The 144,179-nt window shown below is 40.6% G+C and overlaps 1 protein-coding gene across 1 annotated transcript; it reads left to right on the forward strand.

Annotated features, from left to right (window-relative positions):
* Positions 1-19,673: 19,673 nt before the first annotated feature.
* ADGRE2 (adhesion G protein-coupled receptor E2) lies at positions 19,674-112,982 on the forward strand (the record flags this gene model as incomplete). The annotated part of the gene is made up of 25 exons (XM_084249987.1): positions 19,674-19,689; positions 20,218-20,367; positions 20,562-20,717; positions 26,710-26,841; positions 28,358-28,501; positions 29,063-29,112; positions 29,233-29,304; positions 29,663-29,840; positions 40,707-40,814; positions 41,000-41,220; positions 41,421-41,603; positions 53,174-53,371; positions 53,647-53,882; positions 59,336-59,402; positions 59,658-59,749; positions 61,591-61,759; positions 61,845-61,955; positions 89,294-89,447; positions 95,943-96,110; positions 106,735-106,869; positions 107,063-107,203; positions 109,549-109,680; positions 111,403-111,543; positions 112,099-112,175; positions 112,698-112,982. 25 exons carry the CDS (start codon positions 19,674-19,676, stop codon positions 112,980-112,982), a joined length of 3,516 nt encoding a protein of 1,171 aa, XP_084106113.1.
* Positions 112,983-144,179: the final 31,197 nt, after the last annotated feature.

Consider the following 144,179-nt stretch of genomic DNA (forward strand, 5'->3'; position numbering starts at 1 on the left):
ATGAAGGGCCTCTTGAAGTAATGCCTCTGTGGGGGTGGCCAACAAAATGTCGTCCATATAGTGGACAAGAAAAAGTTGTGGAAAATTTTGTTGCAGTGGTGTCAAGACCATAGCAACAAAGACCTGGCACATGACTGGGCTGTTAGTCATTCCTTGAGGAAGATGCACCCACTGGTAACGGTCGGCTGGACTGATATTATTGACAGATGGAAGGGTGAAAGCAAATCGAGGGGAATCCTCGGAATGAAGAGGAATGGAGAAAAAACAATTCTTAATGTCAATGACAGCCATGGGGAAGTCCTTGGGGATTCCTGAGGGGTTGGGAAGGCCTCGCTGAACCGGGCCAAAAGGGACCATGATTTTGTTAACTTCCTGGAGATCATGTAACACTCGTCAGCTGCCAGAGGATTTTTTGATGACAAAAATAGGGAAGTTCCATGGGGAGGTGGAGGGAACAAGGTGTCCGGCCGTTAGTTGATTCTTAACAAGAGAATGAGCCGCCTGTAGTTTTTCTTTAGATAGGGGCCACTGAGGGATCCACACCGGGTCATGTTTTTTCCAGGTGATTTTAAGAGGAGCCGGAGTAGAAGGCGGAAGTTCAGTGGCCCCTCCTAAAAAGGGGGAGTAAATCCCAGCCCAGACTTGTCTTTTCACTGATGGATTTGGGAGGATGGTATGGAAACAGGCAAGGGATCACCCTGAAGGTTTTTTCCCAGCCCTTTGCCAGGTGAATAACCACTTTTGACCATGGAACGAGTCGCTGGGGAGTTTGTGGTAATGATTATATCCATAGCAGACATAACATCCCTTCCCCACAGATTCATGGGAATATGAGGGAGGACATAGGGCTTAAAATACCCATTGTGACCTTCCTCTGAAGTCCAGTGTAAATGACGAGAACTGCGGGATGGATGGGAGGCTGATCCCACCCTCTGAATGGAAGTATTAGTTTGAATGAGTTTCCATGCGGATGGCCAATGATTTTGAGCAACGATGGAAACATCAGCCCCAGTATCCAAAAGACCCATGAAGTGTTTGCCCTCTACAAGAAGGGAGATCATTGGTCGACTGTCTAATTAGAGAGAAAGGTTGACACAAACCGGAGGAGAGATTTTAGCTAGGCTTTTCAAAGGTTGAGACTGACAGGTCTTGATGTGAGAATGAAAAGGAAAAGGGATTAATTGAGCCACGGATTTTCCGGAGGAGATAGAGACCACTCCCTGTGTGTCCATGGCTAAAATTTGAATTTCTCCTGAGAAAGAAAGTTCAATGATGCCTGGAATGAAGGACAATCCCCTAATAGCGGAGTGCTTGCATCCTAAAACGAGGGCAAAATGGTCAGGAGGCATGGAGCCATGAATTCCCATGGAAATAGGTTGGATTCCCATAGCAGGTGTTAAAAGGGAAGGGGATTTTACTGGGAGGTCGAATCCTGGGCTGGAGGGCCCAGCTCATTGGAGCTGGCTGAAGAGGGAAAGAGGCTGTGAGGAAGGTGGGTTTGGCTCCCCATGTAATTCTGAGGAAGGTGATAAGAAGCTGGAGGTGGAACTTGATTGTATGGCCCCTGAGAGAGGGGGGCCTGGGGCCTTGGAGTCCCCCTTGAGTTTGACTGACGAAAAGGAGTTATGGGTGAGCCAGTTACATCAAATTTTGAACGGCATTCATTAGCCCAATGGAGGCCCTTTTTACAACGAGGACAAGGACCTGGAGGTCGCGGACGTGTAAGGGCACCCCCCTGTGGCCAGGAAGTGGAACTATTAGGACGGGAGGGGCATTCATTGCGGAAATGGCCGTTTGACCACACCCAAAACAGGTACCGCCTCGTGTGGGGTGCTGGGCTGACGGCTGCAGAGCCGCCGCCATGATGGTGCCTGTAACGGTAGCCCCGTCAATATCCTTACACAAGCGTATGTACCCAGAAATATCGTGTTTATCCTTCCATGGGCGAATGGCCTCCTGGCACCATTTGTTAGCATTTTCAAACGCCAATTGTTTGACTAGTATAGAGGTAGGCTCCCCCTCACCCATAATTTGAGAGGCTGCTGTTAGAAGGTGAGCTACAAAGTCATCAAATGGCTCTGAGGGGCCCTGGAGGATTTTTGTAAGGGATTGGTGAGGCTGTCCCCTGGATCCCAGTGCCTTCCAAGCTGATTTTGCTGCCAAGGCCACTTGAGCAAAAACAGCAGGATTATATAAACATTGTTGCTGATTAGTACTATAATTGGGACCCTCCCCGGTTAACATTTCTTTAGTTTGTTGGGGAAAACCTCTTTGAAGATTGGTTTGAGCATACTGGTCACAGAGTTCTGTAAACTGACCCTTTCACAAAAGATAATCCCCCGGGCTCAAAACCGCATGGAAAGTGTCCTTCCAGTCATTGGGTGTCATAATAAAGGTTTCAAAGGTGTTTAACATTTGGTGAACAAAAGGGCTCTGAAGTCCATAGTCTCTGATAGATTCTTTTAAGAGCTTGAGGTCTTGGAAAGGCAGTGCCGAATGTTGCCGGACCTGCTGTCCCTGATCATTTTGAACAACTGAGACCGGGCAGGCCAGAAGGGATTCCCAAGAATTTTCAGAGTTGGAGGGTACAAATCTCGAAAGAACAGAAGTTAGGGACTGTATAAGCCCAGGAAAGTCTGGGTCAGAGCCATGGGAGTTGAGTGGAGGGGCAGAGGGGAGAGTGGGCGGGGAGGGATGCCGCCGATTTTTGGTTGATGGGGGTGGTCTATCATAGGGAGGTGGATAGTCTGTATTGTTCTCCACATGCCCCCCATCTGAAGAGGAATCTCCCCCCGGATTTGAGGATTGTGAAGGGGGGGTTTCCATGGCTGAGCTTGCCGTGGCCGAGTATGTGGCGGGCGTTTCGCTTTCGTACTGAGCTGCGGAGTGCAATACCTCAGCCACTAGTTCATAAGCAGCTGCTTCCCTGTCACTAAGGGCATCATGGACTAGCTGCCACACAGAAATAATATGGGGGGGAATAGTTTGGGGTCCGTAAAGGTCCCTGTAAAGAAGGAAGTCCGCTTTGACCTTTTCCCAGTTTCTTACTGAGACGGTGTCCTGCTGAAAGAACCATTTGCTGGTATTTGCGAGGACTGAGACTAGATTATGAAGGGTCTGAACCTTAATGGGAGTTCCATAATGTTTAAGCAGAAGTTGTAGGGCTCTAACGAGTTGGCCCTTGGACATGGTATTGCCCATGATGCCGATCACTTACCTAATCCTTACCTTACTGATTGATCGGTCCCTCAGAGGATCCCTCGTACTCGTGTCCCACGTTCGGGCGCAACTTGCCGGTCCTGCCTGCAGGCCGATGTGGTTCAGGAACATGGTGGAGGGGCTGGGGATGAAAAGACGCGTGCACTCTCTTGGCTGGAAGCAGGAACTCTCTTTATTCCAGGGGAGGGGCTATATATATCTCGGAAAGCCTGTGCATGTGCTTTACGTGGCTTTGCAACATCCGGTTACTGTTGCATCAGCCTCCGCTGACTCATCCTTGGGCGGAAGCGACCACCACCCCAGGTCCCCCTGCTGGTGTAAGCCTGGTACTGACAACTCAGCAATCAGTACCAAGTGCAGTTTGCAGCAACATAGATGGAGCTAGAAGGTATCATGCTCAGTGAAATAAATCAGAAAGAAAAAGAAAAATGCTGGATGGTCTCACTCATAGCAGGAATTTAGAAAACCTAAATAAGGGACCAGGAAAAAGACTAATACAAAGTAAAAATCAAAATCAACAAGCAACTATAAACCAAAGGCACACTATGGGGGGTTTGGGAGGGAAGGGGAGAGGAAGGACTAGGGTCAAAATAAGGGGGGGGTGCAATTGCATGGGGAATATAACCAAAATGAAAATGCATACATTGTGCAAAAATGAAAAATGATGTAAGAATTATACAATTAACATTAAGATAATTCCCAAAGGTTTTGCATAGTTCAATGGATTTAAATTGGTTAACTCTCCTATCATTGAGTTTATAATATCTTCCCCTCCCACTGCAGACAAGGGTTTAACAAATGTAGTTTGTATTACTTGTTGTAGGTGTTGTATTAGTTCAGCATTTCCATTTCCCTGTAAATGTAGCTTGATATGCTCCCAAGTAACATTAGTACGATTATACACAAGTGGAGTCACACAAATTGAAGTATAATTCCAATCACAAGGCAAAGACAACCACGTTTGCACAATTTCCAGTTGATCTCCGAGCCATTTTACTGCCTGTTGCAAATTTGCAATCTCACTTAAAAATTCCTTATTCAGCTGCATTTGAATGTTCCAGAGTTTACTGGAATTTTCATGTCAATTTTGCATAAAATGAGTAGTCTGTATAGCCTGATATAAAGCAAGATCAGTTGCAGCAGCAGTGGTTAAAATCCTAACAAATCCAACTATCAGAGTAACAATTGTGCCCAGGAACCACTTGGTTCTATGTAATAATTTTTGCAAGTCTTGATGTACTGCATATATTGCAGATTTTTGTTGCCATTCTCTACGCATCTTAGTTGGTAACCAGATAGCATTTCTGGTGTGTAAAATATAAATACTTTGGCTTATTTGATCAACATGTATACTGGAATTTAAACACATAAATAATTTCTCTTTTAGCTGTAACACATTATTGACATCTGTCCCCCTACCAAGGAAGAAAACCTAAGGAGGTTTGGCACAGGTTTGAACATATCTAGTCCTCTCTTTAGTGAAGGTAAAGCTATATATTTGATTGTGAGTATGTTTGCCTGCACACCCTTGTACTGTCCTTCCATGCACAGGTTTTAATGCCAATGGTATTTTCCAGATTAAAGGCTGGCCTATGGTACCTTCCAGCAGAGGATGGGGTGCAACTATTGTGATCCCTTGCAGTGTATTGGCAGGTCGGTGCTGGTACTAATGACCTTCCACTCCAGCTCCGAGGTCATCCCATGCCTCCCCTTTGGGGCTCCCATCAAAGACTCTACCATAGGAAGTATTAAATAACAGAGATGCCTCAGAACCTAGGCAGTGAATCCAGGACTTTCCTACATTATTGACCGACTGCTTGCACCTGGGTAGGCCAGAAAAGGAATAATTTAGCTTTTGAGAATAATTAAAGGTATATCCTGACAATAAATATAATTTTATATGACTTTTGTTAATAGTAGTGCTATTTGGATTTGCTGCCAACGGTATCCCTGGTAATTCAATTTAACACATTTTTTACCATGTCCCATACAAATTGGCAGTTCCCCGGATCCAATTGTTAAGTTTATTTTTCTGCCTTCTTCTTCTGGGTGTGCTGGGATCTTGGGCTCCCAAGGTCCAGGGAGCGACTCAGTATCATTAATAAAAAGAAGTGGGGATTTATCCTTCCAGCTCACCATCTGCAACAGCGGAGGATTAGGAACATAGGTCCCATAAAAAGATTCTGTACCAATTACCTCCATAATGGCCATCATGGCTTGAGGTTTCCCTGAACTGCCACCAGACTCTCAGCTTGCTGTGCCAGCTTCTTCAGCTGTCCCCATGTCAGAGGATCTGCTTTCTTGGTGTTTGAAGTGGGGTTGGTCACTGCTTTCAGGTTCAGGTTGCCATTCTCACTGGTGTAAGATGATATCTCATGGTAGTTTGATTTGCATTTCCCTGATTACAAGTGATGTTGAACATTTTTTCATATGCCTGTTGGCCATTTGCATTTCTTCTTCAGAGAAGTTTCTTTTTAGCTCTTCTGCCCATTTTTTGACTGGATTATTTTCTTTGTTGTTGTTGAGTCTCATCAGCTCTTTGCAGATTTTTGTGATCAGTCCTTTATCATTAGTGTTGTGTGCAAAAATGTTCTCCCAGTTGGTGGGGTTTCTCTTTGTTTTTGTTATTGTCTCTTTTGCTGTGCAGAAGCTCTTTAATTTGATGTAGTCCCAGCTGTTTATCTTTGCCTTCACTATCACTGCTTTGGGTGATGTGTCTGTAAAGATGTCTTTGATGTGCAAATCACGTAGTGTTTCGCCTATATTTCCTTCTATATATTTTATGGTTTCAGGTCTTATGTCTAGTTCTTTAATCCATTTTGAGTTGATTTTTGTGAGAATGGCACATATTAAAAAAACTAGCAACAACAAATGTTGGCGAGGGTGTGGAGAAAAAGGAACTCTTCTGCACTGTTGGTGGGAGTGCAAACTGGTCCAACCACTGTGGAGAGCTGTGTGGAGATTTCTGGACCTACTAAACATAGAGCTTCCATAGGATCCAGCAATTCCACTCCTAGGTATTTACCCAAAGGACACAGAAACATCAATTCCAAAGAACAACTGCACCCCTATGTTTATAGCAGCACTGTTTACAATAGCTAAGCTTTGGAAACAGCCCAAATGCCCAAAAATAGATGATTGGATCAAGAAGATGTGGTACATTTATACACAAATCTGTGGGTTTATTTCTGGATTTTCTATTTGATTCCATTGGTCTGTATGTCTGTTCTTGTTCCAATACCATGCATTGTGTATGGTGTGAGGTAGTGGTCAAGCTTCATTCTTTTGCATGTAGCAACCCAGTTTTCCCAGCACCATTTATTGAACAAACTTTCTTTGCTCCAATGCATAGTCTTTGCTCCTTTGTCAAAGTTTAGTTGACCATAAATCTCTGCAGCACCAGTTCCATCCCCAGCCGCCTGGCTAGGGTCCCACATGGTGCGCAGACCTCTCCTGCCACCTGCTGCTCCCCTCAGCAGTGTGTTTCGTCAGTCTGCCTGTTCTGTTCCCTGCTCTGGCTCTGGTGAATTCTCTCACCCTCCCGCACTTCTGACTGTACCCAGTGCTTGTATAAATAAATAAATAAATCTAAAAAAAAAGTAAAAAAAAAAAAGAAATCTACTTTCAGACAAATTTACCTATTTTTGCATAAAATCAGAAGGCAGAATAACCAAACAAAATTTTAGCTGAATTCGTTTGAATACTCCATATAGGATCAGAGTGAACGCTTGACATCTGGTCCATGTAGTCTTCAGGAAGAAAGTAGTTCTCACCATACTCCATCTGGGCTTCCTCTTCTCGAGGGTACCAGGGCATTTTCTTTTTCTGGGTCATCCAGTCCTGTCAATGGAGGCAGTTTCCTCACCTTCCTTGGTGGTCTCTGGAACCCTACAAACAAAGCAGCAGGTTCTCCTCTTCTTGGTTCAGTTTTATGTCAACTTCTAGAAGAATTCCACTCAAAAACACACAGTGAAACTCATTTCCAATTTACTAATTTAAGCAGATACAATCCCTATGGACGTTATACAAAAATAGACTCTGCCATGAGTGGTAAAAATTGCTATTACTCCTTTTCATACCGTGTGGTATCAAGGGGAGAGAAAATGTAAATACAAGTTAGCTCTGCTAGAAAAAAAAGGGCATCATTACTGCAGATCCTGGTCAGTCAAAAACAAGAAAACTTTTGAATCAGAACAAAATGTAAAAAAAAAAATTACCAGTATTATGTCAAACAAAACAGTAAAAAACAGGTGTATCTCCATCAGTCTATGCAGTCCTTTGTAGGAAATTTTTACTGTCAAAAGTTTCATCAATTGGAATCTGTTGAGGCCTTTTCTCCTTATTTTCTGCAAAAACAATTTCTGCAGACGTCAAACCATTGAAACACACAACATTGCAAGGCAACAATCACCATTGACAATTTACATACATATCAGGTGCTGAAAGATTTTATTTTAGAAAATCAATGTTAACATTTTTGTATATGCCAAAGTTTTATCATTTTTCACAAGTGACAGTGTTTCCATTGTAGTGTAACTTCACCAGATAAACCAAATAGGACAAATTTATCTAACGCCTCTTCCAGGAGGAAAGGGAGAAAGATGGTGAAGTGTCTCAGGGGCTTAACTGAGGTTCTACAGAAATTTCTTCTCCCCCTTTTCTTTTGATTTACTAACTGACAGACTATCAAATTTTTACTTCTATTTAGAGTTTTGTAAAGCTTTGCCATAAAAATCAGAAGATAGCAGCAACAACCATATTTAATCTCTATGAAAGCTCCGACCCTAAGTATAATGTTGACAGTCAAACCATAACCTTGAATTTTTTTCTTTTTATTTTTTTCCCCCAAAACTGTAATTTTTTGACACTTAAAAGACATTATGTACCTAACATCATTAACCTAGACAAGAGATAAGATTATACACAATATGACTTGTAGCGGCAGGATGAGCACAGTGCAGGATATCTACAATTGGAGCAGAGCAGGTAAAGGAGGAGTCCTTGAGCCCTCGGTGGCTTTCTCAGGCTTTTATTGAGCTTTTACAGGTAGTGCAGCAACGGGGTACATGGCAGGCAGGGGTGGGGGTGGGGGCAGAAGGCCGGCAGGCCTCCAACCCACCTCCCACCCCGCAAGTCTTCACTCTTCCTTCTCTCTCTCTTTTCTGGCTTTCTTTCTCCCTTTCTCTCTCCTGCCTCTTTCCTGCTTCTGCTTCGCTCGGTGACTATCTCAATACTCCTCCCATGGCCCACAGAAATAAATAAGTCAGCTTACAACAATGTAACAACTGCAGGTGCCCCATGAGGCAGGGCAAATCTAATCGTGGGAGGGCAGAAAGCCTGAAAACCATTTACCCTACATGACCTTATAAGTACATGTTTTAAAACAACCTATTAGAATACAAGTTAATTACTATTAACCAAAAATTATTTCAGATCATGTTCTCAAAACACTAAGGTAACTAAAAATTTTGTTTAAAAAATCATTTGAGTACACAAAATTTTTTTCTAAAATTTCTTTCTCATAGTTTCAACACCTTCCTTTGCTTTCTTACTTTTAACACTTTCTTTTGCTTTCTTAAAATTCCTCTTTCAGACTTTCAACATTTGCTTTAACACTTTTTACTTTACTTTAAGGACTATTAAAATACCTATTTTTAATACCTGTTTTTCTTTGCAAACACACATCTCACTTTACATCTATTTAGGATTATCATATCTTTTGTTTTTAGTAATACATCGTTTCTTTTTAGACACACCTCATTTTACTTTTAGTTAGAATCATTACATTTTTTGTTTGCAGTAAGATTATAATACTGTTATACTATCATTTCTTTGGACTAGATGACTTAAACGTAAACACACTAGGTAATATGACATTAAAATTTTAGCTTTCTTACAAAAAAGTAAGCCTGAAAATTTAGTTGTAGCTTTAGTTTCTGTTGGGACTGGAATTCTATTTTGCAGGATTGTTAATGAAACAATGGTGCATACCAAGGTTATTCGAGGCTGGCTAATAAACAAGCATTAGGTAGATTAATAAAAACAAGAAAAATCAGAAAGACATATTAATACTGTGTATATTTTCCATATACATGTGACTCAGTAGGAAAGACCAAAGTACCTTTTATACCAGATTACTTTTGAAATAAACACATTGAAACAGAGCAAAGTGTTAATACTCAACATTATAACTTTAAGTCATGCATGCTTTGAATTATATCATTAGATTTGAACTCGTTCTTGTTTATTAAAAATCTTGGATCGCAATATCAAAATTTTTCCATTAGAATTTATACAGGCACTGCTTATAATTAGTGCTCTGGAAATGAAAAAAACAAAAACAAAGGCAGATACAGAGATCTCTTGATATTCATTTAAAATTTTGTCCATGTGTACTAATTTTAAGAGATAGTTATTTTATCAATATTTGTGAAGACACTGAGAAACCTAGTATTGATTTAATTTTAGTTCTTTAACAACTCCTTTAGATCAGCCATATCCTAAATTGGTATTTTAAAGAGTGACTCATTGGCTTTAAAGAAGTTGTGCACAGAGAATTTATATTACTTTTTTAAGACCAGAAAAATTTTCTTTTAAATTGTAAAAGAGGCTTCATAAAACATCTCAAACAACTTAGTTTTTGAGATGCCTTAGATTTTAGTTTAAGTTTGATACTCTCATTTACCAAGTTTTTTCAATACACTTTTATATTAAGAAGGTTTTTGATGAGATAGAAGCTAAAATCTTTATATAGACTAAGTGTCTAATATGAATCATTATTAAAGAACTAGGGCTCGAGACCACAATGGTTGAAGTAGTTTTTACTAACTTTTTTAGATAAGAAAATATTTTTGAGTTTATATTAAGAAATGATCCTTTGGCTTTAAGTTGTTACTGTTTTATCTCACTGAGAACAAGCATATTCTTTTTATTTATTTATTTATATATTTTTTGCATCGTTCATTTTTATTTATTTATTTATTTATTTATTTATTTATTTATTTATTTATTTAAAGATTTATTTCTTTTTATACAAGGCAGGGGAGGGTGAGAGTATTCACCAGAGACAGAGCAGGGGGCAGAACAGGCAGACCACAGAAATACACTGCTGAGGGGAGTAGCTTAGCGGGTGAGACAGGAGGGTTCTGCTGCGCCATGTGGAATTCTCGCCGGCCAGCCGGGATTGAACCCACACTGCAGAGGATGCGGACAGCGTCACAGTGCGTTGCTCAACCTGCTGCACCATCGGGGAGGCCCTCGTTGTTCATTTTTAAACAATATTTGCTTCTCCTCACCCCCTCAGTTGTAGTCCCCATGGAATTTCCTTCCCCAACGCACCCGTGCACCATCACCTCAGTCCCCTGTGCTCCTCCCTCAGTCCCTCTCATCCTTTTCCCTCTTCTTTCTCTGCAGTATGTCTCTGATTTATAATTATCTGTTTTTGCTTTGTTGCATTTTGTACTGTTATTTTTTTACACTGATGTCTTATTTGGTTTCCCTATATTCCTGCTATAAGTGAAACCATACTATATTTTTCTTTTTCTTTCTGGCTTATTTCACTGAGCATAATTCCTTCTAGACCCATTCATGTTGCTGCAAATGGCATGAGATGATCTTTTTTGATTGCTGAATAATATTCCATTGTGTATATATGTACCACATCTTCTTGATCCAGTCATCTATTTTTTGGGCATTTGGGTTGTTTCAGGTTTTACCTATTATAAATACTGCTGCAATAAATGTAGGTGTACAGGTGTTGTTTTGAATCAATGTTTTTGTGCCCTTTGGGTAGATCCCTAGGATTAGAATTGCTGGGTCATATGGTAACTCCATTTTTAGTAGACTGAGAAACCTACAGACAGCTTTCCATAGTTGTTGGACCAGTTTGCACTCCCACCAGCAATGTAGGAGATTTCCTTTTTCACCACATCCTCGCCAATATTTGTTGTTGCTGTTTTTTTTTTTTTTTACATGCCATTCTTACTGGTGTAAGATGGTATCTTAGTGTGGTTTTGATTTGCATTTCCCTGATGATAAGGGATGCTGATCATTTTTTCATATGCCTGTTGGCCATTTGCTTTTCCTCTTCGTAGAAATGTCTTTTAAGTTCTTCTGCCCATTTCTTTTCTTTTGTTTTGTTTTCTTTTCTTTTCTTTTATATAATTGTCACATCATTTTTCATTTTTGCACAATGTATGCATTTTCATTTTGGTTATATTCCCTGTACAATACCCACCCCCCTTATTTTGGCCCTAATCCCTCCTCTACTCCCCCCACCCCGTTAGTGTGTCTCTGGATGGAAGGGATCATGCTCAGTGAAATAAGCCAGAAAGAAAAAGAAAAATATCGGATGATTTCACTTATAGCAGGAATTTAGAAAACCTAAATAAGGGACCAGGAAAAAGACTAATTATAATAAAGAAAAAATAAAAATCAACAAGCAACCATAAAACAGAGACACTCTTCTGCCCATTTCTTGACTGGATTGTTTACTTTACTTTTGTTGAGTCGTGTGAGTTCTTTGTATATCTTTGTGATCAGTCCCTTATCAGTTGAATGGGGTGCAAATTTTTTCCCCCAATCATTGGGGTGTCTCTCTGTTTTGGTTAATGTCTCTTTTCTGTGCAGAAGCTTTTCAGTTTGATGTAATCCCAGGTGTTTACCTTTTCCTTGACTTTCTTTGCTTTGGGCAATGAGTCTTTAAAGATGATACTGAGATGTTTGCTATGTAGTGTTTTACCTGTATTTTCTTCTATATATTTCATGGTTTCAGGTCTGATGTTCAGGTCTTTTATCCATTTTGAGTTGATTTTTGTGCATGGTGAGAGGTAGTGGTCTCGTTCCATTTTTTTGCATGTGGTGGTCCAGTTTTTCCAGAACCAATTATTGAAGAAGCTGTCCATGTTCCATTGCATATTCTTTTTTTTTTTAAAAAAGATTTATTTATACAAGAACTGGGGTACAGGCCAGAGGCACAGGAGGGTGAGAGAATTCACCAGAAACACAGTGGGGAGCAGAACAGGCAGATAGACCGAAGAGAGTGCTGAGGGTAGCAGTGGGCGAGACAGGAGGGGTCTGCCGCTCCATGTGGGTTTTTCCCTGGTGGGCCAGGAACCAAACCTGCACTGCAGAGGCTATGGACAGCGTGGTGCTCAACCCACTGCATCACTGGGGAAGCCCCCATTGCATATTCTTTACTCCTTTATAAAAGTTTAGTTGTCCATATAAGTGTGGTTTTATTTCTGGGCTCTCTATTTGGTACATTGGTCTATGTGTCTGTTTTTGTTCCAATACCAGTTTTAATTATAATGGCTTTATAGTATAGCTTGACGTTTGGAAGTGTGACACCTCCTTTCTCCTTTGTTTTCATCAGTAGGGCTTTGGCTATTCCCGTTTTTTTGTGGTTCCCTATGAATTTCATCAATATTTGTTCTATTTCTTTGAAGAATGACATTGACATTTTTATTGGGATAGTGTCGAATCTGTATATTGCTTTTGGTAGGATGGCCATTTTGATAATGTTAATTCTTCCAATCCATGAACAGGGGATGTCTTTCCATTTCTTTGTGTCTTCTTCTATTTCTTTTAACAGTGTTTTATAATTTTCTTTGTATATATCCTTCACCTCTTTTGTTAGGTTTATTCCCAAGTATTTTATTTTTTTGTTTCAATTATAAAAAAGATGGTTTTCTTGATTTCTTCTTCTTCAGATTGATTGTTTGTGTATATGAAGTCTACTGACTTTTGTGTGCTGATTTTGTATCCTGCTACTTTACTAAACTGGTTGATTATTTTGAGTAGTTTTTCTGGGAGCTTTTAGGGTTTTCATTGTATATTATCATATTGTCTGCAAATAGTGATACTTTTACTTTTTCTTTCCCTATTTCGATTCCTTGTTTGTCTTCCTCTTGTCTTATTGCTCTGGCTAGGACCTCCAGTATTATATTGAAGAGCAGTGGTGAGAGAGGACACCCTTGTGTTGTTCCAGATCTTAAAGGAAAGACCTTCAGCTTTTCACCATTGAGAATAAAATTGGCTGTGGCTTTGTTGTATATGGCTTTTATTGTGTTAAGGTATGTTCCTTTTATCCTGAGAATATCAAGGGCCTTCATCATAAATGGATGTTGGACTTTGTTGAACGCTTTCTCAGCATTTATTGATATGATCATAAGGTGTTTATTTTTCTTTTTGTTGGTGTGTTGGATTACACTTATCGATTTTCATATGTTGAACCATCCTTGTGCCCCTGCAATGAATCCCACTTGATCGTGGGGTACTATTCCTTTGATGCATTGTTGGATTCTGTTGGCAAAGATTTTGTTGAGGATTTTTGCATCGTGTTCATTAGTGAGATTGGCCTGTAATTTTCTTTTTTTGTGCTATTTTTGTTTGTTTTGGTATTAATGTAATGTTGGCTTTGTATAATGTATTTGGCAGTATTCCTTCTTTTTCAATTTTTTGAAAGAGTTTGTGTAGGATAGGCACTAATTCACTGCTGAACGTTTGGTAGAATTCATTTGTGAATCTGTCTGGGCCTGGGCTTTTGTTTTTGGGGAGTGCTTTGATTGCTGCTTCAATTTCGCTGCTTGTAATTTGTCTGTTTATGTGCTCTATTTCTTCTTTATCCAGCTTTGGATGATAATTTCATTCTAGGTATTTGTCCATCTCTTCTAGACTGTTGAATTTATTTGCATATAAGTGTTCATAGTACTCTCTGATTATTCTTTTGATTTCTACTGAGTCTGTTGTGATTTCTCCTCTTTCATTTATATGTGTTTTATAATGTGTTATATGTGTTTTTATATGTGTTTTCTCCCATTTCATCTTTGTGAGTCTGGCTAGAGGTTTGTTTATTTTGTTTATTTTTTTGAAGAACCAACTTTTGGTTTCATTGATCTTTTGGATTTTTTTTTTATTTCCATTTCATTTATTTCTGCTTTGATTTTTATTATTTCCTTTCTTCTACTGGCTTTAGGGTTTTTTTGTTGTTCTTTTTCTAGCTCTTTGAGATATGAGATTAGGTTGTTTCTTTGAGTTCTTTCTTGTTTCTTTTTTTTTAGATTAAAAAGAATTTTTATTTTTATACAAGAACCAGGGTACAGGCCAGATATGCAAGAGGGTAATAGGATTTACCAGAGACAGGGTGGGGAACAGAACAGGCAGACGGACGAAATACACTGCTGAGGGGAGCAGTGGGTGTGACTGGAGAGGTCTGCTGCACCATGTGGGACCATTGCCAGCCAGCTGGGATCAAACCTGCACTGCAGAGGCTGCGGACAGTTTCACAGTGCGGCGCTCAACAGCCCGCGCCACTGGGGAAGCCATCTTTCTTGTTTCTTGATGTGAGTCTGTATTGCTATATATTTTCCTCTCATTACTGCTTTTGCTGCTTCCCATACATTCTCAAAAGTGTTGTCCTCCTTGTCGTTCAACTCAAAGTATTTTTTTTTGAAGATTTATTTTATTTATACAAAAGCTGGGGTATAGACTAGATGCGCGGGAGGGTGAGAGGATTCTCCAGAGACAGAACGGGGAACAGAACAGGCAGACTGATGAAATATATTGCTGAGGGTAGCAGCGGGCGAGACAGGAGAAGTCTGCTCACCATGTGGATTTGCTCCAAGGTTGTGGGGATTGAACCGGTGCTGCAGAGTCTGCAGACAGCTTTACAGCACTGTGCCCAACGGCCTGCACCACCAGGGAGGCCTTCAAAGTATTTTTTAATTTCTTTGATCTCCTCATTAGTCCAGTGGTCTTCCAGTAGTGTGGATTTCAATCTCCATGAGGTGGGAGTGTTCCTTGTTTTCTTTTGATGATTTATTTCTAGTTTGATGCCTTTATGATCAGACAAGATAGTTGGAATGATTTTTGATCTTCATGTATCTGTTGATGTTTGTCTTGTGGCCCAGTATATGATCAATTCTGGCAAATGATCCGTGTGTGATTGAGAAAAAATATGTCCTTGGATTTTTTTGGGTGCAGTGACCTGTAGATGTCTGTTAAGTCCATGAGTTCTATATCTTTATTTAGGGCTCTAATGTCTTTATTTATTTTTTGTCTCATTGATCTGTCCATTGAGAGAATGAAGTGTTGAAGTGTCCCACTATATATGTATTTTCTTTATGTCCATTTTCAGAGCTGATAATAACTGTCTAATATATTTTGGTGCCCCTTCATTTGGTGAGTATATGTTATATCTTCCTGATTATTGTCCCCTTGATCATAATGTCTGTCTATGTCTCTTTTTACTTTTTTTTAATTTGAAGTCTATCATCTGATATAAGTATAGCTGTTTCTGCCTTCTTTTTGGACCATTTGCTTGTAGGATTGCTTTCCAAACTTTTACTTTCAGTCTGTGTTTATCTTTTGTGGTTAAATGTGTTTCCTGGAGACAGCAGAAGGTTGGACTTATTTTTTTTTTAATCCAACATGTTTCTCTGTGTCTTTTTATTGATGAGTTTAATTCATTTACATTTAGAGTTAATATTGATATCTTGGCATCTGCATTTTCCTTTTTGTTTGTCTTTTTGTGATTTTATTCCTTGCTTTATTCTCTTCTTCTTCTTGATCATTCCTCTGTTGGTTTTGGCTTTAGGACTTTTTGTAGAATTTTTTGGAGTGGGTGTTTAGTTGTAATGAATTTCTGGAGTTTCTGTTTGTCTGAGAAGGTCCATATTTTTTCTTCATAGAGGAAGGGGAGCTTTGCAGGTTAAAATATTCTTGGTTGGCATTTGCTGTGTTGAAGTTTGATGAATATGTTACTCCATTCTCTTCTTGCCCGTAATATTTCTTTGGAGAAGTCTGAAGTTAACGAGATTGATTTTCCCCTGTAAGTTATCTGTTTCTTCCTCCTTTACAGTTTTGTTATTTTTTCTTTTTCCTGGACTCTTGCAAGCTTTACTATTATGTGTCTTGTTGTAGTTTTCTTTTCATTGTGGTAATTGGGTGTTCTTCTCGCATCTATGTCTATATTTGTTTCCTTTTTCATGCTAGAACAAGCATATTCTTAAGACAAAAAAGAGCATTGTTATCTGAGGACAGGAGAAGAGGTAGATTTTTATAGTCTGCCTGTTTTCAGACTTTTTTTTTAAATTTATGTATTTATTTATTTATTTTATTTATTTATACAAGCACTGGCTACAGTCAGAAGCACGGGAGGGTGAGAGATTCACCAGAGCCAGAGCAGGGAGCAGAGCAGGCAGAAGGACCGAAGCACACTGCTGAGGGGATCAGCGGGCGGCAGAGAAGTCTGCGTGCCATGTGGGACCCTCTTCTGGTTACCGGGGAGCAGCCAGGGATCAAACCGGCGCTGCAGAGGCTGTGGGCAGCTTCGCAACCCAGCACTCAACTGCTGTGCCACCGGGGAGGCCCTGTTTTCAGACTTTTATTAAAATCTGAGGTTTAGAATTTAGCTCAAAAAAGTTGTATTTTTTACTCTATATTTTTACCAGGTTTATTAGTTTTAACAAGAAATGCAACCTTTTACAGGCCCAATAAGCCAAGTTGAAAGTTTTTACTCTACCCATAAACATTTTGTAGGACACACAGGGAAACAGATTTTATTTTAACCTGTAGAACAGGCCAGAATAGTATTTTGAGGGGGACACAAGAAGAGTCCAGTCTCCTACATCAGGAAGGCAGTAAATACGTGCCAATGATCTCAACACTGGAGAAAAAGTTCAGGCAGCTACTTGCTGAGACCAGAGGAAGCTGCCACCTCAGCCCACCGCAGAGGGTTGATGGTGTTTTAATAAAAACCTTTTAGTCTCATATAGTCATATAACCATTTCCTATAACTTATACAATTGTGAATGAACTTTAAATACCATATTTTAGAATTACCTATTTTATTTTGCTTTAAAGAACAAATGGCAAAACTCTAATGTCAGAGATCCTGGCCTCCTCCCCAAATAATTAACAGGAAAAGCCTGAAGCATTTCTCCTCCCAATTGATTTTCATGAAACATTTTTCTATGAATGGCTCAAAAATCTACTGGAGGCAGTAATCTCACTTTTGGGTCTCAGCCACACCCAAACTGTGGTAGCACCTCAAGAGGGGGATTGAGATTATTAATCATGTTTTTAAGAGAAAATAGACAGGGCCTCCCCGGTGGCGCAGCGGTTGAGCACTGGGTTGCGAAGCTGCCCACAGCCTCTGCAGCGCCAGTTCGATCCCCAGCTGCTCCCCGGCCACCGGAGGAGGGTCCTGCATGGCGCTCAGACCTCTCCTGCTGCACCCGCTGCTCCCCTCAGCAGTGTACTTCGGTCTTTCTGACTGCTCTGCTCCCCACTCTGACTCTGGTGAATTCTCTCACCCTCCCGCGCTTCTGACTGTACCCAGTGCTTGTATAAATAAATAAATAAATAAATAAATAAATAAATATAAAATCTTTAAAAAAAAAAGAGAGAAAATAGACAGACTCAACTGAAAATTTCACAGACTCTGGGTCTGTGGACTTTTCACCAAGCTGATAAAGAAGGAAGAAAGAAGATAGAAAAGTTTGAAGTGAAAACATCACAGACTATGGGTCTGCAGGCCTTTATCCAGGTTGTTTTTTAACGTTTTCATTTTGTCCCATTGTTAACCGGAAAGTTCTGAAGACTTCCACTACTCCCGGGAATGCTTACCTTTGGCTGTTCAATTGGTGGTGTTTCTTTTTCTTTCTTTTTTCTTTCTTTTCTTTTTGGCGTTTCTTTTTTTCTCTTTTCCCCATGTGTTTCCTCCACTTAGGTGGGCGGATCCTATCTTCTTCCCTCAGGTATCTGTTCCGGCCCCACTTTCCAGAGTCCAGCTCCAGTGACCAGGGTTCAGAGAGGAATCCAATTGAACTGAGGGAATAATAAAGAAAAGACAGACACAAAATAGAGATAAAGAGAAGCGGGACCTAGTGGATGCAAGGCCTCTCATTCGTGCTCAAGCTTCCCAGGTGTCTGGTGCAACTTGTTTTTACTGATACAAGCAGCCCCCTTCCCTTGGGTTAGTTACTAGGCAATGAAGTATTCTCTTAGCATTTGGTCTGGTCCAGGCACACATTCACCACCAAGGTTTCACACTATCACGTTGTTCTGTTTCTATTTCTAAACTAGTCTGTCCCCCAGACATAGTTTCCCAGACACAAGAAAGAACATCCCCATCTGTACAGTCACGACCTTGATGTCTTCCTTGTCTCAGCGCTGCATCCTTAGGGGTCCCCAACACACATGGGACAGTAGGACTCCTTTTTCCCCCTTTGGGTACCACACTTTAGAACACAGGGGCATATGAGACATGGGGTGCTTAAAAAACCTTCCCAAGAGGTCCCACTCTGGGGTTTGGACTCAAGCATCTGACCCAGCTCTCTTTATCACTGGAGAGAGCTGTAAGAGAAAGGAGAAGGAGGGGGAGTAGAAGTCTAGAACTCTGACTACTGAGTCTAGGGCTCTAAGCAATGTGAGTGTGGTTAGTATGACCCAGACATAGGTGTGTCTCAGGGAAAAGCAAGGTAATAGAGGACAAGCATGAACTCTGCTCTTCATTTCTTCTTATATTCTTTATTTCCCTTTAGCTGACATATTGTCTGTTTTTTTTTTGTGGTGCCAGACACTGTACTAACCTATCTTAGTCCCTAAATCTACAACCACAATAAAGCTCACTCTATTATGATTATCATTGTACCCATTTTCACTGGAGGAAATTGTGATTGAAAGAATGGGTATTCCCAAATCCAGGCAGCCATTGAGTGGGGATTGGAATGCAGACTTGGACATGTCTGACTCCAATCCATCCTCCAGCAGGGGTCTCTGTCCTTGCATAGTATTGGAATGGAAATGCAACCTGGAAGGGGGATTCATTTTTACATTTGCTGAGTAGAAAGACCCTGTAAAGTCATATAAATGTGAAAAGATTTTCACAGGGTTCAAGACTCATAGGATTTCATGACATACCCTAATAGCTAGACTGGTGTGCCTGTGAGTTAGATGCCCTTCCTTCTCACCATAGAGGTTTTCATACCACAAAGCCTACTGCTGTGAGTGACTGTGCCTTTAGTGCACTGTAGGTTAGGCAAGGAGCTCATTTTGAAGGAGCTGTTTCATGGGTGTAGCACTTGGACAAGCCACTTATCCAGGAGACAGTGACTCTACCTGTGGGTTTGTTAATTTTCATTCCTCATGTGTCATCACATTCTTGGTCAATGGCCCTGAGTGCTGTGGGGCTCAAACTTTGAGCTGTCTGACTCCAAAACCCATCCCCTTCAAGTATGTCCTGAAACATGTACCTGAAATAGGAGTGATCCTGGAAGAGAAATGCTCAAAGCAGCTTTCTCCTGTTGCCAGAGAACAAAGAAACTGACAGGGGCAAAATCATGGCATATGAAGAATTTCACCACCCCTATTGGGAGAGTCTAGAGATTCTAAGATGTGTCCCTGTCATCAACTGCCTGTATAAGTTCTGTCCCCACACTTCATGTTCCACCATGGCTATGTCTATTGGTAACTGATTCCTTGGAGTCCCAGGAGATGGAGGGGAAGATTAAGTCCTCAATTTTGCCTTCAGTGCAGGAGCCTTTGGGATGCAGTGGGGAGCCATGGGTTGCAGGGCCAGAGGCCCCTTATCATGAGGAGGTGATAAGAAGAACAAGGGTTGAAATTGGAGCTGTATGCTCATCTCTTGGCCATTTCTCTGTCTTCCTGCCCTAGGGCTGTCGGTGCTCCTGATGTTGTCTTCAGTTCTGAACTCTAGCGGTGAGTCTGCCCAGACAGTCCCATTAGTGACGTAAGCTGAGGAGTGCATCCAGGAATCTGGGTCTTCTCACAACAAAGTAGGGAAAGCAGGCTTATCTGCATGTCTCCAAGATAGACCTCTGGAGATAAGAGAAGCAGTTTGTTCATCTTTAAATGTCCAATTTTCTGAGCTCTTTCTTTTTGGGTGACAGTTAACCTTTTCTTCTCTCCCCTCTTCTACACTTGGATCCCAAGCGGGGATCTAGTTCCTACAGTCTTTGGACCTTCTGATCACAGAGTCTGTCCCCACAGCCTCTGCAGCTGCAGCCTGTGCTCCGTGGTGCCCTCCAAACTCCACATGTGTCAGTGCCACTGCCTGTCGTTGCCTTCCGGGATTCAGTTCTTTGTCTGGAGAGATCATCACCAACCCATCGGAGAGCTGTGATGGTACGGACACTTGAGGAGTGCTGGAGGGATACACAGGGATTGTGATGCCTGATCCAGTGCCTGTGGGGCGGAATCTAACTGTCTTCTGATTAAGCATCAGGCTTAATGCTGGTGCATCAGATAGGGGATGGAGCTCTCTGCCCTGTGGAAACCCACATCTCTAGGAGGTGACACTTTGGCCTGCTGTGTTCCAGACATCAACGAGTGTGGGCCACCCCTGACAGAGTCCTGTGGGAGATTTGCAGACTGCCAGAATACTGATGGGGGCTACCACTGCACGTGCATCCCAGGATATGAGCTTGTGTCTGGGGGAACAACATTCAGGAATGAGAGTGAGAACACGTGCCACGGTAAGAGTGACCCTGACTCTTCCACCTCTGCAACGTTTAGGGTGCAGCCTGTGATTACAGTGTGATGATTTTATGTTTTTTCTTTTTTCTTTTTAAAGAATCCCTTTTACAAATGAAAACAAAAGTAGCTTTTGCCTTTTGTTAACTTATGACTTTCACACTACTTTGTCAATCTGCGCCTTGTTTTACCCATTTGCAAAAGAGAGGTGACAATGGTCCTTATTTCAGAATTGCTGGAGAGTATGTAAAATTACAAAGCACAAAACAATGATGGTTGTTGGTATTTTAGATTAAATTATCATTACACCCTCTCCAAGATGGGCATCGTTGGGGGCCATGCTGCTCCAGTGTGACCCCTCACCCTCACCCCCCAGCTTCACCCCTTGCCATGGCTGTGTCTGATGACTTTGGGCCCAGGAGGAGCTGGGCTTCCAGACACCAACAGGCGTGGCCCCCTTTCCAGGAGAGCAGGCAGGCAGGGGTGGGGGCTTTAGGCATCCACAGGGACACACAGGACTAGCAGTGGCGTGTAGGAGCCATGACTTCCCCGAGAGAGGTTAATGCAGAACACAGAGAGCAAGAGGGTGAAGCACCTGCATGAGGTACAGTGGGAGGGCTCCCCACCTGGGTGCTGCTGGTCCTCAGAGGCCTGTGGGCGAGTGTTGTGTGCATCCATGTGGCCTGGTCACAGGACACAGTCTTCATTGGAACTGCTAAAAGGCTTGTCATCACCTCCAGGTGAACACTGTGTTTGGGGAATGGAGAGAGGGCTGGTTTTCAGCCTTTACTTACCTCTTGCCAGATGCCTTTGTGCAGTGAGCAAGTGGCACAACCAAACATGGCGGTTGTGGGTCCCCCTCAGTGTGCCTGGGCTGGGGGAGCTCACTACCTGTTGCAGGTAGTGCTGGTGGTTACTGAATATGTGTTGTGTGAGAACAAATGGGGGCTGAGAGAAGAGGGTCCTGGCTGCTGCTCAGAGACATGGAGCAAGAGTGAGGTGGGAAAAGGACCCCCATGCTCTTCAGGGTGGGTGACAAGGGAGAGCAGCCTGCTGGTGGGGACCAGAGCCTGACACCTGGAGCCCTAGCTCTGTGACGGGCACAGCTGGGCTGTCTGTGTCTCGCCCCTCCCTCAGCATTCCATCCCACTGTCCCGGGAACACCTCTACCTGTCATGGCAGCGGGGCCTGCTATGGGTGGGAGACCTTGGCCACACCCTGAGCTCCTCACCCCTCTTGCTCAGATGTCAGAGGACACCTTTGATCTCCCTATCCTCTCTGAACCCCTAAGAGCTGTGTGATGGTAAGGAGATTTGGGGAAACTGGAAGGGCACATGGTGATTGTGGGGATTATTTTGTAGTCTCCTGAGCCTCAGCCCTGATAGCCAGATAGAAGCATGTTGTCAAGGATAGAAGACAGGGGACAGGTCAGCGATATTAGAGGAAAATGGGGAGTAGGTTCATGACCAGTGGTCAGAGTGATCAGAGCTTACCCATTGGTGCTATGTAGGTTCCCAGTCTAATCTGTCACTGACAGGCTCTCTGATATTTAGGTAATTATTTCTCTTCTCTCTTTCTAATTTTGATGTCTGTACATTGTGTGTGTGGATCCTCATGGATGGAATGAGATTTAAAATTCACCTGTGTAACCCAAATGTCCAAAAATAGATGACTGGATCAAGAAGATGTGGCATATATACATACACTGGAATATTACTCAACAATCAGAAAAGATAAATTCATGCCATTCGCAGCAACATGGATGGAGCTGGAAGAGATCATGTTAGTGCAATAAACCAGAAGGAAAAAGAAAAATATCAGATGATTTAATTATAGGAGGAATGTAGGGGAACAAAATAAAGGATCAGGAAAAAAAATCACCAAAGTTAACAAACAACTAAAATCAGAGACATTCTGCAGAGGAGGGGGAGAGAGAGGAATCAAAACAAGGAAGGGAAGAGCACAAGGGGAGAGCACAATGGTGATTGTTTACAAGTGAATTGGTGGTGGAATTTTATAGGAACTACACCTGAGGGGAGAGAGCATACATTGTACAAAAATGAACAACGTTGTAAAAATACATATATTAATTAATTAATTAATTAATTAAAAAATAAAATTCACCTGTATAAAGAACAGGCAAAGACTAGTATAGTGAACTATACTATTATCTTTGTTACTGCTATTGTTCTCATTATTTTCATAGTACAAAGAAAGGGAGAAATAATTGAGGCAACAGGGGGAAAGAAACACACTAGCCTGGAAGCTTAGACTCTCATCTAGCCCAAGTTCACAGAGAAGTCCTGCCTACTCTCAATCATGGTTTCCCATCTCACTCCTCGCAGCATCCCCACGAGGCAAGGGGGTGAACATCGTTTCTGAGGTGATCTAATTGGGATCAAGGAGTTCGAGTGACTTTTTCAGTCACATAGATATTTAGGTGGTAGAACCTAGATCTGAGTCTAAGACAAAGGAGATTTATTTTTCAACAACACATGATCACAAAAGAAAATTATACTATTTAAAAATCAGTAGAATGGTAAGCTCTGTAACATGCATTTAACCACAATTAAAAAAAACAGGGAAAGGACAATTACATTGTTTTTACACAAAGAAATACTCTTCACAACTCAAAATAGTCTAGCTGCATATTTATTGGTAAAGAAAAATGTTCCTAATATAATGGGAAAGATAAAAAAATATTTATTGTAGAGCTGCATATTGGAAATGACTTCATAAGGAAATATGTGTTTTGCTTTACTCACAGAGCTGTATGTTAGACCTATGGGAAAGAACTGCAAGACAGCTGATTAAAAAAAATTGGAAAGATCTAAAGTCAACTTTTTTCCCTTAAGGAAAAGAAGAACCCTGACAAAATTTCCAGCAGCTTTTATATGATATCTGCATGTGATTTTCTAGTTTTATTTTTTATATTGTCTTTATCTTCTAACCACCCATGTGTTATTTCATATTTGGGGGGAATGTAGAATTTTCAGGGAAAAAATTAGATATTGTGACTACATCCCAATTCACCTATGTCCAGGGGGTTTTCCAGAGGTTCCTTTGTGGGTGCGTGTATGTGTGTGTGGCTCACTTGTGTTGGCGAATGTGGACAAGAGGTCTCTCAGCTAATTAATGTAAGCACATCCCAGCTTCTTCCTGGGAAACACCTGCTGGTTGAGGAATTCCCCATTCTCATGTCTTCCCCACATGCCTCATTTTCCATCCTAACCCCACTAAACTCCACCTCATCCTGACAACCTCAAAGACAGGTCTCCAGCCTTTTCCATCAAGTGAGAAGGGAGGAGGGAAGTCCATTGCCCAGGTGATCCCTTAGGTGTGGATCCCTCCCACATTCTGTCCTGCCCTGGTGCTGACACCTGTAGCCTGGACTTAGATAGGATATCTGCAGGTCAGAGAAGAGAACTCTGATTTGGGGGAGACCATTTGCCTCTGAGTCCTTTCGGGTTCTAAGATCTTTGGCCCCCTGACTGAAATGTATGGGACCAAAGTTTCTGTCCCTGTGTTTTGATCCAGGTGTCTATGGTCCTCATTAAGTTGTTGTTTTTAGTCAACGGGTCCAGTCCCTGTTCTGTAGGTCCCAAAGCTACTCAAAGTGGGCCTGTTCAGTGGCAGGCTCTGTTGTCAAATTCATCCCAGTACGCAATTGGAGAAGGTTCAATGAGCTATTTTCTCATTTCACATCTGTGATGGATTCTGATAAGGGGTGACTTCTGCCGGGAGTTAAGATAACAAGACTTTCCCAGAGACATCTCATGTACCTTGAAAAGCCTGACACTGTGGGGTGGGAGAGTTGCTGATAAGTGTAGGTGTGCTGGGATCACTGCTAGTAGGGGGAGGTAGAAGATAGCAGTGTGGAGGGTCCTGACTACCTGGTTCCGTCCTCAGCATCAGTGGTGTGAATGACCCTGGCAGCCCCGCTTGTGACTCCCTCCACTGACTGAGCTTTAAGGGTGGCCTTCAGTGTCCTTGTTCCCTTGATGGAACTAGCCCCCAGATTCCTGATGAGCAAACTGCTCCCCAGGGGAGGAGTCTGGAGCCTGAGTCAGGGCCTCTGTTTACCCCACAGGCCTGGAGGGGGGTGCAGGTCTCCTTTCAGCCCCCAGCAGAGTGTCTGAGGCCCCTCCCAAAGCCCCTCCAGAGAGCAGAGATGAGTAGAGCCATCAGCAGATTTTCTAGACCAGCTGCTCCAGCCAAGCCCAACTGGGAGGCTACCTGGAAGCTGAGTCAGTCCAGTCCTCATGGGAGGTCAGACTGGATTTGGGATCTATGCTGTAGAAACTCATGGGTAGTGACCCTTTGGTCTGTTGTGTTCTAGACATCAACGAGTGTGGGCCACCCCTGACAGTGTCCTGTGGGAGATTTGCAGACTGCCAGAACACTAATGGGAGCTACCACTGCACGTGCATCCCAGGATATGAGCTTGTGTCTGGGGGAACAACATTCAGGAATGAGAGTGAGAACACATGTCAAGGTAGGAGTGACCCTGAGTCTTCTATCTCCTCCATGAGATTTGAAGATGCGCACCCCACTTTCCTCACACACCAGAAGGCACCTGATCCAGAGGCTATTCTGGGCAACAACTTGGTCCCCACACCACTCTGAACCCCCAGTTTCAGAACCCTCATCAGAGTGCTACTTCACAAGTTTGGAGCATGCCCCTTGCCAACCTGGCATCTTATTTTATAAATAGAAAACAGTGGGGTGGCATTAAAGAGACTTAACAAGGTTATGACATTTTCCCAGTGCAATGTCTTCTTTGTCATTGTCTGTGACTGCTGAGATGAGACCTGATCCTACCTTCACCTTTATGGGCTCGGCCACACCAGGAGCCCCTGGATGATGAGACAAGGAACTCTTCCCAGAAATGTGAAAGGGGGAGATTACACAGCAGCAGGCCACATCTGGAGACAATATCTCCTGGCACACTGACCTGACTCCTTGGCTGCTCAACTGTCTAATTTCTCCACGGAAGTTTCTGCCATGATCCTTCCCTCCACCTCCCAATAATTTCAATTAACGAGTCTGTGGGAAACTTGGATGACCAGGAGGATGTTGTGTTGATTGCAGGCAGGGTGCTGAGGCCCTCTCCCACACTCTGTGAGAGTTGGAGGGAAGAGGCCCCATCTTTCCACTGGCAAGAGAGGGCATCATCAGGATCACTTTTACATGCCCAACTCTCTCATGGAGGCCAGCCAGGCTCACATTAAACCAGACCACTTGGGAATATAGAGGGAGAATGAACCCCCAGAATGCCTGTCACCTAGTATCCATCAGTACCTGCTGCCCTCTAGCCCTTAAAAAAGCACCTTTGTCACCCAAGGCTGCTGGGCTGGATGTCACCCCCACTGTCCATCCCAGCCTGGCACCCACTGTCTGGGTGGCTCTGCTCTCTCTGGAATCTTCTTTATTCTCCCTACCCTTTCCTGCAGGCCCATTGAGGGTCCTGGCCCAAGTGTCTATTACTGTCCATCTCCATGGAGCAGAGTCTCAGAGAATATGGAGCAGCACTGTCTTGAAATAGTCACCTGAATTCCAAGGAGAACTCAGTGAGCATCATCCTGGGAAAGGAAGACAAAGTCCATCACTGACTTCTAAGATGATCCTGATTGGAAGGCAGCATTTCCCCTCTACTCACTTCCCAGGAAGGGCCACCTGGTCCCTGTCCAAAACCCCAGGCTGGGACACAGGTGGCTGCGATGTCCCTGCTCCAGCTGGGAGCCACCCTGGGAGGCAGAGGGGCTGGCAGGCAGGGAGGCCTCAGGCTGCTTCTGGACACACCCGGACAACAAAGCATCTAGGTCACCACCTTCACCTACAGAATGGCTCCACTTGAGTAAGAAAAGGCACCCACCACGGAGGAGAAGACAGAGAGCCTACTGCATGCTTCTTTTCCAAGAAACGTGACTGACCCCCAGCCCTGAAATCTGCCCACAGCTGTAGGCACCTATTTCCTTTTCCTTCCCCTTACAGATGTGGAAGAATGTAAGCAGAAGCCCCAAATATGTAAAAGTCGCAGCATCTGCGTCAACACTCAGGGCAGCTACACCTGCAAGTGCCAGCCTGGCTTTGAGCTCAACCCGAGGGACCCAAAGCTGTGCACAGGTAGAGGCCCTGGAGGATGCCGCGAGGCTGCCCTGGAGCTGGGGAAGAGCTGAGAGTTCCTGCCACAGAGGAGGAGGGAGAAGATGCTCAGGTTCCCGCAGTGTCAAGGGCTTGCCGGAGTGCTGCCCAAGGACACGCCTTCCTGGATTGCTCCCCCCCACAGCAGGGAGGGGCAGAGCCTGATGGACCTGAGTTCCCTTTATGGAACTGTCTGTCCCTGTGAGCACCCCCTGGTCTGTGCCCCTTTCTCATCTGTCACATCTGAGCACATTTGGAGGAGGGATCACTTCTGGCTCAGAAATGGGGAACCTCTGTCTAGGGCTAAGGAGGAAGCATTTAAAAGCCTTGAGCAGGAAGTCCAGCTCCCATGAGGCCAAGTTTCCCTCTTGGCCTCAGTTTTCTGGCTCAACCGGGACACTGTCCCTGCTGAGCCCATCTTGAGGGAAGCTGCATAACCAGCTTTGGCAGAGGGGACATGGCAGCACTCTCAGGGCAGATGTGTCCTCGGTGCAAGCAGGGTTGGGGCCCAGGCTGGGCAGGGCTGACTCTGGTCTTGTCCTAATAAGGGGGAGGCAGCTCTGGTTGGCAGTGGTGCCTCAGCCCCACCCACCACGTTCACGTGGAGCAGCCTCAGTGCCACAACCTCCCTGGTTGGAAGATCCTCACAGGTTCAGCCAACCACACCCCCAGCCCCGCCCTGCACCACAGGGGAAGCTCAGATTCTCTGGACCACACAGTGCCCACTGTACTGCTCTGACCCCTTCAGGGACGCGCTGAGCTCATGGAGTTTTACGGTGAAGATGCCATCACAAGGCTGTACCCTGACAGCCAAGTGGCTGGGAGAGAGCGTGAGGGTGGGGAAGCTCCTGAGTGGGAATGCTGAGGAATCTGAGGGGCAGAAAGGATGATGGCCTGATTGGAGGGAGGCTGACCTTCTGACTTTGTCCCCAGATGTGAATGAATGTTCCAGGGGTCTGAACACCTGCCACCAGACCACCCACTGCCTGAACTTCGTGGGAGGCTATGAGTGCCGCTGCCGCCCTGGCTGGAAGCCGGTCCCTGGGTCCCCCAATGGCCCAAACAACACTGTCTGTGAAGGTGCAGAGCCAAGATCCCCCTTCCCGGGACCACAGCCCACACCTGATCTCAGTCTGTGCCTGACCATGGTCCATACCTGATCACACATCAAGCAGTGTGAAAGGCTTTAGAAAATAAATGTGGAAACATCTGGGGGCTCTGGGGAAGAAACCAAGGGGAAGGATCCCCCAGGGCCCAGGCAGCTGATTTTTAACTGAGAGGAAGATATGTCAGTATTCTCACAACCAGCACATCTGCACGGGGCTCAGGTCCGGCATGCGGGCCTTGGCCCCATTCCCATGAGCCCCAGGCCTCCATTCAGGGATGTGTGGGAACCAGGTGGCATCACCTACAGTCAGTGGGAGTGGGGGACATTTAGCCTGGAAGAAGTGAGAGGGGCACAGACAGGGGAGGGGCCTGACTCCCTTCTTGTCTCCAGATGTGGATGAGTGCAGCTCAGGGCAGCACCCGTGTCACACCACCCACTGCGTCAATACTCTGGGGTCATACAAGTGCCGCTGCCCCCAGGGCTGGGTGCCCAAACCAGGATTCCCCAATAACCAGAACACCACTGTCTGTGAAGGTACCTGGTCCCACCTGACCCAGACCTCCCTCTCCCTCCAGGGAGTCTTACACCTAAAGATCTACTGTCTGTCCCTAGCGGAGATCTTCCCCACCTGACTCCCAAACACCTGGAGTCAACATTTTCACCATCCACAAGGGGCTCCTGTGCTGACTGTCCCCTCTGCACAAGCCCTTGGTTCTGAGTCTACGGCTCAGGGATGTGTGGTCACCAAGTGGCTCATTTCCAGCCAAATAGGGTGGGTGGGAGGGTTGGGGGTTCAGGCGGCACTTCCACTCTGAAGGGAGTGATGCACAGACAGGAGAAGGGCCTGACCCCCTTCTTGTCTCCAGATGTGGAGGAGTGAGCGCCAGGCGGCACCCGTGTCACATCTCCACCCACAGCATCAATACTCTGGGCTCATACAAGTGCCACTGCCCCCAGGGCTGGGTGTCCAAACTGAGATTCTAGAATAACCAAAAAAACCACTGTCTATGAAGGGATCTATTTCGATTTGACCCCGGACCCCACCCCAAATCCCCAACTCACATACCTAAAGAAGCACTGTTCTGTCCCCTGCAGAGATGGCCTTCCCCACCTGGACACCCCCGCCCCCTGCAATCAAGAGTCAGGTGCGTGTCCCCAGCAGAGTTCAGGAGGCGGGAATGCTTGGGCACAGCATACTGTGACTACCTGTTTTGCCCCATGCTTCTGCACCCACGGGTGATGCTCTCTGATCTTCCCCTCCTCAGAGTCTCTCCCACTTCTTTGAAAGACTCCAGGATCTGGGAAGAAATGTCATGTCAGCCCAGAAAACCATCCGGGTAAGTGCAGTACCCAGATGGAGGCAAGGTGGAGTATCCCAGACACCTGGAGAAACTGGTGTGGGAAAAGGCTGAGCCCAACACAATGGTACCCTCCCTAAAGGCCCAGGGTGGAGGGTATTGTAGGTAGTAATTTGTTCTCACCGTCAGACTCCCACATATATTGACTAATGGCAGCTCCTCTGGCTGTTTCTGGACTTGGAGTTATATGATCCTTGCATTCAGAGTAGCGTTGACTTCTGAGTGGATCCAGGGCCAAAGACCCAACCTCTGCCATCTTCACCCCCACTTAGATGGTCTCTAGAGTCTGTTCTTTCCTGCCTCATGACCTACTGGCTCTGTGTCTGCATCCCCCTAGGACATCACACAATTGGTGGATAATCTGCTGGACAACCCAGGGGACTTGGAGACCCTGCCCTACTCAGAGCAGCACTGTGTGGCCACTAACCTGCTTGCTGGCCTGGAACATGCGCTGACAGGCCTGGGCAAGGCCCTGCCCAATGGATCACTGACGTTCAGTTCACCTGCAGGCACAGGTAAGCACCCAAGGCCTGCTCTGCCCACTCCTGGCCTCATTCCTCTTCTAGTCCCTGTGAAGCTGAGTGAGCACATTTGCATCTCAGTGTTTAATCTCATAAACTAAAATAAAAGGTGAAGGAGAAATGACCAATACTGTAAAGTGTGTGTGTGTATATATATATATATATATATATATTTTAATATGTTATCAGCACAAGAAGTAATTTTAAAGAGAAATTTAAGATAAAGTAGAAGAAGCTTCAAAGACAACACTGTTAAATTATAAAAATGTAAATTTATATTATTTTACATTAAGTATGATTTGTTTTATTGAGGCAAGTTATAGCATAAACTTCACCATTTTAAGCAAAGTATATAATTCAAGGGCATTGAGTACAGTCACAGAGTTGTACAACCATCACCTCTATTCCTAAAATTATTCCATCAGCTCAGAAGTGGATATTGCACTAACTAAGCAGTCTCTCACTGCTCCTTCCATCCCCCAAGCCGTGGCAACTCTATTTTGTTTGTCTCTATGGATTTGTCTATTCTGAACTACTCATGTAAATAAGATCTTATATGAATTAATAATGCAACTATTTCATCTGGCATGACTTGAGTCTTCTCCATGTTGTAACATGTATCATTATTTAGTTCCTCTTTATGGTTGAGTAATATTTCATTGTATATGGATACACTTCATTTTGTTTATATTCTCATGGACTGGTGGACATTTGGGTGTTGCTACCTTTTGACTATTTTGAATAGTGTTACTGTAAATGTTGGCCTATAAATTTTTGTTTGATTAACTGTTTTCATTATTTTACATACACATTTAGAAGTGGAATTGCTGAGTGATATGGTAATTCCATGTTCAACTTTTTGAGGAAACATGAAAGAATTTTTCCGAATGTCTGTAGCATTTTACATTTCCACCTGCAATGTACAAAACCTCCAATCTGCATACCTTCAGCAACACTTTTTATTTCCACCTTATTTTATTTTTTGTAAAGCAGTATCTCACTGGGGTCTTGATTTGCATTTCCCGAATGCTAGTGATGCTCAATCTCTTTCCATGTGATTGTAGGATATTTGTGTATCTTGTTTGGAGAAATGTCTATTTAAATCTCTTGCCTGTTTAAGAAAAGATTGGTTGTTTGACTTTGGATCACAGCGTTGTAAGTGTCCTTTGTATGTTCTGATAACGAACCTTATGAGATGAATCATTTTCAGTTATCTTTCCCCATTCCATTGAACAGATGTTTTAAATTTGTATGAAGTCAATTTTATCTATTTTTCAACTAGGCGCTTGTTCATTTGGTATCATATCTAAGAATCTACTGTCAAATCCAAGGTCATAAAGATTTAATGTGTGTTTTCCCTAGTATCCTAATTTTAGCTTTTAAATTTAGATCTGTGTCTCAATAGAGTTAATTTTGTGTATTGTACAAGACAGAGGTCCAGTTTTCTTCTCATATATGGATATCCAGAGCCACAATACCACATGTTGAAGAGAACAAACTTTCCCCTATTGAAAGTTCTTGACATCCCTTGTTGAAAATCAATTGATCATAAATGTAAGGGTTTATATTTTGACTTTAGATTTAATTTGTTTATCTGTATAATCTGTTCTTATGCTACTATCACACTATTTTACTTACTGTAATATGGTAGTAAGTTTGAAATCAGAAACCGAGTTCTCCAATAAAGTTTTTTATTTAAGAGTAGGCTCCTTGAAATGTATGTGACTATTAAGATGAAAATTTCCAATTCTGAAAAAAAATTGAGAATTCTGTTGGGATATTGATAGTATTACAATGAGTGGTTTCTTTCACTGTACAAAGTTTTTTTAGTAAGTCCCTTTTATTGTTTTTATTTCCTTTGCCATTCCTTTATTTCCTTTCCCTAAATACATCTAAATACATCCTTTCCCTAAATACATTCCTTTATTTCCTTTCCCTAAATACATACAGAATTTCCAATTCTGAAAAAAATTGAGAATTCTGTTTGGATATTGATAGTATTACAATGAGTGGTTTCTTTCACTGTACAAAGATTTTTTTAATAAGTCCCTTTTATTGTTTTTATTTCCTTTGCCATTCCTTTATTCCTTTCCCTAAATACATCTCTGAGGTTGATGTCCAGGAGTGTATTGTCTATGTTTTTTCTGTGTATTTTGTGGTTTCAGATGTTATATACAAGTCTTTAATTAAGTTTGAGTTAATTTTTGTGAGGGAGTTAAGTAAGGATCTAATTTCTTTCTTTTTTTTGCACATGGCTGTCCAAGTTTCCCATTACCATTTGTGGAAGAGGCTTTCCTTTCTCCATTGTATGGTCTTTACTCCTTTGTCACTGACCATATTTTTGTGGGTTTATTTCTGGGCCTTTGATTCTATTCTATTGGTTCTATGTTTCTGTTTTGTTTCAATACATTACTGCTTATATTACTGTCACTTTATAGAATGGTTTGAATCCAGGGAGTGTGATACCTCCATTCTGTTCCCTCAAAATTAATTTGGTTACTTGAGCTCTTTTGTGGTTCCATACAAATGTTATAATTGTTCTATTTCCTTGAAAAACGTCATTGGGGTACACATAGATATTGCATTGAATCTGTGAATTGCTTTAGGTAATAGAGACATTTTTACAATTTAATCTACCAACCCATGAACACTTGATATCTTTCCATTCCATTGGCCTTTTAAAATTTCTATTAATGTTTTATAGTTTTCATTGTATAGATCCTTTACCTCCTTTGTTAACTTTTTTCCCAGGTATTTCATTCTTTTTGGTATTTTGCTTTCTTAATTTCCCTTTCCTTTAATTTATTGTTTGCATATGCAACAGATTTTTGTGTATTGATTTTGCATCCTGACACTTCATTAATTTATTTTTTTTGGCAAATTTTTTGGGGTAGTCTTGGGTAGTCTATGTATAATATCATGTATTCTGAGAATAGTGATAGTTTTATATCTTCTTTTCTAGTTTGTATTCCTTTTCTTCTTTTCTTACAAATTGCTCGGGACTCCTAATATTAGGTTAAGCAGTAGTGGTGATAGTGTATATCCTTGCCTTGCTCTGATCTTAGGGGAAATGCTTTCATGTTTTCACCATTTATTATGATGTTTGCTGTGGATTTGTCATATATGGCCTTTATTATTTTGAGACGTGTTTCTTTTGTTACCAATATTGAGAGTTTTTATTACAAATGGATGTTGAATATTGTCAAATGCTTTATCAGCAAGTATTGATATGATAATATTATTTTATCTTGCTTTTTGTTGCTGTGGTGAATGACATTGGCTTGAATATGCTTGCATCTGTGGTCATGATATGTGCTTCTCTTAATATATTATAGGAATAAATTTCCCAAGATTTGTTTCGGATTTTTGCATCGATGTTTATCAGATATATTGGTCTACAGTTTCTCTCTTTTTTTTTTTTGTGTGTGTGTGTGTGTGTGTGTGTAGTGACTTTCTCATTTTTGCGTCAGGGCAATGTTGGTGTCCTGAAATGCTTTTGAGAACTTTACCCCCTCTTCAATTTTTGAAGAGTTTGAGAAGGATAGGCATTAGATTGTCTTTGATAGTTTGGTAGAATTCACCTTGAAGCTAATGGCCAACAGGCATATGAAAAAATGTTCAACATCACTTGTCATCAGGGAAATGCAAATCAAAACTACCATGAGATACCATCTTACACCAGTGAGAATGGCACATATTAAATAAACTAGCAACAACAAATGTTGGCGAGGGTGTGGAGAAAAAGGAACTCTTCTGCACTGTTGGTGGGAGTGCAAACTGGTCCAACCACTGTGGAGAGCTGTGTGGAGATTTCTGGACCTACTAAACATAGAGCTTCCATATGATCCAGCAATTCCACTCCTAGGTATTTACCCAAAGGACACAGAAACATCAATTCCAAAGAACACCTGCACCCCTATGTTTATAGCAGCACTGTTTACAATAGCTAAGCTTTGGAAACAACCCAAATGCCCAAAAATAGATGACTGGATCAAGAAGATGTGGTACATATATACCATGGAATATTACTCAGCATTCAAAAAAGATAAACACATGCAATTTGCAGCAACATGGATGGCGCTGGAAGGGATCATGCTCAGCGAAATAAGCCAGAAAGAAAAAGAAAAATACCGGATGGTCTCACTCATAGCAGGAATCTAGAAAACTTAAATAAGGGACCAGGAAAATGAATAACTATAAGAAAGTGAAAATCAAAATCAACAAAAAACTATGAACCAGAGACACTTTTGGGGGGCGGGGGCGGAAGGGGAGGGATTGGGGTCAGAATGGGGGGGGTGCAATTGTATGGGGAATATAAAAATAAAATTTATTATTTAAAAAAATAAAAAGTATTCTAAAACCTCCATAAAAATAAATTTATACATTTTAATAATAAAAAAAAAAGAATTCACCTTGAAGCTGTCTGGTCCTGGCTTTTTTTTTTTAGGGAGACCTTTGCTTCCTTTTTTTATTTCTATATTTGTTTGTTTTTTTTTCTTAAAGAGTTATTTATTTATTTATAGAAGCACTGGGTACAGTCAGAAGCGCAGGAGGGTGAGAGAATTCACCAGAGCCAGAGCCAGGGGCAGAACAGGCAGACTGATGAAATACACTGCTGAGGGGAGCAGTGGGCGGCAGGAGAGGTCTGCGAGCCATGTGGGACCCTCGCCAGCGGCCAGGGATCAAACTGGCACTGCAGAGGTGCAGGCAGCTGTGCAGCCCAGCGCTCAACAGCTGCGCCACCAGAGGAGGCCCTAGTTCTATATTTGTGATTGGTCTGTTCAAGTGTTACAAGAATTATCAGATGCTGCTGGAAGAGGAGTCTGTCTCATCCTGGTTCAGTCTTGGAAATTTGTATGATTCTAAGGTTTTGTCAATTTCTTCTAGATTGTCCTATTTTTGTGTATGCTTGTTCATAGTAGCTTATGATTCTTTGTATTTTTGTGGTATCAATTATCACTTTGCCTCTTTTATTTCTGATTTCTTTCATTAGGGCTTCTTTCCCTCCTTTTTCTTAGTGACTCTAGGTTATCAATTTTATTTGTTATTGGTTTCATTAGTTTTTAATCATCTTTTTGGTTTCTGTTTTATTTTATGTCGCTTTGATTTTTATTCTTTCCTCCTACTCATTTTTTGGTTTGTGTGCTTTTCTTTTTTGATATTCTTTATTTGAGTTTAGTTTGTTTGAGTATGTTCTTGTTTCTCCTTTACTAGGTCATTACTGTGATTTTAACCTTCAAATTTAGTAATTATCCCCTCTTCAATATTTAGCCTGTTGTTTTAATTTCCATGGAAGTTTTAATTTCATCTATTAAGTTTTCACTTACAACATTTCTGTTTGGAATTTTTTTTTATTTTTTAAAGATTTATTTATTTATATGTACAAAACCTGTGGTACAGGCCAGAGGTGTGGAGGTGTTGGCGAGATGATTCACCAGAGACAGAGCGGGGAACAGAATAGGCAGACTGACTGAAAGACACTGCTGAGGGGAGCAGTGGGCGAGACAGTAGAGGTCTGCTGTGCCATGTGGGTAGCTCCCTGGCCAGCCGGGGATTGAACTCATGGTGCAGAGGCTGCATATAGCTTCACAGTGCTATGCTTAACCCCTTGTGCCACCAGGGAGGCCCTGAAATTTTTTTATAGCCTAAATTTGTTTGGTGAATAATTCCTTCTGCTCCGATATTTCCTTTTTTATTTAATTAATGTTTCATTATGTTAGAGTGAATATCATTTTTTTATAATAGTTATTTAAAAATCACTGTATATTAGACCTCTAATTTCTGTCACTAAGAATGTATTCTGAGCATTTATCTTGTTCACTCATTCAGCCACAAGGTTTTACTTTTCTTGGCATTTGATGTTTTTCTTAGATGGTGCTGTGGTTCTAGTCTTCAAGTTTTTTTTTTGTTTTTCATGACTTGAGTGTGAGCAGATGGGCCTTTTAGGGGGTTTCATTTGAGTGACAGTCTTGGGGCAGAAAATAAGCATGGACCTAAAATCCCCTGTTCCTGGATCTGTTCTCAATCTGAGCACAACATCTGCATGGCTAGAATTTTCTTCCAGGTACAGTCATAGGTATTTACAACTGGTGAAAATTTTCACTGAGTATAGACTCTGGAACTCTGCGGAGTGAGGGGGGGGGCAGTAATTAACATATTGTGAGCAAATAGGTCTTTTTCTTGCCCCATAGAAAGCCAACTATAACCACAAGAATGTCTTTTCACAAAATAGTTTATAATATATGAGGTGGCCACCAAGAGAGTCAACAGGGCTGGAAGCTAGCTTTTCAAATGACAGAGGTTCTGTTGATTATTTATGGGAGAAAGGAATGTGAGGAGGTTGGAATGTGAAGAGCACGAGGGCCTTTACCTGCCCTGATCCAAGGAGTTGCCAAGCACTATAGACTCATGAGTTACATTGTTTATCTTCATTGGCAGAGAGTATTCCTTTAGGTTACCAATCCCTAAAGACTAGCAGATCCTTGTCCTGGTGTTGTCAGCAGTGGAGGGGCATAGAGAATTTTGTTAGTGGTATAACCCCATAAATTCTCAAGTTTCCCAGGAATGCCCATGGAGAATAAATCACATGAGGGGAGGGTTTGAAGGAGAAGGGAGAACAAAGAATGCTTAGTGTTTAATTCTACTTACTTCTACTTTTCTAACAAAAAATTTAAACCTTAAACAAAAAGTTTAAGCCTGGGAGTGTGTGTGAAGATCTGGCCTACACTATTATGCTTGGTTCTTCAGAAATCACTGAGTTTCAGTGTCACCCAAATTTGGAAGCCTGTGTGGCTCTTTAAATCCTCTGAATAGGTGCTTACAGGATCCCAGTGATGTGTTTCCCCCAAATTTGGTATTATTTGATAGTGGCAAGATTGTGGCAGATGAAGATGTTGGGATCTTCTCCATATACCAACAGCTTGATTGCAGAAAGACAAAGCCAATAACTAATAAAGGAAAAACAGATGATTACAGCACACATTAGTAACAATGATTGGAGAAGGGTGTCTCATTGGGCAGTGGAGCAGACCAAGTGGTTAGCCTGGGTGGGTAGCTGACCAAGGAGGGGGCAGACCAAGTGGGGAGCCAATAGATGCAGTGACCCCAGAAATGAGACCTTGAAGCATCTCCAGTAGCAGTAGGCATCCAAAGATTCCAGGGAGCCCAGAAATGAGATCTGTCAGTAGTACTACTGGTGGCAGGCCCCTGAAGACACCAGCAATCCTGGGAATGGGACTTAGAAGCAACCTCACAGTGGCTGGCCTTACACAGATGCCAGCAAGTCTAGAAGAAGCCTCATTGGCAGCAAGCCCTTGGGTGGGTCCTGGGAGCAGCCATGCTATGGTAGGTCCTTGTAGACCACAGGGAACCCTGATATTGAACCTGGGAAAGGTCCCATTATGGTAGGTCCCCACAGATCCCAGGGAATCTGTGGCAGGACCTGGAAACTAGCCAGCTGCAGTAGGCTGTGGAAAACCCCCGTGAGTCCTGGGGTGGGACCTGAACTCAGTTCAAATATGGCCACAACACAATACTGAAAGGGGACTACATTGATGTCATTGGAAAGATCTATCACACAGAAGATCAACAAGGAAACAATAGCCTTAAATGAAGACTTAACTAGATGGGCCTACAGGACATTTGCAGGGCACCACACCACAAAAGTGCAGCACAAACATTCTTCTCAAGGGTACAAGGTGTATCTCTAGGATGGACCACATGTTGGGTCACAAAACAAGAGTAAATAAATTCATGAAGATTGAAATCATTATCAAGTATCTTCTCTGATCAAAATGGTATCAAACTATAATCAAACCAGAAAGTCCTCTTCTGTGGAGAAGGTACAACATACTCCTGAATGACTATTGAGTTAATGAGGAAATCAAAGCAATGAAAATACATTGTGAGAAAATGAAAATTACAGGTTGTTTGGGCATTTTGGTTGTGTTTGGCATTGGTCCAGTTTTGGTGTGTGGCTGCATGGAGTTCTATGGGATGTGCACAGATGTGTCTAGGCTGCTTGCTGCATTGGTTCTTGCTGGGCCTGCAACAATACACAGTGCTGGCAGTAAGTAGTCTGTGGTGTCAAAAAGGTGAAAAGCTGCTGGTGGTTTGGCCTTCTGCTAACTAGCTGAGGGCTATGAGGTATGTTGGGGTAGCACTTATGCTATCAGTGGTAACTGCACTAAATGCTCATGGGGCCCACTGACTGGCTGCAATGTCCAAGACTGTAGATCAAGTACAGCTTGGGGCTGCTGCAGGATTGGTGTGGCTTGGGGCTGGAGTGCTACAGGAAGCTGATGGGTTGGGCAGTGGGAGGCTGTGGGTGGGTATGGTGTGAGGTGGCTTAGGGGTATGGCTTGAGATAGTTTGAGAACATGGCCCTCCGTGAGAGTATGGGCTAAGTGAGACTGTACTAAGACTTGCATTCATGGTTTTGTGTGCTGTGTGACTTTGGGCGTTGCTCAAGGCTGTGGAGGCTGAGGGGTGTGAGGCTGCTGGGGTCAGAGTGGTTTGGGACTTTGGCTTGGAATGCTGGCACAGCACAAGTCTGTGGGTACTGAGTGAGGCTAGGAATGGGACTGAGGCCCTACGGAGGGCCTGGCATAGGGCAGACTCATGTATGGGCTGGCAGTAGTCAAGGTCTGGTAGGCCTTAGACCTGTCTTGTTGGGTGGAGGCATTAGGGTTTGCTTGCTAGATGGGTATTTTTTGAAAGGTCTGCAGTGTGCTTGATAGCTCTGGCCGCCTGGCTCATTTGTGACAAACAGGTGGAAGCTAGCAGAGGACCTTGCCTGCTTGTCTACCAGGATGGACCCTCTTGATTGTTATCTCTGGACCCCCAGATAGCTTGGCTATTGCCTGTGTGTGGGTGGAGCTTTTATCAGGGATTTGCCCTCAGGGTCTAGTAGTATGGAGGGTGGGTTGCAAGATTTTTTGATACCCGTTTGGCTGACAGCTGAGTGGTGAGAGGTTGCCAAGATGGTGTGTGCTAGGAACTGTGGCCCCAGATTTTTCACAGATGTTCTTGCCTTCTAGGTACACGCTTTAACAATGCTATCTGGAACACCTTCTCCTATGGGACAGGGGTCATTTTGAGTGATTTTTATTGTTTTAGGTCTTAGGGCTTCCTGGCCTATTAAGAGCTGGTTCTTGGTCTCCTATTTTTCCTCTACTTTCCTGTTCTAACTTCCTTCTGGCTCTCCATCAGGGGTTCTAGGGACTCATCTCTCTGCTATTCTGGATCATAGGGCAGGGTGTTAGGCTCTACACGCCTCCTGGCTTTCTAGGGAAGATTTCTGCCCCTCAGAGATCTATTCCTCATTATGTCATTGTCCCCACAATGCAGTTTCTTCCTTGGCAAGGGCACCTCTGGCTCATCTATCCTCTGTATGCTGCCTTTCCATCTTGTATTGGTGAAGCTATATTAGTCCAGGTTTCAGGTCTGTTAGATGTGGTTTAGTCCATATTTGGGTGTAGATTTGTTGTGATAGTGGGACGAGATAAGCGTTAATTCTCCCTATTCTCCCATTTTGGCACAGCTCACCTTCCTCTTTCCACTTTTTTTATTTGGTGTACAAGTCTGGTACCTTCTTATCCCTAATATTTCACTGAATATTTTTGCATTTATGCTCATAGGAGATATTACTCTACAGTTTCCTTTTCTTTTTCTGTTTTTTTTTTCTGTTCAGCATATAGGTAGGAATATATGCATATACTGAGACAAATCAATAAATATACATTTATACAGAGATATCACAAACTATGAAATCGTTGCAGAATGTAGCAGAAGCAAAAGTTTGTTTTCATCTTTCCTTATGCTAGTCTCCTCTTGTGATGTCTTTATCTGGTTTTGTTATCAGGAAATGGTGGTCTCACAGAATTATTTAGGAAGTGTTCTTTCCTCTTTTTTTTTGAAGAGTTTATAAAGAATTAGTGTTAATTCTTTTTATAATGGTTTTTAACAGTCACCAGTGAAACCACCTGTCCTGGGGTTTTCCTTTTATTAAGTTTTTGATAACTGATTCAATGTCTTTACTGCTCAGACTTACTGATTTCTTTTAAATCCATTTTTTTTAATTTCTGTATCTTTAAGAATTTATCCATTTCATCTAGTTATTAACTTGCTGAACAGTTGCTCATAGTTTCTCTTATACTCCTTTATAAATTAAAATGTCAAATATGTTAGTGTGCCATTTAATATGTACCTTATTATATGCCATTATTATGTATACCAAATATTATGTGTAATGTATTATAATGGTATTCTTTTGCACATATAATATTTGGTATAGGGCCTCCCCTGGTGGTGCAGGCGGTTGAACGCCGTGCTGTGAAACTGCCTGCAGCCTCTGCAGCACCGGTTCGATACTGGCTGGCTGGCGAGGGTCCCATATGGCGTGGCAGACCTCTCCTGTTGCTCCTGCTGCTCCCCTCAACAGTGAATTTTGTCAGTCTGCCTTTTCTGTACCCTGCTCTGGCTCTGGTGAATCCTCTCACCCTCCCGCGCATCTGGCCTATACCCTGGTTCTTGTGTAAATGAATAAATTAATCTTTAAAAAATTAAAAAAATAATATTTGGTATAAAAAACATAGTAAATGCTAAACACATAAAATAATATAATGGCATAATATATTATATATATGCATATATGTAAACACACGTATACATATATAAATATAAACAACTACACATTTTTATATAGTTTCTGTATATATATAAACCACTACAGGCACAGTTTATATATACACACACACACACACACACACACACACACACACACGTATATATACATATACACACACACCACTGCAGGCACAGTGACTAATCTAACCCCTTATATAATTCCCACACTCTTAGAACTGTCCATTGAGGTGCAGGAGAATGGAGACTGGAATGCCACCTTGAATCAGAATCAGGCGCAGATGATGCTGAACTGGGGCGTGGCATCAGAATCTGGTTCCTCAGGTAATGGCTGAGGTGGGGAGAAGGTCACTGAGGCATCACAGTGCACAAATACCCACTATTACAAATATGTGGCAAATACAGACTAAGATTTAAAGTAAGTTGTGGGCGATGGTGGGGAAAGAATCCATGTGAGTAATGAGGTCCTGTTGAGGACCCCAAACATCAGTCTTATCTTTGTCCTGCAGGTCCTTCTGTGGTGGGCCTTGTCACCATCCCAGGGATGGGCAAATTGCTGACAGAGGCCCCTCTGGCCCTGGGGACTGAGAAGGAGGCAGTTCTGCATGAGACACACGAGCATTTTCTACAAAACATCTCTTTCATACTGCGCTCAGATGTCATCTCTGCCTTTATGAGCAGCAGTGCTACCCAAAACCTCAACTCCTCTGTCACCTTTGTCTTCAAGCATGTGAGTCCTGATGGGGTGGGACTGTGGCTGTGGAAGATCCTTTACTGGCCATGGCTTGGCTGCCCAGTTCAAACTTAAGGGTTGGGTGGGGCTTTTCCATGCATGCATCATCTCCCCAGGAAAACCCTTTGCAAACCAGCTTTGAGTTGGCATTTCTGAGCACCAGAAAACCAACTCCTATCTATACCCTACTACTGCAGTCAGAGACCCTTGAATCAAGGCAGAAGATACTTTGTGTCTACTGGCAGCGTGATCAGGATGGATGTGGTGGTCACTGGGCTACGAAAGGCTGCTGGATGGTGAGCACCAAAGACACCACTACCACCTGCCAATGTACCCACCTCAGCAGCTTTGCTGTCCTCATGGCCTCCTACAGTGTGCAGGTGAGAGCCCTGAGTGGGAATGGATTCAATGTCTGTTGCTATGTGGTAAGTTAATATACATGTAAGCTTTAAAAAAACCCCACATTTATTATTTCCCTGTTTCTGCTAGTCAGCAATCTGGCATGGTCTTACAAAGCTGAAATTGCTTTCTCAGCCAGGAATGCAATCTCATCTGTGGCTTAAGGCCCACTTCTTATCTCCCTGGCTGCTGGTAGAATTTAGCTCCTTACAGTCATAGATCTGAAGTCCCGCTTTCCTGCCAACTACCAGCAGTGGCACACACTGTTCCTGGGGTTACCCTCATTCCTTTTCATGTGGTCTGGTTGGCCCTCTCACAGTATTGCAGTGTTCCTATGTAGAGGCCAGAAGAGGACCTCTCACACATCAAATCTCTCCAAAATTGGAATATTTTTTATGAGGGAAAAACCCAAATCTTTTAAGGTTCACCTGATTATTTCAAGCACACCCAGCATAAACTCCCTCTTTCTCTTTTTCTTTTTTCTGTTTTTTATTTTTTATTTATTTATTTATTTATTTATTTTTTATAAATTTTATTGTTATATTCCCCATACAATTGCAGCCCCCCATTCTGACCCCAATCCCTCCCCTCCCGCCCCCGCCCCCCTAAAAGTGTCTCTGGTTCATAGTTTTTTGTTGATTTTGATTTTCACTTTCTTATAGTTATTCATTTTCCTGGTCCCTTATTTAAGTTTTCTAGATTCCTGCTATGAGTGAGACCATCCGGTATTTTTCTTTTTCTTTTTGGCTTATTTCGCTGCGCATGATCCCTTCCAGCGCCATCCATGTTGCAGCAAATTGCATGTGTTTATCTTTTTTGAATGCTGAGTAATATTCCATGGTATATATGTACCACATCTTCTTGATCCAGTCATCTATTTTTGGGCATTTGGGTTGTTTCCAAAGCTTATCTATTGTAAACAGTGCTGCTATAAACATAGGGGTGCAGGTGTTCTTTGGAATTGATGTTTCTGTGTCCTTTGGGTAAATACCTAGGAGTGGAATTGCTGGATCATATGGAAGCTCTATGTTTAGTAGGTCCAGAAATCTCCACACAACTTTCCACAGTGGTTGGACCAGTTTGCACTCCCACCAACAGTGCAGAAGAGTTCCTTTTTCTCCACACCCTCGCCAACATTTGTTGTTGCTAGTTTTTTTAATATGTGCCATTCTCACTGGTGTAAGATGGTATCTCATGGTAGTTTTGATTTGCATTTCCCTGATGACAAGTGATGTTGAACATTTTTTCATATGCCTGTTGGCCATTTGCATTTCCTCTTCAGAGAAGTTTCTTTTAAGCTCTTCTGCCCATTTTTTGACTGGATTATTTTCTTTGTTGTTGTTGAGTCTCATCAGCTCTTTGCAGATTTTTGTGATCAGTCCTTTATCATTAGTGTTGGGTGCAAAAATGTTCTCCCAGTTGGTGGGGTTTCTCTTTGTTTTTGTTATTGTCTCTTTTGCTGTGCAAAAGCTCTTTAATTTGATGTAGTCCCAGCTGTTTATCTTTGCCTTCACTATCACTGCTTTGGGTGATGTGTCTGTAAAGATGTCTTTGATGTGCAAATCACGTAGTGTTTCGCCTATATTTCCTTCTATATATTTTATGGTTTCAGGTCTTATGTCTAGTTCTTTAATCCATTTTGAGTTGATTTTTGTGTATGGTGTGAGGTGGTGGTCAAGCTTCATTCTTTTGCATGTAGCGACCCAGTTTTCCCAGCACCATTTATTGAACAAACTTTCTTTGCTCCAATGCATATTCTTTGCTCCTTTGTCAAAGATTAGTTGACCATAAATCTGTGGGTTTATTTCTGGATTTTCTATTCGATTCCATTGGTCTGTATGTCTGTTCTTGTTCCAATACCATGCAGTTTTGATGATTATGGCTTTGTAGTATAGTTTGAAGTCTGGGAGTCTGATGCCTCCATTCCCTTCTTTTTTTTTCAGGAGAGCTTTGGCTATTCGGAGTTTTTTGTGATTCCATATGAATTTCATCAATAATTGTTCTATTTCTTTGAAGAATGACATTGAAATTTTGATTGGAATAGCATTGAATCTGTATATTGCTTTTGGAAGGATGGCCATTTTAATAATGTTTATTCTTCCAATCCATGAGCAGGGGATGTCTCTCCATTTCTTTGTGTCTTCTTCTATTCTTTTAACAGTGTTTTATAGTTTTCTTTGTATAGGTCCTTTACCTCTTTTGTTAGATTTATTCCCAAATATTTGATTTTTTTTGTTTCAATAACAAAAGGGATGGTCTTTTTGATTTCTTCTTCTTCAGATTTATTGTTTGTGTATAGGAAGGCTACTGACTTTTGCGTGTTGATTTTGTATCCTGCCACTTTACTGAACTGATTGATGAGTTGAATTAGCTTTTCTGTGGAGTTTTTGGGGTTCTCTATGTATAATATCATATCGTCTGCAAATAGTGATAGTTTGACTTCTTCTTTTCCTATTTGGATTCCTTGGATGTCTTTCTCTTGTCTTATTGCCCTGGCTAGGACTTCCAGTATTATATTGAAAAGCAATGGTGAGAGTGGACATCCTTGTCTTGTTCCAGATCTTAATGGAATTGCTTTCAGCTTTTCACCATTGAGAATGATACTGGCTGTTGGCTTGTCATAGATGGCCTTTATGATGTTGAGGTATGTTCCTTGTATCCCAAGAATTTCAAGGGCTTTTATCATGAATGGGTGTTGCACTTTGTCGAAAGCTTTCTCAGCATCTATTGATATTATCATATGGTTTTTATATTTCTTTTTGTTGATGTGTTGGATAACGTTGATTGATTTTCTGATGTTAAACCATCCTTGTGCCCCTGGAATGAATCCAACTTGGTCGTGGTGAATTATCTTATGGATACATTGTTGGATTCTGATAGCTAAAATTTTATTGAGGATTTTTGCATCAGTGTTCATTAGGGAGATTGGCCTGTAGTTTTCCTTTTTTGTGTTGTCCTTGTTCGGTTTTGGTATTAGTGTAATGTTGGCTTCATAAAACGTGTTTGGTATTGTCCCTTCCTTCTCAATTTTTTGGAAGAGTTTGTGAAGGATAGGCACTAATTCGTCTCTGAATGTTTGGTAGAATTCATTTGTAAATCCATCAGGTCCTGGGCTTTTGTTTTTGGGGAGGTTTTTGATTACCATTTCAATTTCGCTAATTGTAATTGGTCTGTTTAGGTGTTCTATTTCTTCTTTATCTAGCTTTGGGTGATTGTAGAGTTGTAGGAATTTGTCCATCTCCTCTAGATTGTTAAACTTGTTTCCATATAACTGTTCATAGTATTTACTGATTATTCTTTTGATTTCTGCTGTGTCCGTTGTGATTTCTCCTCTTTCATTGATGATCCTGTTTATTTGTGCTTTCTCCCTTTTTTCCTTTGTGAGCCTGGCTAGGGGTTTGTCTATTTTATTGATTTTTTCAAAGAACCAGCTCTTGGTTTCATTGATCTTTTGGATTGTTTTTTTAGTTTCAATTTCATTTTTTCTGCTTTGGTTTTTATTATTTCTTTTCTTCTACTGGTTTTGGGGTTTTTTTGTTGTTCTTTTTCTAGATCTTTGAGCTTCGAGATTAGGTTGTTTCTTTGCGTTCTTTCTTGTTTCTTGATGTGAGCTTCTATTGCTATATATTTTCCTCTTATTACTGCTTTTGCTGCATCCCATACATTTAGGATATTGGTGTCCTCCTTGTCGTTCAATTCAAAAAATTTTTTAATTTCTTCTTTGATCTCCTCATTAGTCCAATGGTCTTCCAGTAGTGTGGTTTTTAATCTCATGAGGTAGGAAAGTTCCTTGCCTTCTTTTTATGGTTTATTTCTAGTTTGATGCCTTCATGGTCAGAAAAGATGGTTGATATGATTTCAATCTTGGTGTATCTGTTTTGGTTTGTTGTTTTCCTCCTCTCTGCCGGTTGGAGAGTGCCGCCTCTGTGGGCGGGGGAGGGGAGCAGGGTTCTGCGCTTCCCTCCCTTCTCGTCCTCTTTTATGGCAACTTTCTTCTTTGGGCAGTTTGCTGGAGTCGTCCGTTTATCTTCCGTGTCCCAGTTCTCACTGGGACCTGCCGCTTTTCCTCCCTATTAACTTTTTTTAATGGGAGATCTTACTCGCAGCGTCTCCTCGCCGCCATGTTGCTCCGCCCCCCTTCTGTTTTTTAAAAAATATTTATTTATTTATTTATACAAGCACTGGGTACAGTCAGAAGCGCAGGAAGGTGAGAGAATTCACCAGAGCCAGAGCAGGGAGCAGAACGGGCAGACCTATGAAGTACACTGCTGAGGGGAGCAGTGTGCGTGGCAGGAGAGGTCTGTGAGCCATGTGGGACCCTCGCCAGTGGCCAGGGATCGATCGAAGTGGCACAGCAGAGACTGCAGGCAGCTTCGCAACCCAGCGGTCAACTGCTTTGCAACCCAGCGCTCAACTGCTGCGCCACCGGGGTGGCCCTCTCTCTCTCTTTTTCTATTGAAAGACATACAATGGTTTGATGGAAAAACTCTAATATATTAAGGAATGACACCATAATAGAACAAGTTAAGTGGAGATATGGCACGTGTCCTTAGAAAGGAGACCATCATATATTGATAGTGTGCAGAATGAGGGGTACCCTAGGACCCCCAAATCTCTGAAAGAGTTCTGCTGTCTGCCTCATAAAGACAAAGCATATTCTTAAGTGTGAAAGGATTTTAATAGGGTTAGTGTGCATAGAGAGAAAAAAAAGAATAATAGTTTCCCAATAAAACACCAGAGTTACATCCCTTTGTGAATAGATGTCTGGCCAAACAGCTGGCTCAGAGCTGGCTGCTGAGGCCTGAAAGCCTGCCACAGGTGTAAGGTACTTTCTGGCAGGGAACCACAGAAATGGCAGAAGAGGCCAGGAAAGTCTGGGACAAAAGGAGCAAAATAAAAGTACAAATCAAGATAAAGGCTGCCATTGTCAGCCTCCCCACATGGTGTCTCTCACCTATGTCTCTTTCAAGTGTCTCTACATGCCTTGACTCCAGTCTCTCCCCATATTCCCCCAGTCCTTGGTACAGGTTCAAAGCTGAGAAGCAAGTGTGTTCTCCTTCACATGTCTCTCTGCTGCACACACCTCCAAGTTCTCTTTAGCTTCCCCTCACTGTTCAGCTCCACCCTACATTAGGTGGGACAGGGAGCCTGGAACTTCCTCTTTTTATGGAGATTAAACTGTTACAATATCAGTGGTCCCCAAAAGGTCAAGAGTTTTACTAATAGTATAAATAAATTCAGTAAAGTGAAGGATACAAAATCAATCTCCCAAAATTTGTTGTGTTCCTATATGCCAACAATGAACAACCAGAAAGAGAAACTAAAAATTTTTTTATTTACAATTGCATTGAAAAGAATTAAATACCCAAAAATAAATTTAACAAAGTTGAGAGACCTGTGATACAGGTATTCAATGATATCTATAAGGCATTTATGAAGGAAACTGAAGATGAAACAAATAAATGGAAAGATTCCATCCATTCCATCCTAATAAGCTCGAAGTGTTATAGGGCAGCCCTGATACAAAACTGGGTGCCTGACTGTGGGCCCTCACCCGCGCACTTTAAAGGATTTATCAATACTCTACTGCAGGCACACACAAAAGGTTAATAAAAGGTTTATTTAAAAGGGAAGGGCAAATGAGGAAATGTACAGCTCAGGGAGAAAAATGAAAGACAAAGTTTTAAATGCATCCTACCCGATCCACCGATCTGGAATCCCAAATGGCACTCTGAGAGATGGCCTCAAGCCAGGAGCTGTGAAGCCAGGAGGTGAGCGACAGAGCGAGAGAGACCCCAAGGCCCACGTGTTTGGTTTTTATACCCAACCTGGCTGCTTAACTCCACCCTCAAGTCCCAGCCACCTTCCCTTTGGTGGTGACGGGATTTGTCTTTCCCAATATCTTGATGACTTTGGTCTGTAGTTGGGGTGGAGTCCACAAAGCCTGTATGGGATTAGCTCAGAACATCCTTTCCCCCTAACAGAAGGATTAATGTTGTAGTATGTCCCATATTACTAAAAGTAATCTACAGACTAATAGAGCCCCTATCAAAATTTCAGTGGCATTTTTTTACAAAAATAGAAAGAACCCTATAATTTAATGGAACCACAATAACTCCATCGAAGTCCCTGTGTTCAAATTATGTTACAGAGGTTTAGTGTTGGTGTGGAAAGGAAATAATCCCTCCTGGTTCTTCTTGGCTGGCAAATAATCAAACAAGCATTAGACAGACTGATAGGAGAAAAAACATGTAAAAGTTTAATAATATCTTGTATAGTCCCTGTGTACACGGAGAGACCCAGCATGACTAAGTAACTCACCTACATGGTTTAGATACCACCTCAAGTAGCTTAGCTAAGACAAGGGAGGTTGGGGCAAGAAAGGGGAAATTCAGTTAAGGACTGGAAAATAAAGCAATGCAGATTTAAATTCAGCCTTCTTCACTGAAAGGAGATAAGGAGAGTAGATCTTCCTGGGTAATACCCTTACACAGAGAAATTTATAGATAAATAGCAAAAGCAACTTCCACCCAATCTCAGGACCCCTTCCATGAAGTAAAGGCATATTTTGGATGAAAGATTCCCTCCCCACAGTCCTACTTTTGGAACTTCTCAAGAAGTTCCACATTTGAAGTTGAATTGCTTAATTATTTCCTAGAACCAGTCTCTCAGTACTGAAAATAGGTCATTCCAATTAAGCAATTATGTCCAATTTCTGGAGACATTACTGTGCAAGTGTTTCCTGTCCCAGTAACTGTCCTGTAACATTCAAGAATGACATGAGGACTCTAACCATGGCAGTTGATTTTGAAGCTGAGATTTATTGAAATGATAGAGTGACAGAAAGCTCCAGGGAGACCACCAAGTAAGTGACTTCCTTAGGACAAAAGATTCGCCAATATATGGGCCACAAGGAGCCTGACAAAAGGGATGACATTCTTGTACTTGTGGGGGCAGAGGATAAGGGTTTGGGAACAGCCTGTGCAGCCACAGTAGGGGAACATGCTTCTTCATACATCACATGTTCAGAAAATGGAGAAGTCCTACCCAGAGACAGAGGTCTTAATATTAAAATGCAGACAAAGTCAGAGTGAGTTTAAGGTTCTTCTCAAAATACATGTGCCACCAAATGGCCTGTCGTGGGCCAGCAACACTATGTCATCCACTATGTCATCTCTGGACTGGTAAGACAATTGACTAAAATAAAGAAGTTACTAGGGAAAGAGAGTAAGTAGTGACTGGAAGTAACTCATTATGCTAGGATTTATATGTACTATTATTTTTGTTTCCAAAGACCATAGTGTTTGTTTCCAAGACAATATGCAATGTGAAAGAAGCAAGCACATCCAAGAGGCCTCTGTCACAAGCAATAAGAAATACTTTTATAGAAACAAACAAAAAAGAAGTTAATGTTTGAAGCAAATCACAAATTCGGTTGGGAGTCCTGAGGGAAACCTATAGAGAGAAGATTTCTAGATGTTGGGGGGTGTTGAGGCATCTTCAGATGGGGTGAGGGCAGACAGTGATTTTCATGTTTGCAATTCCATATCATCAGGTATTTAGGAAAACAGTGATGGTCATATTTAGCACAGCTGTCTTGGTAATCTCTCTGAAGTTGACAGGATTTTCCACTTCCAGTTGTAGAACAAGACAGTTAATCAATCCAAGCCAAAAAGGCTGGGAGAAAAACTGGAAAGATTTGTTTGAAAAGTCATAGTCAAATTAGAAAAAGTCAGGATCATACTGGGTGAAACTTAGGGGTATCCATGGACCCCAAACTCTTATGGGGAAAAACCCATGTTGCCCAATCTAAGGGTTGTGCCTAGCCACTGCATAAAAGCAAAGACTCAAACTCTAGTGTGTCAAAGATTTTAAATAGATCGATCAGAGGTTCCAAGGGAATAGAGAAGGGGAGAAGAGGAGTAGGGGAGAGAAGGATTTCAAATATGGACTCCCAACCAAACTCCCAAATCAACCTCCCCTTTGTGGGCACCTTCAGTCAAACAGGCACGACCCAAAGTAGAGTGGTCAAGGCCCAAGGGCAGAGCTGCCAGGAGAATGAATCCAAGTCAACCTCCTGGCAAGAAACACAAGCAAGAGGTTGCACAGGGGTCTGTGGGCTGGGAGAGGAGGAGAGAACCAAAGTTCAAAATGTACCATCCAACATATACACCATGGAATATTACTCAGCATTCGGAAAAGATAAACACATGCAATTTGCAGCAACATGGATGGAGCTGGAAGGGATCATGCTCAGCGAAATAAGCCAGAAAGAAAAAGAAAAATACCGATGGTCTCACTCATAGCAGGAATCTAGAAAACTTAAATAAGGGACTAGGAAAAAGAATAACTATAAGAAAGAAAATATCCAAATCAACAAACAACTATGAACCAGAGACACTCTATGGGGTATGGGGGACAGGGAAGGGAGGTGTGGGGTCAAAATAAGGGGGTTGTAATTGTATGGAGAATATAAAAATAAAATTTAAATAAAAAACAACAAAAAAAACAAAACAAAATGTACCACCCAAGCTCAATGCACCACATAGTCAAGAGGGCAACCATTTTAGTCTCTCAAGAGAGTGCGCTCATGTCTTCCACCAAAGCACGGAAGCTGGAAAACCAGCCACAGGTAGCTGAAGGGGCACACGTGGGACCTGAGCAGCAGTAGGAACCCTTTCCCCTGCAAAAAGGGGCAGCTGCGCTGAAGTGGGAGCTGTGGCAGGAGGTCCTGCGGAAGTGGGAGTCTACCCGGAGGCTCTGCTCTGCCCCTCACTCCAACTCAGAAGGTCAAAGAGCTAACGGTGAGTCATGGCTCTCTTACCAGGATTCAGTTCAGTGTACAGGTTAATTAAAGGGCAAAAAACTCAAATGACCAAGATATGCCACTGAAACATTTCTTTTTCCACCTTCACTCCAGTTCTACCAGATAATTGTGTAACATTAATTTGTTTTCATGACAGGGGAGTTGGTCTCTGTCAGTTGTGGTCTGCTGGGGCATCAGGTTTGGGGGGGCTTCCCCACAGAGGTGTCCTGCCTGGTTCTGTTTGCCCTGTTACCACATTACTGGGAATTCGAGGTGGCCCCCTATTGGTCACGTGGATCCCTGGCCAGGTTCCCATGGCACCTCCAGGGTGTCCCTTTCTTTTCAGCTTAGTTCAGCTGAGCAAAGTACAGAGTAAGTTTTAACTCTATTAAATGATACCCCTACAAGAAGAAAACCTGAAAGTGCAGCTATTTCAGTTAGAATGATCCATATATTCAATAAATTCCATTATAAATGTAGCAAAAGCTCAATTTTCCAAAAGAAATTTGGGAAACTATTCAGGAAGTGTGTGCAGAATGGATATAAAAGGGAGTTACCCATGTTAAATTACCAGATGGCAGTTTCAATTTCTCCCTGAGGTGAAATTCCCAGTCCCTATTCTCTGGAATTAAGTTGGCAAGATAATTTCATATGAAATAATCCTTTCTTTACTTTTCCCCATTATTTAATTTTATCTAGTTTCTCTAAGGTTTTAAACCAGAGAGCCCAATTATTATTAGATAATCCTCTCTCTTTTGTTTAAACCTTTACCTGAAAGTCAAGTTTACCTGACCAGAAAACTTGAGGCTTCCTGACAGGTTTAATACAACTGACTCCATTTTGGGCCATTTCCTTTATAGGTTAGTCAGTTACTTTTCCTTATTTGATACCATGAGCTGACTCTGATCAAAATGTGCAAGTAAAAGTAAAGTATTACACCCAATATTAAAACTCAAAGATATGCTTTAAACTGTGGTTTGAAGTTTTATACTATTTCTTATTGACCAAAATTATCCTAAATCACAATTTCTTGAAAAATATTTTGGTTTAGTTTCTATTACATTCTTGAGTTTAGAATATATATAAGGACATCTATAAACCAATTACATGTGAATTAATTCTACTGTAACCTTTCGAAAGTAAACTAAAACAATATGTACGGAGACAGAGATCTTTTGGTTTTCATTTAAAATTTCAGCCACCTCTACTAGTTTTAAGAAATAGTAGTTATTTTTCCAATATTTGTGAAGACACTGAGAATTTTTGTTGATTTAATTTTAAAATATCTTTTCTCTTCATTTGCTCATTCAGGTAAGAAACTGCTCCTGAAATTAGGTTTTTTTTAAGAGTGACTCTTCGGTTCTAAAAAATGTAGAGGCAGGAAATTTACATTACATAAATAGACTATTATTTTCTAAGACCATTTTTTTTCTTCTCAATTGCTCTAAGAGATTTGGGATGGGTGGACTTTGAATTGCATCTGGAAGCATATCTTTGGTCTAGTAAGGATTCCACCTGCAGGGCCTCCCTGGTGGTACAGCGGGTTGAGCGCAGCGGTGTGAAGCTGTCAGCAGCCTTGCAGCATGGGTTTGATTCCCAACTGGCCAGGGAGATACCCACATGGTGCAGTAGACCTCTCCTGTCTCGCCCGCTGCTCCCTTCAGCAGCATTTTTGGTCGTCTGCCTGTTCTGCTCCCGGCTCTGTCTCTGGTAAATTTCTCACCCTCCCATGCCTCTGGCCTGTACCCTAGTTCTTGTATAAATAAATAAATCTTAAAAAAAGCAAAAGAAAATATTAAAAAGAATTCCACCTATAATACAAAGCTAGCCTAATTCCTCAAAAGGCTTTCTCCATTTCAGTCATTTCTATTGGTATGTTGTATTTTTATGGATTTATGTGAGTTCCTTCTATAGTAAGAAAATTAGTTTTTTTTTGTGATTATAGCAAAATTTTTCAAAATTTAGTGTGCATAAAGAATACATAGAGGGATTGTTAATTATTTTTCAGCATTTTATTAGGAACGATTTCAATCTACAGAAATGCTACAAATTTAAAACAGTGCAAATGATGCCTAATTGCCATTTACCCAGATGAACCAGTTTTGAATATTTTACATCCATTTCCTTTATATTCACACCACTTCTCTCTACTTCCCCCCTCCTTCTCACCAGTTATTCTTGGTTAGGTTTAAATGGAATTGCTATTTTTTAATTCTTCTCATGGATTTAAATTATCTACAAGGAGAGGTGGGGTGAGGAGGGAGAGAACACAGTGCACTCTGTGGAGGACTGAAGGTGCTTCCATTGCGGGAGGTTACAGTGACTACCTGAGGGGGGAACATCCTGTACTGTCAAAACACTACCAAGGATTTAAAATGATGATACTTAAATAAAAATAAAAATAATTATAAGAAGGTTACTTGCAATAAGAGAGAAATTTGAATTTTTAAGTTACCTCCATCATGAAGCATAGTGGTTTTCCTCCTTTAGTCAAGAATCAAGTTCTAAATGTGTAAGGATTAGAACCCACAAGGAACAGTGTTGCTGTGTTGAGGTGAGTGGAGTTGGGGTGGGGAATTGGATTTCGGACATGGAGTCTCCAGGAACAGACTCCATCACAGCCTCATGGAATAGAGGCGAGCATCAATTGAAAATGGAGCTTTGTGCCTGAAAATGGAAATAAAAATGGTGGGAGGGTCATTGCCACAGAGCAAGGAGGTGACTGTCATCTCTGCTGCATCCCAGGAGGAAGATCCTGTGCTGGTTGTGATCACCTACGTGGGACTGAGCCTCTCTCTGCTCTGCCTCTTCCTGGCGGCCCTCACTTTCCTGCTGTGCAAACCCATCCAGAACACCAGCACCTCCCTCCACCTGCAGCTCTCACTCTGCCTCTTCTTTGCCCACCTGCTCTTCCTCACAACCATTGACAGAACTGAAATCAAGGTAGTGACAGTGCCCAGAGGCTTCCCAGCCCTTTCCCAGGGAATGCTGAACTCATGGAGCAATGTTGTAATGGGCATTTAAATAAGAGGGTTGTGGGCCCTGGAGAAGCTTGTTGGGGTGAATGGTCAATTTCACACTGACAAGTGCAAGTAGAAGACCCCCCCATCTCTTGACAATCCTACATCAGAGTTGTCTCCAGTGGCAGGGTGCAGGAGAGGTCCTGCGGCCACATTCTACCGTGATGATCCCTTCTGGTGATACCCTCCTCTTCCCAGGTCTTGTGTGCTGTCATCGCAGGTGCCTTACACTATCTCTACCTGGCCTCCTTCACCTGGATGCTGCTGGAGGGCCTGCACCTCTTCCTCACTGCACGCAATCTGATGGTGGTCAACTACGCTAGTGTCAACAGGTTCATCAAGAAATTTATGTTCCCTGTGGGCTATGGAGTCCCGGCTGTGATTGTGGCCATTTCCGCAGCAGCCAGGCCTGACCTTTATGGAACACCTGCCCGGTAAATGCAAAATCCCACCTTCATTACTTTCTTCATGTGATCATGGCGATCATGGAACCAATGTCGAATGTTGATTAATGCCCAAGAAAAATAATGTGGAGAGCAACACTAATTAATACTCTTTAAGGCATCATTATGTTGCGATATTATAATGATTAAGGAGAATATATTTAAATCTGTGTCCTTGAAATAGCAAAGATGAAATCAAAAGGAGTGTTCAGGATTTCATTAAAAAAATCTAACCTATACTTAATCGTTATCCTGTAGGATGTTCTAGTTTTTCTCTTGGAAAAATAGAACCGATTTGAGTAATCAAAACAATGGATTATGTCACAGTTAAGATTTACAAGGTGCCAACATAGTGTCAGGCATTTTCTAACCATTTTTATAGTAGTTGACTCAATCCTCACATCAAAATATGAAGTAAATACTATTGTTTACCCTATTATACAGATGAGTAAACCAAGGCACAATCTTTTCAAGAAAATGTCTTAAGGTGCACACATGTAGCGGGCAGAGTGAGGACTTAAATTCATGGAGTCAAGTTTCAGAGCTTCCATTCTCTTATTTCAGCATTTAATACTAGGTTTAATGTTTATACTTCTTCATTGAAATGTATCTTACAGACCATTAACTTCACCCTTTAATTGTATACATATCAGTGGTTTTTAGAGTAATCAGAGTGGTGTGTAGCCATCAGGGCAATGCAATTTTAGAACAGTTTCAAATCCTCAAAAGAAATTTGATAGACGGTAACTTTCATGTCCCATTCTCAGTAAACATGAATCTGATTTCTATCCTATGGCTCTATCTTTTTGGCTATTTTGCATTCATGAATCATATGTGTGGTCTTTTGGGACTGAATTCTTTGACTCAGCATGATGTTTTCAAGGTTCATCCTGTTGGAGCAAATATCATGACCTCTTTCTTGTTGTTGCTGGTAGTGTTGTTCTGCAAATAATATTCTATTATATACATATACCACGTTCAGCAGTTGATATTGTTTTGATATTGTGAGTAATGCTAATATACATGCATGTTTTTATGTGGACATATGTTTGCATTTGTCTTGGGTCTGTGTCTACAAGTGGCAAATCTGTGTTTAGCATTCTGACAAACCACCACTTATTTTCCAGTGTCTCAAACTTCACATCCCACCAAAAATATATGAGGTTTCAACTTCTCTGTATCTTTTAAAAAAAAGATTTATTTATTTAGGCATACAAAAACTAGGGCACAGGCCAGAGGTGCGGGGGCAAGGGTGAGAGGATTCACCAGAGACAGAGTGGGGAACAGAACAGGCAGACTGACTGAAATACACTGCTGAGGGGAGCAGCAGGTGAGTCAGGACAGGTCCGCTGGGCCATGTGGGCCGCTCCCTGGGCAGCCATGGATGGAACTCGTGCTGCAGAGGCTGCTGACAGCTTCACAGTGCTGTGCTTATCCCCTTGTGCCACCACTTCTCTATCTCACTAACAATTATTTTCTACATTTTTTACTTTGGCCATGATGCATGTGAAGTGATAATTATTGTGGGTCAGATTTTTATTCCCCTTATGACTAATGCTGTTGGGCATGTTTTCATGTGCTTATTGACTATTTGCATATCTCCCTTGGAGAAATACCTGTTTAAATCCTTTGCCCATTTTTAAGTTGGATTTTCTTTTTATTGATCTATTGTAAGTGTTAATATATTCTATTAGAAAAATATCAATATATGATTTTCATATTTTGTTTCAATATCTTTTCACTTTCTTGATAAGGCCCTTTTTTAAGTTTTTTTTTTTAAATTTCATATATTTTTTACATCATTTTTCATTTTTGCACACTCTGCATTTTCATCTTGGTTATATTCCCCATACAATTCCCACCCCCCTTTTTTGACCCTGATCCCTCATCCCCACCCCCTATAGTGTGTCTCTGGTTTATAGTTGCTTGTTGATATTTTTTTTATTTTATTATAATTAGTCTTTTTCCTGGTCCCTTATTTAGGTTTTCGAAATTCCTGCTATGAGTGAGACCATCCAGTATTTTTCTTTTTCTTTTTCTTTCTGGCTTATTTCTCTGATTATGACCCCTTCCAACTCCATCCATGTTGCTGCAAATTGCATGAGTTTATGTTTTTTGATTGCTCAGTAATATTCCATTGTGTATATGTACCACATCTTGATCCAGTCATCTATTTTTGGGGATTTGGGTTGTTTCCATAGCTTAGCTATTGTAAATAGTGCTGCTATAAACATAGGGGTGCAGGTGCCCTTTTGAATTAATGTTTCTGTGTCCTTTGGGTAAATATCTAGGAGTAGAATTGCTGGATCACATGGAAACTCCATCTTCACCAGGTTGAGGAATCTCCACACAGCTTTCCATAGTGGTTGGACCATTTTGCACTCATGCCAGCAGTGCAGGAGAGTTCCCTTTTCTTCGCATCCTCACTAACATTTGTTGTAGCTAGTTTGTTTTAATAGTGCCATTCTCAAAGGTGTAAGATGGCATCTCATAATGCCCTTTAAGGCAAAAGTAGATTTTTGGTTTTGATGATGTCAGAATTAATCATTTTTTTCCCTCTCTCTGCTGCTTCTTTCTGCTTTGGATCCTATTCTGTGCAAGTTGAGTTTCTCGTGCTGGTCCATAAGGCTGTTGCTCTGGGTCAGTTAGGTCTGGCAGACAGGAGGTGCCTAGGTATCATGTGTGCCCCACTCCCCAGCTATGGCCAGAGGTGAAGGCCACCTCCACTGCTGCCGCCCCACTTCCCAGGTACCTGGGGGAAAGCTCTATGTGCCTACTGGATACTTTCCAAGGGCTGGTGAGTTCTCTCTCACCAGTCCTTTCTGCTGTTGAGCCTACGATGCTGGTGACTCTGATCTTACTCCTGGGAGATGGTGGGGTGAGCTTTACTTTACTTGTGCTGATTGTGGAGTTCCCAGTGTTCCAAGCTGACTTGTGCCCATGTGTGACTATATTACTATTCTGAGAAATCCCTTAGGGAAATTTTCTCTAATGCCCTATAGGGTCATGGATTGATCCATAGCCAGTTCTGTCTGGCGTATCTACTTTCCTGGTTTCACTCCTCCTCACTTTATCTGTTTCTCTTTCCCCACAGTAAGCCACCAGGAGGTTTTCCAAGGGAAACTCTGAGTTTCTGTTAGGGAACTTCTGAAACTGTCTTTGAGCAAGTATTTGTGTATGGTTGTTTTTAAGGGAGAGGATGATCCTAGCATCTCTATTCTGCCATGGTGTGGGTAGATTCTCTAAAATTGGGTGTTTTAGATAAAATGTTGTAGTTCATTGTCACTAGTTTGTTGTTTGTTTAGTGACTTTCCTAAACTAGTTCTGGAGATTGATGATTGCCTGCAGTCTGTGGCCTTTGAGTGCTCTGTTAGCTTTTTAAAAGTCTTGTTTTTATTTCTAATCTTGATCTCTAGTGGTCACACCCCATTCAGTACAATGTAGAAACCATTCAATGTTTGTTCAGAAGACTGTCTTAAAAACCTTGCAATATTCTTTGCCCTCTTTTATAAGATATCTTGTGAGAAGACACCCCTTTAATCTTCAAGCAGTTTGCCTAACAGTGTGAGCTCTCATATCTTGGTTGCACAAAACCTCAAGGTCAGCCAGAGATAAGAGACCTGCTTTCTTCCTCCAGGCCTTTCCTGAGCATGACACAGTCTTGTTCAGTCTTAGGTTTCCGGGAACATTACAGAGTTTTCAAAAGTCCTTACTGTCCTTTAGTTTTCCAGTATTTAGAAAAAATCCTGCACAAGTTTCTGTTGATCCTACTTGATGACAGTCTTTGGTGTCTGGTGATGTGATTGTAGTATTCTATTATTTGGTAATGTTCTAGGGGTATGGTATCTTTTGTCCCTGAGGCACAAAAAATAACCAAATAGCCTCCAAATTTTGAGAATGAAGACCCCCAGGGAACTAATGGGTGAGAAAAAATACTGACTGCTCTATGGGTGATGATGCTTTGAATAGCGCTCCAAAAGTAGTCATCTCTCTCTGTTGCCTACAAAGTGGTGAACATGTGGCTGCTGTATACTAGACTGTGGAGAGAAGGAATGAAAACAGCTTCAAGTTAAAAATCACATACTCCTCAGTCTTATCAAAGTTCAGAAGTTTCTTTTGGATGGATTATTTTTAGTTTGTTCTGGGGCTTGGGTGAATTTGAGTTTTAAAATAGATGTTTTTACAAATGTTGGCGAGGATGTTACAAATGTTGGCTCCCACCTGCACTGCTGGTGGGAGCGCGGAGTGCAAACTGGTCCAACCACTATGGAAAGTGTATGGAGATTCCTCAACCTACTAAAGACAGAGCTTCCATATGATACAGCAATTCCACTCCTAGGTATTTACCCAAAGGACACAGAAACACTAATTCAAAAGGGCACCTGCACCCCTATGTTTATAGCAGCACTATTTACAATAGCTAAGCTATGGAAACAACCGAAATGCCCAAAAATAGATGACTGGATCAAGAAGATGTGGTACATATACACAATGGAATATTACTGAGCAATCAAAAAACATAAACTCATGCAATTTGCAGCAACATGGATGGAGTTGGAAGGGGTCATAATCAGAGAAATAAGCCAGAAAGAAAAAGAAAAAGAAAAATACTGGATGGTCTCACTCATAGCAGGAATTTCGAAAACCTAAATAAGGGACCAGGAAAAAGACTAATCATGATAAAAAAAAATCAAAATCAACAAGCAACTATAAACCAGAGACACACTATGGGGGTGGGTGGAGGAGATGAGGAATTAGGGTCAAAAAAGTGAGGTGGGAATTGTATGGGGAATATAACCAAGATGAAAATGCACACATTGTGCAAAAATGAAAAATGATGTGAGAATTATATAAAATAAAATATATTTAAAAATTGTTTTAGTTATTTTTCATAAACACGTTTTTGTTTTAAAATGATAGCACTTCTCTAAGGTCCTCCGTCCTCTTTTCAGGAAATGACTCTTCCAGATTCTGCACCCTTAGCCACAGCATTCAGTTAAATTCTTGTTTACACACACCAGCTGTGCTCTCTTCAGGTGTCCTTTTTGGACATGTCAGTTTGCCCTTGTTCCATTCTTTTTGGTGTATTTTCAACTGTTCTGAAATATCCTGCCTCCCCTGAATTTTACACTGATGTTGTAGCAAGAATGAATTCTTTCACTGTTTATCAGTAAAGTCCTGATTTCTAGGTTTTCTATGTATCACTTACTAATTCCCCCATCCCCTTATATAGGCCTTGCACATGGCATACTGGATTTGTAATCCAAGGCAACTGCGTGTAAGTGGGGGCAGGGAGTACGACCCTCATTCAGTGTTCCTCTTCCTTTCATATTACAAAAGCACCCATAGACTTTTGGGCCCCACCAGCCTCTTTTACACCCACCACTCTCCTTCCTCTCTAGTAGCCTCAGTTCCAATGCAATTTTTTATTCTCTCACATACAGTTGCTGGCTCCACACAGAGATGGGGTTTGTATGGGGCTTTCTTGGACCAGTGTGTGCCATCTTCTCTGTGAGTAATGATGTTAGAGCATCCTTAAGGCTTAGCTGAGGGTCACGGGAAGAGCAGAATTGCAAAAGGGAGGGTGACAGAATCCAGATGTGTCCCTGGCTTGTTATGGGTTTGGTTTTATAAGGATACTCCTGAAACTATAAACATTAAACTGTTACTAAATCTGAAAATTAGTGTGAAGTTGATATTGAACAAGCTAGGACAGAGATAACAGATTGGAAATTTATTCAATGAAATTTCTGTGGTTTCCTGAAGGTCAATATAGTTTTCTTCCTGGTGGCACTCTGGATTTTGAAAAATAGACTCGCTTCCCTCAACAGTGATGTGTCCACCATTCAGAACACAAGGTAAGATGGAAAGGGGGTGACAACCATATAGACATATGAGGTCCCAGGAGCACAAAGCATGTGCTTCAATTTTCCCTGATGTTCCCTTTCAAGGTTGTCTGAGGGAACCCAGAGTAAACAGATGTAACTTCTTCTGTGGCAGACAGTTTCATTTTAGTGCTTTGTGCTGCTGGCACCCAGCCAAAATGTTCTTTTCATCTCCAGTCCCAGCTTGTGTATCTGTCAGCAGCAGAAATAATTGACATTGATTGAATGTCACGATTTGAACTTTTGTCAGCAGTCCTAAGACAAAAGAACAGAGAGCATTTATGTTCCCATGTAGCATTTAGAAAATTCTGTGAGTGATCCCACAATCCATCTACACTTTCAAGCCTCACCCTCAGATCAGTCTCCTCACTCCAGTTCTTGTTCCAGGAAAAATCCTAGGAAGCATCAAATTCAAAAGACTTGAGCAACCCTTTGCTCTAGCAAGCACTGTGTACATTTAATGCTTTTTCGTGTATGTGCTTATCATTATCTATTCCAACTTTGCATGCCGTTATTTGGTCTCATTAGTAATTTGAATGGACTATGAGGTTTATGAAAATAGAAATCTTGCCTTTGTTTTTTAAATTTAATTGTATCATTTTTGTTGCGGTAACATTCTTTGGGCCACTACGTGATTTAGAAGTAGCAGTTCACAGCCCTCCAGATGTATGTTACCACACTGCACCCACCACCAAAACATTCGTAATCCTCCACCATAGTCCTTTGGGTACCCTCCCCACTTGACCCTCCATTCCCACCTATTCCACGTGGTAGCCTCAATTCTACAGTCATATCAGGGTATGTTTTGGTTGTTCTTTTTTTGTTTCTCTATATTCCATTCATGAGTGAAATTACCTGGTGCTTGTTTTTCTCCATTGACTTATTTCATTTAGCATAATCTCTTCCAGTTTATTCATGTTGAAAATGGCAATAGTTTATCTTTTTAAAAAATAACTGAATAGTATACCATGGTTTATGTATGCACATCTTAATCCATTTGACTGCTATTGGACACTTAGGTTGTTTCCATAATTTGGCTATTGCAAATAATGCTACAATGAACATAGGAGCTATATATCCATTTGCATTAATGTTTTTGCATTTTTTCTTGTCTCAATATCAAATTTTTAAAAGTTTTATTATATATATATTTTATATATGTTTTATATCATTCTTCCTTTTTGTGCAATGTTTGCTTTCTCCTCTTTGGTGTAGTCCCTGTAAAATTCCCACCGTGCACCATCACCATAGTCCCTTTTGAACTTCTCTCCCCTGTTTTGAGTCCTCTCTCTTCCCCTCCTCTGCAGAATTTCTCTGATATATAGTTACTTGTTAATTTTGTTTTTTTAATTTATTATAATTATTTTTTTCCTGATTCCGTATTTGGTTCCCATACATTCTTCCTATAAGTGAAACCATCTGATTTTTTTTTTATTTCTGGTTTATTTTACTGAGCATAATCCATTCCAGCTCCAGATTTTTCATTTTTTTGGGTAGATACTCAGAAGTGGAATTGCACAGGTGCCAGCAGAGCCTGATATATAATACTTCCTCAATATGTTGGTGAAATGAAATTATGGATTTTCAAGGAGCATCATAAAAAATTTGACACCATATTATGAAGTGTCACTCAATCAAATAACAATGCCATTGTGTGGAATAATTGATAGTAAAGATCAAAGCTGATCACAACTAATTTTGAGAACTCATCACCAATGGAGGGGTAGGGCCATTCATTCATGGGGTGGAGATGAAAATGACTTAGATTGTGTTGCTCCTGGTCACTCATGTGCCTCCCTACTTCTCTCACCCAGAGTGTTGACATTTAAAGCTACTGCTCAACTCTTCATCTTGGGATGCACATGGTGTCTGGGAATCCTGCAGGTGGGTTCAGCTGTCCAGGTCATGGCCTACCTGTTCACCATCATCAACAGCCTGCAGGGTGTCTTCATCTTCCTGGTCTACTGCCTCCTCAGCCATCAGGTATTACTGTACAGTTCCCACCCAGGACTCTTTTCATCCACATCTTTCTCAGTGAGCTGACCCAGAGCATGCTTTGCCTCTGCAGGTCCGGGAGCAATATGGAAAATGGTTCAGAAGTGTCAGAAAATTGAGAACTGATTCTGAGAGCCACACACTCTCCAGCAGGGTCATTTCTGATGCCTCCAAACCAAGCATGGTAAGGTTACAGATTGCACCCAGAGCCCTTCACTAATTGAACCACTTGAGCAGCGTATACCGGCCACACTGGACAGTCTGGGCATATAGAAGGTGATACCCTCGAATGACTCTCCCCTGTTTACTCTTGAAGGCATGCACTCACTTGAAGGTGTGTCCTCATGAATGTTCTTGCTCTACTTTTAAGCTCCCTTTACTCTTGTGTATACCACCATCTTCTCATTTACCACATATGGGACACCCATATTGTGTGACAAGGTAAATAAGGTTTTAAATTTCCTGGTGAGACGATAAAATACTGTGAGCAGGGAAAGATAGATAGTAAGCTCAAAAGGTAGAAACTAATGACCTGAAGCAACGATGCACAGGCATGAGGCACCGTGGTCACTGCCTGCTGCCTGTCCACATACAAAGCAATAGGCATATGGTTTGGAGCTATTACAGCACAGGGAAGTAGTTATTGATTTGAATTTGAGACTCCTCTTTCAAGTCTGCAATCATTACTAGTGTTTCCTGTACACATGAAGACTAAAAAGAGAAAGAAAATTCATAGGGGTCAGAGGAAAGGCTGCAGTATTAATCAGCAGGCATCTGTATTTTCCTGTTTACAAATCCTTTTTTTCAAATTTTGTTTAAATGTTCTTCAAATCAGCATTTGGACGTGAGTATTATTATGGTCCCATTTGATAGGTGAAGAAAGTGAGACTCAGGTCTGTATGAATTATCCAAGGTCTTTAGTCTGTCCGAACTACTTTTTTCCCAATTTCAGTGATTCCACCACCATGCCTGGCAAACCTTCTGCATTTCTCTGAAGCACTGTCTGTCTACCTACAACTACTCCTAAAAATCTCCACATTCCAAAGATCCCAGCCTTCTAGCTCTTTCTTCTTTCCCAGCAGTTTGTCCTACCATCTTCTTCGCAGAGAAAATACAGGACAGCAGGGTGAAACCAGGTTAACTTTGTGTTCTCAAAACTAGCAGTCATTTGGCATCTGCTTCACTCGCTCTTAATTTTCTCTTGTTACCACAAATGGACAATATGTGCCCCTACTTTTAAAAAAATATTTGTTTATATATCTATATTTTACATCATCGTTCATTTTTGCACAGTGCTTGCTTTCTCCTATCAGGTGAATTCCCCGTAAAATTCCCACCACCAATTTACCCTTGAACCATTGTCATAGTCCTTGTGCTCTTTCCTCTCCTGTTTTGATCTGTCTTCTTCCCCTGCAGAATGTCCCTGATTTACAGTTGCCTGCTAATTTTGTTTTTAAATACGCTATTATTATTATTTTTCCTGATCCCTTATTTGGTTCCCTGTGTTCCTCCTATAAGTGAAACCATCCGAAATTTTTCTTTTTCCTTCTGACTTATTTCACTGAGCATAATCCCTTCCAGAGCTATTCAAGTTGCTGAGAATGGCAAGAATTATCTTTTTTGGGCATTTTGGTTGTTTCCAGGTTTTACCTATTGTAAATAGTGCTGCATAAATAGAGTGGTGCAGGTATCATTTTGAATTAATGTTTTTGTGTCCTCTGGGTAGATTCCTAGGAGTGGAATTGCTGGCTCATATGGAAGCTCCATTTTTAGTAGACTGAGGAACCTCCACACAACTTTCCATAGTGGTTGGGCCACTTAACATTCCCAGCAGCAGTGTACAAGTGTTCCTTTTTCACCACATCCTCGCCAACATTTTAGTTGCTAGTTTTTTTTTTAAATGTGCCATTCTCACTGGTGTAAGGTCATATCTCGTTGTGGTTTTGATTTGCATTTCCCTGATTACAAGTGCTGTTGAACATTTTTTCATATGCCTGTTGGCCATTTGCATTTCCTCTTTGGAGAAATGTCTTTTTAGCTCTTCTGACCATTTTTTGACTGGATGTTCACTTTGTTTTTATTGAATAATATGAGCTCTTTGTAGAGCCTTATGATCAGTCCCTTATCAGTTGTATGGAGTGCAAAAATTTTCTCCCAATCAGTAGGGTGTCTCTTTGTTTTGGTTAATGTCTCTTTTGTACAGAAGCTTTTTAGTTTGTTGTAATTTCAGGGGTTTATCTTTTCCTTCACTTTCTTTGTGTTGGGGGATGAGTCTTTAAAGATGTTACTGAGAGGTGTGTCATGTAGTATTTTGCAATGCTCCCTACTTTTAAAAGATAATCACTCCACCTGAAAATTGGTTCTTGACTTCTCAATAGAGAAGTCATTGCTCATACATTCTCTGCACCATGTGCAGTCCCGTCTTCTCCACAGCATCCTTTCAACCTTCATTGTAACAAGATAATTCTTACTCTTGTTAATTTGATATATTTATCCCTCCCTCCTTTTTTTGTACATGCTGATATCTGGTCTTGTCTCTATCGTTCCACCAAAAATAATTCTCTCTTAGGCCTCCAATGATGAATATCTTTTAGTCCTCTTAACAATACCCTCCTTTTGTCTCTGGTTTTCATATCTCAAAACTCCTGGAATTCTTCCTATCCCTCTAGCTGAACTTTATTCATCTCTTTACATTTTATATATTCTGTATTGCTTTGTTCTTGAAACACTTCTATCCTCATATTATACACTCACATAGACAGTCTTGTCCATAGTAATTTAATGAGCCACACAGAAGGCAATGATGGTCAAATATGTTTCTCAGCCCTGAAATAGATATGGGTTCCTGACTGCTATTTCCAATTGTCAACTCAACATCTCTAATAACATATCTCAGTAACAGCTCACCATGATGATAACAGAAGTTACCATCTTCTTCTCCAACTTAGTGCTCTTCAGGTCTCTCAGTTCTTTGCTAGGCATTTCCATCCATTAGCTGAAGAAAAACTGCACCATGCAGGACCTGGAGCACTCTTTATATTATAATTCCCTATCTTTTTCTATTTCAAGACATTCTATTGCTAAATTCTACTATTGTTTCCTCCTCACTAGATCACAAATAGTTTTCCTTATGCTATATTCATCACTTTCTCCCAAATTCCAGTTGTCATCTTCTCTGGGCTGCACTGCAATATCCTCCTAAATGGAATCTACCTCTCTGTCCTGCAGTGAGTTTCCCACATAATATAGAGATATATTTCTTGAAGCAAAAAATAGATCTTGTACCACCTTGCATTAAAATTCTAAAAATGGTTTTCCATTGCCCCTAGCCAATAAAAGAGGTTCTAGTTTTCCTCCCATACTCACCAAAAGTTGATATTGTTTATCTTTTTTGATACTGTAGTGGGTGTGGAGTGTTATTTCATTGTGGTTTGGATTTGCATTTCACAGATATATAATGATATTGAGTATATTTCATGTGCTTATTAACCATTTACATATCTTCTTTGGGGGAATATTGAGTCAAAATACTTTGTATTTAATCGTTCCATTGTCCTGAATGATAAATGGTAAGAATACTCTTTATATTTTGGCTACAAGTGCCTGTTATCTGGACACTTCAGTAAATTTTAAGATGTGCATTTCAATTTCTGAGAAAATTTTAATTGAGCTACTGACAAGTATAATGTTTAAATCAATTTCAGGGAGAGTACTGCCATCTTAATTATATTAAATCAGATCTTTGAACATGCAGTGTCTTTCCATATCTTTAGGTCTTCTTTAGCTTCTTTTTGACAATATTTCATAGTGTTCTTGTTTTAGTCTTCCAGGGCTTTTTTGAAATGTAGTGTCATTTTTAACCTCTCTTTTCAGGATAATTATAATGAACAGTCAAACCAGATGATGTCTCCTGGAAAAAGAGGAAAACAATGAATTGTCATTCTTTGGGCAAAGAATATAAAAAGCGTTTCAGATTTGTTACAAGTAACTCTTCATGACATCATATTGGGAGAGAGTATGCAGCAAATGCTTGAAATTCAATTTCTGGAGAATTTGGGTATTCTGGTCCATATTCCATGATCAGCTCACTCCCAACATAGTCTAGGAGCAATTACCTAATCTTCTGGTAGAAGCTCATTTTTCTGCAAAGATTCTTACTCAAGTTGAAAACGTGTAACAAGGAAAGCCAGCTGCAGAGGAAATAACACAAAAGAGGAAAGTAATGTTCAGTAAAATACCTATATGCAGAGTTAACAATAATCTCAGTTGCCCAAGACTTTCATGTTTTTTATTTTATTTTAACATTTATCATTTTTTAAACATTTTTAGACAATATTTGCTTCCCCCTACCCCCTCAGATTGAGTCCCCCTAGAATCTCCTTCACCAGTGCACCCATGCACCATCACCTCATCTTCCTGTGCTCCTCCCTCCCTCCCTCTAATCCCTCTCCCACCTTCTCCCCTGCAGTATGTCTCTGGTTTACAATTGTCTATTTTTGCTTTGTTGTGGTTTGTACTGTAATTATTATTTTTTTACACTGATGTCCTATTTGGTTCCCCTATATTCCTGTTATTAGTGAAACCATCTGATATTTTCTTTTTTCCTTCTGTCTTATTTCACTGAGCATAATACCTTCTAGCTCCATCCATGTTGCTGAGAATAGCATGAGTTTTTCTTTTCTGATGCTGAATAATATTCCATTGTGTATATATACCACATTCTTGATCCAGTAATCTATTTTTGGGCATTTGGGTTGTTTCCAGGTTTTACCATAGGTGTACAGGTGCTCTTTTGAATCACTATTTTTGTGTCCTTTGGGTAGATCCCTAGAAGTGGAATTGCTGGATTGTATGGTAGCTCCATTTTTAGTAAACCGAGGAACCTCCAGACAGCTTTCCACAGTGGTTGGACCAGTTTGCACTCCCACCAGGGTTGAAGGAGAGTTCCTTTTTCACTGCATCCTCGCCAACATTTGTTGTTGCACGTTTTTTTTTGGAATGTGCCATTCTTTCTAGTGAAAGGTGGTATCTCAGTGTGGTTTTGATTTGCATTTCCTTCATGATAAGGGATGTTAAACATTTTTTCATATGCCTGTTGGCCATTTGCATTTCCTCTTTGGAATAAAGGCTTTCATGGTTTCATGCAGGACTGAAACACCTCAGTCATAGGCAAAATAAGGAAGTTGGTTTCCTTACATACCTGCCTCTATTTCCTCATCTCCATTTTCAATAACTTACCAATTATTAATTGAAAAATATATTTTATTGCTCACTGTTTGCAGTGAAATCAAGACAGATCCAATTCCTGATTTCACAGAGCTTACATATAAAAGTTGTTTGGGGGGAAGCAAATATTGTTTAAAAATGAACAATGATTAAAAAATAAAAAAATTAATATTAAAAAATAAAATAATAAAAAAAGAAAGTTGTTTTTCTCCCTTAGGGTAAATCAGAGCCCTGTAATGGAGGTTCTGTAATAGAGTCTTTAATCTTTACATTTTATAAGCTTAGCAGTGGAAAAAGGACTATATTGCTACTGCACATTTTGCAAGTTGCGTTTTTTATATAAAAATTCATTTACAGCATGTGATCTAGGCAAGATCTAAATCCAGAGCTATTACATATCTATATCAATTTTAACATAAAAATGACTAAATTATTATAGCATATTAAAGAAGAAGTCTATAAGTCCTAAGTGATAGGTAAAATATTAGCCAATAAATGAAGAAGTTATTAATGAATCAGTAATTCATCATTTGTTAATATTTATGGGGTGGCCACAGAAATCATGGGGGGATGGAATTTTTGGAGAAAAAGCTAGTCCCACATACCAAAAAATCACCTTGTAGATTATTGTTGACTACAAGGGCCAGTGCATACATTTTAATGTGGAGGTCTGGAGTCACCACCTGACCTTACTAATTAAATTTAGCATCACCAATAGTGGGCAACCCGACATTATTTATCTCTTGATAAATCATGAAGTTACTACATCTTATTTGTGGTAGATAAATAATTATTTATAAATCAGCTTAATATATATTTAAGCTAGTCTTTAGACTAAGAGTTGATAAACTATAGCATCCTCACCAAATTCAGGCAAATGTTTACTTTTATTTTAAAGTCTTATTGGAATTCAGCTATCCCCCCCCGCCCCCCGCTTCCTCACTGATGTATTGTTTGTGACTGTCGACATGTTACACTATCGGGGTTGAGTTGTCCTGACAGAGATTGTAAGGCCACAAAGTGAAAAATAGTTACAACCTGACTTTATAGAAAAAGATTTCTGGTTCCTATTCTTCCAGAACTAATTTTCAGCATGCATGAAATAATCAGACAAAAATTGGAACACAGGGCATTTAACAAGCCAATTGGTCTGGACTCTTGTGAAATCATTTTAAAAATCACTAGAGCCTATGTAGATGAAAAGAGACAAAAAGGACATAGCAATCAAATTCAGTGTCAATTTTAGTGAGACTTTGGATCAGAAGTTCAACTATAACAGACATTTTGGAAGTAATTGTGTTAATTTGTATATATAGCAGATATTCAAACATCACATTATTAATTTTTGTGTATTGTGATAATTTTAGTATTGTGGTATGGAGAGAATTTTCTTTGAATTTTTCAATATTTGTTGGAAAATGAGGTGACATGATGTCTGTAGCTAGTATTTTAGAAAGAAAATGTATACACATGTGCTCAAAAATTGAGAAAGATTTTTTTGATGTGGCACTGTGTCAAATATATAAAATGCAGAAGTTGATTATATGATTGCTTATTGTATCATTTTTCCAATTTTTCTATGTGTTTGAAAATTATTGTAAATAAATGGCCTCAGAAATAAAAAAAAATAGGGCCTCCCTGGTGGCCCAAGTGGTTAAGCACTGCACTATGAAGCAATCCATAGCCTCAACAGCATGAGTTTGATCCCCGGCTGGCCAGGGAGAAACACTCATGGCGAGGCAGATCTCTCCTGTCTCTCCCTGCTGCTCCCCTCAGTAGTGTATTTCAGTCAGTCTGCCTGTTCTATTCCCTATTATGTCTCTGGTGGATCCTCTTACCCCCCTGCATCTCTCGCCTGTACCCCCAGCTCTTGTATGCATAAATAAATAAATCTTTTAAAAAAAGAAAGAAATATATTAATTATTTATTAATTCATTGGAGTTATTCCCTCACAAATCCCAGATATCCAGATCCAGTAGTTTGTCCTCTTCAGAAAGCTAATTTTGTGAATACATACTTTCTGAAACTATGGAATTTGCATGGTTATATTACAAAACCCAAAACTATTAAAATATTAGAATCAAACAGGTGGATGGCTACTTCTGTCTAAGAAACAGAAAATGAATTGTACATTGCTCTCAACTTAACAATAAGAAAAATACATATAGATTTTAGGGAAAATGGTATCAGAGACAGACCCTGAGTGCATCTCCTTTGATGGAAACACCAAATATATGACTACTTGTGGGGTAGTTCCCTCTGAAAATGAACTGAGTAGAGCCAAACACTTCATCCTCAGCAATAGACAAAAAGGACATATCATGATGGATAACAGAGGCAGAGACAGCAGCCATCCCTGACATGGCGAATCACAGAAGGGAAGGACTTACAAGCACTGAGAGCTTCTCCCTGAGGTGGAAGGGGTTTGGGTCCCATGTTGCTTACTCCAATGTTAACTGCATTGGAGAAATGATGACCCTTTTACCCCCAAACATCTGGTATTGAAAACTAAAGGGGCATATGTCCAGGGGTAGTAGGAACTCTGGGAAACAGAGATACTTCTTTCAAAGATTACACAAAATCTCACTCCGGTACCCACAGAGAGGAGACAATTTGAAAAGAAAAGGGACTGTGTGTGGAGGAGTTTCATATACCGAGTAGAGGCAACTGCCGAGGGGGCAGAGGCCAGCAGGAACATATCCCTTTCATATTGTTGGTGAAGGTGGCATATTCATGGTTGTGCAGAGGTGGCAATCCTGTTGTGTTATTTGGAGAGAGCAAGTGAACACTGAAATTATTGTGTGCAAATAACCAAAGCTAAGGTTACATGCCAATGTATACATATACTGGACTGCAGCTTTCCTGAGTCACGACTGAACCACACCCATCTTAGCATTCATATTACCACAGCATTGCACACCAATGATAACTTCAATAAAAACAAAAAATAAAAATAAACTAAAATAGAAAATAAGTGTTGGCAAGAATGTGTAATAGAAGCTGGTGCTTTACTGGGAGAATGGGAAGAGGCACAGCTGCTATAAGAAACAGTGTGATCATTCCTGAAAAACGTGACAAATTACCATGTGGCCAAGTCATTTCATTTCCAGTTATATACCTAGTAATAATCCTAAAAGAATTGAAAGCAAGGGATACAATCAATACTTCTACATCAGTGTCCTTACCAGCATTATTCTCAATAGCCAAAAGATGGAAGCAAAATTCCATCGACAAATGAATGGATAAACAAAATGTAATAAATGCAAACAACAGAATATTCAGCATGAAGTAAATGAAAGTCTAATATATGCTACAACATAGAGAATCAAGAGAATAGCTACTTTTATCTGAGAGGAAATATTATGCATTTGTTCCCCTGTCTCTTCTTATAATAAGAAATTAAATTTCCCATATTATTAATATGTTGCTGAAAATCTTGACAGTGAAACTATTTTCTACATTAAAGCCAAATAAGATAATTAGAAGGCAAACATTGAAAGATTAAGATGGGCGCGTAGGATGCGTGAAAAGTTAAAGACATTAAATTCTGCTTCTGTTTCTCATTCTTTCTTGAGGCAAAGAATCCTTTCCTGAGAGAATGTCTTTAATGCAAGAGTTTTTCTAGAGCCTGCTTCACGTCTTTGTTCCTTAGAACGTAGACGAAGAGGTTCACCATGGGGGTGACCAGAGTGTACAACACCAAGGCTATTGCACTGTCTCTGGGGTTTTCAGTAACAGCAGAACTGAGATACACACCAAAGGCTGTGCCACGGAACAAGGAGACAACTGAGAGGTGAGACCCGCATGTGGAAAAGAGTTTATACTTGCCACTAGCTGATGAAATTCTCAAAATGGAGGTTATAATCTTGTAGTAAGAGAAGAGGATGCCAGTGATTGGGATACCCCCTATAATTTCTGTGGCAAAATACATGACTACATCATTTAGGAAGGTGTCAGAACAAGCAAGTCAGGTCATCTGATTAAGTTCACAGAAAAAGTGAGGGATTTCAAAGTCTGTATAGAAAGACAGTTGTGAAAGTATTAAATCTTGTAACATAGACATTATAGTACTCAGTAACCAAGACCCAGAAGCAGGACACCACAGAACACGGGGCTCATGATGATTATGTAGTGCATGTGATGGCAGATGGGCATAAATCAATTATAGGCCATCACTGTCTAAGCCTCTGAAAAGATGGTAAAAATACGTCTGGTTGAGGCAGGCTTCATAGATTATGGCTTTGCTCTGAGTATGGATGATCAGCAGCATTTTTGGGATGGTGGTAGAGGTGAAACAGATATCTGTAAAGGAGAGATTAGAGAGGAAGAAGTACATGGGAGTGTGAAGGTGAGGGACAGTGATGATAGCCACTATAATGAGGAGGTTGCCAGTGAAGGTGACCAAGTACATGTACAGAAACACTCCAAAGAGGAGAGATTGCAGTGATACCTCTTCTGAAAGTCCCAGGAGGATAAATTTGGAAACCCCTGTTTGATATTTCTGTTCCATGTAGCTGACATAACTGATCAAAAGGGGAAAATGCAAATCAATACCACAAAGAGATACCACCTTACACCAGTGAGAATGGCCAATATAAAAAAATAAATTGGTGACAACAAATGTTGGTGAGGATGTGGAAAAAAAGGAACTCCCCTACACTGCTAGTGGGAATGTAAACTGGTCCAACCACTATGGAAATCTGTGTGAAGGACTCTCAATCTACTAAAAATGGAGCTACCATATGACTCAGAAATTCCACTTCTAGGAGTCTACCCAAAGGACACAAAAACATTAAATCAAAAAGATACCTGCACCCCTATATTTATGCAACAGTATTTACAATAGGTGCCCAAAAACAGATTACTGAGTCAAGAAGATGTGGTATATATATACTGAATGGAATGCTATTCAGCAATCAAATAAGATTAAATCATGCCATTCACAGCAACATGGATGGATCTAGAAGGGATCATGCTCAGTGAAATAAGTCAGAAGGAAAATGAAAAATATCTAATGGTTTCACTTATAGGAGGAAAATATGGGAACCAAATAAGGGATCAGGAAAGAAAATAGCAGTAAAAGTAATTTTGAAAATTAGCAGGCAACCATAAATCAGGGACATCCTGTGGGGAGGGGAAGGAAAAGGGATCAAAACAGAGGAGAGAAGAGCACAAGGGACTATGGTGATGGTTCAGGGGTGAATTTGTGGTGCCAATTTTATGGGGAATACACAATGATGTAAAAGATATAAATAAAAAATAAGTTATAAAAAATTCAAGACAAAAGTGCCAGCCAAGAATATTTTATCCTGCAAAGTTCTCCTTTCTTTATGAGGGAAAAATAAGGACCTTCTCAGACAAACAGTATCTTCAGAAATTTGTTACTACTAAACCCACTCCAAGAAATATTACAAGAAGCCTTAACATCTAAATCAACAGAGGAATGCACAGGAAGAACTGAATAAGGTAGTGAATAGAACCACAAAAGTGTCACCAAATTGGCAATAACAGACTTCCATGTATTAACAATCACCCCAATTATTAATGGGCAAAATTAATCCAAAAAAAAGATATAGAGTAGTATATTCGATTAAAAAAAACAGAGTCCAAACTCTGCTCTCTCCAGGAAACACACTTAAGCATAGATTGAAAGTAAAGGGTTGGAGAACAATTCTACAAGCAAATGGCCTCCAAAGTGGGCAGGAGTAGCCACTTATAGCAGATAAAACAGACTTCAGGCTTAAAAAGGTAACAAGAGACACCAAAGGACACTCTATAATGATCAAAGGGGAAATACACCAGAAAGACATAACACTTATTAAGATATACTGAGGGACACCAGACTACATTAGACAAATACTGTCAGCTCTGAAACAGACATTTGAGAAAATACATGTGTGATCATTGACTTCAACACCCCACCCTCACCAAGGGGAAGACCAACAAGACAGATATTAAACAAGGACACAATAGCCCTATATGAAAATCTAGACCACATGGACCTAATAAACATCTATAGGACACTGCACCCCTCCCCAAAACTGAATACACATTTTCCTCAAAGGCACATGGATCATTCTCCTGAACTGACCACATATTAGATCATAAGACAATCCTCAATGCATGAAGCTCCACAGGAAAACTAATCAAACCAATCAATCAGTTTAGTAAAGTAGTGGGTACAAAATCAACACACAAAAATTAGTAGCCTTCCTATACACAAACAATAAATCTGAAGAAGAAATTAAGAAAACCATCCCTTTTATGATTGAAACAAAAAAATCAAATATTTGGGAATAAACCTAACCTAAAAACATACCTTTACTTAAAAAGAGGTGAAGGACCTATACAAAGAAAACTATAAAACACTGTTAAAAGAAATAGAAGAAGACACAAAGAAATGGAAAGACATCCCCTGCTCATGGATTGGAAGAATTAACATTATCAAAATGGCCATCCTATGAAAAGCAATTTACAAATTCAATGCTTTTCCAATAAAAATTTCAGTGACATTCTTCAAAGGAATAGAGCAAATATTGATGAATTTCATATGGGGCCACCAAAAACCCTGAATAGCCAAAGCTCTCCTAAAAAAAAAAAAAAAAGAAGGGAAAGGAGGTATCATAACCTAGACTTCAAGCTATACTACAAAGCCATAATAATCAAAACTGCATGGTATTAGAACAAGAACAGACACACGGACCAATAGAACCAAATAGAAAATCCACAAATACACCCACAGATTTACGGTCAACTAATCTTTGGCAAAGGAGCAAAGAATATGCAATAGAGGAAAGAAAGTCTGTTTAATAAATGGTGCAGGGAAACTGGGTCACTACATGCAAAAGAAATAAGCTTGACTACTACCTCACACCAAGCACAAAAACCAACTCAAAATGGATTAAAGAACTAGGCATAAGACCTGAAACCATAAAATATATAGAAGGAAATATAGGCAAAACACTACATGACATACACCTCAGTAACATCTTTAAAGACACATCACCCAAAGCAGTGACAGTGAAGGCAAAGATAAACATCTGGGGCTACATCAAATTAAAGAGCTTCTGTACAGCATAAGAGACAGTAACCAAAACAAAAAGACACCCCACAGATTGGGAGAAAAATTTTGCACACAATGCTAAAAAAAAGGAATGATGACAAAAATCTACAAAGAGCTGATGAGACACAACAAAAACAAAGAAAATAACCCAGTGAAAAAATGGGCAGATGAGCTCAAAAGAAACTTCTCCAAAGAGGAAATACAAATGGCCACCAGGCATATGAAAAAATGTTCAACATCACTTGTAATCAGGGAAATGCAAATCAAAACTACAATGTGATACCATCTTACACCAGTGTGAATGGCACATATTAAAAAAAAAAAACTAGCAACAACAAATGTTGGCAAGGATGTGAAGAAAAAGGAACTCTCCTGCACTGCTGGTGGGAGTGCAAAGTGGTCCAATCACTCTGGAAAGCTGTGTGGAGATTCCTCAGTCTACTATAAATGGAGCTTCCATATGATCCTGCAATTCCACTCCTAGGTATTTACCCAAAGGACATAGAGACATTAATTCAAAAGGGCATCTGCACCCCTATGTTTATAGCAGCACTGTTTACTATAGCTAAGCTATATGCCAAAAAATTGATGGCTGGATCAAGAAGATGTGTTACATATAAACAATGGAATATTACTCAGCTATTAAAGATAAACTCATGCAATTTGCAGTAACATGTATGGAGCTGGAAAGGCTCATGTGCAGCAAAATAAGCCGGAAAGAAAAAGAAAAATATCGGATGATTTCATTCATAGCAGGAATTTAGAAAATCTAAATAAGGGACCAGGAAAAAGACTAATTATAATAAAGTAAAAATCAAAATCAACAAGCACTATAAACCAGAGGCACACCATGGTTTGTGGGGGGAGAAGGGAGTAGGGTCAAAACAAGCATGGTGGGGATTGTATGGGGACTATAACCAAGATGAAAATTCATACATTGTGCGAAAATGAAAAATGATGTAATAGATAAACACACACACGCATATAAAGAAAACCATCCCTTTTACAGTTATACCCAAAACAATTAAATTCCAAGGAATAAACCTAACAAAGGAGGTGAAAAACCTATACAAGGAAAACTATTAAACATTGTTAAAAGAAATTAAGAAGACACAAAGATGGAAAGATATTCCCTGTTCATGGATCGGCCTTTGTAAAAATGACCATCCCATCAACCTGTAAAAGAATTTATAGTTTTAATGCAAATCGAGTAAAAATCTCAGTGGCATTTTTCAAGGAACCACAAAAACCCCAAATAGCAAAAGTCCTCCTGACTAAATGGGGGAGAGTTGGGGGCATTACACTCCCAGACTTCAAACAATATCACAAAGCATAGTATTGGAACAAAAACAGACACACAGACTAGTGGAATCAAATTGAAAGCCCAGAAAGAAGATCATACATTTATGGTCCACTAATCTATGACAAAGTAACAGAGAACATACACTGAAACAAGCCTCTTCAATAATGGTATTGGGAATATTGGACTGGACTGCAGTATGCAAAAAAATGAAACTAGACTACTACCTCACACCATATACAAAAAAACTCGTAATGGGTAAAAGACTTGAATGTAAGACCTGACAACATAAAATATATAGAAGAAAATGTAGGAAAAACACTTTATGACATAAACCTCAAAAATACTATTGAAGATTCTTCTCTAGAAGCAAGGAAAACAAGAAGGTAAAGATCTGGGGCTACATCAAACTAAAAAGTTTCTATACAGCAAAAAGAGACAATAATCAAAACGAAGAGACATCCTACAGAATGGGAGAAAATATTTGCACACCATATGTCAGATAAGGGACTGATATCAAAGATCTACAAAGAACTTACACAGCTCAACAAACACAAGTAAACAAACGCCCAAAATGAACAAAAGAACTAAAAAGACACTTTCCAAAGAAGAAATTCAAAAGGCCAACAAGCATATGAAAAAACGTTCAGCATCACTAGTTACCAGGTAAATGCTAGTTTTGACTTTTTCTAGACCTTTTGTTTGGTTTCTCTATATTCCACAATGAGATGCCCTCACTCCAGTAAGAATGACCCAATTAAAAATACAAAACAAAACAGAAATAACAAATGCTAAAGAGGATGTGGAGATAAAAGAATACTCTTACACTGCTGATGGGAAGGTAAACAGGTCCAGCCACTATGGAAAGCTGTTGGAATTTCCTCAGAACACTAAAAATGATCTACCGTATGATCCAGTGATTCCACTCCTAGTAATCTACCCAACGGACACAAAAACACTAATTCAAATGGAAGCATTCACTTTGTTTATTGCAGCACTATTTACAATAGCCAAGGTATGGAAACAACCCAAATGCCCTAAATAGACAAATGGATCAAAAAGTCATTGTGTATTTATACAATGGAATATTACTCAGCAAAAAAAAGGACAAACTTGTGCCATTTGCGCTAAACATGGATGGCATAAGGAAAAAGATAAACACTGGATCGTCTTACTTACATGTGGAATATAGAGAAACCAAACAAAAGGTCTAGAAAAAGTCAAAACTAGCAAGTTGGGGCCTTCCCGGTGGCGCAGCGGTTGAGCGCAGGGCTGCGAGGCTGCCCACAGCCTCTGCAGCGCCAGTTCGATCCGGGGCCCACATGGCGCGCAGACCTCTCCTGCTGCCCGCTGCTCCCCTCAGCAGTGTACCTCGGTTCTTCTGTCTGTTCTGCTCCCCGCTCTGGCTCTGGTGAATTCTCTCACCCTCCCGCGCTTCTGACTGTACCCAGTGCTTGTATAAATAAATAAATAAATATTAAAAAAAAAAAACTAGCAAGTTGACCACAGAACTAATGCATCCAGCAAAGGAGGGAACAGGATGGGGGCCAAAACAGGGGAGGGATGAACACAAAGGAATGTGGTGATGGTTTTTGGATGATACAGTGGCAGGAGAACTATGGGGACTATAATGATGTAAGAAAAATTAATTAATAAAACAATTAAATATAATACAAAAATAAGAGGGAAATTACAAGCTATAGTAAGCAAAAGAATTATGCAATGAATACATAGCAATTATTGGTTAACTACTCAATACAAAAATTAGAATTAAAGAAAAAGTGTCAAGGCTCCTATGAAACAGCAGCTAACTTACTTTTTAATCATAACTTCAGCAAGGTGTTTTCCAGGATATAGGTATTATGTGGCAGCAACAGAATATCAATAAATCAGTATGTTTTCTTTCAATTGGTGGATTAATATTTAGTTTAAAATAATATAAAAAGGAACATCTCTGACATTGTCACCTGTGATTAAGTCCCTCTGAGCACATAATCTGATGGAAATGGGTATATAGTCAAACATTTGTCTCTGACAAGAGCACTAAGGACAGAAAGATCACCATTAACACCCCAGGACAGGTGCAGGTACATTTCTGGCACGGCAGGGAATAGCAAGGAAGATGATGTAGCCTGAGAAGGAAGACAGCCTGGATCAAGTGTGTAGGTCCATCAGGGGAGGAGAGGAGGACTGATTGTCAGGTTGCAGCTGAAAATGAAAAAGACCTGAAATCCTACAACTCGTTTACTGTTCTTCACATGCGTTGTGCAGTGTATTGTATCCTATCATATTCCATTGTGAAGGGTTAGAGCTAGACAGGATGATAGGAATGGGGCCTGGGAGACATAACAGGAGGGAAAAGTCCACAACAGGGAAGAAATCAAAACACCATGTTGAAAAACCACCAGTCTGCTATATTCGGACACAGGTCCAAACAGCCAGTCAAGAAATTCACAACCACCACTGCTGTTGTTCTCCACCCAAAACATGAGCACTGTTCTAGAACACCTGACACTGCATTCAGTCAGCAGCTTCGCTTTTTGGGACCCCTCCCGTGAGGGAGCTGCTCTCTCTTTTTGTCTCTAAATAAAACTGCTTTTGGCTTCTAACTGTTGGTTGGGTGAGGTGGTTTCATTCTGCCACCCACTGGCCACAGTTTCGGTTCCTCTCCTAGCACTACAGCTGCATTTCATTATATTACTTATATCACAATATAGTATAGTATATATCTATAAAGTTATATGTTATAGATAGTAAATATAAATCAGACATCATTTTATCTGCTATAAAGTAAGCTTTTTATCCCTCAATGTGTTATTGATCAAATTCTGCATTTTGATTTTGGGAAACAATTTCCATTTGAGATGTATTCTCAGGCTATGTTCCCTTTACTAATAGATATATCTGTACACTCTATACACACACACACACACACACACACACACACTGCCATGAATGGGGTATTGTACACTCTTGAAAATAAGACATAGCTGATTGTCCATCATAGAACACTGTTGTAGGAGCTGAGCAGCTTCCTTCTCCCATGGAATTGACCTTTATAATTCAGAGATTCCAATGGGGAAACTTTGGGTGTCATAATTTCAAGGACGTCAGTTATGTGTCAGGAATTGCTAAGATCTTTTTCTATGTGAATGGAGGTGAATAAACAGCCTACTAAACGAGAGAACAAAATGAAGTTGAAATGAAAGAAAAAAGTAGTAGGCACTTCTCTAAAGATGATAAATGGATGATCAAGGGCACATGAAAAAATATTCATTATTACTATCAGGGAAATGCCCATCCAAACAACAATGAAACAGCTCATATCTGTGACAATGATCTACATCAAAGCAAACAAAAGTAACAACTATTGGTGAGGATGTGGAGATAAATGAACCCTCATGGTGGGCATAAAGGCTCATCCACTCCCTATGGAAAGTAGTATGGATGTTTCTCAAAACATTAAAAATAGATTTACCATACAATTTAGCACTTCTAGGTACCTATCTGAAGAATTCAAAGGAATATGTAGGGCCTCCTGGGTGGTGCTGCAGGTTGAGCGCAATGCTGTGAAGCTGTCCACAGCCTCTGAATCATGGGTTCCTTTCCCGGCCAGCCAGGGAGATACCCACATGGCGTGGCAGACCTCTCCTGTCTCGCCCGCTGCTCCCATTAGCAGTGCCTTTGGTGCGACTGTCTGTTCTCCTCCTGGCTCTGTCTCTGGTGAATTCTCTCACCCTCCCGCACTTCTGGCCTATACCTCAGTTCTTGTATACATAAATAAATCTTTAAAAAAAGGAATATGTAATATATATAAGTATTATACTCCTATGATTATTGCAGGACTATCTACAATAGTCAAATTCTGTACTGGAAACAACCTAAACTTCCATTGACAAAACAGTGAATTAAGAAAATGTGGTATATCTACACAGCACTACCCAGCCTTAAAATGTAAAGGTGAAATCTTGCCATTTGGAACAACATAGATGGAACTGGAGGCAGTTATGCTGAGTGAAATGTGATAAAGAGAAAGACGAATACTGCATGGCTTCATTCATATGTGGAATATAAACAAAGATAAGACAGACCAAGCCAAACCAAAAACAAACCCTAGAAATCTGACTGCAAAATTGAGGCTACCAGAGGGTGAGGGGCCCAATGGACTCTGGTGGAGGACTATGAGAACCTTGGTGGTGGGTGTGCATCTGAAAAGGTGTGATCCTGTACCTCTGGGTCACATACAGTGCTGCAAACCTACATAACTGCAATAAAAAAAGGCAAAAGTAAAAAAAGACAAGAAATTGAGAAAAATGCATAATTACTAGTCAAAAACTATTGAGTTCAGCCAAACATTTCTTGGAATAATTACACCAATCTTCCACAATTGGTACATTTCCTACTTCATTTTGAGATACGATGTTTTCTCCAATGCCAAAACCAAACAAAAACATTAGAGAAATGAAAAAACCATTTCAGACTTGCTGTTTCGTTTTTCACTGATATTTTAAATTTTTAATCAGATTTATATTTTGAACAGATTTAGAATTGCTGAAAAATTGCAAAGCTAATAAGAGAATTTCATAAACTTTGCACCCATTTCTGCTACTAGTAACATCTTCTACCCCATTGCATTTAGTTCTCACATCTACTTAGGGGTGTCATGGCACCAACAGTTTTATAGACTTCCCTTGTCTTTGACTATATTGATCAGTTTGAGGAGCATTTAATGAGTATTTTATAAAATATACTTCAGTTGAGGTTTATCTGGTGTTTTCTCATTGTTATACTGGTGTTTTGGGTTTGGGGCAGGGAGACCTCAGGTCAGGTGTCATATTTATCACTGGATGTCTGTTACCTGTGGTCCACATGATTTCTCTCTCTCATGTTGACCTTGATCATATGACTGAGATGCTGCTTGTGAGATTCTCCACCTGAGTTACTCTTTTCACACTTTATTTTTGTAAGGAAATCACTAAGCACTGCCCATACTCCAAGAGTAATGAGTTATTTTCCACCTGCCTTGAGAATGGAAAATCATAAAAATACTGGACTTCTTTTGCATGGAGCTGTGTGTCTTCTCAACTATTTATTTATTCAAAACTTTATTTGTGGCATTATGAGCTCATGAATATTTACTAGGTATTTTGAGTTATAATCTAATCCTTCTTTATTTGTTTTGATACATGTGTTTTTCCTGCTGGGCAATTGGGATCTTGTTCCATTGTCCTTCTAGCCACTTGTTATACCCCATATTTTGGGTTTCTTTTTTAAATAAAGATTGTCTTACATCTAGAAGTACAAGATACTCCACGTCCATGTTTCATAATTTCTACTTGGTCCTACAATGAGTCATTTCTGTTTGTTTCCTTTCATTAGGGAAAGATATTAGAACCTTGCTCTTGTTAGGGGGAAAAGAATGTCCTAAAGCTAATTCCATACAGGCTTTGTGGGTTCCACCCCCACCCCAGACCAAAGCCAAAAGACACTGGGAATTCCAAATCCCATCACCACCAAAGGGAAGGTGGCTGGGACCTGAGGGTGGGGTTAAGCAGCCAAGTGTGGTATAAAGCCAGACACATGGGCTTTGGGTGGGATCCCCCATTTTGGCTCTCCACCAGCTAGCAGCGTCCGGCCAGCTCTGAGAGCACCTTTGGATTTCCAGGATGGCGGATTGGGTAGGATGCATTAAAGACTTTATTTCCCTATTTTCTCCCTGAATTGTACATTTCCTTAATTCCCTTTCCCTTGTAAATAAACCTTTTATTAACCTTTTGTGTGTGCCTGTAGTGGAGTATTAATAAGTCCCTTTTAAGTGCGTGGGTGAGGACCCACAGCCAGGCAACCCATTTTATTTTATATCGGGGTTGCCCTATAACACTCTGAGTACTAGATATTCTCTGTGTTGCTGAGGCCCTAAGATCCTCCCAGTTGTCAGAGGATATATTACATGTGTGTGTATAAATGTACTTATGACAGTTCCACAACACTGAAACAAATACCATGTGCTTCCCCTATTCAATTTCCCCGATCCTTCTCCCAAACCCCTTGCAACTACTGACCTTTTCATTATTTCTATGGTTTTGTCACATAATTGGAATCATGAGTTGTTCAGTTTTCAGACTGGCTTCTTTATTTTATTTTTTTTCAATTAAATTGTTTAATTGGAGGCAGAATGCAGGCTTATTGCTTGTCACTATATCTGATAAAGAACCTGTGTTTCTGGTCAATTCAATTTAAAATAAATTCCATCACTTTAAATGTATTAGGAGAAGGGGAGAGGGAAAGCCTTTCTCTCTTGAAAGCAACAATGAAGCAATCCATTATTAAATGTAGAAAATGATGCTAATGCAATCTGATGGCTGAGATTTCAAAACACAAAAATCAGGAAATTCAGAGTTCTGTTTCCCACAGCAACCATAACTCTTCTCCCCTTGACATATGCAACATTTCATATTACCAAATATGCACTTAACTCTAAATGATTGTATATGTGCAATAGGACCAAATTAAAGTCACCATGGGCACCAAACTGTGAAGTGCCTGACATTTGTGTGCTTGCAAATTTGAGTTCAGTGGTGCTTTTCTTTTTTCTTATTTTTATAACATTTTATTTTAGATTAGCCTTTTGTTTTTTATTTTTTAATATAATTTTTTTGATTTTTATATTCCCCATACAATTGCAACCCCCTTATTTTGACCCCAATCCCTCCCCTCCCCACACCCCACTCCCCATAGAGTGTCTCTGGTTCATAGTTGTTTGTTGATTTTGATTTTTACTTTCTTATAGTTATTCTTTTTCCTGGTCCCTCATTTAAGTTTTCTAGATTCCTGCTATGAGTGAGACCATCCGGTATTTTTCTTTCTCTTCTGGCTTATTTCGCTGAGCATGATCCCTTCCAGCCCCATCCATGTTGCTGCAAATTGCATGTGTTTATCTTTTTTGAATGCTGAGTAATATGTACCACATCTTCTTGATACAGTCATCTGTTTTCGGGCATTTGGGTTGTTTCCAAAGCTTAGCTATTGTAAACAGTGCTATTATAAACATAGGGGTGCAGGTGCTCTTTGGAATTGATGTTTCTGTGTCCTTTGGGTAAATACCTAGAAGTGGAATTGCTGGATCATATGGAAGCTCTATGTTTAGTACATCAAGAAATCTCCACACAGCTCTCCATAGTGGTTGGACCAGTTTGCACTCCCACCAACAGTGCAGGAGAGTTCCTTTTTCTCCACATCCTCACCAGCATTTGTTGTTGTTAGTTTTTTTAATATGTGCCATTCTCACTGGTGTGAGATAGTATCTCATGGTAGTTTTCATTTGCATTTCCCTGATTACAAGTGATATTGAACATTTTTTCATATGCCTGTTGGCCATTTGCATTTCCTCTTCAGAGAAGTTCCTTTTTAGCTCTTCTGACCATTTTTTGACAGGATTATTTTCTTTGTTGTTGTTGAGTCTCATCAGCTCTTTGCAGATTTTTTTTTTATAAATTTTATTGTTATATTCCCCATACAATTGCAGCCCCCCCATTCTGACCTCAATCCCTCCCCTCCCGCCCCTGCCCCCCTAAAAGTGTCTCTGGTTCATAGTTTTTTGTTGATTTTGATTTTCACTTTCTTATATTCATTTTCCTGGTCCCTTATTTAAGTTTTCTAGATTCCTGCTATGAGTGAGACCAGTCCTTTATCATTAGTGTTGTGTGCAGAAATGTTCTCCCAGTTGGTGGGGTTTCTCTTTGTTTTTGTTATTGTCTCTTTTGCTGTGCAGAAGCTCTTTAATTTGATGTAGTCCCAGCTGTTTATCTTTGCCTTCACTATCACTGCTTTGGGCAATGTGTCTGTAAAGATGTCTTTGATGTGAATATCACGTAGTGTTTCGCCTCTATTTCCTTCTATGTATTTTAAGGTTTCAGGTCTTATGTCTAGTTCGTTAATCCATTTTGAGTTGATTTTTGTGTATGGTGTGAGGTAGTGGTCAGGCTTCATTCTTTTGAATGTAGTGATCCATTTTAATAATGTTTATTCTTCCAATCCATGAACAGGGGATGTCTTTCCATTTCTTTGTGTCTTCTTCTATTTCTTTTAAGAGTGTTTTATAGTTTTCTTTGTATAGGTCCTTTACCTCTTTTGTTAGATTTATTCCAAAGTTTTGATTTTTTTTTGTTTTGATAATAAAAGGGATGGTATTTTTGATTTCTTCTTCTTCAGATTTTGTTTGTGTATAGGAAGGCTACTGGCTTTTGCATGTTGATTTTGTACCCTGCCACTTTTCTGAACTGATTGATTAGTTGAATTAGTTTTTGTGGAGTTTCTGGGGTTCTCTATGTATATTATCATATCATCTGCAAACAGTGATAGTTTGACTTCTTTTCCTATTTGGATTCCTTGTATGTCTTTCTCTTGTCTTATTGCTCTGGCTAGGACTTCCAGTATTATATTGAGAGTGGACATCCTTGTCTTGTTCCAGATCTTAATGGAAATGCTTTCAGCTTTTCACCATTGAGAATGATACTGGCTGTTGGCTTGTCATATATGGCCTTTATGATGTTGAGGTATGTTCCTTGTATCCCAACAATTTCAAGGGCTTTTATCATGAATGGGTGTTGCACTTTGTCGAAAGCTTTCTCAGCATCTATTGATATTATCATATAGTTTTTATATTTCTTTTTGTTGATATGTTGGATAACGTTGATTGATTTTTGGACGTTGAACCATCCTGTGTCTCTGGAATGAATCCTACTTGGTCATGGTGAATTATCTTATGGATACATTGTTGGAATCTGATAGCTAAAATTTTCTTGAGCATTTTTGCATCAGTGTTCATTAGGGAGATTGGCCTATAGTTTTCTTTTTTTGTGTTGTCCTTGTTCGGTTTTGGTATTAGTGTAATGCTGGCTTCATAGAACATGTTTGGTATTATACCTTCCTTCTCAATTTTTTGGAAGAGTCTGTGAAGGATAGGCACTAATTTTTTTCTGAATGTTTGCCGGAATTCATTTGTAAATCCATCAGGTCCTGGGCTTTTGTTTTTGGGGAGTTTTTTGATTACTATTTCAATTTCGCTGCTTGTCATTGGACTGTTTAGGTGTTCTATTTCTTCTTTATCTAGCTTTGGGTGATTGTAGAGTTGTAGGAATTTGTCCAACTTCTCTAGATTGTTGAACTTGTTTCCATATAACTGTTCATAGTAGTTACTGATTATTCTTTTGATTTCTGCTGTGTCTGTAGTGATTTCTCCTCTTTCATTTATGATCCTGTTTATTTGTGCTTTCTCCCTTTTTTCCTTTGTGAGCCTGGCTAGGGGTTTGTCTATTTTATTGATTTTTTTTGAAGAACCAGCTCTTGGTTTAATTGATCTTTTGGATTGTTTTTTTTTTTTTTTTAGTTTTGATTTCATTTATTTCAGGTTTGGTTTTTATTTTTTCTTTTCTTCTACTGGTTTTGGGGTTTTTTGTTGTTTTTTTTCTAGATTTTTGAGCTTCAAGATTAGACTGTTTCTTTGACTTCTTTCTTGTTTCTTGATGTGAACATCTATTGCTATATATTTTCCTCTTATTAATGCTTTTGCTGCAATCCCATACATTTAGGAAATTGGTGTCCTCCTTGTCATTCAATTCAAAGAATTTTTTAATTTCTTCTTTGATCTCCTTGTTAGTCCAGTGGTCTTCCAGAAGTGTGGTTTTTAATCTCCATGAAGTAGGAGAGTTCCTTGCCTTCTTTTTATGGTTTATTTCTCCTTTGATGCCTTCATGGTCAGAAAAGATGGTTGGTATGATTTCAATCTTGGTGTATCTGTTTATGCTTTTCTTGTGTCCCAGTATGTGATCGATCCTGGAGAATGATCCGTGTGCGCTTGAGAAAAATGTGTACTCAAATTTTTTTGGGTTTAGTGTTCTATATATGTCTGTTAAGTCCAAGCACTCTACATCCTTATTTAGAGCTTTAGTGTCTTTACTTATTTGTTGTCTCATTGATCTATCCATTGTTGATAGTGGTGTGTTGAAGTCTCCCACTACGTATGTGTTTTTTCTGATGTCTGTTTTCGAGATGGCAATAGTTGTCTGATATATTTTGGTGCTCCTTCGTTGGATGAATATATGTTAATGAGTGTTATTTCTTCTTGAAGTATTGTCCCCTTGATAATAATGTAGTGACCAATGGTGTCTCTTTTCACCTTTTTGAGTTTGAAATCGTTTTTATCTGATATAAGTATAGCTGTTCCTGCTTTCTTTTTTGGTCCATTTGCTTGTAGGATTGTTTTCCATCCTTTAACTTTGAGCCTATTTTTATCTTTTGTAGCTAAATGTGTTTCCTGGAGACAGCAAAAGGTTGCATTTTGTTTCTCAATCCAGCCTGCAACTCTGTGTCTTTTTATTGAAGAGCTTAATCCATTGAAATTTAGAGTTAATATTGATATGTTAACATCTGTATTTGCCATTGTGTTTGTCTTTCCTTTGATTTTATTTATTTATTCTTTTAATAACTTTTTTTGGGCCTTCTTTCGTTGTTATTCATCCCTCTGAGGTTCTGGCTTTAGGAATCCTTGTAGATTTTTTGGAGTGGGGGTTTAGTCGTAATGAAATTCCACAGTTTCTGTTTGTCTGGGAAGGTCCTTATTCTTTCTTCATAGAGGAAAGTGAGCTTTGCAGGATAGAGTATTTTTGGTTGGCATCTGTTTTCTTGGAGTCTGTTGACTATGTCCCTCCACTCTCTCCTTGCCTGTAGTGTTTCTTGGAGAAGTCTGATGTCAGTCTAATTGGTTTTCCTTTAAATGTTATCTGTTTCTTCCCTTTTGTCAGCTTCATTATTTTTTCCTTGTCCTGGATTCTTGGGAGCTTTACTATTATGTGTCTTGCTGTATTTTTCCTTTTGTCGTGGAAGTTTTGTGTTCTTCTTGGTCTTGTATATCAATTTTCAGCTCCTTCTTCACATTTGGGAAGTTCTCTTCCATTATCTCCTAAATATTTTCTCTGTTCCTACATCTCTCTCTTCTCCTTCTGGTATTTCTATAACTCTTATATTTCCTTTCCTCATGGAGTCAGATAGTTCCCTAAGTCTTTCTTCTGTCTTTTTCCTTTGTACTTCTCCTTCCTTTTCTGTTTTAGTTCTTTTTATTTCTGTGTCTTCAAGAGTACTTATTTGTTCTTCCATTTCATCTATTCTGCTTTCATTGCTTTTCCCAGATTTCTTTAGTGCCTCATTAATTCTTTGTTCTCCTGCATTTCTTTTACTTCCCTCTTTAGGGACTCAGTTTCATTCTTCTGATCGTTGATTATTTTTCCCTTATCATTGTTTTCCTTTATGACTTCTGTCAGTTTTTTAATCATGGTAATTTTAAATTCTCTTTCTGGAAGGCTCAGAAGTTCTTCCAAGTTATTTTTGTTGCAATCTGGGGGGTGGTTTTCTTTTTGTGGTGTGCTTTTTTCTTGAGGAGTTGCTGGGTTGCGTGTGGTTTTTCTACTCCCTACTGTCTGTTTTCCTATTTGCCGTATGCATTGGGACACGGTGTTGCTGGTACTGGCCAGTATCTTGGACAAACTTCCCAGCTCACCTCTGGCTCTTTCAGGAGCCATGTGCTGGTTTCAAGCAGGCTTTATTGAAGAAAGATCCCTGTTCTAAAAAGGCGATGTGGGTTCTCACTCCTCTGTTTGCCCGGTCTGCCCCGGCAGTGGGTTCCCGCTCCCCCTCTGGGCTAGGACAGCAGGCCAGAAGGTGCCTGGCATGGGCGAACTTCCCAGCTCACCTCTGGCTCCTCTGGGAGCCTTCTGATAAGATTTTTTTGTTTTGAGTAGTAATTTTTTGCTACTTATCTCAGCGTCTGTTTTTGCATAACTTCCATGGGGATTTTGTCTGCTTAAACTAAAAAAATTGGACACGAGTTTCATTGTGTGGCTTTGCATGGAGTTCTTCCAGAAAGTTGAAAAAGAGCTGAACCAAGAAGAGTGGAACCTGTTTGCTGTGTTCGTAGGGCTCCAGAGACCTCCCAAGAAGTTGAGGAAACTTGCCTCCATTGGCAGGACTGGACAACCCGGCCAACGAAAAAGCCCTGGTACCCTCAAGAAGAGGAAAGCCCAGGTGGAGTCTGATGAGACCAACTTTGTTCCTGAAGCCTACATCGACCGGATGTCAACGGTTCACTCTGATCCTATATGGAGTATTCCAACAAAGCCAGATAAAATTGCTGTTTAGTTATTCTGCCCTGTGATTTTATGCAAAAATAGGAAAATGGTTTAAAAGTAGATTTAGTTTGCAAACTTTTGCTATGCTGTTAAAAGTTTGGGATCAAGGTTGAGAAAATTTGTGTTTTACATCAGTTGAACCATTATAAGATTTTTTTTTCCTGTGATTTTGACATATTTGCTGTCTTGTTTTGGCTAATGCCTCCAGACACTTTTTTTTTTTTTTGGCTTGGACTGATGAACTGTTTTTCCAGGAATGGAGGACTTTTGCTTTCCACAATGAACAATACCTGGAGGGACTGGTTTTCTTTCACACTGGAACCGGGAGAATTTTCATCTGAGACTGTATTCCAGCATCTATATATTTTTTCTTCATCACCATGGAAATAGTGGCAAAAAGTGAAAAGGGGGAATTGTTAGGGAGAAAGGATGTCCTGAGCTAATTCCATACAGGTTTTGTGGACTCCACTCCCACTCCAGACCAAAGCCATCAGGACATTGGGAAAGACAAATCCCATCACCACCAAAAGGAAGGTTGCTGGAACCTAAGGGTGGGGGTAAGCAGTTGGCTCTCTGCCAGCTCGTGGTTCTCGGCCAGCTCTCAGAGTGCCATTGGGTTTCCAGGTTGGCAGATCGGGTAGGATGCATTTAAGATTTTATTTCCCTATTTTCTCCCTGAGTTGTACATTTCCTCATTTCCCCTTTCCCTTGTAAATAAACCTTTATCAACCTTTTGTGTGTGCATGAAGTGGAGTATTAATAAGTCCCTTTTAAGTGCACAGGTGAGGACCCACAGTCAGGCAACCCGTTTTATATCGGGGCTGCTCTGTAACAAAACCTTTATTAACATCCTTGAAAAGGTGACTCTCTTAGGATCCAATTCACCAGACTTAAAGTATCATTTAGGTTGTTTCATTTATGTATTTGTTTCTCTGTATTTTTCCCAACTTACACTGTGAACACATTGAAAGAAGGAATAGGTCTTGAAGAAGGGATCAACATAGCGATGGGGAAATTCTGCAAGTAAGTCCTCCCATAAAAAAAAAAAGTTAATAGGGAGGAAAAGTGGCAGGTCCCTGTGAAAACCAGGACACGGAAGATAAACTGGTGACTCTGGCAAACTACCCAAAGAGGAAAATTGCCATAAAAGAGGACGAAAAGAGAAGAAAGTTCCGAACCCTGCTACCCTCCCCCACCCACAACGCTGGTACACTCTGACCAACAGAGAGGAAAAAAACAAAAAAACAAAAAAACGACGAGAACAAACAACACATCAAGCGGGACTGTGAGTGGAAAGGAACTATTGCAGGCACTGCACCCGGTGAATGGAAACTGTGGAGAACTGTTGAAGAATAGCCCCAGAGGTGTGCGAATTGTTAGGGGGAAAAGGATGTCCAGAGCTAATTCCATACAGCCTTTGTGGACTCCACCCCCCTCCAAACCAAAGCCATCAGGACGTTGGGAAAGACAAATCCCATCACCACCAAAGGGAAGGTTGCTGGAACCTGAGAGTAGAGTTAAGCAGCCAGGTTTGTTATAAAACCAGACATGTGGGTCTTGAGGGGGCTTTTTGCCTTCACGGCTCTTGTCTCACGGCCAGCTCTCAGAGTGCCATTGGGTTTCCAGGTTGGCGGTATGGGTAGGATGCATTTAAGACTTTATCTCCCACTTTTCTCCCTGAGTTGTACATTTCCTCATTTCCCCTTCCCTTGTAAATAAACCTTTTATTAACCTTTTGTGTGTGCCTGCAGTGGAGTATTAATATGTCCCTTTTAAGCTCGTGCGTGCGGACCCACAGTCAGGCATCCTGTTTTATATTGGGGCTGCCTGTAACAGAATGGCTCCAGGTGCCATTAGAGGAAAACGACTCTGCAGAGAGACCTGTGAATAGCCCAAGCTTGTGTGGTAAGCCAGCTGATAAGCTTGTGTGGAAAAGCAGTGTGCGCGAAAAGCATACATGGATCACGGCTGCCCAGGTGCCCACGCCTCTGACCTAGGTTTGTGGGGAGACACGCGGGAGCTGTCACTGAGGTGAATGTCCCTCACTGAGTGAGTAATCAGAAACCAGGCTCCCGGACACGGGAGCGGGGTGCAAAAGGCACCATTTCTGCTGTCATTGAACTGGGCTATAGCCCGCTTCCTATATCTGAGGGCTTCGGAACTGAGACCGGGGCACGAAATTTGGGGCGTGGGATGCCCACGACAGCGGGCATAGGGTAGACACAGTACCCCATGTCGTTGAGGTGCTCCACGCCATCCCAACTCTGTGCCCTGGACCCACCGGAAAAAACAGTCCTGGAAGGACACTAGGAAAGATCTCTGGTGCCACCTAGCAACCAGAACAAAAACACCAACATCCTGATAGTTGGAAACCAAGGATCCCCAAAACACCCTCAGGCTCTGAGAGAGGGTGGGCCACGCAAACAGGGGTGAGAAGGGAAATAAGGTGTGCAGCAAGACCCCATTCTGGAACTGAGAGCTCAGAGCAGGATCTGGAGCGTGGGACGCGCCATAACAGTGGACACTGCACTGGGTGACAGCCAGCGTTTTGGATCTGAGAGCCCTGGAACTGAGACCTAGAGTGCAGAATTCAGGACGCGGGATCCATACAGCTGTGGGCACAGCACAGGGTGAACACAGGGCAGACACAGCACCCACCTTGAATAAAAGCCCCTGTGTTGAGGTGTTCCCCTCCAACCCCCTCTGTTTCTCAGACAACCACTGGAAAAAAGCACATATCAGCGAGTAAGGGCCTCTGGCACCACCTCTTGATCAAACTAAATCCCCAACTAGCTGATTCCCTGTTGGAATTGAGTAAATACAGAGGGAGGGAACTGTAAGGGACAGTGCCCAGCAACACAGCATCAACACCCTGGTGGAGTTTAGCCTACCAGTGCTGGTCTCAGTCTGGTGAACATTTTCTGGTGTTCACCAGATTCCAAGGGTGCACTCCAAAGATGCCTGCCAACACTAGTGACACAACGTCACAACACATAGAACTAATTAAAAAGCAAACAACAGGGAGAAGAAAAAATATAAATAAATAAGCAAGCAGGAGACAGGCATACCACAAGAAGAAATACAGTCACCAGAGCTCAACAATGACATGGAAGAACTTCTCAGCCTATCAGACAGAGAATTAATGATTATCATGATTAAAAAGCAGAAAGAAAACAAAAAGGAAAAATGATTTGAGACAAAAAATCACTGAAGAATGAAATTGGGACCTTAAGAAAGCAAAGAAAAGAAATGCAGGAGATTAAAAGATTACTAGAGGAGATAAAAACTCTGGGAAAAGCAATGAAAACACAATCGATGAAATGGAAGAATGGATCAGTAGTATCAAAGATACAGAAATAAAAAGAGCCAAAAGAGAAAAGGAGAGAGTAGTGCAAATGAAGCAGTATGAGGATAATCTTAGACAATTATCAGACTCCATGAAGAGAGGAAATGTAAGAGTTATAGGCATTCCAGAAGGTGAGGAGACAGACAAAGGAACTGAGAAATGATTCAAGGAGATAATTGAAGAAAACTTCCCAACCATGAAAAAGGAGACAGATACAGACATACAAGAAGTGAGAAGAACTCCCAATTATTACAATGAAAAGAAAACTACAGCAAGACATATAACAGTAAAGCTTGCAAGAGACCAAAACAAGGAAAAAATAATGAAACTGGCAAGGGGGAAGAAACAGATAACTTATTAGGGAAAATCAATCAGGTTAACTTCTGAGTTCTCTGAAGAAACACTACGGGCAAGAAGAGAATGGAGTAACATATTCAGCAAACTTCAACACAGCAAATGCCAATTAGGAATACTTTAACCTGCAAAGCTCTCTTTCCTCTATGAAGAAAAAATATGGGTCTTCTCAGAAAAACAGAAACTCCAGAAATTCATTACAACTAAACCCCCACTCCAAAAAATTCTACAAGAAGTCCTAAAGCAAAAACCAACAGAGGAATGAACAAGAAGAACAGAATAAGCAAGGAATAAAATCACAAAAATGACCCCAAAATGGCAAATACAGATGTCGACATATCAATATTAACTCTAAATATAAATGGATTAAACTCATCAATAAAAAGACACAGAATAGCAGGCTGGATTAAAATGAAAAATCCAACCTTCTGCTGTCTCCTGGAAACACATTTAACCACAAAAGATAAGCATAGACTGAAAGCAAAGGTTGGAAAACAATTCTATAAGCAAATGGACTGAAAAGGAAGGCAGGAACAACCCTACTTATATCAGATGAAACAGACTTCAAATTAAAAAAGGTAAAAAGAGACATAGATGGACAATACATTATGATCAAGAGGACAATATATCAGGAAGATATAACACTCATCAACATATACTCACCAAATGAAGGGGCACCAAAATATATTAGACAATTATCAGCTCTGAAAACAGGCATTAAAGAAAATACATATACAGTGGGAGACTTCAACACCCCACTCTCACCAATGGACAGATCAAGGAGACAAAAAATAAACAAAGACACTAGAGCCCTAAATAAAGACTTAGAACTCATGGACTTAACAGACATGTATAGGACACTGCACCCAAAAAAATCCAAGTACACATTTTTCTCAAATGCTCATGGATCATTCTCCAGAATCAATCACACACTGGGCCACAAGACAAACATCAAAAGATACATGAAGATCAAAATCATTCCAATATCTTCTCTGATCATAAAGGCATCAAGCTAGAAATAAATCATGAAAAGAAAAGAAGGAACCCTCCCACTTCATGGAGATTAAAATCCACGCTACTGGAAGACCACTGGACTAATGAGATCAAAGAAGAATTCAAAAAATATTTTGAATTGAATGACAAGCAGGGCACCACTTTCCAGAATGTATGGGATGCAGCAAAAGCAGTAATAAGTGGAAAATATATAGTAATGAAGGATCACATCAACAAACAAGAAAAACTCAAAGAAACAACCTAATCTCACATCTCAAAGAGCCAGAAAAGGAACAACAAAAAAACCCTAAAGCCAGAAGAAGAAAAGAAATAATAAAAATCAAAGCAGAAATAAATGAAATAGAAATTAAAATAAAAATCCAAAAGGTCAATGAAACCAAAAGTTGGTTCTTTGAAAAAATAAACAAAACAGACAAACCTCTAGCCCAGGCTCACAAAGAAAAAATGGGAGAAAAATCATATAAATAGGATCACAAATGCAAGAGGAGAAATCACAACAGACTCACTAGAAATCAAAGAATAATCAGAGATTACTATGAACACTTATATACAAACAAATTCAACAACCTAGAAGTGATGGACAAATTCCTAGAATGATCCAATCATCCAAAGCTGGACAAAGAAGAAGTAGAACAACTAAACAGACCAATTACAAGCAGCGAAATTGAGGCAGTAATCAAAGCACTCCCCAAAAACAAAAGGCCAGGCCCAGACAGATTCACAAATGAATTCTACCAAACGTTCAGCAGTGAATTAGTGCCTATCCTACACAAACTCTTTCAAAAAATTGAAAAAAGATGGAATACTACCAAATAAGTTCTATGAAGTTAGCATTACACTAATACCAAAACCAAACAAAGGCAGCACAAAAAAAGAAAACTACAGGCCAATCTCCCTAATGGAAACTGATGCAAAAATCCTTAACAAAATCCTTGCCAACACAATCCAACAACGCATCAAAGGGATAGTACATCACGATCAAGTGGGATTCATCCCAGGGGCACAAGGATGATTCAACATATGAAAACCGATCAATGTAATCCAATACATCAACAAAAAGAAAAATAAAAACCATATGATCATATCAATAGATGCTGAGAAAGCATTCGACAAAGTCCAACATCCATTTATGATGAAGGCCCTTGAAATTCTCAGGATAGAATGAGCATACCTTAACACGATAGAAGCCATATATGACAAAACCACTGCCAATATTATTCTCAATGGCAAAAAGCTAAGGCCTTTCCGTTAAGATCAGGAACAAGACAAGGATGTCCTCTCTCACCTCTGCTCTCCAATTTAATACTGGAGGTCCTAGCAGGGCAATAAGACAAGGGAAAGACATACAAGGAATCCAGATAGGGAAACAAGAAGTAAAATTATCACTATTTGCAGATGATATGATAACATACATAGAAAACCCTAAAAACTCCATAGAAAAACTACTCAAAATAATCAACCAGTTCAGTAAAGTAGCAGGATACAAAATCAGCACACAAAAATCAGTAGCCTTCCTATACACAAACAATCGGAAGAAGAAAATCAGAAAACTATCCCTTTTATAATAGAAACAAAAAATATCAAAAACTTGGGAATAAACCTAACAAAAGAGGAGAAGGACCTATACAAAGAAAACTATAAAACACTGTTGAAAGAAATAGAAGAAGACACAAAGAAATGGAAAGACATCCCCTGCTCATGGATTGGAAGGATTGCCATTACTAAAATGTCCATTCTACCAAAAGCAATATACAGAATCAACACTATTCCAATAAAAATCTCAATCACATTCTTCAAAGAAATAGAACAAATACTGAGGAAATTCATATGGAACCACAAAAAATTGCAAATAACCAAAGCCCTACTGATGAAAACAAAGGGGAAAGAAGGTATCACACTTCACACTACAAAGCCATAATAATTAAAACAGTTTGTTATTGGAACCAAAACAGACACACAGACCAATGGAACTGAATAGAGAGCCCAGAAATAAAGCCACACTTATATGAACAACTAATCTTTGACAAAGGAGCAAAGAATATGCAATGGAATATAGACAGTTTGTTCAATAAATGGTGTTGGGAAAACTGGATCTCCACATGCAAGAAAATGAAACTAGACCACTACCTCTCACCGTGCACAAAAATCAACTCAAAATGGATAAAAGAACTGGACACAGACCTGAAACCATAAAATATATAGAAGAAAATATAGGGAAAACACTACAAGACATACATCTCAGAAACATCTTTAAAGACACATCACCTAAAGCAGTGATAGTGAAGGCAAAGATAAACACCTGGGAATACATCAAACTGAAAATCTTCTGTGCAGCCAAAGAGACATTAACCAAAACAGAGAGAAACCCCACTGACTGGAAAAAATATTTGCACTCCATCCAACTGATAAGGAATTGATCACTAAGATATATAAAGAACTCATACGGCTCAACAAAAACAAAATAAATAATCCAGTCAAGAAATGGGCAGAAGAATTTTAAATACATTTCTCCAAAGAGGAAATGCAAATGGCCAACAGGTATATGAAAAAAAAAAATGTTCAACACCCCTTATAATCAGGGAAATGCAAATCAAAACCACAGTGAGATACCACCAGTAAGAATGGCACATATGAAAAAAAAAAAAACACTAACAAATGTTGGCAAGGATGTGGTGAAAAAGGAACTCTCCTACATTGCTGGTGGGAGTGCAAACTGGTCCAACCACTATGGAAAGCTATCTGGAGGTTCCTCAGTCTACTAAAACTGGAGCTACCATATGACCCAGCAATTCCACTACTAGGGATCTACCCAAAGGACACAAAAATTTTGATTCAAAAGAACACCTGTACGCCTATGCTTATTGCAGCACTATTTACAATAGGTAAAACTGGAAACAACCCAAATGCCCAAAAATAGATGACTGGATCAAGAAGATGTAGTATTTATACACAATGGAATATTATTCAGTAATCAAAAAAGATAAACTCATGTCATTTGCAGCAACATGGATGGAGTTAGAAGGAATTATGCTCAGTGAAATAAGACAGAAGGAAAAAGAAAAATATTGGATGGTTTCACTTATAGCAGGAATATAGGGGAACCAAATAAGACATCAGTGTAAAAAATTATTAATAACAGTACAAATCACAATAAAGTGAAAACAGACAATTACAAATCAGAGACATACTGCAGGGGAGGAGGAGGGATAGGGGTCAGAGGGAGGAAGGGAGAACAGGGGACTGTGGTGATGGTGTATGGGTGCCTTCGGGAAGGAAGTTCTATGGGGACTCAACCTGAGGGGGTGGGGGAAGAAAATATTGTTTAAAAAAATAAAAAAATTAAAAAACAAAAAAGAAGGAATAAGTCTTATTTATTTCTTTGCCCCATATTGTAATTTAGTTTCTACTGCACAGTAAATGATTAGTAAATGTTTGTAAATGGCTGAAAGAAAATCAAAGGGTTGAACAGTGTTAAAAAGGTAATACTCTAAATGGGAGAGAAGAAAGAAAGCAAATAAACTGTGTTACATACTGCTGAAAGAGAGAGGCTCTAAGATGGAAATTGAAGAGATAAGTGGGAGCAAGAAGATATTTGAATGCATCCAAAATTAACTTTCGGAATCCAATATTTATCACAGCCAGATTCTATATGACCAAACTATTCTGTACCTGCTATCCCTTTACAGCACCTGAAGTTAGAACCCATAAAGGCAGTCCTACCCATCATGCCACCTTCCTCACTACCGTTACGGATGCTCTGGCTCACACGGACATCATCAGGGAAGAGTCTGAGTTCACTGATGCTGTTTCTTCCATGTGTGAAGATGAAGTTGGAAGTTCTACATTCAAGAAGGGTAGAAAGGTGGAGTCATTCATGAGGCCTGTGGGAAAAATCATTCTGCTTTACTCATAATTTGAGATTAGAGAATTTGACTTGAGAATGTGTGATGGAAGCACTTAGAGTTTATGTGGTTTGGGAGTGGAAGACCCATGAGCCTCGTGGGTGAAGGATTCTTTTGCCTCTCTTTTCCCTGAGAAATAGAGTTATCTGGAGTTAGAAACACAAAACAGAATGCAAACTTGTGTCAGATTCAGCTCTTTGGAGTCATTATCCCTTTGGACACTATCCTCCCAAGAGAAGGTCACCTCTCTTTCATCTCTTCGTGCATGGTCTCTAGCAAGCAGATAATTACAAGATAACTGCTCTGTTTCTGACTTTGGAGGTAAATTCTGGCTACTGTAATATAATTTCTATTTCCTGTGTGTCTTCTCTGTTGTTGCCTCTCAATTACAAGGTCTCACTCTCTCAACAGCATTTCCCCTTTTTTGATGACTACTCATATCTGTTTATCTCACTCAGCCATTTGGTTTTTTAGTCTTTTACAAATACTTATTAAATAATCACTCTAATTAGGTGCTAAAATATGTTCTGGGGATAAAAAATATAATAAGATTATTTTTCTACCTTTAAACTTGCCATCTAAATTGGGGAAAGACTAGGAAATAGGTAAGTGCAAGATACTGCTGATTCTATAATCCTCCTATGTGGGTTTAAAAAAATAGTTACCATTTCCTGAGTAGGTTAATTAATTCTTCACACACAAACAATTAATTTTACTGAATATAGAAGGAGGATTGGAATTATTTCAGTTATTAAAGAAGTAAGTACATGCCAGGAAAAGACTACAGAATAAGAATGAGGCATTTGATAAACTGTAATAGTGTCTCTTGTGGTTTTGATTTGTATTTTCTGATGATACCTGATAACCCATATTTTTTTAATGTATTTGTTGACCATCTGTATGTCTTCTTTGAAGAAATTAGTGGGAGCAAGAAGATATTTTCATGCATCCACTATTTCATTAGAGCATCCCACTATTTCATTAGTATTATTTACGTTCTTGTAAGTGCATGAATTCTTTGTACTTCTCTGATATGGGCCTCTTGTCAGATATATTATATGTGATATTTTCTCCTCTTCAGTAGTTTCTTTCCTTCAATGATTGTTTCTTTTGAGGTACAGAGTTTTCCTTTTTTTTTTTTTTACTTTGATGCAGTCTTGTTTGTTTATTTTTCCTTTGTTTCCTTTGCTGTTGGAGGATAGTTCCCAAACATACCCTGAAGTCAGTGATGCAAAGTATTTCACCTATGTTTTATTCTATTTTCTGATTTCAGGTTTTAGGTCTAAGTTTCAATCATCATTGATGTAATTTCTCTGCAAGTTATAAGTTTGTGGTCTGGTTTCATTCCTTTGCATATAGCTGTACAGTTTCTCCAGCAACATTTGTTGAAGAGACTTCCCTTTCTCCAATGTTTACTCTTGGCTGCTCTGTCACAGATTAGCTGTCCATATAAGTGTGGGCTTATTTCTGTGAGTCTAATCCTTTAGGGTGAGTGAGAGTGTGTTACTGTAGTATGCTGTTTTTTTTTTTTAAAAAGATTTATTTGTTTATTTTTACAAGAACTGGGGTACAGGCCAGATGCGCAGAAAGGTGAGAGGATTCACCAGAGACAGATTAGGGAACAGAATAGGCAGACGATGAAATATACTGCTGAGGGGAGCAGTGGGCAAGTCAGGAGAGGTCGGCTGTGCCATGTGGGAGCCTCGCCGGTCTGCTGGGATTGAACCTGCTTTGCAGAGGCTGCAGACAGCTTCACACTGTGGTGCTAAACTGCCTGCGCCACCAGGGGAGGCCTGCCATAGCATGCTGTTTTGGTGATAATTTGAGTTTTGTAGTATAATTTGACGTCTGGCAGTTTGATACTGCCATTCTTTTTTAGTCAATATTGCTTTGACTGTTTGGGATATTTGTAGTTCCATATAAATGTCAGTAGTGTTTGCTCTATTTCTTTGAATAATTCTGTTGAAACTTTGATAGGGCTTGCATTGTATCTGTATATTACTTTGGGTAAGATGGCCATTTTAGTGATGTTTATTCATCTAAAAATGGAGTAAGGAAAATCTTTCCATTCCTCTATGAACTTTTAGTTTCTTTTAACAATGTTCACAATTTTAAATTACATACCTTTCCTCTCCCATGTAGTTAGTTCCATGATCTTTAATTCTTCTTTGATACAGTTGTAAATTGGCCTATCTCTTTGAATTCCTTCTCTTCAAGTTGTTTGAATTCAGGAACACAACTTATTTTTCTAAACTGATTTTGTAGCCTGTCATTTTCTTGTACTGATTTATTGTTTCTAAGAGCTTTTTAGTGCACTTGTTCAGGCTTTCTATATATACTATCATGTCATCTACAAAAGTGATGAGTTTATTTCACCATTTTTAATTTGAATTTCTTTACGTTCATTTGCTCCATTGCTCTAGCTAGGCCTTCTAATACTATGTTGAATAGTAGCAATGATAGAGGAAGGAGGTTTGGTTTTGTCCATTTTGCTGCTTTAGTTTTCCCTGTTTGTTTTTATTTAAGTATCTCCAGCAGTAACTTAGAGAGTTGAACTACTTTTATGTTTCCAGTGTATAGCACTGTAGTTTTATTTTATTTAATTTAGCTGGGTGCCCTTGTCTCTGTAAATTTGGAGACTCGCTCTTATAGCTGCTGAATCAGAAGATGGGGAAAGGGACTGGAAGTTGTATCCACTGTTCTGAAAATAGGTGTTGGGAACTATGACTTGTTTCTGTCACGCCACCAATTCTCGTCCTCTGCAGTTCCAAACTCATGATTCTGTGGTCTGCACTCTGTCAGGGCACTTCACAGAGTAAGTAATATTCCTGTGGGTAGGGGAAAGGTCCTAACCTGCAGGAAACACCCCTGCTCCTCCACACATATTTTCCATAAGCAAGGGTGTGTGCCTCCATTTTGTTTAGTTTTCTCTCCCCAGGGTCCCTGGCTGAGCAGGCAGCCTGCCAGTGTATTCCCCCAGCCCATGCCATCACCCAGTTCCTGTTCAATGAAGTGTATTGCTCTGTCCTGTCTCCTCTCTGTCACAGTCTTTTCTGATTTCATATGTCCAAGGAGTGTACCAGTTTCATTCACACCATGGGATGCTCTGGTCTTAGTGTCCCAATGATTAACCATGTCATAATCCTCTTGGAGAAAAACAAGAACCTCCCCAATGCCATTTTGGCTCATCTCCAACACGTTTCCATTTTTAATTTAAAATCTATTTATATCAGTATAGTGTTCATGCCATTTTTTGATATCCATTTACTTGTAGGATTTATCGCTATATATTTTCCTCTTATTATTGCTCTTGCTGCATCACATACATTCTGGAAATTGGTCTCCTCATTGTCATTGAACTCAAAGTATTTTTTAATTTCTTCTTTGATCTCCTCATTTGTCCAGTGATCTTCCAGTAGTGTGGATTTCAATCTCCATGAGGTGGGAGGGTTCCTTGTTTTGTTTTCATGATTTATTTCAGTTTGATGCCTTTATGATCACAGAAGATAGTTGAAATGATTTTGATCTTTTAAAAATTTAATTTTTTTTTATTTTTTACACCATTGTTCATTTTTAAACAATATTTGCTTCTCCCAAACCCCTCAGTTGTATTCCCCATAGACTTTCCTTCATCAATTGACCTGTGCACCATCACCACAATCCCCTGTGCTCCTTTCTCCCTCCCACTGATGATATTGCAATGTATGTCTTGTAGTGTTTTACCTATATTTTCTTCTATATATTTTATGGTTTCAGGTCTTATGTCCAGTTCTTTTATCCATTTTGAGTTCATTTTTTTTTAAAGATTTTATTTATTTATTTATACAAACACTGGGTATAGTCAGAAGTGCGGGAGGGTGTTGGAGACCCACCCCAGCTAGAAGTCGTGTCAGGGATCTCAGAAAGGAGAGGACAGAGTAGGTGAAAGTTCCTTTTTCTCTTTCTCTGAAAGGGCTGAGGGGAAGTGGAGCGAGGTGGGAGTGAGGAAGACACACCTTATTTTGTGCAAGTATCTCCTGCTGAGGATCTCAGCGGGTCTTTATTTATACCTTAAGCCCAGCCATGGGATTACATCAGTGTAAGCATCAAGGCAGAACAGAAACAATCAATACATATTTTCTCATGAATAAGACTCCCTAGGTCTCACACCTAAAGGGCAATTCTCTGGTAACCTTAAGAACAATTAGTTTCCTAGGTACAGCTCATTTGCTAACATGATCAATCATATATACATAACATTTGGCAACAATTAAACTTTCTCAGTTATAAAGTGGGTGTAAAATTCCTATTCTATATTCAATTACTAAAATCATTTTATCTCCTAGCACTCAATTAACTTGGTTAATAAATTGATTACTTCAAAGTGGTCTGAAACAACTCATCAAATCTAAGTAAGTTTTACTGAAGTCTAACTCCTAACTAGAAATTCCTAACCTCCCCCCCCCCCACCATCCCTGTGTCAGGCTAAGGCTTCCAAGCACAGTTGGTTCAGGGCAGTTTGTTCTCCATAGTCCTCAGGGCTGGAACATTTCTTCCCTAGCTATACCTTTTGCATTATTTACTTTCTTTGATACTAATTCAGGTGTAAGAATAACAAATCAATTAACATCTAAGTCTGAATTGGGTTTTCATATGCCAATTAATGACTAGAACTTCTGCATTAACCAAGAACAAAGAGGAGCGCTTTAGCAGGCGTTGCCATGGAGACTCCCTAGTTCAGATCTTCTTTGGGAAGTGCAAGAACTCCCCTCTTCTGGGAAGTACAACTTTCCCTCTTCGGGGGAGCACAGAAACTTCCTGCTTCTCGGGAGTCTCCCCCAATGCCGGGACCACGTCAAGAGACAGCAAGGGTCTCCCCAATGCCGGGACCACGTCAAGAGACAGCAAGGGAGGCGCAGCCTGCCGCAGGAAGGTGAGAGAATTCACCAGAGCCAGAGCGGGGAACAGAACAGGCAGACTGACCACTGTGGGCAGCTTCGTAGCCCAGCGCTCAACCACTGCGCCACCAGGGGAGGCCCCATTTTGAGTTGATTTTTGTGCATGGTGAGAGGTAGTGGTCTAGTTTCTTTTTTTTTTTTGCCTATCTGGTAGTCCAGTTTTCACAGCATGATTTATTGAACAAGCTGTCCATGTTCCATTACATAGTCTTTGCTCCTTTGTCAAAGTTTAGTTGTCCTATAGCTGTGGCTTTATTTCTGAGCTCTCTATTTGGTTCCATTGGTCTGTGTGTCTGTTCTTGTTGCAATACCAAAATGTTTTAATTATTATGGCTTTGTAGTATAGCTTGAAATTTGGAAATGTGATAACACCATTCTCCTTTGTTTTCATTAGTAGGGCTTTGGCTATTTGTGTTTTATTATTTTTTTTTGTGGTTCCATATGAATTTCATCAGTATTTGTTCTATTTCTTTGAAGAATGTCATTGATATTTTTATGGGATAACACTGAATCTGTAAATTGCTTTTGGTAGTTTGGCCATTTTAATAATGTTAATTCTTGCAATCCATGAGCAGAGAATGTCTTTCCATTTCTTTGTGTCTTCTTCTATTTCTTTTAACAATGTTTTTTAAAATAATTTTCTTTGTATAGGTCCTTCACCTCTTTTGTTAGTTTTATTCTGAAGTATTTGATTTTTTTGTTTCAATTACAAAAGGGTGGTTTTCTTGATTTCTTCTTCTTCCGATTGATTGATTGTGTATAGGAAGGCTACTGATTTTTGTGTGTTGATTTTGTATCCGGCTATTTTACTAAACTGGTTGATTATTTTGAGTAGTTTTTCTGTGGAGTTTTTAGGGTTCTTTATGTATATTATAATATCATCTACAGATAGTGATTGTTTTACTTCTTCTTTCCCTATTCAGATTCTTTGTATTTTTTTCTTTTGTCTAATCGCTCTGTCTAGAACCTCCAGTATTATATTGAAGAGCAGTGGTGAGAGAGGACATCCTTGTGTAGTTCCAGATCTTAAAGGAAAGGCCTTCAGCTTGTCGCCATTGAGAATAATATTGGGAGTGGGTTGTCATATATGGCTTTTATCATGTTAAGGTATATTCTTCCTATCCCGAGAATTTCAAGGACCTTCATCATAAATGGATGTTGGACTTTGTCGAATGCTTTCTCAGCATCTATTGATATGATCATATGGTTTTTATTTTCTTTTTGTTGATATGTAGGATTACTCTGATTGATTTTCATATGTTGAATCATCTTGTGCCCCTGGGATGTATCCCACTTGATCATGGTGTATTATCCCTTTGATGCATTACTGGATTCTGTTGGCATGGATTTGTTGAGGATTTTTGCATCAGTGTTCATTAGGGAGATTGGCCTGTAATTTTCTTTTTTTGTATTGTCTTTGGTTTTGGTATTAGTGTCATTAATGTTGGCTTCATAAACTCATTTGGCAGTATTCCTTCTTTTTCAATTTTTTGAAAGTGTTTGTGTAGGATAGGCATTTATTCATTGCTGAACATTTTGTAGAATTCATTTGTGAAGCCATCTGGGCCTGGGATTTTGTTTTTAGGGAATGTTTTGATTACTGCTTCAATTTTGCTGCTTTTAATTGATCTTTTTAAGTGTTCTAGTTCTTCTTTATCTGGCTTTGGATTATTATATCATTCTAGGATTTTTTTCATCTCTTCCAGATTGTTGAATTTGTTTGTATGTAAGTGTTCATAGTACTCTCTGATTATTCTTTTGATTTCTACTAAGTCTGTTGTGATTTCTCTTCTTTCATTTATAATCCTATTTGTATCTGTTTTCTCCCATTTTTTTCTTTGTAAGCCTGTCTAGAAGTTTGTCTATTTTGTTTCTTTTTTCAAACAACCAATTTTTGGTTTAATTGATCTGGATTTTCAAAAAAAAATTCTATTTCATTTATTTCTGTTTTGATTTTTATTTCCTTTCTTCTACTGGCTTTTGGGTTTTTTGTTGTTCTTTTTCTAGCTCTTTCAGATGTGAGATTAGGTTGTTTCTTTGAGTTCTTTCTTATTTCTTGATGTGAGCCTGTATTGCTCTATATTTTCCTCTTATTACTGCTTTTGCTGCATCCCATACATTCTGGAAATTGCTGTTCTCCTCGTTCAACTCAAAGTATTCTTAAATTTCTTCTTTGATCTCCTCATTAGTCCCATTATCTTCTAATAGTGTGGATTTCAATCTCCATGAGGAGGTAGGGTTCCTTACTTTCTTTTTATGGTTTATTTCTAGTTTGATGCCTTTATGATCATGGATGCTAGTTGGAATGATTTTGATCTTCATGTATCTGTTGTTTGTCTTGTGGCCCAGTACGTGATCCATTCTGGAGAATGATCCATGCATGTTTGAGAAAAATGGGGTGCAGTGTCCTATAGATGTCTGTTAAGTCCATGAGTTCTATGTATTTAGGGCTCTAGTGTCTTTGTTTATTTTTTGTCTTGTTGAACCTTCCATTGGTGAAAGTGGGGTGTTGAAGCCTTTCATCATATATATATTTTCTTTAATGTCTGTTTTCAGAGGTGATAATAATTGTCTAATTTTTTTGGTAGTCCCTCATTTGGTGAGTATATGTTGATGAGTGTTATATCTTCCTGATGTTTTGTCCCCTGGATCATAATGTAATGTCTATGTCTCTTTTACTTTTTTTTAATTTGAAGTCTATTTGATCTGATATAAGTATAGCTGTTCCTGCCATTTTTTTTTTTGTTTCACTTGCTTGTAGGATTGTTTTTCAACCTTTTATTTTCAGTCTATGCTCATCTTTTGTTGTTAAATGCATTTCCTGGAGACAGCAGAAGGTTGGATTTTGCTTTCTAATCCAGCTTGCTACCCATGTCTTTTTATTGATGAGTTTTCTCCATTTACATTTAGAGTTAATATTGGTATGTTGGTGTCTATATTTGCCATTTTGTTTGTCTTTTTTTTATGATTTTATTCCTTCCTTTATTTTGTTCTTCTTATTCATTCTTCTATTGGATTTGGCTTTAGGACTTCTTGTAGAAATTTTTGGAATGGGAGTTTAGTTGTAATGAATTTCTGGAGTTTCTGTTTATCTGAGAAGGTCCTTATTTTTCTTCATAGAGGAAGGAGAGCTTTTTAGGGTAAAGTATTCTTGGTTGGCATTTTCTGTATAAGACATTTTTAATGGAAATTATTAAGTAGCTATAAAGTTTATATGAAAGGAACAATGTGAAATTATATACAGCATAGCTCAAAAGAAGAGTTGTTCACAATTGTCTGCCTCTTACTCTCTGCTAGTCTTGATGGAAAGTAGTCAGTCTTTCTGCTACAGTACCTGAATTGAACTTTCTCTCAAGCCTGAACAAATACAGGAAAAAGGGACAATTTCCCTCATATGCTTCTTCTGGGAATTGGCTGGCCAGAGTAAGATTATTTCCCTGTTAGAAACCATTGTGTGTTTCCTCTTATTTATTCAACATTCCTTCCAAAGATTTTGACTTTTTTTCTGCCTACTCCTAAAGCTCCTATGTGTTTTTAAACTGGCTTGTTGAAGTCTTAATCCATGGCGACAATATATAGAGATAGAGCTTTCTTTTTTTCTCTTTTTTATAGAGAGTAAAGTTTAAATAATGTCAGAAGATTGGGGCCTTAATCCAATAGGATTGATGTCCTTAAAGAAGGAAGGATATCTCCCTACTTCTCTGCATGCAGATGAAAGTCCATGTGAGGAAACAGTGAGAAGCAGCCATCTTCAGCCAAGAGAGGAGTCTCACCATCAACCAACTCTGCTGTTTTCTTGACCCTGGAAATCTAGCCTCCAGAACTATAAGAAAGTAAATTTCTATTGTTTAAGCTGCCCTATCTGTACTATTTTGCCACAGAGGCCTAGAAAACAAAAGAAAATAAAGATGTATAGGAAATGTAGGCAAGAAAAATCACCATAATTTCACATCTGTCTGTCTCTTACTCTCTGCTAATCTTGGTCATCTTTTAAAACACAGCAGGAATATTTTCGTTTATCAATAAATATGAATCTAGGACTATTTTGAGTGTTTTTGAAGGGAAAAAACACATTTATTGTGATGTTCCATGTTTAGATTGGGGTCTTGTGAGTATTGGAATGGCAGTGCAACCTGGAAGGGGGATTCATTTTTGCCTTTGCTGAATAGAAAGACCCTGTAAAGTCATATAAATGTGAAAAGATTGTCACAGGGTTCCAGGCTCACAGGATTTCATGAGGGACCCTAATAGCTAGACTGGTGTGCCTGTGAGTTAGATGCCTTTCCTTCTCACCATAGAGGTTTGCATACCACAAAGCCTACTGCTGTGAGTGAATCATTTCTCAGAACTGGACTGGATGATAAAGGGGAAATACTGCCTTTAGTGCACTGTAGGGAGGGCAAGGAGCTCATTTTGAAGGAACTCTTTCATGGGTGTTGTACTTGGACAAGCCTTATCCTAGAGACAATGACTCTACCTGCAGGTTTGTTAATTTTCATTCCTCATGTGTCATCAACTTCTCTATCAACGGCCCTGAGTGCTGTGGGGCTCAAACTTTGAGCTCTCTTAATCCAAAACCCATCCTCTTCAAGTATGTCCTGAAATATGTACCTTAAATAGGAATGATCCTGGAAGAGAAATGCTCAAAGCAGCTTTCTTTCTTTTTTTTTTTTAAAGATTTATTTATTTATTTATAGAAGCACTGGGTACAGTCAGAAGCATGGGAGGGTGAGAGAATTCACTAGAGCCAGAGCAGAGAGCAGAACAGGCAGACTGACAAAGTATACTGCTGAGGGGAGCAGCGGGCGGTAGGAGAGGTCTGCGTGCCATGTGGGACTCTTGCCCAGCGACCGGGGATCAAACTGGCCCTGCAGAAGCTGCAGGCAGCTTAGCAACCAATGCTCAACCGCTTCAAATCAGCTTTCTCCTGTTGCCAAAGAACAAAGAACCTGACAGGGGCAAAGTCATTCCATATGAAGAATTTTACCACCTCTATTGGGAGAGGCTGGAGATTCAAAGATGTGTCCTTTTCATCAGCTGCCTGTATAAGTTCTGTCCCCATACTTGTAATATTTGATGTTCCACCAGTGCTGTGTCTGCTGGTAACTGATTCCTTGGTGATTCCAGGAGATGGAGGGGAAGATTAAGTCCTCAATTTTGCCTGAAGTGCAGGAGCCTTTGGGATGCAGTGGGGAGCCATGCGTTGCAGGGCCAAAGTCCCCTAATCATGAGGCAGTGATAAATAGAAAAAGGATTGAAATTGGAGCTGTACTCTCATCTCTTGGCCATTTCTCTGTCTTCCTGCCCTAGGGCTGTCGGTGCTCCTGATGTTGCCCTCAGTTCTGAACTCTAGAGGTGATTCTGTCCAATCAGTCCCATTAGTGACATAAGCTGAGGAGTGCATCCAGGAATCTGGGTCCTCTCACAACAAAGTAGGGAAGCAGGCTTATCTGCAAGTCTCCAAGATAGACCTCTGGAGATAAGAGAAAGTTTATTCATCTTTAAATGTCCAATTTTCTGAGCTCTTTCTTTTTGGGTGACAGTCAACCTTTTCTTCTCTCCCCCCTTCTACACTTGGATCCCAAGCTGGGATCTGATTTCCTTTGGACCTTCTGATCAAACGTGTCTGTCCCCCACAGCCTTTGCAGCCACAGCCTATGCTCCGTGGTGCCCTCTGAACTCCACATGTGTCAGTGCCACCGCCTGTCGTTGCCTTCCGGGATTCAGTTCTTTGTCTGGAGAGATCATCACCAACCCCTTGGAGACTTGTGATGGTACAGAGACTTGAGGGGTGCTGGAGGGGTACACAGGGATTGTGATGCATGATCCATTGCCTGTGGGGCAGAATCTAATTGTCTTCTGATTAAACATCAGGCTTAATACTGGTGCATCAGATAGGGGATGGATGTCTCTGCCCCATGGAACCCACATCTCTAGGAGGTGACACTTTGGCCTGCTGTGTTCCAGACATCAACGAGTGTGGGCTACCTCTGACAGAGTCCTGTGGGAGATTTGCTGATGGGGGCTACCACTGCATGTGCATCCCAGGATATGAGCTTGTGTCTGGGGGAACAACATTCAGAAATGAGAGTGAGAACACGTGCCAAGGTAAGAGTGACCCCGAGTCTTATATCTCCTCACCTGTAAGGGTTGGGTGTCACCAGAACCATTTTTGCAAAGTTTAGGGTACAGGCTATGATTACAGTATGATGATTTTATGTTTCTTCCTATTTTTTTAAAAAGAATCCTTTTTACAAATGAAAACAAAAGTAGCTTTTGCCTTTTGTTAACTTATGACTTTCACACTGCTTTGCCAATCTGTGCCTTGGTTCACCCATTTGCAAAAGAGAGGTGACAATGGTGCTTACTTCAGAACTGCTGGAGAGATACGTAAAATTACAAAGCACAAAACAGTGATGGTTGTTGGGATTTCAGATTAAATTATCATTACACCCTCTCCAAGATGGGCATCGTTGGGGGCCATGCTGCCACAGTGTGAGCCCCCACGCCCCAGCTATACTGCTTGCCATGACTGTGCCTGACGACTTTGGGCCCAGGAGGAGCTGGGCTTCCAGGCACCACCAGGCTTGGTTCCCTTTCCAGGAGAGCAGGCAAGCAGAGTCTGGGGCTTTAGGCATCCACAGTGACAGACGGGGCCAGCAGTGACGTGTAGGAGCCATGACTTCCCCTAGAGGTTAATGCAGAGCACAGAGAGCAAGGGGGTAAAGCACCTGCATGAGGCACAATGGGAGGGCTCCCCGCTCTGTACTGCTGGTTCTCAGAGGCCTGTGGGAGGGTGCTGTGCCCCATCCATGTGGCCTGGTCTTCTATCTCCTCCATGAGATTTGAGGATGCTCACCCCACTTTCCTCACACACCAGAAGGCACCTGATCCAGAGGCTATTCTGGGCAACAACTTGGTCCCCACAGCACTCTGAACCCCCAGTTTCAGAACCCTCCCCAGAGTGCTACTTCACAAGTTTGGAGCATTCCCCTTGCCAACCTGGCATCTTATTTTATAAATAGAAAATGGTGGGGTGGCATTCAAGACAGTTATCAAGGCTCTGACATTATTTTCCCCGTAACATCTGTCTTCTTTGCCATCATCTGTGACTGCTGAGATGAGACCCGATCCCACCTCACGTCTGTAGGCTCAGCCACACCAGGAGTCCCTGAATGATGAGACAAGGAACTCTTCCCAGAAATGTGGGAGGGGTAGATTAGGCAGCAGGCCACATCTGGAGACAATACCTCCTGGCACACTGACCTGACACCTTGGCTGCTCAACTGTCTAATTTCTCCACGCAAGTTTCTGCCATGATCCTTCCCTCCACTTCCCAATAATTTCAATGAACAAATCTGTGGGCAACTTGGCTGACCAGGTGAATGTTGTGTTTGTTGCAGGCAGGGTGCTGAGGGCCCTTCTCCCACACTCTGTGAGAGCTGGAGGGGAAGAGGGCCCATCTTTCCACTGGCAAGAGAGGGCGTCATCAGGGATCACTTTTACAGGTCCAACTCTCTCTCATGGAGTCCAGCCAGGCTCACATTAAGCCAGACCACTTGGGAAAAGAGATGGAGAATAAATCCCAATCAGCATGACCCGTAGCTCTGCTTCCCAGGTGGGAGACCAAGGACTGAGAAGACCGAATGCCTGTCACCTAGTGTTCATCAGAACCTGCTGCCCTCTAGCCTTCAGGCCACACCCACTACTGGCCTTGCTCAAATGTGTATTTTCACCATTTCCTGCCAGTCCAGGGAAAGTTTTTGTAAGGTTCACGAAAAGCACCTTTGTCACCCAAGGTTGCCTGGCTGGATGTCAATCCCACTGTCCATCCCAGCCTGGCACCCACTGTCTGAGTTGCCCTGGCCTCTCTGGCATCTTCTTCATTCTCCCTACCCCTTCCTGCAAGCCCATTGAGGGTCCTGGCCCAGGTGTCTATCACGGTCCATCTGCATGGAGCAGAGTCTCAGAGAACACAGAAGAGCACTGTCATGCCAGAGTCACCTGAATTCCAAGGAGAACTCAGTCAGTGAGCATCATCCTGGGAAATGAAGACAAAGTCCATCACTGACTTCTAAGATGATCCTGATTGGAAGGCAGCATTTCCCTTCCGCTCACTTCCCAGGAAGGGCCACCTGGTCCCTGTCCAAAACCCCAGGCTGGGACACAGGTGGCTGCGATGTCCCTGCTCCAGCTGGGAGCCGCCCTGGGAGGCAGAGGGGCTGGCAGGCAGGGAGGCCTCAGGCTGCTTCCGGACACACCTGGACAACAAAGCATCTAGGTCACCACCTTCAACTACAGAATGGCTCCACTTGAGTAAGAAAAGGCACCCACCACGGAGGAGAAGACAGAGAGTCTTCTGGATGCTTCTTTTTCAAGAAACGTGACTGACCCCCAGGCCTGAAATCCGCCCACAGCTGTAGGCACCTATTTCCTTTTCCTTCCCCTTACAGATGTGGAAGAATGTAAGCAGAAGCCCCAAATATGTAAAAGTTGCAGCATCTGCGTCAACACTCAGGGCAGCTACACCTGCAAGTGCCAGTCCGGCTTTGAGCTCAACCCGAGGGACCCAAAGCTGTGCACAGGTAGAGGCCCTGGAGGATGCCGCGAGACTGCCCTGGAGCTGGGGAAGAGCTGAGAGTTCCTGCCACAGAGGAGGAGGGAGAAGATGCTCAGGTTCCCGCAGTGTCAAGGGCTTGCCAGAGTGCTGCCCAAGGACACGCCTTCCTGGATTGCTCCCCCCCACAGCAGGGAGGGGCAGAGCCTGATGGACCTGAGCTCCCTTTATGGAACTGTCTGTCCCTGTGAGCACCCCCTGGCCGTGCCCCTTTCTCATCTGTCACATCTGAGCACATTTGGAGGAGGGATCACTTCTGGCTCAGAAATGGGGAACCTCTGTCTAGGGCTAAGGAGGAAGCATTTAAAAGCCTTGAGCAGGAAGTCCAGCTCCCATGAGGCCAAGTTTCCCTCTTGGCCTCAGTTTTCTGCCTCAACCGGGACACTGTCCCTGCTGAGCCTGTCTTGAGGGAAGCTGCATAACCAGCTTTGGCAGAGGGGACATGGCAGCACTCTCAGGGCAGGTGTGTCCTCGGTGCAGGCAGGGTTGGGGCCCAGGCTGGGCAGGGCTGACTCTGGTCTTGTCCTAATAAGGGGGAGGCAGCTCTGCTTGGCAGTGGTGACTCAGCCCCACCCACCACGTTCACGTGGAGCAGCCTCAGTGCCACAACCTCCCTGGTTGGAAGCTCCTCACAGTTCAGCCAACCACACCCCCAGCCCCACCTTGCACCACAGGTGAAGTTCAGCTTCTCTGGACCACACAGTGCCCACTGTACTGCTCTGACCCCTTCAGGGACATGCTGAGCTCATGGAGTTTTACAGTGAAGATGCCATCACAAGGCTGTACCCTGACAGCCAAGTGGCTGAGAAAGAGCGTGTGGGTGGGGAAGCTCCTGAGTGGGAATGCTGAGGAATCTGAGGGGCAGAAAGGATGACGGTGTGATTCGAGAGAGGTAGACCCTCTGGCTTTGTCCCCAGATGTGAATTAATGTTCCGGGGGTCTGAACCCCTGCCACCAGACCACCCACTGCATGAACTTCATGGGAGGCTATGTGTGCCACTGCCACCCTGGCTGGAAACCAGTCCCTGGGTCCCCCAATGGCCCAAACAACACTGTCTATGAAGGTGCAGAGCCATGATCCCCCTCCCCAGGCCCCCATTCGGGAATGTGTGGGCACCAGGCGGTATCACCTTCAGCCAGTGGGAGTGGGGGACACTTAACCTGGAAGAAGTGAGAGGGTCACAGACAGGGGAGGGGCCTAACCCCCTTTTGTCTCCAGATGTGGAGGAGTGCAGCTCTGGGCAGCACCTGTGTCACACCTCCACCCACTGCGTCAATACTCTGGGCTCATACAAGTGCCGTTGCCCCCAGGGCTGGGCGCCCAAACCAGGATTCCCCAATAACCAGAACACCACCGTCTGTGAAGATACCTGGTTCCACCAGACCCAGACCTCCCCTTCCCTCTGGGGAGTCTCACACCTAAAAATCCACTGTCTGTCCCTAGCAGAGATCTTCCTCACCTGACTCTCCACACCCTGGAGTCAACATTTTCACCATCCATAAGGTGATCCTGTGCCACCTCTGCACAAGCCCCTGGCTCTGAGTCTATGCTCAGGGATGTGTGGTCACCAGGTGGCTCGTCTCCAGCCAAACAGGGGGGTGGGATGGCTGGTGGTCAGGCGCCACTTTCACTCTGAAGGGGGTGATGCACAGACAGGGGAGGGGATTGACCCACTTTTCTTGTCTCCAGATGTGGATGAGTGCAGCTCCGGGCAGTGTCACAGCTCTACCCACTGCCTCAACACTCTGGGCTCATACAAGTGCAACTGCCTCCAGGGCTTGGTGCCCAAACTGGGATTTCAGGATAACCAGACCACCACCGTCTGTGAAGGTGCCTGGTCCCACCTGACCCAGAACTCCCCTTCCCTCCAGGAAGTCTTACACTTAAAGATCCACTCTCTGTCCCCAGTGGAGATCTTCCCCACCTGACTACCCAACACCTTGAGTCAACATTTTCACCATCTACAAGGGGCTCCTGTGCTGACTGTCCCCTCTGCACAAGCCCCTGGCTCTGAGTCTATGCTCAGGGATTGTGGTCACCAAGTGGCTCATCTCCAGCCAAATAGGGCTGGTGGGAGGGCTGGGGGATCAGGCGGCACTTCCACTTTGAAGGGGGTGGTGCACAGACAGGGGAAGGGCCTGACCCCCTTCTTGTCTCCAGATGTGGAAGAGTGAGCTCCAGGTGGCACCCGTGTCACAGCTCCACCCACAGTGTCAATACTCTGGGCTCATACAAGTGCTGCTGCCTCCAGGGCTGGGTGCCAAACCAGTATTCCAGAATAACCAAAAAACCACCATCTGTGAAAGGATCTGTTTTGATTATAACCCGACCATACCCCAAAACCCCAACTTTCATACCTAAAGACCACTGTTCTGTCCCCCGCAGAGATCTCCTTCCCCACCTGGATGCCCCCACCCCCTGCAATGAAGAACCGGGTGCATGGCCCCAGCAGAGTTCAGGAGGTGGGAATGCTTGGGCACAGCATACTGTGACTACCTGTTTTGCCCCATGCTTCTGCACCCACGGGTGATGCTCTCTGATCTTCCCCTCCTCAGAGTCTCTCCCACTTCTTTGAAAAACTCCAGGATCTAGGCAGAAATGTCATGTCAGCCCAGAAAACCATCGGGTAAGTGCAGTACCCAGGTGGAGGCAAGGTGGAGTATCCCAGACACCTGGAGAAACTGGTGTGGGAAAAGGCTGAGCCCAACACAATGGTACCCTCTCTAATGGCCCAGGGTGGAGGGTATTGTAGGTAGTAATTTGTTCTCACTGTCAGACTCCCACATATATTGACTAATGGCAGCTCCTCTGGCTGTTTCTTGACTTGGAGTTACATGATCCTTGCATTCAGAATAGCGTTGACTTCTGCGTGGATCCAGGGCCAAAGACCCAACCTCTGCCATCTTCACTCCCACTTAGATGGTCTCTAGAGTCTGTTCTTTCCTGCCTCATGGCTCACTGGCTCTGTGTCTGCATCCTCCTAGGACCTCACACAATTGGTGGATAATCTGCTGGACAACCCAGGGGACTTGGAGACCCTGCCCCACTCAGAGCAGCACTGTGTGGCCACTAACCTGCTTGCTGGCCTGGAGCATGCACTGACAAGCCTGGGCAAGGCCCTGCCCAATGGATCACTGACGTTCAGTTTACCTGCAGGCACAGATAAGCACCCAGAGCCTGCTCTGCCCATTCCTGACCTCATTCTTCTTCCAGTCCCGGTGGAGCTGAGTGAGCACATTTGCATCTCAGTGTTTAATCTCATAAAATGAAAATAAAGGTGAAAGAGAAATGACCAATACTGTAAAGCATGTGTTTATATTCTCATCCACTAGTGGAAATTTAGGTGTTCCCATCTTTTAACTATTGTGAATAGTGTTACTGTAAATGTTTGCTTGTAGCATTTTACATTTCTACCTGCAATGTACTATATATATGTATATAATTCATTTTAATGTAAGTTATCAGCACAAGAAGTAATTTTAAAGAGAAATTTAATATAAAATAGAAGCACCTTCAAAAGACACTTTGTTAAATTATAACATGTAAATTTATATTATTTTATATTAAGTAGGATTTGTTTTATTGAGGTAAGGTATAACATAAACTTCACTATTTTAAGCAATTCAATGGTATTGATTACATTCACAGAGTTGTACAACCATCACTTCTATTCCTAAAATAATTCCATCAGCTCAGAAGTAGACATTGCATCTACCAAGCAGTCTCTCCTCCCTCCTCCCATGCCCCAAGCTGTGGCAACTCTAGAGTGTTTGTCTCTATGGATTTGTCTATTCTGAACTTTTCATATAAATAAGATCTTATATGACTTAATAATGTTACTTCTTTCATCTAGCATGACTTGAGTCTTCTCCATGTTGTAACATGTATCATTATTTCATTTCTCTTTACTGTTGAGTAATATTTCATCATATGTGGATACACTTCATTTTGTTTATATTCTCATCCACTGGTGGACATTTGGGTGCTGCCACCTTTTTTAACTGTTGTGAATAGTGTTAGTGTAAATGTTGGCTTATAGCATTTTATATTTCCACCTGCAATGTACAGGACCTCCAATCTCCGTACCTTCAGCTACACTTGTTATTTCCATCTTATTTTATTTTTTGATAACCTTCCTAGTGTATGTAAAGCAATATCTCACTGGGGTCTTGATTTGCATTTCCCAAATATTGGAGATGGATAATCTCTTTCCATGTGATTGTTGGACATTTGTGTATCTTGTTTGGAGAAATGCCTATTTAAATATTTTGCCTAATTTTTTAAAAAGATTTATTTATTTATTTATACAAGCACTGGGTACAGTGAGAAGTGCGGGAGGGTGAGAGAATTCACCAGAGCCAGAGTGGGGAGCAGAGCAGGCAGAAGGACCGAAGCACACTGCTGAGGGGAGCAGTGGGTGGCAGGAGAGGTCTGCGCACCATGTGGGACCCTCCTCTGGTGGCCAGGGAGCAGCCGGGGATTGAACTGCCGCTGCAGAGGCTGCAGGCAGCTTGCAACCCAGCACTCATCTGCTGCACCACCGGGGAGGCCCTTTTGCCTATTTTTCTATTAGTTTTTTGACTTTGGATCACAGACTTGTAAGTATCCTTTATATGTTCTGATAATGAACCTTTGAGATGAATGATTTTCAATTATCTTTCCCCATTCCATTGAATGGATGTTTTAAATTTGGATGAAGTCAATTTTATCTATTTTTCAACTAGTTGCTCGTTCATTTGGTGAAATATCTAGAATCTACTGTCAAATCCAAGGTCATAAAGATTTAAATTGTGTTTTCCCTAGTATCCTAATTTTAGCTTTTAAATTTAGATCTGTGTCGGGGCGGATCAACATGGCAGTGTCGAAATGCTGCAAGTAAGATCTCCCATTGAAAAAAAGTTAATAGGGAGGAAAAGTGGCAGGTCCCAGTGAGAACTGGGACATGGAGGATAAACAGACGACTCCAGCAAACTACCCGAAGAAGAAAGTTGCCATAAAAGAGGACCAGAAGGGAAGAAAGCTCAGAACCCTGCTACCCTCCCCCACCCACAAAGTTGGCACTCACCGACCAACAGGAAGGAGGAAAAAACAAAAAAACTAAAACAACCAACAAGAACAAACTATGCATCAAGTGGGACTTTGAGTGGAAAGGAACTATTTCAGCCACCACACCCCAAGAACTGGAGCTGTGGAGAACCCTGCAGGATTCTCCGCAGAGGTGAGCGAATGGCTCCAGGCGCCATTAGATAAAAACAAAGACTCACAGAGATCTACACACAGCCCCAGGCAAGCACGTAAGCTTGTGCGGAAAAGAGACTTGCTTGAAAAGCAAACATGGATTGCTGCTGCCCAGGTCCCCACGCCTGCGACCTAGGCTTGTGGGGAGATATGCGGGGGCCCTCACTGAGGTGAATGTCCCTCACTGAGTAATCAGAAACCAGGCGCCCAGACACGGGAGCGGGGTGCAAAAGACGCCATTTCTGCAGACACTGAACTGGGCTACAGCCCGTGTCCTGACCTGAGGGCTTTGGAACTGAGACCCAGGGCACGAAATTCGGGGAGCGGTTCCCCTGACAGTGGGGCGCAAGGCAGACACAGCACTCCAAAGCCATTGAGGCTTTCCCCACCACTCCCACTCTGTTCCCCTGTCCCCCGGGATAAAAAAAAAACAGCTTCCCAAGGACACTAGGAGAGATCTCTGGCACCACCTAGTGACCAGAAAAAAAATCACCAACACCCCATAGAATAGGGACCTTTCTTCAGTAAAGACTGCTTGAAACTGGCAGAAGGCTCCCGGAGGAGTCAGAGGTGAGTTGGGAAGTTTGCCCACACCAGGCCCTTTCTGACCAGCAGTCCGAGCCCAGAGGGGGAGCGGGCACCCACGGCCGGGGCAGACCAGGCATGCGGAAGTGTGTGCCTGTCTCCGAATTGCCATTTTAGAATAGGGACATTTCTTTCTTTCTTTTAGAATAGGGACCTTTCTTTCTTCAGTAGAGACTGCTTGAAACCGGCAGAAGGCTCCCGGAGGAGCCAAGGTGAGCTGGGAAGTTCGCCCGCACCAAGCCCCTTCTGGCCAGCAGTCTGAGCCCAGATGGGGAGCGGACACCCACAGCTGGGACAGACCGGGCATGCATGCAGGGCAGTGCATACCCACATCGCCTTTTAAGAACAGGGACCTTTCTTCAATAAAGGATGCTTGAAACTGGCAGAAGGCTCCCAGAGGAGCCAGAGGTGAGTTGGAAAGTTCACCCACACCAGGCCCCTTTTGGCCAGCAGTCCGAGCCCAGAGAGGGAGCGGGCACCAATGGCCAGGGAAGATCCAGGGTGCAAGAGAGTGTGCCTGTCTCCGAATCACCATTTTAGAATAGGGACCTTTCTTCAATTAAGACTACTTGAAACCAGCAGAAGGCTCCCCATGGAGCCAGAGGGAGAAGGTTCCCTGCACAGTCAGAGGTGAGCTAAAGGCCCCCACAAGCCCTGTCTCACCTGGCAGGAAGTCGGAGCACAGAGGAGGATCCTGAGATTTGGAACCCAGAGTGCAATCCAGCTGCACTACCTGCAGGGAAGTCTGTGGGACTACAAGACCCACATTTGTAACTAAACACAGAAGGAGGCGAGATTCTGAAACAGCAACGATTAGCATACTCAAAGTAGCACTGCCTCACTAGACTTCTGGCATAACAGTTTTTTACTCGTTTGGATTGCCAGTTCCTGAAAATCCTGAAAGAACACACCAAAAAGATGCCAGCCAGTACCAGCGGCACAGTGTCCCAATGTGTAAAGCAAATTAGAAGACAGGCAGCAGGGAAAAGAAAAACTATAAGCAAAGTAGCAACACCTCATAAAAAAAAAAAAAAACGCACCACACACACACACACACACACACAAAAAAAAAACCACCTACTAGCTTGCAACTATGGTGACTTGAAAGAACTTCTGGGCCTTCCAGAAAAAGAATTTAAAATTGCCGTGATGGAAAAACTGATAGAAGTCATTAAGGAAAACAACGCTCAGAAGAATGAAATTGAGTCTCTAAAGAAGGAAGACATTAAGGAAAACAATGCTCAGAAGAATGAAATTGAGTCCCTAAAGAGGGAAGTAAAAGAAATGCAGGAGATCAAAAAACTTAATGGAGGCACTAAAGAACTCTGGGAAAAGCAACAAAAGCAGAATAGATGAAATGGAAGAACGAATATGTACTCTTGAAGACACAGAAATAAAAAGAACTAAAACAGAAAAGGAAAGAGAAATACAAAGGAAAAAGACAGAAGAAAGACTTCGGGAACTATCTGACTCCATGAGGAAAGGAAATATAAGAGTTATAGGAATCCCAGAAGGAGAGGAGAGAGATGCAGGAACAGAGAAAATATTCAAAGAGAAAATTGAAGAGAACATCCCAAAGGTGAAGAAGGAGCTGAAAATTGATATACAAGAAGCAAGAAGAACACCAAACTTCCACGACAAAAGGAAAAATACAGCAAGACACATAATAGTAAAGCCCCCAAGAACCAAGGACAAGGAAAAAATAATGAAGCTGACAAGAGGGAAGAAACAGATAACATTCAAAGGAAAACCAATTAGACTGACATCAGACTTCTCCAAAGAAACACTACGGGCAAGGACAGAGTGGAGGGACATAGCCAACAGACTCCAAGAAAACAGATGCCAACCAAGAATACTCTATCCCGCAAATGGATCACTACATTCAAAAGAATGAAGACTGACCATTACCTCACACCATACACAAAAATCAACTCAAAATGGATTAAAGAACTAGACATAAGACCTGAAACCTTAAAATACATAGAAGGAAATAGAGGCGAAACACTATGTGATATTCACATCAAAGACATCTTTACAGACACATTGCCCAAAGCAGTGATAGTGAAGGCAAAGATAAACAGCTGGGACTACATCAAATTAAAGAGCTTCTGCACAGCAAAAGAGACAATAACAAAAACAAAGAGAAACCCCACTGACTGGGAGAACATTTCTGCACACAACACTAATGATAAACGACTGATCACAAAAATCTACGAAGAGCTGATGAGACTCAACAACAACAAAGAAAATAATCCTGTCAAAAAATGGGCAGAAGGGCTAAAAAGAAACTCTGAAGAGGAAATGCAAATGGCCAATAGGCATATGAAAAAATGTTCAACATCACTTGCAATCAGGGAAATGCAAATCAAAACTACAATGAGATACCATCTCACACCAGTGAGAATGGCACATATTAAAAAAACTAGCAACAACAAATGTTGGTGAGGGCATGGAGAAAAAGGAACTCTTCTGCACTGTTGGTGGGAGTGCAAACTGGTCCAACCACTATGGAGAGTTGTGTGGAGATTTCTGGACCTACTAAACATAGAGCTTTCATAGGATCCAGCAATTCCACTCCTAGGTATTTACCCAAAGGACACAGAAACATCAATTCCAAAGAGCACCTGCACCCCTATGTTTAGAGCAGCACTGTTTACAATAGCTAAGCTTTGGAAACAACCCAAATGCCCAAAAGTAGATGACTGGCTCAAGAAGATGTGGTACATATACACCATGGAATATTACTCAGCATTCAAAAAAGATAAACACATGCAATTTGCAGCAACATGGATGGCACTGGAAGGGATCATGCTCAGCCAAATAAGCCAGAATGAAAAAGAAAAATACCTGATGGGCTCACTCATAGCAGGAATCTAGAAAACTTAAATAAGGGACCAAGAAAAAGAATAAGTATTAGAAAAAAAATATCAAAATCAACAACTATGAACAAGAGATTCTCTTAGGGGGTGGGGGACAGGCAAAGGAGGGATTGGGATCAAAATAAGGGGGTTGTAATTGTATGGGGAATATAAAAATAAAATTTAAAGAAAAGAATAAAAAAATAAATTTAGATCTGTGTCCACATAGAGATAATTTTGTGTATTGTACAAGACAGAGGTCCAGTTTTCTTCTCATGTATGGATATCCAGAACCACAAAACCACATGTCGAAGAGACCAAACTTTCCTCTATTGAAAGTTCTTGACATCCCTTGTTGAAAATAAATTTACCAGCAGAACCCTGCTCCCCTCCCCCGCCCACAGAGTCGGCAATCTCCGACCAGCAGAGAGGAGGAAAACAACAAACTAAAACGACCAACAAGAACGAACTACGCAGCAAGCGGGACTGTGAGTGGAAAGGAACTATTGCAGCCACCACACCCCGTGAACAGGAGCTGTGGAGAACCCTGCAGGATTCGCCGCAGCGGTGAGCAAACGGCTCCGGGCGCCATTAGAGAAGAACAAAGAGACTCTGGAGACGCGCACACAGCCCCCGGCCGGGCCCGTAAGCTTGCGTGGAAAAGCGGTGCGCTTGGCATGTTTGAAAAGCAAAGGCAGATTGGGATCGCGGCTGCCCAGGTCCCCGCGCCTGCGACCTAGGCTTGCGGGGAGACGCGCAGAGGCCCTCACTGAGTAAGCAGGAACCAGGCACCCAGGCACGGGAGCGGGTGCAAAAGATGCCATTCCTGCGCCATTGAACTGGACTACAGCCTGCGTCCTGGACTTGAGGGCTTTGAACTGAGACCCGGGGCACGATGTTCGGGGCGTGGGTTCTCCACGACGGTGGGGCACAAGGCAGACACAGAACCCCAAAGCCGTTGAGGTTTACCCTACCATTCCCACTCTGTTCCCTGTCCCACGTGGTGGGGGGGGGGCGAAAAACAGCCCCCCAAGGACAATAGGAGAGATCTCTGTCGCCACCTAGCGACCAGAAAAAAACAGTCACTAACACCCCATAGAACAGGGAAATTTCTTAAGTCTGCTTGAAAAGGGCAGAAGGCGCCTGGAGGAGACAGTGGCCAGCTGGGAAATTAGCCCACGCCAGGCCCCTTCCGACCAGCAGTCTGAGCCCACAGAGGGAACAGGCACCCACGGCCGGGGCAGACCGGGCGCGTAGAAGAGTGTGCCTAGACCAGATGCTCAGGGACTGAGTCCCGCGTTGCCATTTTAGAACAGGGACATTTCTTCAGTAAAGTCTTCCTGAAACCAGCAGAAAGCTCCCTCAGAAGCCAGAGATGGCTCCTGGAGGAGCCAGAGGGTAGCGGAGAAGTTCACCCAAGATGCCGGCCAGTCCGAGCAACACAGTGTCCCAATGCATATGACAAATTAGAAAACAGACAGTAGGGAGTAGAAGAACCACACGCAACCTAGCAACTCCTCAGGAAAAACGCACACCACAAAAAGAAAACCACCCTCCAGATAGCAACGACAGTAACTTGGAAGAACTTCTGAGCCTTCCAGAAAGAGAATTTAAAATTGCCGTGATTAAAAAAATGACAGAACTCATAAAGGAAAACAATGATCAGAAGAAGGAAATTGAGTCCGTAAAGAGGGAAGCAAAAGAAATGCAGGGGTTCAAAGAATTAATGGAGGAACTAAAGAACTCTGGGAAAAGCAATGAAAGCAGAATAGATGAAATGGAAGAACAAATAAGTACTCTTGAAGACACAGAAATAGAAAGAACAAAAACAAAAGGAAAGAGAAGTATGAAGGAAAAAGAACGAAGAAAGACTTCGGGAACTATCTGACTACATGAGGAAAGGAAATACAAGAGTTATAGGAATTCCAGAAGGAGAAGAGAGAGATGTAGGAACAGAGAAATATTCATGGATATAATTGAAGAGAACTTCCCAAATGTGAAGAAGGAGCTGAAAATTGATATACAAGAAGCAAGAAGAACACCAAACTTCCACGATGAAAGGAAAAACACAGCAAGACACATAATAGTAAAGCTCCCAAGAATCCAGGACAAGGAAACAATAATGAAGCTGACAAGAGGGAAGAAACAGGTAACATTAAAAGGAAAACCAATCAGGCTGCTCTGAAGAAACACTACGGGCAAGGAGAGAGTGGAGGGACATAGTCAACAGACTCCAAGAAAACAGATGCCAACCAAGAATACTCTATCCCGCAAAGCTCTCCTTCCTCTATGAAGAAAGAATAAGGACCTTCCCCGACAAACAGAAACTCTGGAATTTCATTACGACTAAACCCCCACTCCAAAAAATACTACAAGGAATCCTAAAGCCAGAACCTCAGAAGGACGAATAACAACGAAAGAAGGCCAAAAAAAAGTTATTAAAAGAATAAATAAAATCAAAGGAAAGACAAACACAATGGCAAATACAAATGCTAACATATCAATATTAACTCTAAATGTAAATGGACTAAACTCTTCAATAAAAAGACACAGAGTTGCAGCCTGGATTAAGAAACAACACCCAACCTTTTGCTGTCTCCAGGAAACACATTTAGCTACAAAAGATAAAAATCGACTCAAAGTTAAAGGATGGAAAACAATCCTACAAGCAAATGGACCAAAAAAGAAAGCATGAACAGCTATACTTATATCAGATAAAACAAACTTCAAACTCAAAAAAATAAAAAGAGACCCCAATGGTCACTACATCATGATCAAGGGGACAATATTTCAAGAAGAAATAACACTCATTAACATATACTCACCAAACGAAGGAGCACCAAAATATATCAGACAACTGTTGTCCTCTCTGAAAACAGACATCAGAGAAAACACATACGTAGTGGGAGACTTCAACACACCACTATCAACAATGGATAGATCAACAAGACAAAAAATAAGTAAAGAAACTAAAGCTCTAAATAAGGACCTAGAGCATTTGGGCTTAACAGACAGCTATAGAACACTAAACCACAAAAAAAACGGAGTATACATTTTTCTCAAGCGCACATGGATCATTCTCCAGGATCGATCACATACAGGGGCACAAGACAAACATCAACAGATACACCAAGATTGAAATCATATCAATAATCTATTCTGACCATGAAGGCATCAAACTAGAAATAAACCATAAAAAGAAGGCAAGGAACTTTCCTACCTCATGGAGATTAAAAACCACACTACTGGAAGATGACTGGAATAATGAGGAGATCAAAGAAGAAATTAAAAAAAAATTTGAATTGAATGACAAGGAGGACACCAATTTCCTAAATGTATGGGATTGCAGCAAAAGCAGTAATAAGAGGAAAATATATAGCAGTAGAAGCTCACCTCAAGAAACAAGAAAGAACTCAAAGAAACAACCTAATCTCGAAGCTGAAAGATGTAGAAAAAGAACAACAAAAAAACCCAAAACCAGTAGAAGAAAAGAAATAATAAAAACCAAAGCAGAAATAAATGAAATTGAAACTAAAAAAACAATCCAAAAGATCAATGAAACCAAGAGCTGGTTCTTTGAAAAAATCAATAAAATTGACAAACCCCTAGCCAGGCTCACAAAGGAAAAAAGGGAGAAAGCACAAATAAACAGGATCACAAATGAAAGAGGAGAAATCACAACGGACACAGCAGAAATCAAAAGAATAATCAGTAACTACTATGAACAGTTATATGGAAATAAGTTCAACAATCTAGAGGAGATGAACAAATTCCTAGAACTCTACAATCACCCAAAGATAGATAAAGAAGAAATAGAACACCTAAACAGAGCAATTACAAGCATTGAAATTGAAATGGTAATCAAAAACCTCCCCAAAAACAAAAACCCAGGACCTGATGGATTTACAATTGAATTCTACCAAACATTCAGAGATGAATTAGTGCCTATCCTTCACAAAATCTTTCAAAAAATTGAGAAGGAAGGGACAATACCAAACACGTTCTATGAAGCCAACATTACACTAATACCAAAACCGAATAAGGACAACACAAAAAAGTAAAACTACAGGCCAATCTCCCTAATGAACAATGATGCAAAAATCCTCAATAAAATTTTAGCTATCAGAATCCAACAATGTGTCCATAAGATAAAACACCATGACCAAGTAGGATTCATTCCAGGGACACAAGGATGGTTCAACATCCGAAAATCAATCAACGTTTTCCAACACATCAACAAAAAGAAATATAAAAACCATATGATAATATCAATAGATGCTGAGAAAGCTTTCGACAAAGTGCAACACCCATTCATGATAAAAGCCCTTGAAATTCTTGGGATACAAGGAACATACCTCAACATCATAAAGGCCATCTATGACAAGCCAACAGCCAGTATCATCCTCAATGGTGAAAAGCTGAAAGCAATTCCATTGAGATCTGGAACAAGACAAGGATGTCCACTCTCACCACTGCTCTTCAATATAATACTGGAAGTCCTAGCCAGAGCAATAAGACAAGAGTAAGACATACAAGGAATCTAAATAGGAAAAGAAGAAGTCAAACTATCACTATTTGCAGACGATATGATATTATACATAGAGAACCCCAAAAACTCCACAGAAAAACTAATTCAACTAATCAATCAGTTCAGTAAAGTGGCAGGATACAAAATCAACACGCAAAAGTCAGTAGCCTTTCTATACAAAAACAATAAATCTGAAGAAGAAGAAATCACAAAAAACATCCCTTTTATTATTGTAAGCAAAAAATCAAATATTTGTGAATAAATCTAACAAAAGAGGTAAAGGACCTATACAATGAAAACTATAAAACACTGTTAAAAGAAATAGAAGAAGAAACAAAGAAATGGAAAGACATCCCCTGCTCATGGATTGGAAGAATAAACATTATTAAAATGGCCATCCTACCAAAAGCAATCTACAGATTCAATTCTATTCCAATCAAAATTTCAATGTCATTCTTCAAAGAAATAGAACAATTATTGATGAAATTCATATGGAATCACAAAAAACCCCGAATAGCCAAGCTCTACTGAAAAAAAAAAGAAGGAAATGGAGGCATCACACTCCCAGAGTTCAAACTCTACTACAAAGCCATAATCATCAAAACTGCATGGTATTGGAACAAGAACAGACACACAGACCAATGGAATCGAATAGAAAATCCAGAAATAAACCCACAGATTTGTGATCAACTAATCTTTGACAAAGGAGCAAAGAATATGCATTGGAACAAAGAAAGTTTGTTCAATAAATGGTGCTGGGAAAACTGGGTCGCTACATGCAAAAGAATGAAGCTTGACTACTACCTCACACCATACACAAAAATCAACTCAAAATGGATTAAAGAACTAGACATAAGACCTGAAACCATAAAATATATAGAAGGAAATATAGGCAAAACACTACGTGATTTGCACATCAAAGACATCTTTACAGACACATCACCCAAAGCAGTGATAGTGAAGGCAAAGATCAACAGCTGGGACTACATCAAATTAAAGAGCTTTTGCACAGCAAAAGAGACAATAACAAAAACAAAGAGAAACCCCACCAACTGGGAGAACTTTTTTGCACACAACACTAATGATAAAGGTCTGATCACAAAATTCTGCAAAGAGCTGATGAGACTCAACAACAACAAAGAAAATAATCCCATCAAATAATGGGCAGAAGAGCTAAAAAGAAACTTCTCTTTTTAGAAGAGGAAATGCAAATGGCCAACAGGTATATGAAAAAATGTTCAACATCACTTGTAATCAGGGAAATGCAAATCAAAACTACCATGAGATACCATCTTACACCAGTGAGAATGGCACATATTAAAAAAAACTAGCAACAACAAGTGTTGGCGTGGGTGTGGAGAAAAAGGAACTCTTCTGCACTGTTGGTGGGAGTGCAAACTGGTCCAACCACTATGGAGAGCTGTGTGGAGATTTCTGGACCTACTAAACATAGAGCTTCCATAGGATCCAGCAATTCCACTCCTAGGTATTTACCCAAAGGACACAGAAACATCAATTCCAAAGAGCACCTGCACCCCTATGTTTATAGCAGTACTGTGTACAATAGCTAAGCTTTGGAAACAGCCCAAATGCCCAAAAATAGATGACTGGATTAAGAAGATGTGGTACACATATACCATGGAATATTACTCAGCATTCAAAAAAGATAAACACATGCAATTTGCAGCAACATGGATGGCGCTGGTAGGGATCATGCTCAGCGAAATAAGCCAGAAAGAAAAAGAAAAATACCGGATGGTCTCACTCATAGCAGGAATCTAGAAACTTAAATAAGGGACCAGGAAAATGAATAACTATAAGAAAGTAAAAATCAAAATCAACCAAAAACTATGAACAGAGACATTCTTTGGGTTGTAAGGGAAGTGAGGGGACGGATAGGGGTCAGAATGCGGGGGTTGCAATTATATGGGGAATATAAAAATAAAATTTATTATTAAAAAATAAAAAAGAAAAAAAATAAAAGGAAAAAAAGGAAAAATCCATATCAGATCCTGAGTGCATCTCCTTTGATGGAAACTCCAAATATATGACTACTTGTGGAGTAGTTCCCTCTCAACATGAACTGAGTACTAGCCAAAAACTTCATCCTAATCAATAGACAAAAGGGCATATCAACATGAGTAACAGAAGCAGAGATATCAGCCAATCCTGTCATGGTGAATCACAGAAGGAAGGGCTTACAAGCACTGAGCTTCTCCCTGAGGTGTAAGGGGTTTGGGTCCCACATTGGCTACTCCAATGCTAAGTACTTGCATTGGAGAGAAGATGACCCTTTTACCCTCAAACATCTTGTATTGAAAACTAAAGGGACATATGTCCAGGGGCACTAAGGAACTCTGGGAAACAGAGATACTTCTTTCAAAGATAACACAAGGGTTCACTCTGGCACCACAGAGAGGTGGCAGTTTGAAAAGAAAAGTGACAGCGTATGGAGGAGTTTCATACAATGAGTAGAGGCAACTGCCGAGGGGGTAGGGGCCAGCAGGAACATATCCCTTTCATTATTGTCAGTGAAGGTGGAATGTTCATGGTTGCACAGAGGTAGCAATCCTCTTGTGTTATTTGGAGAGAGCAAGTGGACACTGAAATTATTATGTGCAAATAGCCAAAGCTAAAGTTACATGCCAACATATACATACACTGGACTGCAGCTTTCCTGAGTCATGATTGAACCACACCCATATTACCACAACATTGCTTAAGCCAAGGGCAACCAAGACTCCTATGCTCCTTAAAACATTGGGTTCCCTTATGTCACTCAATTGCTGCTTATTGCAGCAAATTGCAAATCTTAGATGCCTGTGGTCCACAGAAGGATGGCCAATGATTGACTGACCCTGACAGACATTGAGACCTGAATTCCTGGGGACTACTAGGTGGTTGTACTAAGCCAAAGAACAGTCCTTGATAGACAACTACTCAGAGGGCACTGTTGTGAATGATACTGAGACACAAGCACCGAAAGTCAAGTGAAATGGGGAAGCAGAAGAATGTTTCTCAAATGGAAGAACCAGATAAAACTACAATGAATGGCCTGAATGAACTGTGGATAAGTAATCTACTTGATGGAGATTTGAAAGTAATGTTTATAAAGATACTCACCAAACTCAGGAGAAGAATGTTTGAGCAAAGTGTGACTGCCAACAAATACAAAGAAAATAGTAGAAAATTCAAAACAGAAGTCACAGAGCTGAAGAATACAAAAGATGAAATGAAAGACACAGAGTTTATATCCAGACTTGATGAGGCTTAGCAACAGAGAAGCAAGAAAGAAGATGAAGGAGAGCAAACAAATAGCAGCAATTCCACTCCTAGGTATTTCCCCAAAGGGCACAGAAACATCAATTCCAAAGAGCACCTGCACCCCTATGTTTAGAGCAGCACTGTGTACAATAGCTAAGCTTTGGAAACAACCCAAATGCCTAAAAATAGATGACTGGCTCAAGAAGATGTGGTACATATACACCATGGAATATTACTCAGCATTCAAAAAAGATAAACACATGCAATTTGCAGCAACATGGATGGCACTGGAAGGGATCATGCTCAGCGAAATAAGCCAGAAAGAAAAAGAAAAATACCAGATGGTGTCACTCATAGCAGGAATCTAGAAAACCTAAATAAGGGACCAGGAAAATGAATAACTATAAGAAAGTGATAATCAAAATCAACAAAAAACTATGAACCAGAGACACTTTGTGGAGGGTAGGGGATGGGGAGGGTAGGTATTGGGGTCAAAATAAGGGGGTAGCAATTGTATGGGGAATATAAAAATAAAATTTATTAAAAAACAAACAAATAGCCAATGGAAAAATGACTAAAAGTCTAGAAATTGTCTTAAAGGAAATGTGGGGTACTACAATGTTATTTCTATAATATCTGATCTATGGGTTCTGAAAGGAGAAGGGTGCAGAAAATGTATTTGGAGATTAATGAAATGGAATTGAGAACCCAGAAATCCACAATAAGCACTTAATTTATAACAAAATAGCCAAAATAACACAAAAACAAAACAACAAACAACCAAAACATACAATGGGTAAAGGAATGTCTTCAATAAATGTAGTCAAAATTTAATAATATATGTAGAAGAAAGAAACTAGTTCACTTACACAATATACAAAAATTAACTCAAAATTGACCAAAGACTTGGATATAAGACAGGAAATAATAAAGTACACAGAAGAAAACATAGATGGTAAGTTCCTTAGTCATAATTTAGTGATCACCTTCAATGGCAAGAGAGATCAAAGCAAAGATAAATAAATGGCAACTACACCAAACTAAAAACCTTCTGCACACAAAAAATTTACCATCATCAAATGAAAAGGCAACCTACTGGAATGGGAGAAAATATTTTCAAATTGTACATCTGACCAGGTTTAATATTTAGCATTTAAAATATCTAATGCTCAACAATAACAAAACAATCTGATTAAAAAATGGGTAGGATACATGAATAGATATTTCTCCAAAGAAGACATACAGATGGCTAACAGATAAACAAAAAATACTCATCAACACTTACTGTTAGTGAAATGCAAATCTGGCATGTATTCCCTTGTATAACTGAAATGATTCCAGTTCTAGTCCAGTACGATTATTGGTTTGTGTGTGAAGAATTAAGTAATCTACTCAGAAAGTGGTCACTACCTTGTGATCCATGTAGGAAGATTATAGAATCAGCTATATATTGCATTTACTTATTTCTATGTTTTTTTCCTAACTTAAACCATGAGTGCCTTAAGGGTAGGAAAAATATCTTGCTATTTTTTCACTCCCAGAACTTAATTACCATAAAGTAATTATTTAATAAATATTTGTGGAAGACTGAAAATCCAGATGGTTGAGTGAGATAAACAGAATATCTCCTCCAATAAAATAGGACAATGAGAAGCAACCAAGCAAGGGGAAATGCTATTGAGGGAGTGAGACCCTCTGATTGAGAGGCAACACCAGAGAGGACACACAGGAAACAGAAATTATTTTACAGTGTTGCCTCGCAGGGCAGCATGTTGGAAGCAGAGCAGGATGAGGGAAATTACTCAAAGTCTGTGTGGAGCAATGAGAAGCCTTGAGGGGCTACACTGGAAGTAATGTGCAATCTTGATCCAACAACAGCCTCATATTTATTAACATTGAGTATTAAGGTGGGGCAAGTACAGCCCGAGTGTAGTACATACATGGTGATGGTTTTGGAATGTAAGGTAGGGTGGAGTGATTAGGGGCTATTGCCTGGGGTGCTCCATTATTCCTCCCACTAAGCATATTATCTCTATTCTAATATCTGCCTGCTCTTATCAACAGTTACTGGTTTCCCAGTATGTTCCTCATACTAGGATTTATGCCCTTTGTGAGAGCAGAATATTCAGTATAAAATAAATGAAAGTTTAATATATGCTTCAACACAGAGAATCAACAGAATAGCAACTTCTAACTGAGAGAGGAAAGGTTAGGGATTGTTCCCCTGTCTCTTCCTATAATAAGAAATTAAATTCCCCATATTATTCATATGTTGCTGAAAATCTTGACAGTGAAACAATTTTCTGCCTGAAAGCTAAATAAGATGATGAGAAGTCAAACATTAAAAGATAAAGACAGGTGTTTATGATGCATGAAAAGTTAAAGAGATTAAATTCCTCTTCTGTTTCTCATTCTTTCTTTTTTTTTTAAAGATTTATTTATTTATTTATTCATTCATTTATTTAATTATGCAAGCACTGGGTACAGTCAGAAGTGTGGGGGGGTGAGAGAATTCACCAGAGCCAGAGCGGGGAGCAGAGCAGGCAGAAGGACCGAAGTACACTGCTGAGGGGAGCAGCGGGCAGCAGGAGAGGTCTGCACACCATGTGGGACCCTCCTCCGGTGGCCGGGGAGCAGCCGGGGATTGAACCGGCGCTGCAGAGGCTGCGGGCAGCTTCGCAACCCAGCGCTCAACCGCTGCACCACCAGGGAGGCCCTGTTTCTCATTCTTTCTTGAGGCAAAGAATATTTTCCTGAGAGAATGTCTTTCAGTAAAAGAGCTTTTTTAGAGCCTGCTTCATATCTCTGTTCCTCAGACCATAGATGAAGGGGCTAAGCATGGGGGTGACCACAGCGTACATCACCGAGGTTATTGCACTGTCTCGAGTTTTCAGTTGCAGCAGAACTGAGATACACTCCAAAAGCTGTGCCATAGAACAAGGACACAACTGAAAGGTGAGACCCACATGTGGAAAAGGCTTTATATTTGCCACTAGCAAAAAAGCTCTGGCTTCTCTACAGCAAAAGATCATTAACCAAAACAGACACCCCACTGAATGGGAAAAAATTTTTGCACTCCATACAACTGATGAGGGACTGATCACAACGATATACAAAGACTCACATGACTCAACAAAAACAAAGTAAGCAATCCAGTCAAGAAATGGGCAGAAGAACTTAAAAGACATTTCTCCAAAGAGGAAATGCAAATGGCCAACAGGCATATGAAAAAGTGTTTCACATCCCTTTATAATCAGGGAAATGCAAATCAAAACCACATTGAGATGCCACCTTACACCAGTAAAAATGACACATATCAAAAAAACTAGCAACAACAAATGTTGGTGAGGATGCAGTGAAAAAGGAACTCTCCTACACTGCTAGTGGGAGTACAAATTGGTCCAACCACTATGGAAAGCTCTTTGGAGGTTCCTAAAAATGGAGCTACCATATGACCGGGCAATTACACTCCTAGGAATCTACCCAAAGGACACAAAAACATTGATTCAAAGAACACCTTTACTCCCATGTTTATTGCAGCACTATTTACAGTAGGTAAAACCTGTAAAAAACACAAATGCCCTAAAATAGATGACTCGATCTAGAAGATGTGGTGCATATACACAATGGAATATTATTCAGTAATCAAAAAAGATAAACTCATGCCATTTGCAGCAACATGGATGGAGCTAGAAGGAATTTCACTCACTGAAGCCAGAAGGAAAAAGAAAAATATTGGATGGTTTTACTTACAGCAGGAATATACGAAAACCAAATAAGACATCAGTGCAAAAAAATAATAATAACAGTATAAAACACAACAAATTCAAAACAGACAATTATAAATCAGAGACATACTGAAAGGGAGGAGGCGGGAGAGGGATCAGAGGGAGGGAGGAAGGAGCACAGGAAGCTGAGGTGATGGTGCATGGGTGCATTGGTGAAGGAAATTCTATGGGGACTACACCTAAGGGGTGGGAGGGGGAAGGAAATATTGCTTAAAAATGAATGATGTAAAAAATAAAAACAATTAACAAGCTTTTCAGTTTGATGTAATTCCAGGTATTTATGTTTTCCTTCACTTCCTTTGCTTTGGGTGATGAGTGTTTAAAGATGTCACTGAGATGTATGTCTTGTAGTGTTTTACCTATATTTTCTTCAATATATTTTACGTTTTCTGGTCTTTTGTCCAGTTCTTTAATCCATTTTGAGTTGATTTTTGTGCACGGTGAGAGGTAGTGGTCTGGTTTCATTCTTTTGCATGTGGTAGTACAGTTTTCCCAGGATGATTTAGTGAACTAACTGCCCATGTTCCATTGCACAGTCTTTGCTTCTTTGTCAAAGATTAGTTGTCCATATAGCTGTGGCTTTATTTCTGGGCAATCTGTTCAATTCCATTGGTCTGTGTGTCCGTTTTTGTTCTAATACCAAACTGTTTTAATTATCATGGCTTTATTGTATAGCTTGAAGTTTGGAAGTGTGATACCACCATTATCCTTTGTTTTTGTCAGTAGAGCTTTGGCTGTTAGTGTTTTTTTGTGGTTTCGTATGAATTTCACCAGTATTTGTTCTATTTCTTTGAAGAATGTCATTGATGTTTTTATCGGAATAGTGTTGAATCTGTAAATTGCTTTTGATAGGATGGCCTTTTAAATGCTAATTCTTCCAACCATGAACAGGAGATGTCTTTCCATTTTTTGTGTCTTCTTCTATTTCTTTAACAGTATTTTATAATTCTGTTTGTATAGGTCCCTCACTGCTTTTGTTAGGTTGATTCCCATGAATTTGATTTTTTGTTTCAATTATAAAAGGGATGGTTTTCTTGATTTTGTCTTCTTCAGATTGATTGTCTGTGTATAGGAAGGCTACTGATTTTTGTGTGTTGATTTTGTATCCTACGACTTTACTGAACTGGTTGATTATTTTGAATAGTTTTTCTGTGGAGCTTTTAGAGTTCTCTACGTATATTATCATATCATATGCAAATAGTGATAGTGTTAGTTCTTCTTTCCACATTTGGATTCCTTGTATGTCTTTCTCTTGTCTTATTGCTCTGGCTAGGACCTCTAGTGTTATATTGAAGATCAGTGGTGAGAGAGGATATCGTTGTCTTGTTCCTGATCTTAAAGGAAAGGCCATCTCAGTCGCCATTGAGAATAATATTGGCTGTGGCTTTGTTGTCTATGGCTTTTATCATGTTAAGGTATGTTCCTTCTATCCCTAGAATTTCAAGTGCTTTAATCATAAATGGATGTTGGATTTTATCAAATGCTTTCTCAGCATCTGTTGATAAGATCATATGGTTTTGATTTTTCTTTTTGTTGATGTGTTGGATTACACTGATCGATTTTCGTATGTTGAACCATCCTTGTGCCTCTGGAATGAATATCACTTGATCATGGTGTATTATCCCTTTAATGCATTGTTGGATTCTATTGGCAAGGATTTTGTTGAGGATTTTTGCATCAGTGTTCATTAGGGAGACTGGCCTGTGTTTTCTGTTTTTGTGTTGTCTTGTTTGGTTTTGATATTAGTGTGATGTTGTCTTTTTAGAATGTATTTGGTAGTATTCCTTCTTTTTCAATTTTTTGAAAGAGGTTGTATAGGATAGGCACTAATTTGTTGCTGAATATTTGATATAATTTATAATTTATAATTTATTAATATAATCTATGCTTATTCTTTTGATTTCTACTGAGTCTGTAATTTCTTCTCTTTCATTTATAATCCTATTTATATGTTTTTTCTCGTTTTTTCTTTGTGAGCATGGATAGAGGTTTGTCTATTTTGTTTATTTTTTCAAAGAACCAACTTTTGGTTTCATTGATCTTTTGGATTTTTTTAAATTTCTATATTGTTTATTTCTACTTTGATTTTTATTATTTCCTTTCTTCTACTGGCTTTAGGGTTTTTTTTTTTGTTGTTCGTTTTCTAGCTCTTTGAGATGTGAGATTAGCTTCTTTGATTTCTTTCTTGTTTGTTGATTTGATCCTGTATTGCTATATATTTTCCTCTTATTACTGCTTTTGCTGTATCCCATACATTCTGAAAAGTGGTGTCCTCTTTGTTGTCCAACTCAAAGTATTTTTTTAATTTCTTGTTTGATCTGCTCAGTAGTCCAGTGGTGTTCCAGTAGTGTGGATTTCAATCACCATGAAGTAGAAGGGTTCCTTGTTTTGTTTTCATCATTTATCTCTAGTTTGATGCCTTTGTGATCAGAGAAGATAGTTGGAATGATTTTGATCTTTATGTCTGTGTTGATGTTTGTCTTGTGGCCCAGTATGTGATTGATTCTGGAGAATGATCTGTGTGAGCTTGAGAAAACCTGTCAAATGACCTGTCCATTGGTGAGAGTGGGGTGTTGAAGTCTCTCACTGTATATGTATTTTCTTTAATGTCTGTTTTCAGAGCTGATAATATTGTCTAATATATTTTGGTGCTCCTTTTCATTTGGTGAGTATATGTTGATGAGTGTTATATCTTCCTGATTTATTGTCCCCTTGATCATATTGTATTCTCTGTTTATATCTCTTTTTACCTTTTTAAATTTGAAATGTATCTCATCTGATATAAGTATAGCTGTTCCTGCCTTCTTTTTTATCCATTTGCTTGTAGGATTGTTTTCCAAACTTTTACTTTCAGTATACTTATCTTTTGCACTTAAATGCATTTTCTGGAGATGGCAGAAGGTTGGATTTTTATTTTTAATCCAACTTGCTACTCTGTGTCTTTTTATTGATAAGTTTAGTCCATTTATATTTAGAGGTAATATTGATATATTGGCATCTGTATTTGCCATTTTGTTTGTCTTTTTGTGATTTTATTCCTTGCAGTATTCTGGTCTTCTTGTTCATTCCTCTGTGGTTTTGGCTTTAGGGCTTCTTATAGAAATGTTTGGAGTGTGGGTTTAGTTGTAATGAATTTCTGCAGTTTGTTGGTCTGAGAAGGTCCATATTTTTTCTTCATAGAGAAAAAGAGAACTTTGCAGGGTGAAGCATTCTTGGTTGGAATTTGCTGTCTTGAATTTTGTTGAATATGTTACTTCATTCTCTTCTTGCTTGTAGTGTTTCTATGGAGAAACCTGAAGTTAACCTGATTGGTTTTCCCTTATAAGTTATCTGTCTTCCCTTGTCAGTTGCATTATTTTTTCTTTGTCTTGGACTCTTGCAAGGTTTACTATTATGTGTCATGCTGTAGTTTTCTTTGTGGAGTTATTCTTGCTTCTTGTATGTCTATATTCATCTCCTTTTTCATGCTTGGGAAGTTTACTTCAATTATCTGTTGATTAATTTCTCAGTTCTTTTGTCTATTTCCTTACCTTTTGGAATGCCTATAACTCTTACATTTCCTTTCTTCATGGAGTCTGATAATTGTGGAATAGTGTCCTCATTCTTCTTCTTTTGTACTTCTCTCTCCTTTCTCTTTTTATTTCTGTATCTTTGAGAGTACTGATCCATTCTTCCATTTCATGGGTTCTGTTTTCATTGCTTTTTCCAGAGTTATCTCCTCCAGTAATCTTTTAATCTCCTGCATTTCTGTTATTTCCTATCTTGTCTCAGTTTCATTCTTCAGTTGATTATTTGTCTCATATCATTTTTTTCCTTTTTGTTTTCTTTAAGCTTTTTAATCATCATGATTACTAATTCCCTCTTTTACAGGCAGACAAGTCATTTTTGAGATCTAGTGACTTTTTCTTTTTGTGTTGTGTCCTTCCCCTGCAGGTTTCCCTTATTATTTATATTTTTCCTTCTCTCTGCTATTTGCTTTCTAAGTTTTATAGGTTGGGATGTTGTGCCACTGGTGTTGGTGGGCATCTCTTCGGAGTGCTCCTTCAGGGGTGTTGGAGACTATTTACCAGACAGAGTCCAGCACTGTTATGCCAAAACTCCACCAGGGTGTTGATAATGTGGCTGTGTTGTTGGGCACTATCCCTTACAGTTCCCTCCCTCTCTACTCAGTTCCAGCAGGGAATCAGCTAGTTGGTGACTTTGTTTTGGTCACTAGGTGGTGCCAGAGACCTGTACTTGCTGACCTATGCTTTTTCCCAGTGGTTCTCTGAGAAACAGATGGGAGGGGGAGCACCTCTACACAGGGACTATTGCAGAAGCTTGGTGCTGTGTTGGCCCTGTGTTCACCGGGTGCTGTGCCCACAGCTATATGGACCCCTCACCCTGAATCTTCACTGCAGGTCTCAATTCCAGAGCTCTTAGATCCAAAACGCTGGATGTCACTCTCTGCATTGCCCACTATTATGGTGTGTCCTAAGCCCTGGATCCTGCGTCTGGCTTTCAGATCCAGAATCGGGTCTTGCTCCATCCCTTGTTTCCCTTCTCATGCCAGTTTGTGTGGCCTACCCCCCTCTCAGAGCCTGAAGGTGGTTTTGGAATTCTTGGCTTCCAACGATCAGGAAGTTTGTGATTTTGCTTTGATCACTAGGTTGCGCCAGAGACCTTTCCTATTATCTTTCCAGAAATGCTTTATCCCTGTGGGTCTCCAGGGAAAAGAGTGGGGGTGGCATGGAGTGCCTCAGTGGCGTGGGGTGCAGTGTCTGCCCTGTGCCCAGCCGTCATGGGGATCCCACATCCCACATTTTGGTCCCCAGTACTCAGTTCTGAAGCCCTCAGATCTGGAATGTGGGCAGTAGCCCAGTTCAGTGTCTGCGGAAATGTCACCTTTTGCACCCCGCTTCCATGTCCAGGTGCCTGGTTTTTGATTACTCAGTGAGGGTCACTCACCTCAGTGATGGCTCCTGTGAGTCTACTGACAAATCATGGTGGAGGGCTTAGGGATCTGGGCAGCCAAGATCCGCCTATGCTTTTTGAGCATGCGCTTTTCTGAACCAGCTTACTGCTGGCCTTTGGCTATTTTCAGGTCTCTCTACAGAGTCCGTATCTTCCGCTAATGATGCCTAGTTTGCGATTACCTGGTGCCATTCATTCACCTCTGTGGCGATTCCTGCATGGTTCTCCAGAGTTCCTGCTCATGAGGTGCAGTGACAGGAGTAGTTCCTTTCCATGCACTGAACTGCTTGATCTCTAGTTTTTATTTTTTCTACCCCCTCCTCCTTTTTGTTGGTCTGTGTGCCAGTTTTGTGGGTGGGGGAGGGTAGCAGGATTCTGATGCTTCCCTCTTTTCTAGTCCTCTTTTATTGCAACTTTCCTCTTCGTGCAGTTTGCCAGATCGCCTGTTTATCTTCTATGTCTTAGTTCTAGCAGGGACCTGCCACTTTCCCTCCCTATTAATTGTTTTTTTGTTGTTGTTGTTGTTTTTTAATTAATTTTATTTTTATATTCCCCATACAATTGCAACCCCCTTATTTTGACTCCAATCCCTCCCCTCCCCGCCACCCACCCCCCACAGAGTGTCTCTGGTTCATAGTTGTTTGTTGATTTTGATTTTCACTTTCTTATAGTTATTCATTTTCCTGGTCCCTTATTTAGGTTTTCTAGATTCCTGCTATGAGTGAGACCATCCGGTATTTTTCTTTTTCATTCTGGCTTATTTCGCTGAGCATGATCCCTTCCAGTGCCATCCATGTTGCTGCAAATTGCATGTGTTTATCTTTTTTGAATGCTGAGTAATATTCCATGGTGTATATGTACCACATCTTCTTGAGCCAGTCATCTACTTTTGGGCATTTGGGTTGTTTCCAAAGCTTAGCTATTGTAAACAGTGCTGCTCTAAACATAGGGGTGCAGGTGCTCTTTGGAATTGATGTTTCTGTGTCCTTTGGGTAAATACCTAGGAGTGGAATTGCTGGATCCTATGGAAGCTCTATGTTTAGTAGGTCCAGAAATCTCCACACAACTCTCCATAGTGGTTGGACCAGTTTGCACTCCCACCAACAGTGCAGAAGAGTTCCTTTTTCTCCACATCCTCACCAACATTTGTTGTTGCTAGTTTTTTTAATATGTGCCATTCTCACTGGTGTAAGATGGTATCTCATGGTAGCTTTGATTTGCATTTCCCTGATTACAAGTGATGTTGAACATTTTTTCATATGCCTATTGGCCATTTGCATTTCCTCTTCAGAGTTTCTTTTTAGCTCTTCTGCCCATTTTTTGACAGGATCATTTTCTTTGTTGTTGTTGAGTCTCATCAGCTCTTTGTAGATTTTTGTGATCAGTCCTTTATCATTAGTGTTGTGTGCAGAAAAATTCTCCCAGTCAGTGGTGTTTCTCTTTGTTTTTGTTATTGTCTCTTTTGCTGTGCAGAAGCTGTTTAATTTGATGTAGCCCCAGCTTTTGATCTTTGCCTTCACTATCTCTGCTTTGGGTGATATGTCTGTAAAGAAGTCTTTGATGTGCATATTACGTAGTTTTTTGCCTATATTTCCTTCTATGAATTTTATGGTTTCAGGTCTTATGTGTAGTTCTTTAATCCATTTTGAGTTGATTTTTGTGTATGGTGTGAGGTAGTGGTCAAGCTTCATTCTTTTGCATGTAGCGACCCAGTTTTCCCAGAACCATTTATTAAACAAACTTTCTTTTGCTCCAATGCATATTCTTTGCTACTTTGTCAAAGATTAGGTGACCATAAATCTGTGGGAATATTTCTGGATTTTCTATTCGATTCCATTGGTCTGTGTGTCTGTTCTTATTCCAATACCATGAGTTTTGATGATTATAGCTTTGTAGTATAGTTTGAAGTCTGGGAGTGTGATGCCTCCATTCCCTTCTTATTTTTTCAGGAGAGCTTTGGCTATTTGGGGTTTTTTGTGATTCCATATGAATTTCATCAATAATTGTTCTATTTCTTTGAAGAATGACATTGAAATTTTGATTGGAATAGCATTGAATCTGTAGAATGCTTTTGGTAGGATGGCCATTTTAATAATGTTTATTCTTCCAATCCATGAGCAGGGGATGTCTTTCCATTTCTTTGTGTCTTCTTCTATTTCTGTTAACAGTGTTTTATAGTTTTGTTTGTATAGGTCCTTTACCTCTTTTGTTAGATTTATTCCCAAGTATTTGATTTTTTTTGTTTCGATAACAAAAGGGATTTTTTTTGGATTTCTTCTTCTTCAGATTCATTGTTTGTGTATAGGAAGGCTACTGAGTTTTGCGTGTTGATTTTGTATCCTGACACTTTTCTGAACTGATTGATTAGTTGAATTAGTTTTTCTGTGGAGTTTTTGGAGTTCTCTATGTATATTATCATATCATCTGCAAATAGTGATAGTTTGACTTCTTCTTTTCCTATTTGGATTCCTTGTATGTCTTTCTCTAGTCTTATTGCTCTGGCTAGGACTTCCAGTATTACATTGAAAAGCAGTGGTGAGAGTGGACATCCTTGTCTTGTTCCAGATCTTAATGGAAATGCTTTCAGCTTTTCACCATTGAGAATGATACTGGCTGTTGGCTTGTCATAGATGGCCTTTATGATGTTGAGGTATGTTCCTTGTATCCCAAGAATTTCAAGGGCTTTTATCATGAATGGGTGTTGCACTTTGTCGAAAGTTTTCTCAGCATTGTTGATATTATCATATGTTTTTTATATTTCTCTTTGTTGATGTGTTAGATAACGTTGATTGATATTCAGATGTTGAACTATCCTTGTGTCCCTGGAATGAATCCTTCTTGGTCGTGGTGAATTATCTTATGGATACACTGTTGGATTCTGATAGCTAAAATTTTCTTGAGGATTTTTGCATCAGTGTTCATTAGGGAGATTGACCTGTAGTTTTACTTTTATGTGTTTTCCTTGTTCGGTTTTGGTATTAGTGCAGTGTTGGCTTCATAGAACATGTTTGGTATTGTCCCTTCCTTCTCAATTTTTTGGATGAGTTTGTGAAGGATAGGCACTAATTCGTCTCTGAATGTTTGGTAGAATTCATTTGTAAATCCTCATGTCCTGGGCATTTGTTTTTGGGGAGGTTTTTGATTACCATTCAATTTCGCTGCCTGTAATTGGTCTGTTTAGGTGTTCTATTTCTTCTTTATCTATCTTTGGGTGATTGTAGAGTTGTAGGAATTTGTCCATCTCCTCTAGATTGTTGAACTTGTTTCCATATAATTGTTCATAGTAATTACTGATTATTATTTTGATTTCTGCTGTGTCCATTGTGATTTCTCCTCTTTCATTTGTGATCCTGTTTATTTGTGCTTTCTCCCTTTTTTCCTTTGTGAGCCAAGCTAGGGGTTTGTCTATTTTATTTATTTTTTCGAAGAACCAACTCTTGGTTTCATTGATATTTTGGATTGTTTTTTTAGTTTCGATTTCATTTATTTCAGCTTTGGTTTTTTTTATTTCTTTTCTTCTACTGGTTTTGGGTTTTTTTTTGTTCTTTTTCTAGATCTTTGAGCTTCAAGATTAGGTTGTTTCTTTGAGTTCTTTCTTTTTTCTTGATGTGAGCCTCTATTGCTATATATTTTCCTCTTATTACTGCTTTTGCTGCATCCCATACATTTAGGATATTGGTGTCCTCATTGTCATTCAATTCAAAGAATTTTTTAATTTCTTCTTTGATCTCGTATTAGTCCAATGGTCTTCCAGTAGTGTGGTTTTCAATCTACATGAGGTAGGAGAGTGCCTTGGCTTCTTTTTATGGTTTATTTCTCGTTTGATGCCTTCATGGTCAGAAAAGACGGTCGGTATGATTTCAATCTTGGTGTATCTGTTGATGTTTGTCTTGGGTCCCAGTATGTGATCGATCCTGGAGAATGTTCCGTGTGTGCTTGAGAAAAATGTGTACTCCTTTTTTGGGGGGTTTAGTGTTCTATGGATGTTTGTTAAGCCCAAGCGCTCTAGATCCTTATTTAGAGCTTTAGTGTCTTTACTTATTTTTTGTCTCGTTGATCTATCCATTTTTGATAGTGGTGTGTTGAAATCTCCCAGTACGTATGTGTTTTTTTTGATGTCTGTTTTCAGAGATGACAATAGTTGTCTGATATATTTTGATGCTCCTTCATTTGGTGAATATATGTTAATGAGTGTTATTTCTTCTTGAAGTATTGTCCCCTTCATCATAATGTAGTGACCGTTGGGTTCTCTTTTTATCTTTTTGAGTTTGAAATCTGTTTTATCTGATATAAACATAGCTTTCCTGCTTTCTTTTTTGGTCCATTTGCTTGTAGGATTTTTTCCATCCTTTAACTTTGAGTCGATTTTTATATTTTGTAGCTAAATGTGTTTCCTGGACACAGCAAAAGGTTGGGCTTTGTTTCTTAAACCAGGCTGCAACTCTGTGTCTTTTTATTGAAGAGTTTAGTCCATTTACATTTAGAGTTAATGTTGATATGTTAGCATTTGCCATTGTGTTTGTCTTTCCTTTGATTTTATTTATTTATTCTTTTAATAACTTTTTTTTGGCCTTCTTTCATTTTTTTTTAAATAGATGCACATATTTATTTATTTATTTGTTTGTTTGTTTGTTTGTTTGTTTGTTTTGTTTCTACATGCACTGGGTACAGTCAGAAATGCAGGAGGGTGAGAGAATTCACCAGAGCCAGAGCGGGGAGCAGAGCAGGCAGAAGGACTGAAGTACACTGCTGAGGGGAGCAGCGGGTGGCAGGAGAGGTCTGTGTGCCATGTGGGACCCTCCTCTGGTGGTGGCCGTGGAACAGCCAGGGTTGGAAACGGCGCTGCAGAGGCTGCGGGCAGCTTCGCAACCCAGCGCTCAACCGCTGCGCCACCGGGAAGGCCCCCTTCTTTCATTGTTATTCATCCCTCTGAGGTTCAGGCTTTAGGACTCCTTGTAGTAATTTTTGAAGTGGGGTTTAGTCGTAATGAAATTCCAGAGTTTCTGTTTGTGTGGGAAGGTCCTTATTCTTTCTTCATTAGGAAGGAGAGCTTTGCGGTATAGAGTATTCTAGGTTGGCATCTGTTTTCTTGGAGTCTGTTGACTATGTCCCTCCACTCTCTCCTTGCCCGTAGTGTTTCTTCGGAGAAGTCTGATGTCAGCCTGATTGTTTTTCCTTTGAGTGTTATCTGTTTCTTCCTTCTTGTCAGCTTCATTATTTTTTCCTTGTCCTGGATTCTTGGGAACTTTACTATTATGTGTCTTGCTGTATATTTCCTTTTGTCGTGGAAGTTTGGTGTTCTTCTTGCTTCTTGTATATCAATTTTCAGCTCCTTCTTCACGTTTGGTATGTTCTCTTCAATTATCCTTGAATATTTTCTCTTTCCTGCATCTCTCTCCTCTCCTTCTGGGATTCCTATAACTCTTATATTTCCTTTCCTCATGGAGTCAGATAGTTCCCAAAGTCTTTCTTCTTTTTCCTTCGTACTTCTCTTTCCTTTTCTGTTTTGTTTTTTTTTTATTTCTGTGTCTTCAAGAGTACTTATTCGTTTTTCCATTTTATCTATTCTGCTTTCATTGCTTTTCCCAGAGTTCTTTAGTGCCTCCATTAATTCTTTTATCTCCTGCATTTCTTTTACTTCCCTCTTTAGGGACTCAATTTCATTCTTCTGATCGTTGATTATTTTTCCCTTATCATTGTTTTCCTTTATGACTTCTGTCACTTTTTTAATCATGGCAATTTTAAATTCTCTTTCTGGAAGGCTCAGAAGTTCCTCCAAGTTACTGTCATTTCAATCTGTGGGTGGTTTTCTTTTTGTGGTGTGCTTTTTTCCTGAGGATTTGCTAGGTTGCGTGTGCTTCTTCTACTCCCTACTGTCTGTTTTCTAATTTGCTGTATGCATTGGGATACTGTGTTGCTGGGACTGGCCAGCATCTTGGGTGAACTTCTCTGCTCCCCTTTGTCTCCTCTGGGAGCCATCTGTGGGTTTCAAGCAATCTTTACTGAAGAAAGGTCCTTTTTCTAAAATGTCCATGCGGGATGCTCTCTCTGTGCACCTGGTCTGCCCCGGTGATGGGTTCTCGCTCCCCCTCTGGGCTCTGACTGTGTCCCAGAAGGGGCCTCGCAGGCGTGGGGTTTGGGCAGCCGGGATCCGTGTATCCTTTCCAAGTGCGCTGCTTTTCTGCACAAGCTTACTTGCTGGCCAGGGGCTGTTTGTAGGTCTCCGGGAATCTTTTCCCTATTAACTGTTTTTATGGGAGAACTTAGTCGTTGCATTTGTCCACTGCCATGTTGATCAGGACTTTTCTAGTGAAGCATCTTACACTTCCTTTTGTCTTGAATGTTGACCTTGTAGAACAAAGAATTCTAGGATGGAAATATTTTCATTAAGTACATCAAAATGTCTTCTGTTTTTCCCTTTTTGCTTGTAAGGTTTCCACTAAAAAATTCATGGGCAGTTTAATTGTAAGTTACTCTTTTCTTTTGCGATGTTTTTAATATTCTGTCATTGTCCATGATTTTCAGTAGTTCAATTATAAGTATCTTGGAGTTGTTGGCTTGGTATACAAGAGACCCAAAAAGTCTCTTGGATCAGGGTGTCTGTTCATTTACCAGGTTGATACCATTCTTAGCAATTATTTCTTGAAATAAATTTTCTATATCTTCTTCTTACTCTTCTCCTTCTGGAGCCCACATGATATGTGTGTTGTTATTCTTTAAGTTAATCCAAAGATGCTCTTTTATTCTATTGATCATTTTTTCTTTTTGACTTTCTGTTTATATGTTCATCATTACTTGCATTTGTGTACTGTTGAGGCCCTTAGTTGCATTTTTAATGCAGATATTGTATATTTTAGATTTTTTATTTCTAGTTGTAGCAGTCTCATATTTTTTCTCTTTAATATTTTCCTGTTTTATATCATTCATTGCTTTTCTAAATTCAGCAAATATAGTTATAGCTGGTACCTGAAAATCCTCTACAAGCATATTCCAGAATTCTGCTACATTGAGACTTCTGTTGGTTTTTTTTTTCCCCTCCAGGATTTGTGACATATTTTTTTGTTTCTACATTTTAGTTTTATGGATTTTTAATATGGAGTTTCCTTTTCATATCTTAGTAAATTGGCTTGATAACTTTCCTACAGGGAATAATCCTATGTTTTCTTCTCAGAATCTCAGTGTGTCTATTATTTCACTGACTGCTGCCTTTGTACCTGTTCATATGTCAAGGTGGATGGTGCTGGCAAAGGGTAAGCAGGGCAGTTGGGCACTAATGGGTTACCTCCAGTGAGCATCAAGTGTTCAAGTTTCCTACTGTGCTGTAGGTACCAGAGTTGTGTGATGGAGATCCACACTGATTCCATGCTCAGTCTAAATATCTTGTATAATCTCAGGCCAGCCCCAGTCTCTAGGTGAAGATTATAGTTGAGAGAGTGACATGAGCCAATAATTATTCTCCTTGCTTTTCTAGAATGCAGTCTTACCCTGAGGCACCTGCTCCTGTTATTAAGATCTAGGGTTTAAGTTTTTGTTAATGTAAGCATTCAGTTGTGTCTCAGTTTTGTCCCCACATGGAGGGTGTTTTGAATATCAAAACCTCAATCTGCAAATAGAATCTTCTATGAGAAAACACAGGTGATCAATCTAGCTCTTGCCATGGGTTCAGGATTCAACTGTTTGAGATAGGTAACCTCAACATTAAACCAGTCATAATTACCCTGCATTAATACTCCTATACCTCTGTCCAGCACACCAACACTGTGCACCCCCTAATCCAGTGAAGTGATCTATAAAGTCACCAATGTTGGTATGTACCCTCAAGTCAACAAATGTATAGGAACTCTCATGGGTTTTATGGCCCTGGTATTGATGCAAACACAGATCAATTAGTTGTTTTCTGACCCTTCCTCCAGACCTTGCTCCTGAGGTATGTGGTAGTCTTCCATTTATTCTGTCATGAGTTGTTGACTTTGCTCTGCTGCAATTTAGTTGTGAATATAGGGAGAGGTGAGCCCAGTGTCTTCACTGCCACCATCTTGCCTGACCTTAATTTTTTTTTTTGGATTGGTAGAATTTTATTTATTTTATTTTATTTTTTTATAATAAATTTTATTTTTATATGCCCATACAATTTCAACCCCCACATTTTGACCCCAATCCCTCCCCTCCCTCCACCACCCCCCCAAAAGTGTCTCTGGTTCATAGATTTTTGTTGATTTTGATTTTCACTTTCTTATAGTTATTCATTTTCCTGGTCCCTTATTTAAGTTTTCTAGATTCCTGCTATGAGTGACACCATCTGGTATTTTTCTTTTTCTTTCTGGCTTATTTCGCTGAGCATGATCCCTTCCAGTGCCATCCATGTTGCTGCAAATTGCATGTGTTTATCTTTTTTGAATGCTGAGTAATATTCCATGGTATATATGTACCACATCTTCTTGATCCAGTCATCTATTTTTGGGCATTTGGGCTGTTTCCAAAGCTTAGCTATTGTAAATAGTGCTGCTATAAACATAGGGGTGCAGGTGTTCTTTGGAATTGATGTTTCTGTGTCCTTTGGGTAAATACCTCGGAGTGGAATTGCTGGATCATATGGAAGCTCTATGTTTAGTAGGTCCAGAAATCTCCACACAGCTCTCCATAGTGGTTGGACCAGTTTGCACTCCCACCAACAGTGCAGAAGAGTTCCTTTTTCTCCACACCCTCGCCAACATTTGTTGTTGCTAGTTTTTTTAATATGTGCCATTCTCACTGGTGTAAGATGGTATCTCATGGTAGTTTTGATTTGCAATTCCCTGATTACAAGTGATGTTGAACATTTTTTCATATGCCTATTGGCCATTTGCATTTCCTCTTCAGAGAAGTTTCTTTTTAGCTCTTCTGCTCATTTTTTGACTCGATTATTTTCTTTGTTGTTGTTGAGTCTCATCAGCTCTTTGCAGAATTTTGTGATCAGTCCTTTATCATTAGTGTTGTGTGCAAAAATGTTCTCCCAGTCGGTGGGGTTTCTCTTTGTTTTTGTTATTGTCTCTTTTGCTGTGCAGAAGCTCTTTAATTTTATGTAGTCCCAGCTGTTTATATTTGCCTTCACTATCACTGCTTTGGGTGATGTGTCTGTAAAGATGTCTTTGATGTGCAAATCACGTAGTGTTTCGCCTATATTTTCTTCTAGGTATTTTATGGTTTCAGGTTTTATGTCTAGTTCTTTAATCCATTTTGAGTTGATTTTTGTGTATGATGTGAGGTTTTAGT

The sequence above is a fragment of the Talpa europaea genome (genome assembly GCF_964194135.1).
Source record: "Talpa europaea genome assembly, chromosome: 12".
NCBI lineage: Eukaryota > Metazoa > Chordata > Mammalia > Eulipotyphla > Talpidae > Talpa > Talpa europaea.